General features: G+C 50.2%; 2 protein-coding genes across 2 annotated transcripts; one reads left to right on the top strand and one right to left on the bottom strand.

Moving 5' to 3' along the window:
- Positions 1-10,664: 10,664 nt before the first annotated feature.
- Positions 10,665-62,753, bottom strand: TWIST2 (twist family bHLH transcription factor 2). Its single transcript, XM_043462160.1, has 2 exons — positions 62,047-62,753; positions 10,665-11,406 (listed from the first exon to the last, which is right to left on the bottom strand). Exon 1 carries the CDS (start codon positions 62,562-62,564, stop codon positions 62,082-62,084), a length of 483 nt encoding a protein of 160 aa, XP_043318095.1. The 5' UTR covers positions 62,565-62,753; the 3' UTR covers positions 10,665-11,406; positions 62,047-62,081.
- LOC122429324 (translation initiation factor IF-2-like) lies at positions 62,563-72,778 on the top strand. The gene is made up of 5 exons (XM_043449556.1): positions 62,563-62,633; positions 62,819-63,406; positions 67,841-67,848; positions 69,760-69,847; positions 70,275-72,778. Exons 1-5 carry the CDS (start codon positions 62,563-62,565, stop codon positions 70,312-70,314), a joined length of 795 nt encoding a protein of 264 aa, XP_043305491.1. The 3' UTR covers positions 70,315-72,778.
- The last annotated feature ends 59,441 nt before the right edge of the window (positions 72,779-132,219 follow it).

Genomic DNA, 132,219 nt, shown 5'->3' with positions numbered 1-132,219 from the left:
GATATACTCCTAAGTATTTTATTATTTTTGTTGCAATGGTGAATGGTATTGTTTCCTTAATTTCTCTTTCTGTTTTCTCATTGTTAGTGTATAGGAATGCAAGGGATTTTTGTGTGTTAATTTTATATCCTGCAACTTTACTATATTTGTTGATTAGCTCTAGTAATTTTCTGGTAGAGTCTTTAGGGTTTTCTATGTAGAGGATCATGTCATCTGCAAACAGCAAGAGTTTCACTTCTTTTCCTATCTGGATTCCTTTTACTTCTTTTTCTGCTCTGATTGCTGTGGCCAAAACTTCCAAAAATGTTGAATAGTAGTGGTGAGAGTGGGCACCCTTGTCTTGTTCCTGATTTCAGGGGAAATGCTGTCAATTTTTCACCATTGAGGATAATGTTTGCTGTGGGTTTGTCATATATAGCTTTTATTATGTTGAGGTATGTTCCTTCTATTCCTGCTTTCTGGGGAGTTTTAATCAAAAATGGATGTTGAATTTTGTCAAAGGCTTTTTCTGCATCTATTGAGATAATCATATGGTTTTTATCTTTCAATTTGTTAATGTGGTGTATTACATTGATTGATTTGTGGATATTAAAGAATCCTTGCATTCCTGGGATAAAGCCCACTTGGTCATGATGTATGATCTTTTTAATATGTTGTTGGATTCTGTTTGCTAGAATTTTGTTAATGATAATTCTTTTTAAACAGTAGCATCCTCAGTGAAGCCACCTGGGCCAGAGAGTCCTATTTCTTATTAGGTGAATTGCAGTACTTTTTTGTCTGAGGAATTTGTCCCTTTCATCCAAACTGGCAAATGTATGTAGAGGTGTTTATAGTATTTGCTCAGTCGTGTCCAACTCTTTGTGACCCCATGGACTATAGCCCATCAGGCTCCTTGGTCCAAGAATACTGGAGTGGGTCGCCATTCCCTTCTCCATGGGATCTTCCCCATCCAGGGATCAAACTGGGATCTCCTGCACTGTAGGTGGATTCTTTACCATCTGAGCTACCAGGGAAGCCCAGGATTTGCTTCAGTTCAGTTCTGTTCAGTTCAGTTGCTCAGTCGTGTCTGACTCTTTGTCAGCCCATGAATTGCAGCACGCCAGGCCTCCCTGTCCATCACCAACTCCCAGAGTGTACTCAAACTCATGTCCATCGAGTCGGTGATGCCATCCAGCCATCTCATCCTCTGTCGTCCCCATCTCCTCCTGCCACCAATCCCTCCCAGCATCAGGGTCTTTTCCAATGAGTCAACTCTTCACATCAGGTGGCCAAAGTATTGGAGTTTCAGCTTCAGCATCAGTCCTTCCAATGAACACCCAGGACTTATCTCCTTTAGGATGGACTGGTTGGATCTCCTTGCAGTCCAAGGGACTCTCAAGAGTCTTCTCCAATACTGCAGTTCAAAAGCATCAATTCTTCGGTGCTCAGCTTTCTTCACAGTCCAACTCTCACATTCATACATGACCACTGGAAAAACCATAGCCTTGACTAGACAGACTTTTGTTGGCAAAGTAATGTCTTTGCTTTTTAATATGCTATCTAGGTTGGTTATAACTTTCCTTCCAAGGAGTAAGCGTCTTTTAATTTCATGGCTGCAGTCACCATCTGCAGTGATTTTGGACCCCAAAAAATTAAAGTCTGACACTGCTTCCACTGTTTCCCCATCTATTTCCCATGAAGTGATGGGACCAGATGCCATGATCTTAGTTTTCTGAAAGTTGAGCTTTAAGCCAACTTTTTTACTCTCCACTTTCACTTTCATCAAGAGGCTTTTTAGTTCTTCTTCACTTTCTGCCATAAGGGTGGTGTCATCTGCATATCTGAGATTATTGATATTTCTCCTGGCAATCTTAACTCCAGCTTGTGCTTCTTCCAGCCCAGCGTTTCTCATGATGTACTCTTCATGTAAGTTAAATAAGCAGGGTGACGATATACGGCCTTGATGTACTCCTTTTCCTATTTGGAACCAGTCTGTTGTTCCATGTCCAGTTCTAACTGTTGCTTCCTGACCTGCATATAGATTTCTCAAGAGGTGTGTCAGGTGGTCTGGTATTCCCATCTCTTTCAGAATTTTCTACAGTTTATTGTGATCCACACAGTCAAAGGCTTTGGCATAGTCAATAAAGCAGAAATCAATGTTTTTCTGGAACTCTCTTACTTTTTCGATGATCCAGTGGATGTTGGCAATTTGATCTCTTGTTCCTCTGCCTTTTCTAAAACCAGCTTGAACATCTGGAAGTTCACGGTTCACGTATTGCTGAAGCCTGGCTTGGAGAATTTTGAGCATTACTTTACTAGCATGTGAGATGAGTGCAATTGTACGGTAGTTTGAGCATTCTTTGGGATTGCCTTTCTTTGGGATTGGAATGAAAACTGATTTGCTTACCACCCTCTAAATGTCTAAACTCTCTATAGTAAAACCCTTCGTTTTATTATTAGCAATTTTTGTCTTTTTTTTCTTTGCTAGTATTGCTGGAGGAGTGGAGGAGTGCCAATTTTACCTATTATTTCAGAGTACCATCCATTTGTTTATGAGTTTCTCTACTGCTATGTTTTGAAAGATGCTGATTTCTCTTTATTAATTTCTTACTTCTGTTTGTTCTGAATTCTTTTGTTGCTTTTATGGGTTTTTCAGGCGGGAGTTCAGAGGCTGATGTGAGGTTTTTCTTCTTTTCATACATAAGCCGTTAGGGCTATGAATTTTCCTCTTAACACTGCTTTACCTTAAATCCGCGTTTGCGGACAGTTTCTGTTTGTTCTTGCTGCTCTTCATTTCCCTGTTATCTTTCTCCTACTTCCTGTGGGTTACTTGGACATGTTTTCAGAATTCCATTTTCATTTTGTTCTGGCCACAAAGTGATACAAATTTAAGGTACACACACGTCAGGATTGGCTTGTGTTCACACTTCTCACAGGCGTGTCTTCCTCCCTACTCCGCTCCAAGTCCCAATCCTTAAAGTCCCTCAGTGTGATCTGGGGAAAGCAGGGGTCCATCTGGGTGTCTCAGATCCATGTAGACAGGCTCTTTTATTCAACTACCCATTTTGAGAGGTTCCTGCGTCACGTAAACCAATGCAGCCCATGTTGTCCTGAGTCTCCAAATACCCTCAGGCCGCAAGCCGCTGCCATGCTCTATTCGTCTCTCCGGGCCCCATTTCCCCCGTTTCAGCCTGTCGATTTCTTAGCATCTTGTTTGCTCCTCTTTGCTTTTAAGAAGATTTTAAAATACTGTTTTTCCAGCCCATTGGTTATCAGCAGGAATTTGGTTTGAGTCACCGAGTTTGTCACGTTCCTGGAAGTTGAAGTATCAAACTGCTTTGTAAAGCACCTTCTGGGTGGTGGTTTCTGTGGCCAGTAAGAGAGATTCATTTACATCACCTCTGGAGAAGGGGTGTCCTTGCCTGGCTTCCCCTGCAAAGCAGAGTCTGAGACGACACTTTTTTGCCCAAGTGGCTTGTTCTATGAAGTTTCCAGGGAACGGGAGATGGGGGACCGGGACAAGGAAACCGGGGAGGAGGGGAAACTGAGCCAAGGGTGCCTGGCTGTGCGGGGGGAGCGGTGGATGGGGGCTCCACGCTGCCGAGGGCATGCTGAGCAGAGCCGTCCTCCCGAGCTGCGGAAGGGGAATGCTTCTCCTCCGGCTCCAGTCCTGTGGGTTGAGTATTGCCTGAGGGGTGTGAACTCCCTCCTGTGCATTTGAGAGCACAAACCAGAAGGGACCAGGGGTCCAGGACAAGTGACCGGGAGCCCCAGGGCAGAGGCTGAGAGACATCTGAGCCCTGAGGTCACGCAGTCAGGACAGGGTTCCACACAGCTCATCTCTCAGCAGGACTGGAAAAGACTGCAGGAGACATAAGAGAGGCAGGTTTGATCCTTGGGTCTGGAAGATCCCCCTGGACAAGGGCAACCCCAGCCAGTGTTCTTGCCTGGAAACTCCTATGGACGGAGGAGCCTGGTGGGCTGTGGCTCAAAGGGTCGCCAAGAGTCAGACACAATAGAAGTGACTTAGCATGCATGCAGGAGGAAGTGAGCGAGGCCCTGAGAGACGTCTGGACCACAGAACACGTGGTCTGGAAGGTGAGGACATCAAAGATCAGATGGCCCCCTCTCTACTTGCTCCTGGGGTGGGGTGGTCATCCCCGCTTCTCTCCAGGGCTCCCCTGCCAGCCAGCTCTCTCTCCTCCCTCGTTGGTTCGGTCCCTTTCCCTCTTCAGCTTCTTTGGGAGCCAAAGTTACTGCACCTTCATCCCAGATGTGACTCTGGAGATGTAGGCTTATGGCCTCAGCTCCCGCTGCCACAAAGACCCGTCTGCGTCCCAGTTCCCAGGAGGATGCTGCTAGGCCCATCTTCTTGACCACAGCCACCCAGGCCACATGCCTTGGCATCCAAGCAGCCAGCTGCGCTTGGTCCAGCATCCACCCTGTTCCAGATGGCCTGGGCTGGGGGACAGGGGTGGGGAGTGCGGTGGCTGCACAGAGAGATGACTCTGTACCCAGAGGAGCTGTGGGCAGGAAGGCACTATCAACTCAGAGGACATCAAGGCGAAGGCAGGGAGCTTTCATTTTGTTTTTTATTAATTCTCACAGCTCCCCAAGCGGACAGTGGGAGGAACCAGGTCTGCAGGGTCAGCAGATCCTCCAACGGACAGAATGTGCAACTCTTTCCAGCGTGATTAGTTTTGCTTTTTTTTTTAAATCTGTGAATTGTTGGGTCAATTCCCAACATCATGAAGAGCCAGGTTTTGTTCATCTTGGCGTCCAAATGATGTGTTTTCAAAATCGGAACTAAAATAAAGCAGTAACAAGACTAAAGAAGCAACATCCTGTTTTATGGAAGATCTATTTAAAGAAAAAACTATGTGAGAAAAAACACTGTGTGCAGAGTAAATATTTAACACCCACCCCCCCCCCCCACTGTTGGGAGATGGGGGGCTTTCCTCTGGCCAGGACACAAGAAGATGAGAGTCTCAGGACGGACACATCACCCCGTCCCCCTCCCCGAGGCCTTGGCATGACTCACGGGTCACCTTGCCTGGTACCATGCAGTCCCCGCCCTCCTGAGGGCTGAGACAGACGGAATGTCACCACAGATGGAGAAGAGCTCAATCAAGCACAGGTTTTGGGGACCTTGACTCCGAGAGGATGTGCCTTTTTAGCAGGTCAGTTGGAGGTGAGGGTCGTTCACCTTCCCATTTGCAGACCCAGGTTCATGACCTGGTCCTGAGATCAGGACGCTCGAGGCTGAACTCAGCTCCTGACGCTCTCCTGGAGGTTCTTCCAGTCTCTGGGCATTGAGAAGGTGGGTGTCGACACAGCCCCCCCCGACAATCCGCAGTGAGAGCACACATCTGGGCTGCCCTTCCCAGGAGACAGGGGAGTTCTGCTCAAGAGCAGGGAAACGACAGACTGTGCTGGTCTCACTTTGGGGGGAAGGACGGGGTTTGGGGAGAGGTTGGATCAGTGTTCAGGCACGCTGCTCCTCTGTCATAGCTGGTGGATCTTCGGGTCCCCTCTCTGCACCCCCTACTCTGCCCTGAAGGGCGACTGTCCCCAGCAGGGTGTCCCCAGCAGGAGTCCCAGGCTTCACTGAGCTGCCTTCCTGTCTCTTCCGGGACCCACAGGTGTTTTCCTGAAGCATCCAGGTTCCCAGGTGATGGGGCCCTGCAGGGATCATGCACTGGGGAGCACTCATCTGGGGGGGGCCATTTGCTGAAGGGAGGGCTCCCCTTAGAAGCCCAGGGCTTGGAACCCGATGGGGTAGGGCGGCTCAGAGGAGGGGCCCACCTTCTCTGGGAGCTGCCATGAGCACCTGCTCCGGTCACCTTCTGCTCAGAGCCAGGGGCGATGGGCGGTCACGTGGCTACCTCCCCGGTGTCCGTTCCTGGGCCCTGAGACCAGGCAACGTCCCGCCAACCCTGAGGACCTGACCCTCCCGGGCACAGCGCTATGCCTGGAGCCATTCTTTCTTTGACCTTCGTGAGCTTAGCTGGGGCTCCTCCAGGAAAGAACCCCTCCTCCAAAGCGCCTTCTTCCAGGGCCCTTCTTCTTCTGAGCTCATTCAGACGTCTGACTAAGCCAAGGGTCTCTCGGCCTCTGTCCACCCCCAACACCCACGATTCACTCTGCATGACCTCTTGGGGGGACCAGGCGGGTGGAGGAGGGGTGGGAATGCGGGGGGCGGGCTGTCTCCCCCGGCCCGTCCCCTCCCTGGCTGAAACTTCACTCTCAGCTGGTTTGAGAACCGGGGACCCAGCCCACCGGCTCAGCTGAGCTTCCGCTGACCGCGCACTCAGTGTTTTGAAACAGAAACTAAAGAACCGTGGGGAGCTGGGGTCGTACAGAGAAAACATCCTCCCCGACTGTCTCCGCGGAGAGGGTGGGAACAGGCATGTGTGAAGGGAGACCCAGCCTCCCTCCCGCCTGGTCCCCACCCTAACGCCAATCACCTGGTTAAAAGACAAGCCAGAGAAACACACAAAACTCATGGCCTTGGATCAGCAGAGTGTGGCGGTGCCCCGTGTCTGCTCACTCTGGGATCTTGCTAGCAACCTACCGACGGGGAGCCGAGACTGGAGACGGTTTTACACAGATGGCCTGGCTAGTTGTCACAAAGCCCCACGAGAAAGGCAGCAGTGGGGTTTTATCCCCATTTCACAGCTGGGGAGACTGAGACTGTGAAGCCAGTTTCCTACGGTGACTGTGCCTGCTTGCTCCGGGGACGTGGTGTGATACACGCTGCAAGCAACAGCTGTGGAACAACCAAGAGGAGAGAGAAATCACCAGTGCAAATGGAACCGAAACCACCCGTCTCTTTTGGGCCCCAGCTGTTCACGGCTTAGTGGGCAGACTGTCTTCTCCGAAGCTCGGGGGAGGGGGACCTTATTCTGGGCTGGGAGGGTTGGGGCGACGGCGTCCGCCTCTGCCCTCCAATCTCAAGCCTGGAGCACGAGAGCTGACGGCCAGCCCCTGGTCTCGGCCGTATGCCCCCTGCGGGGAGCACAGATAGCTCCCCGCTTCCTGGGTCAGTATGTCCACCCGCCCGACGGCAGCCACCTCCCCGGGCTGGGCGCTCAGAGCGCCGGTCGCCTCTCACCCAACCTGCCACCTTCCCAGAAGGTGATGTGGGTTGCGTGGTAAGGCCGGGAAAAGCTCACACCCCTGGGTGAGGCATGCAGAGTGATGCGGACGCCAGATGGTAAGAGGTGAGTGCTGAGCACAGCTGGGCACTGAAGCCCACCTAGGAACCCAAGACGGGTCCCTGTCCACTCACGGGGGACACTGTCACCCAGGCCACACCACGGGGTGCTCTGGGAGGAGCCTGTCCCTTGTGTGTGACAGGGGGCATCCAGAAGTTGTGGAGCGGGGAGGGGCTGGGTGCTCAGCCACCTCCGAGGTCAGGAACACCTGTGGACCTTCTCTCTTTACACATTCGTGGGTGCGGCAGCCAGAGCCTTATCAGAGGGGTCCCCAGCCCAGGTCCACTTGGCGCCAATTCTGAGCCTCTCTTCCCACGAATGATGTCTGGAGACCTCGCGGCCTGGAATGTCTCAGTGAGCAGAGCTGGACCACAGCGTGGGAAGCAAGACACATCCAACATCCAGCCCAGAGAGACAGCTGGGAGCGTCGCAGCTCAGCCCTTCCAGCAACACCGAGGAGTCACAGTCCCTAGAAACTAATCACCAGCCCGCTCTGTTCACGAAGGCGCAAGAGCGAAAGTGACCACCAAAGTGCACACGTTTCACAGCAAAATCTAGAACAATGGGGATGTTGGGACTTCAAAGCTCCACCCTCTCCTTGCCCCTCTGATATGGTGTCTCAGGATTTTGGCAAGCTCATCTCTAAATGAACTTGGGTTTTGTCGTCGCCCAAGAAGATGTGCCCAAGCCTCCACCTCCCAGCTGGAAACATCTTCTTGTGTGAAAACACCCGAAGGTGGTTTCAGGTCTGGCGGTAAGGGGCCAGCAGTTGCAGCGGGCCGCCTCCTTTCCACTCCCTGGGCATGCGGGGCTCTGGGGAACATTGAGTTTCTATGGCCCCTGCAATCGCATGGTTTCCTCCCTTGAATCAAGCCCTGATCTTTGAAGCCTTGAGTTTTGTAGATTTAAGCTGACCTGAAGGGACCGAGAAAGGACTCAGTGAGGCCGGGAGTCTCCCCGGCCACTCTGAACACAGCAGGGGAGGGTCGGATTGCTCACCCTTCTAGCCGCCCCTCGGAAGGGACTCCCACACTGCGGGGAACTTTGCAAAGGCTCCTGAGGTCAGAAGGGCTACAGGGTGGGCCCAGGCTGGGGGTGGGGTCACGGCCTCTGCCCCCTCCCCACCGCCCAAGAGGGCATTTTAAAGTAGGGGCTCAGCTTGTGAAGGATTTGTGCCTGTATTTGGGTTTTTTTTTTTTTTTTGCTCTAAGCTGGACATTTTGCTTTGAAGGGAGAGGTGACCACGGAACTGGAGGCTGGAGGGGCTGGACACGTACTGCAGTGGAGTGGACTCTCACCAAGAGCTAGAGGGCCTCTCTTTCAGGCAGTGATTCTGCCATCAGCCAGGCGGCCTGGCTCAACTGTTCACAGTGATGTTTACTTTCAGGCGGGGAGGAGTCAGTCCAGCAGGTTCTCTCCTTGCAGGAGACCTGGAGCGGTGCTGGGAGAACAAGCTGCCTAGATGGCCTCCTCCAGCTGTTGGTAAGTGGAACCCGGAAGTGTAGCAGTTTTATCCAGAGCCTTTTCTGTGATGTGTGTTCAGGGCCCCCTGGAAAGGTCCCTTTGGCTTTTGTCAGTTCCAGAGACCCTGATGGACGCCACTTGTGCTATTGAAAGATGCTTCTCATGGCCTAGGTAAAACTATCTCTTTCCACATTTCCATGGAAAACTCGTGGATGGCAATGTCAATTTAAGAAACTCTACCTGATTAGGCAGAGGGAGGGAGACATAGATAGGTGAACCCTCAAAGACAACACAGTAGGTAGAGAGTGGCTATCAAAGTGCTAACTGGGGTATCACTGTTCTCGTCACGAGGCCTGGACCTGGAGAGGCAGGCTTCCTCTGAGCACGTGTCCAGACAGGGGAGGGATCCAGGGGCAAAGAGCTGGGTTTTGTGTGTCCCCAGATGTGACCTGGGTTCTCTCCCTGGACTTTGGCCTTGTGGTCTCCTGACTGTCCCGTGTGGGTACCTGCGGGCTCACCTGCATGGGCACTCCTTGTTCCTTGCCCCCTCTGTGGTCAGGCCCTCTGTCTTGGGCTTGGGTGTGGGAGGCTCACAGGGCCCGGTCACCGGAAGTAGAGACCGAGGGGCTGGTCAGTCTGCAGGGATGCAAGACACCCCTCCAGCTCTAGGAGGAGGGGCATGGACTTTGCGATTCAGAAATCAAGAACGTTCTCTGTGGCCACCCTGTCCATAAGTTTTGGATGATTTGATCTGACATTCCTCTAAGCAGCCCCCAGAGAATGACCATGACCTTTGCAGTCTTCATGACCTCCAAAGGCCTCGAGTACCCTGTGGGACAGCACAGGGCATGTCTGGACTTCATTGCCAAGACAGCAGCTCTGCCCTCCAAGGTCTCAGCAAGGAGTCCAGGTGCGTGTATGTGTATGTGCACGCACCTGTCTGTCTGTGTTTGCTGTATGCAGCGGCCACTGAGGCTCGTGCTGCAGGGCACTGCACCAAGGTCACCTCGAGGGGCCAGCAAGTTGAGGACAGGCTGGCATTTCTGGAGCTCATGCCTTTCTGGTGGGCTCAGGAACAGAAGTCAAGAGTGGTGTGACAAGGTTCAGGGTCCACCACGTTCTGGCACAGACCCCACTCTCCAGAACCCTGTCTGGAGGTGGCACGGCGTCTGCGTGGCCTCTCACCCATGAACAGCTCCATCCAGCTGACCCAGGTACCAGCTGTCCCCCACAAGCCATGCTTCTGGAGCCTCCGGGTGGTGAGCAGGTGACTTGCAGCTCCCCAGCCGGAAACCCTTTACCTGGGTGTCACCCCAGCTCCTACTGATGCCTGCGGACACAGTAAGGAGGCCAGCAGGAGGGGAGGGGGACTTCCTGCCCCCCGTGGAGCGTGTCTGCATCACCCCCCTGCCCGCCCAGACCAGAGCCCGACCACAGATCGTGGCCTTCATGGGGCCTCTGCCCCAGGGCTCCCTCCTTACCTGTACGCACAGGCGTTGCATCCTCACCCTCGCCCAGCCACACGTACCGGGCTGCAGGGGGCAGGACAGCTGCCATGGAATTCGTCATCAGGGAAACCAAAGGCATGCAGAGCAGACTGTGGCCCACCAGGAGACAAACCTAAGTGGGCATGGAGGTCGTGTCCAGGGGAAGCAAGGAATTCCACCCGGGAAGGCTCTGCAGGGCTGGCCCTGGCTGGCCCTGACCTCAGACCACGGGGGTAGGACACAGGATGGGTGACTGACAGGGTGGGGGTAGCAGACGGGCACATGGAGGGGCTGAGGCCAACCTCGCCAGCTTTCCCAGACCTGGGCCCACTGAACACGCTCAACCACACCAGTACTGGCAGTTCTAGAAAGTCCTACGGTCACGCACAGCCTAACATGCCTCACATCCCTGCTGGTCCCCTTTAAAGTGACGCGATTGTTATTTTTGCAACTGGTTCCAAGTTTCTCAGGCCGTGCTCAGGCTGCGGTGTAGAGAAAAGAGACGGAAGACGGGGGCTGCAGGGACGTCTTTATTGTTCCTGGGAGCGGAGCAGTATACACAGCCACACTGCAGTCACTGAGCTCGTTAAAGACATCTCAATAAATAAAACAAATAAGCAACATATACACTGAAACAGAAAATATTAAAAAAAAAAAATGATTAGCTGAGCGAATCATGGAGGAAGAGAAAAGGAGAGGTGAGAATTCCAGGCTAACTTGAGACACTCATGCAGAGGCTGGGGCAGGGGGTGGGGGGTGTAGCTCAAGGTTCCTTTGCTAAGAGCCTTGGTCCAGTTGAAACAGAATGTACAGGAAGGCATTTCTGGTTTATTTTTTTAAAAAATATACACTAAAAAAAAAGGCACTTAGAGGGAAATACAAAATCAAAATCCTCGTAAATGTGTTCCTGAATTCAGCGATTTTCAGAATCAATCCCCGCCCCCTCAAAAAATAAAAATAAAAAAAATAGAACCCAGGGCTGGGTCTGTGAACACTCTCAAACAGCGGCGAGAATAGCGCCGTGAGCTATCCGGCGAGATGGACCCTGAGCGCCGCTTCCTCGGCGGGGGCGTCTCTGGGGCGTCTGGGGGCGGAGGCCGCGCGGTCCGGGGGGCTGCCGCTGGGCCCTTGTCTGGACGCCGCCATGCGGGAGCGCCGAGATGACGGGGCGGGGGCGCTTCCTGGAGGTCGTTCAGGTTTCAGAAGTTGCAGACTCGGACGTTCCCCAATGCCAGCTGCACTCAGCCCCGCAGGAGACTCTGGAAGACAAGGTACAGGGAGGCTGAGAAGCTGCTGCAGCCCTCGAGTCCGGGGCCGCGTGGCCGTTTCACCCCCCGTGGGCCCCCCGACTGGCCGTGACAGGTGCGAGCTGCTCTGATACCTGCCTGCCCCCACCCTCCCGGCAGGAGCTGGACAGGGGGCCACTGCCTGCTGGCCGCTACCCCCAGGGACCCAGGCCCGCCCGGAGGGCTCCCTCTCTCCCCACCTCCACCCTCTGCAGCCACTCCCAGACCCCCAGGGCCGGATGCCCTGCCTCCCGCGCCCACCAGAGCCCCGTCCCCACGGGGCCGCAGGCCGCTGCCGCCTGCGGAGGAGCCGCCCCCAGGCGGGCTCCCGTGGAGAAAGCAGTCCCCACCCTGGAAGGGGAAGGGGGTCGGGATGAGGTGACTGTTGGGGCTTCAGGGTCAAGGTGAGGGCAAAGCCGGCCGTGGAAGGGGGAGAGTGAGGATGCAGAGCAACGGGGCCACCGTGGGGTCGGGGCTGGCAAGGGCAGACGATTGTTTAAACCCGAGCTTTTTAAAAATGCGCTTATTTACTTACGCTGCTTAGGTCTTAGCTGCAGCACAAGGGCTCAGCAGCTGTGGTGGGTGGGCTTAGTTGCCCTGTGGCGTGGGGGACCTTAGTTCCCCGACCAGGGACTGAACCTGAGTCCCCCGCATTGCAAGACCGATTCTAAACCAGTGGGGACCACCGGGTCAGTCCCTAACCTGTGCTTTTGAAGTAACCATACATTCACAGGCAGTTGCAAAAAAAATGTATAGGGAGGTGCTATATACATCTCACTGGGTTCCCCCACTATTCTCACCTTGCACTAGTCAAGTGAGGCATCCCAACCAGAAAAGGGGCCTGGGTGTGGCTGGAGGGCTGACTCACACTTCACTCGTGCGTGTGTGTGTGTGTGTGTGCGTGCGTGTGTGTGTGTGGCCTGACCCCGCTGGGCAGTGGGCAGCAGCAGCAGGGACGTGCCCCGCCCTCCCGCGCAGCCTCACGCTGAGGCCCTGCAGCTCAGGGGGCTCTAGGACCCTTGAGGGTACCCGGACAAACCCCCGTGAGCGTGAAGACCCTGCCTCCCTGAACCCCAGCGCCTGGAGACACACACGCACTCCTTTTTCCAAGTTCTGAGCACTCCAAATATGTCAGCCGTTTAAAGTGGTCCTGGGCAGAAAGTCAAAGGCTGCTCTCTCGGAGAATGTGGTTGTAATTAGATAATTAATAAGGGGGGCAGCTAGAGAAAGCTAAATGGAAGCCTTCCTCCGCGGGAGGAAGTCATTACAACAGGTTTTGATATATGAGCCTCGCCAGCCCTCCAAGGGGAAACGGCATCATCCGTGGAAGCCAGGACGGCAGGGCCGCCCCGAGCAGTGTGGGTTTTGGGGTTCGCTCCACATGCCCGGGAGGCCCGGGCAGGAGCCGGTGGCAGGTTCATTAGTCTTCCTGACTGAGGGCCTCCGGGCCGGCCCCTTGATGTCACCCTGACCCTGGCGTGTCTGCTGACGTGGGCGGTGCTCTCGGCCACAAATGTGAGACAGCTGGGGCCCTGACTGCCTCCTGCGTGGGACAGCCACCTGAAGCCGTGTGCATGCGTCCAGTGCACTGCTTGGCCGGTCTCAGTCTGCCGGGTCCAGAAGGGGGCAGGGGGAGAGGCCGGGGGCGGCTGTGCTGAGAGCGTGGGCGCCCTTCTCTCTCACCAGGCCAGACCACCGGGCACTGAGAGGCAGTGGAGGGTCTTACTCCAGTCTGTGTCCCGAGGGCCGGCCCCGGGGAGGGGTGTGCCCAAAGGTCTCCAGAAATAGAGGCGGGTAGGCTTAAAGGGGAAGCGCTCATCCTAGGGCCTTCCGTTCATTCACGGATCCCCCCCCCCGCCCCCGCCCCGTCCCTCCATCCACGTTCCCTTCCTTCCTCCCCCCTCCCTCCTTTCCTTTCTTCATTTCTTCCTTCTTTCTATCCACCCGTCAATCCATCATCCATCCACCCACCATCCATCCATCCTTCCATCCACCATCCAGCCACCCATGCAGCCACCCATCCATTCATCAATCATTCATCCATCCATCTATCCATCCAACCACCTATCCATCATCTTTCCATCCACACATCCACCCACCATCCATCCACCCAGTCATCCATCCATCCAGTCATCCATCCATCCAACAAGTCATCCATCCATCCACCATCCATCATCCATCATCCTTCCCTCCTCCCTTTCATCCACTCTCCCTTCCATCTATCCCCCATCCACTCTTCCATCATCCACCCTTCCACCCATCCATCCATCCACCTGTCCATCTATCCATCCACCTTTCCAATAGGCACTGAGCACCTTTCATGTGCCAGGAATGCTGCTAGTTGTTTAAAAAGCCCAGGCATGGATCCGAGAAGTCCATCAGGGGAGGAGAAACGTGCTGATAAACAACTAGAGCTCAGGGTAGACAATGGCAACTTTTTTAGAGGAAGTACAGCTAAGACTCTGCAACCAGAAAGAAAGGGACAAAATACCTTGACTTTCATTGGGGCTGCCAGTGGGACACTGAAGGCTAGAAGTGAGGGTCAGGAGGCCAGAAGCTTCTCCCCGAAGTCAGGGGCTGTGGCTGTGGGCCGCAGCACAGAGCAGATGTCCAGGGCGCTGCCCCAGCTCCCACTGCCCCTTCCATGTGAAAAGTAGAGGCACCTTCACCTCTATAGACCCCCGCATCCACGGAAGGGGCCAAGCTGCTCTTTCTGCCACAACTCTTCCCTCCTCCCACTCGCTGCGCCTAAAACAAAGACCCTCAACCCCTGGGCTCCCACGGACACTGGGGTGGGGGTGGGGGTGGGGAGGGTGCCAGGGGAGACGAGCAGCAATGGGCCCAGTGGTGGAGAAGCTGACAGCTGCCCCCCACCCTGGCGGGTCTCACCCAGTCTGCACAGGTCTGTCCATCTGCCTCTGGGGCATCTGTCTAGCACTGTCCTTCAGCTGGGCCCTCCGGCCCCTCACCAAGCCTGGACCCAGCCTCCTGATCATCTGAACACAGCTCCCAAGAGTGGTTTGGAGGGAGAGAACCAACAAAATACGCCATCAATATGGGTAGAAAACAAATGACAATTCACAACAGGGGACTGAGGGCCACAGAGCGGAAACGGCCTTGCTGAGCACTACTCACACACACATGTGCACACACACACACTCACACACACACGCGCGCGCGCACACACACACATGTGCACCTGCACACACACGGCCCCGTGAACAGGGACCAAACCCTCAAACAAGCGGAAATTATCATCTCAGGAGAAGCCATAGGAGTGCGTGAGGATGAAACAGGGACACTCTGCTTTGAAAGAGAAGGAGCAACAGGAGACGAGGGAAGAGGTCCAGGAAATCACGGAAAGAATAGAAGCAAAATAGCAACACAGACACGGACGAGAAACCGTTCCTAAACTGGAGACTGACCTCTAACGTCGCCCAGCATCTGAGCCAAAAGACAAGGCATGTGCAAAAGAGGGAGCAGACGCAATCACACACGAGATCCAGAGGGGAGGGTCCCGGCGCTCAGGAAAGACCAGGGGCTTCAGATTGGAAGGAACATCCAGCTCTGGAAAGGACACCCAACGAGACAAGCAACCGAGCCACAGCACACAGAAAGTTCTGGATCCTAAGACTGGAGAGAAACTCCCACAGGCCTCCAGCAGAAGCAGGGAGACCTGGCCGGCCTGGGGTGACGGCCCCGTGCTCACACCACTGGCTAACTGACCATTGCAGGACACCCAGAGATTCAACGGAGAAGGGTGGTGTCCCTGGAGCACTGCTCCCCGAGAATCCACAGACCCCCAGGAAGGAAAAGAAACGTGAGGCTCTGAAGTCCTCAGAAAGTGCCCCTCTCCAATGCCACTTCCGGGAAACACTGCTAGAAAACACCTCCCATCCAGATGAAAAGCAGTCTGGGCTCTGTCTCCGCAGGCACGACGACATCTGATCTAAGGGTCTCCCCACCGCACACCAGACAAACACATAAGACGCTGTGCTCAACGCTCTTGTAGTCCTGAGAGGGCCGGGCACAGTCTTTTCTCCAGCCAGGTCCCTAGGGTCTAGTGTGGCAACTGGCATACAGTAGGGGCTCAATAAATACCTGCTGAAAGATGGACTCCAATGAAGAAATCAGACCCACAGCAGAGGAGACGGTCATCCAGGTGCGGTGCTGTTCATTTGCTCAGTCATGTCCGACTCTTTGTGACCCCAAGAACCGCAGCACGCCAGGCCTCCCTGTCCATCACCAACTCCTGGAATCCACCCAAACCCATGTCCATTGAGTCAGTGATGCCATCCAACCATTTCATCCTCTGTCGTCCTCTTCTCCTCCTGCCTTCAATCTTTCTGGTATCAGGGTCTTTTCCAATGAGTCTGTTCTTCGCAGCAGGTGGTCAAAGGATTGGAGTTTCAGCTTCAGCATCAGTCCTTCCGATGAATATTCAGGCTTGATTTCCTTTAGGATGGACTGGTTGGATCTCCTTCCTGTCCAAGAGATTCTCAAGAGTCTTCTCCAACACCACAGTTTGAAAGCCCAGGTGTATCGGTCCCTCGGGTGTGACATTCCGGGTTCCCTGCAGCGCCCCCCCAACATAAAGCACTCGGACTCCTGAGCATCCTAAGTGTCTCTCCTCAAGGCCAGCAGTGGTGGCACCAGCACACGAAGCCTGTGAGAAGTGCAGAGGGCAGGCCTCGCCCCGAACCAAGGACTCGGCACCTGCACTCAGGCAGAATCGCTGTTCTTTGGCGAGCTCCTCGGGCAGGGAGAAGTGGGTGGGGATGCCCAGCCCGTATCACCTCCATCCCTGTTCAGAGATTAGACCGCAATTGGGATGGGCAGAGACATGCAAGGGGCACACGGCTGCGTGGAGAGCAAGAACTTGGGCATCGTGATGCTCCCTGTTGGGCGCGGGACCCACCGTGGGCAGCCAGGCCTCGAGGTCATGCCCACCGCTGAAATCCTGCCAGAGAGTTCCAGACACAGAGACCCCCGGGGCCCAGCCGCGACACCCAGTGGGCACAGCCATGCAGCCAACCCGCGTCCGGCTGTGATTGTACCTCGATGATCACTCCCCTGAACGGGCGGGCAGCAGGGGTGCCAGTGACAGGCCCCCGGGGGGTCTGAGGGTCACCCACTCAGCTGCCCAGGTTCTCTTCCTCCCGCTGGGTAAGGCCTCTAAGAGACCATGGGGCCCTGGGTGCAGCAGGCTCTGGCCCGACGGGGATGCGCGGTGTCAGCAGGAGGCCAGAACAAAGCTCAGCCCCAGGGTGGCATGCCTGCCCCGAGGCCGTCTCTGTGACACGTTTCCAGGGGTGAGAGGAGATGGGGCTCTGCTTCCACTGGAGAGAATGGGAAGCCAGGGATTCAGGCATCACGCTCCGATCAGGCCTGGCTAACGGCAAAGCGGGCAGGTGGTAAACAGCACCACCCCTTTGGGTCATCGGAGAGGCCGGGGGTCCAGCGAGGGTGGCTCAGAGGCGGGGCATCCTGCCCATTCGGGCCCCTCTTCCCTGCGACCTCTGGGCACCTGTCCTGGCTGGAAGGCCAGAGGGGCAGAAGAGTAGAGAAACAGCCATGGGAACGACAGAACGGACCTGATCCCGCGACTGCTTGGGAACCCACGCCTAGCAGGGCAGGAGCGGGCCGGAAGCCACTCTCTGCAGGCCCCACCCTCGATTTTCAGACACATTCCCATGAGGTGACGGTGGGCCAAGGAAGGACAAAAGTAAAGCCCACTTCCTCTTCCAGCAAATGGAGATCAAAAAGCACCTGGCCTATGAGAACGCTGCACTGTGTCCAGCTTCCCCTGGATGCACCTCGGTCCCTCTCCTAGTCCTCCCTACCCTCGAAGGGGCTGCAAGTGGTCCCCGAACCAGGCAGTGGCTTTAAGAGGCAGGACGCCCCGGTCTCTCTCTGCAGGCCCCTGGGCACTCTGTCAGAGGCCGCGGCCATGTGAGTCTCCTTAGCCCAGTGATCAGCCAGGAGGCGGCATATGGGGCCAGAGGTAAGACCCAAAGTTTCTCTGCCGGCAGCCGACCCATCCCCTCTGGACAGGCTTGCTCACCTCAGAATGGCTGGGTTGGCGGGATGCCCTGACCACACCTCAAAGCGCTTAGGACTCCTGGCGGGGGGGCCGGGCTCCTGCTCCTCCACAGAGATGCTCGGGCCCTGAGCACTCTGCTCAGCGCTGCTGGGACTGCAAAAATTCCAGGGGCAGTGTGTCCAGCTCCAGGGTGACCCTCAGGACCGCTGCTCCGACCCCGGCACAGGCTGTGGGCTCCAAAGGGACCGTGCCCATCTCTGCTGGTGGCCTCGGACCCCCCGGGGGTTCTCTGTCCCCTCTGCCTCCCAGACAAGTCCCCAGCTTGCAGACCCCATTTGCCTGGGGCCCCTGCCCTGTTCAGGGTCTGGGGTCATTGGGAGGGTGAAGGTGGGTGAGGACCCCTCTCTCCAAACTCCGGGACTCAGACGACTGAGCCCAGCCCGTCCACCACCCGTGAGAAAGAGGATCCCCCTTTGGAACGGCCGTATTTATGATGCCAGGGCACTTCTATGGCTCCCTGGGGGCTTGCAGGCAAGCTGTTGGCCTTGCTCCTGCAGGAAGCGAGAACTTCACATCCACTTAGAACCAGAGCTTGCGTATGCTCTCTCTCTGTCTCTCCCCCTCATCCTCTCCCTGGACTTGGCCTCAGTGACTCAGGCTGACTGTGTCTGGAGTGGCCTGTCTGCCAAGGGGAGATCGCCCTGAGAACAGGCTGGGGAGGGGGCGAGCTTGCTTCTGGGCGCCCCGGGAGCTCCCTCCCGCTGGCTGCTCCCCAGCGTCCAGGCCTGGAGAGGCCCGCCCTGTAGAGCCCACCCTGGCAGCCTGCGCCTCCGCAGGGCCAGCCCAGCTCCCCCGGGAGCTGCAGCAGGAAGGCCCCGGGTCCCCGCCAACCCACCCTCAGCGCTACCCCGTGCAGCCTGCCTCCGAGGGAGGCCGTCCCATTTCTTCTCCATGAGTCATGAGACGCTGCCGAGGGTCCTCCCACGTTTCAGAGACAGAGAGAGAGTTAAGTCAGCAGACAAGGAGGGCGCAGTCTCTTCCTGGTACACGGCCTCCAGACCTGGAACTACTTTAACCAGTAAACCAGCATTTCTTCAGATGCCACTGCATCTGGCTTCCGGATAAAATTCACAAGTGGAAGAGAGGGGAGCAGACTCCTACCCTGCAGGCGCCCCATTTCAGCCTGGAGGTGCAGCAAGTGCCTTTAGAGACGGCTGTCCAGGGGCATCATTTCAGAGAGGACCAGAGGGAGCCTGGGGGTGACTTACCCCAGGTCACCAGGCGGGTGTGGAATCACCCACAGAACTCGGGTCAGCTAAGCCCTGGGTCAGAAACCCTCCCCCACCCACAGCCAACTTCATTCCCACGACACCCTTCACTCGGGTCCAGACCTGGGGGCACCGACTTAATAAACATCTTTAAGTGTTTGACAAATGAGTGTGTGGAAACACAAGGGTCCTAGTGACGGTGGCACCAGCTCGAGAGAACACCAACTGAAGGTCTTCTGACGTCAGGTGTCCTGCTGACACTGGTGTGTGATGGTCCCTGCTTCCAACCAGCTCACAGTTCGCTTGGGGACAGACAGACATTATTATCACAAACTGCAGTGTGTTCTAATGCAGGTATAATAAAAGTACATAAAGGTCTCCGATTGTTTCAGTGAAAATCACTCAGTCATTTCCGACTCTTTGCAACTCCATAGACTGTAACCCGCCAGACTCCTCTGTCCATGGAGTTCTCCAGGCAAGAAAACTGGAGTGGGTTGCCATGCCTTCCTCCAGGGGATCTTCCTGACCTGGGGATCCCATGGACAGAGGAGCCTGCTGGGCTACAGTCCACGGGGTCGCAAAGAGTTGGACACGACTGAAGTCACTGAACACGCATGCACATAAATGCTATAATAGAAGTAAACCTATACAGACACATAGAAAAAGCACAGAGAAAGCAAAGGTTAAGTTTCCAGGCTTTGGGGAGCTCTTCACAGTCAAGGGCTGGCGCTGGGTCTTCAGGAAGCCTGGTCTTGGGCGGGAAGGGGGAGGGTCTTGTGGGCGAAGGGGAGGGTATACAGGCACAGACAGGTGGGCTGGAGGGAGGGGAAGACTTGGGGTGATGGAAAGGCAGCTCTGGGGGTCAGAGGTGGGCAGGACCCCACGGGGCAGCGGGGAGTGAGTAGACAGGGGAGGAGCGCCCTGCAAGACAAGTTGGGCGTTCCAGATATTACAGTGGGGAGGCCCCAAGGAGGCCTGGTGGGAAGGAGCCTGGCAGGGCCCATGCTGCCGTCCAGGAGGAAAGGGTCAAGGACTCTGGGGAGACCCAGCAGCTGCAGAGAGTCAGCCAGAGGTGAGGCGGCCGGGGCTACAATGCGGGCCCCAGGAGGGGCCGTGATCCCAGGCACTAAACGGGGGTCACGGGAGAAGGCGCCTTTGTGGGAAACAAGACTAGGTCTGGTCTGTGAGCAGCAGCTGGTCTCAGGACTCCCTGAAGCTCAAGTACAGCCAGCAGGATGTGCGGCTCCGGCCCCAGGAGAGGGCTGGGGGCCCAGACTTGGGAGCAAGACCCTCCCCTTGGAAGTGATGAGGGCACCTTGCTTTGCCAGGATTTGAACCCAGGCCTCTGGATCCCAAACCAGGCGCCTTGCTCCATCCCTGGGCACCCTGTCAGGGACAGAACCAGGGGACACAGGCCATTAGGGTCACATGTTCAGGGAACAGGTGGGGCTGAGCTTGAATCTTCTGCAAGAAATCTTCTCAAGAAGACTCTTTGAGTCCCTTGGACTGCAAAGAGATCCAATCAGTCCACCCTAAAGGAAATCAGTCCTGACTATGCATTGGAAGGACTCATGCTGAAGCTGAAGCTCCAATACTTTGGCCACCTGATGCGAAGAACTGACTCATTGGAAAAGACCCTCATACCAGAAAGATTGAAGGCAGGAGGAGAAGGGGACGACAGAGGATGAGATGGTTGGATGGCATCACTGACTCAATGGACATTGAGTCTGAGTAGGCTCCGGGAGCTGGGGATGGACAGGGAAGCCTGGCGTGCTGCAGTCCATGGGGTCGCAGAGTCGGACAGGACTGAGCGACTGAACAAGTGTGCGCAGCTGGCCAGCAGTGCCCCCTCCTGGCGGGAGGACCGCATTGCAGCAGAGAGCTTAGATTTTCACCGGGCCCTTGGGGTCCCCAGGTGAGCCGGGCTGGCTGGGAGCAGCCTTCTGAACGCTGGAAGGAACGGGGCGTGCCAGGAGCTGGCTCTCCATACGCAGTTCTGCCCTCGGTCCCACATCTTCCACGTAAACACACCGTGTGAACAGCTGGGGTCAGAGCAGAGGCGCCAGAGCTGGGAAGGAAACCGAGACCCCTGCTGTTTGAAGAGGCGTACGCCCCGTCCCTTTCGGGGGAGCACAGCCTGGAAAACGCTAAAGAACGTTTCCCATGAATGATGAAAATGGGGGACAGAAAACTGTTTCCAGGAACACGTAGGCTGTGATGACGACCTCTACCTGACTACTGCCAGCCTTCAGTTACCAAATGAATCTCAGAAATGCAGGAAATTTTTAAAATGCAAAATGGTTTACAGAAATAACTGCACCTAAATCTATTTTACTGGGCACTCTTTCTTCCAAGCACCAAGAAAAAACCTGCCACCTTTGAAATATTATGTGCATAGGTGTGCAAACCCAGGAAAAAACAAAACCTTGGTAAGCGGCAAAAGACTCATATGTGACCGGGTCCCCAGTTGGCCCCGTCTCTGGGAGCCCTGAGTCTGGCGATTGGTGTGGACAAACCAACAGGTTACAGGGGTTCCTGGCAGGAGGGTGTCCTTCTGCGCACACGGATACCCCAGGTTGCTGGGGTGCAGCCGGGGGTTTGGCCAACCCACCCCTTCTGCTTCCCAAGCTCTGGACTCAGCTGCTTTGAGCCCATTTCCTATTCTCAAGCTTTAGCACCACCTGAATACAACTGATCTCTGCTGGGAAACATCATACTTAGAAATCGATCAGGGATTTCCCTGGTAATCCTATGGTTAAGATACCTCGCTTCCACTGCAGGGACCAGGGGGCACAGGTTCAACCCCTGGTCGAGGAACTAAGATCCTGCATGCCTCTGGGCACAGCCATAAAAGAGAGAGAGAAAAACAGGACAGAAATGAACCGGCCCTCACTTAAGCGTGAAAGGCCCTCAGGTGTTTGGGTAAGGTCAGCTCAGAGAAGCAGGGCAGGGTGAATAAATGACCCCGGCCCGGCCCGGCTGGGCGGCTGTGAGCGGTGGAGGCCAGGCCTGGGGTCCCGAGGACAGGTGTGCATGATGACAGCCCCTCCTGCAGAGCCCGGTCCCCTGCCCCCGGTGGTCACTGACTCTGACCGAAAGACACCTGATGGGCCTGCAGGACTGGCATTCATTGTCTCAGGGCAAATGCAGAGAGGCAGGGCAGCACAGATGCTGAGAACTGGGGGTTCTGGGCTGGCCGCTCTTCCCAGGCAGCCCCCAGTCCCCCAGCAAGAGGGTGACCCCAGGCCCGTGGCTCCCACCCTGTCTTATCCCTTGGCCTCCACATGCTGCTCATGACCATGGCCTCCTGCTGGCGGGGGAAGCGGACACCCTCGCTTGTACAGACACTCGAGTTCCTGGCAGCAAGGAAGTGGGGTCCTCGGGGCGTTAACAGGGGGCTCTGCTGTCAGCTGAGCAGGACCGGCCGGGGGTCCCAGCCCTCCAGATACGTGTGTATGTGTATGATTGTGTCTGACTCTTTGCGACTATACAGTCCATGGAGTTCTCCAGGCCAGAATACTGGAGTGGGTAACCTATCCCTTCTCCAGGGGATCTTCCCAACCAGTGATTGAACCCAGATCTCCCGCATTGCGGGCGGATTCTTCACCAGCTGAGCCACCAGGGAAGCCCAAGAATACTGGAGTGGGTAGCCTTTCCCTTCTCCAGGGGATCTTCCCAACCCAGGAGTTGAACGGGTGTCTCCTGCATTGTAGGTAGATTCTTTACCAGCTGAGCTATCAGTCACGGTTACTCTGCTGATCGTCAAAGAACCTGGAGCTGGTGCTGCCTCTGGGAAATGTGTTAGATAATTTCTCCAAAACAAAGTCATCCATCACTCTCCTTCCAACCAAGAGCACAATTCCCAACGATTAGGATTTGAGATTCAAACTTCTAATTTCACAATACACAAATTTAAGGGCTCTTTTGTCTGCTGAACAGACAAAAGTCCACTGAACCTAGAAGGACTTGTGCGAGTGGGCGGCAGACTCTTTAAACTGCATGACCTGCAGACAGTGTTGCTTTCCAGTGTAACCTTAACTTGCTTAGCTTGGTTTAAGATTGAGTAGAAAACGGTGCTTCAGTAACCGGCTTTAGGTCCAGTTGCCATTGCCACGTTGCTGCGGGGACCCATTTCCTGTCTCACGGCTGGCTGCCCCATTCCGACTACAGAAAAATCTGAGCAGCTGGCCAGTTTCCCTCTTGTTCTCCCTCCCCCAATTTTGTTTTCATGTAAACGACAAATAAATGACTTGACTTCCCCCCCAAAAAAAATAAATAAATAAAAATTAAACTGCATGACTGCTGATTTACCACGTTGTGTTAATTTCAGTTGGACAGCAAAGTGATTCAGTGATACACAGATATATTCATTCTTTCTCAGATTCTCTTCCATTATAGGGTCTTACAAGATATTGATTATAGTTCCCTGCGCTAGACAGTGGGTCCTTGTTGATTTCGTATTTCACGTGTACATGTTACTATGTGCCTGTGTGTATCTGTTAATCCCAAACTCCCAATTTACCCCTGCCCGACTTTCCCCTTTGGTAACCAGAAGGTTGTTGTCCATGTCTATGAGTCTGCTTCTCTTTTGGAACTAAGTTCATTTGTATCATTTTTTTTTTTCAGATTCCACAGTAAGTGCTATCATGTGGTACTAGTCTTTGTCTGACTTACTTCCCTGAGTGGGAGACTCTTACCAGGCCACTGGTAACTGCCCGCTGCTGACTGTCACTGAGGGGCTGAGCAGCCCGGTCTGGGAAGGGTGGGTTCTGGGGGACCAATGCCGGGCAGGGGGCCTTCTTGGCCTTGGCTGCCACGAGATAGATCTGGGTCACGCCCTTGTCCAGGACAGCTCACGGCCCCTGGGGCCAAGGATGGAGACACAGAAATATGCTCATTATTGCTCAATTTTAAAAAATTCAATTTTCCTGGACTGAAATCCCACATTTATAAATTACAGAAGACTCAAATCCTACGGAATAGACTGTGTTTTTAAAATATTTTGGAATAGGAAAAAAAGAAAACCCCGAATTATTCTGTATTTTCCTACCCAGCGTCTTTCCACAGAAAGTGACAGGAATGAGAAGTGACCACTGGGTACACACGCTTCTGCCATCAGACCTCAGCGGTATGGCCTGTCCTAGGCTGCGGGGTGACCCCAGGGGGCCCCTCTTCTTTAAAGGCTTCGTGGAACGGCTGGCTCTTCGGAACCTCTTCCTAAGCTGAGGGCTGTTGCAGTGAAGCATTTGAAAACAAACAAAACCCCTCCCTGGGTGCCCTGATGTTGGGGGGGCGGCGCTGACCTCTGCCCGGGGGTGTGACCAGGCCTGACCAGGGGACATCCTGCAAGGCCGGGGCGGGGGGGGGTCTGTGAGCCTGCAGCCTGGTCCTGTCTCTCTCATCTATAAAACGGGCTGGTCCTATCTGCCCAGGTGAGTGCACACCTGCTGTATGACAGATGCCCGCTTTGTGTCTGCGGGGAACGTTAATGAATGAGCCGGCTGGCATTCCAGGAACCGAACCCGGTTTTGGGTCACACACACCGGCTCCCCCGGATTCGGAATGACCGTATGGCATGGGCTGAGCAACTCGAGGGGCCTGATTGGATGGTACAAACACAAAAACGTTCCTCTGAAATGCAACCGCTTATAGCAAGGATCTGTCGTGCACAGAGCGTGTGTGGGGCCCTGCTGTAGACCCAGCGGCTGGAGTGGACAGGGGCAGGGAGCAGGGCCTGGGGGCTTCTAGGCCTTCGGTACTTGGATCATGTGCATTTGTGTGTACACACACGCCACCACAGTCCACCTACCTATGTATATATGCACTGGATACACACATACAAACATCACATACAAATACATACACATACCGCCACACTCCTCTCTGAGAGGGCTCACCTCTGTCCCCAGTTTGCTGCTGACTTAATGGTTTGGGGGTTGAGATCATGCACTCACGTTGCTCCTAATGGCCCACCGCACAAATGTTGGCAGGAATTCAGGGCCGGCTTCAATCAGACTCTGCCACTCTCCTGAGCCTGATGGCTCAGGGTGCCTCCACGGCACCTCCACTGAGGCCAGGAGCCCTGGGGTGATCGGGCGTGGACAACAGATGGAGAAGAGACAACTCTGCATCCTGGAGTCTGCCCAAGGAGGACACAGGATGCCCTCTTCTTAAAAGTACCTTTCTGATCACTCATGCTAACACTTCCCATCTCTTCCTTTCTGGTCAAGTCAGCCTGACAGTCACTCGTGGAAATCACAGATGTCCACATGCCACACAGACCTGTGTACTCCCCAAATATTCCTCTGTAGTCTTTCATTGATTGCAACTGTATTCCTGAGTTTGCAAGCTGGAAAAGACCACTTTTATCAGAATGGCAGCAATGCCAAGACCCAGAGATAGGGGATGAGACTGCAGAGTTAGGGTCAAAGCAGAGTAGGTGAATCTCTCAAAGCGTGATCTCATGTTTCTGAACAAAACAAAGGCTACTGCTCCTTAAAGGGAATCACCCTTCCATAGTCAGCCCACTGTTAACGTGTTTATTTACCATTCGGACTCCAGCCTAATATCTTACAGTCATTTCTTTTGCCGAGACAGACCCATGAATAAGGAAAGCTGTGTGTATGTCAGTGTTTATAAAGGAATTCAGCTTCTACTTTGAGTCTTAGACCCAGCAATCCACCTTTCCCTCTAGACGCTCTTTAATCAAGCTTTGTCAATAAATAGATGCAATGCAGATGTTCTGTGCAGTTTTAAAGAATTCAGGTTGAATCCACTTTAAAATAACACTACCCAGCCATCACGTACAGAGGAGGGAAGTTAAGAGACTGAAGAAAGCTTTAACAAAACCTGAAATGGAGGCAGGATTCTGAAAATCAGTGAATACACCTTGAACCAGAAACAAGAATTTGAATAATGCTTAGGGAAAGCACAGAAAGACTGAAACACTTTCAACACCTAACAGGAGTTACTTCAGGAAAGCTGGGGTCTCACCTTCAGTAAACAAACAAAGGAAGTCATGGTTACACTCTGAAAAAGTTTTATGATTTGTGAAGAACTTGAGTGAAAAGTGCCCTTAGAAATGGAGCTGCCCTCCCAAATGAATCTGAAATGAGTTCATTTAGACAGTTTTCCCAAGCACACACCCACTTCACAAAGTGCAGTGAACACGTCTAAGGCTCCAGGACCCGAGAGAGACCGACCCCTACGTTGTCGGACTGTCCTCCCTCGTGTCACAGGCGGGTCCGGTCGGGGCAAGGATGGTGAGGCTGCAGCCACAGATGAGTACCACTTTTCCTGGGGCGGTGCCGGGTCCTCTGTCTGGTCTTCCTGCTCCCCCAGGCTGGCTGGGGCTCGACGCCACACGGCCACTCAGGACTCAAGCTGGTAGAGTCTCCGCTGTCTCGTGGCTGCCCCGTGGGGGCACGCAGCCCCCCAGCCACTCGGGACAGACCCTAAGCGGTCCACACTGCTTCCTGCACACATCCACGCTGCTCCCACTTCCTCCAGGAGCTCCCCAGCTGGTGCCAGTCACCGGGCCCGGCCCAACCGCAGGGTCCGAGGAGTGGAGCGGGGAGGGCGAGCTTTGGGGGTACCACTGAGTCCACCCCAAGGGCCAAGGCAAGGTTTTAAACAAAGGCTTGTCCAAAACACAAACAGTAATTTGCAGACAGTCACTTGGGAGACCATCTGATCATCTGACTGCACTGTGTGTATGTGTGAGTCACTTAGTCATGTCTGACTCTTTGTGACCCCACAGACTGTAGCCCACTAGGGCTCCTCTGTCCACAGGATTCTCCAGGCAAGAATACTAGAGTGGGTTGTCATTTCCTTCTCCAGGGGATCTTCCTGATCCAGGGATCGAACCCGGGTCTCCTGCATTGCAGGCAGATTCTTTACCATCTGAGATACAGGGAAGTCCCTGATTAAACTACTTTCTCTAAATGTGGGCCTCAGAGTCCTGAAGGTTCACAAGTGGCTGAATCATGCCTATGAAGGCAAAGGTACAAAGAACCAGATACTGGATGAATGTGTGAAAGAATGCAACTTTTAGAAAACAGTCATTGAGGTCAGCCAAGCTGGAATCAAGATTGCCGGGGAAAAATATAAACAACCTCCAATATGCAAATGATACCACCCTCATGGCAGAAAGCAAAGAGGAAGTAAAAAGCCTCTTGATGAAGGTGAAAGAGGAGAGTGAAAAAACTGACTTAAAACTCAACGTTCAAAAAACTAAGATTGTTGCATCTGGTCCCATCATTTCATGGCAAATAGATGGGGAAAAAATGGAAACAGTGACAGACTTTATTTTCTTGGGCTCCAAAATCACTGCAGATGGTGACTGCAGCCATGAAATTAAAAGATGCTTGCTTCTTGGAAGAAAAGCTATGATAAACCTAGACAGAGATATTGCTGACAAAGGTCCATATAGTCAAAGCTATGGTTTTTCACCTGGAGAATACCCAGGGACCGAGGAGCCTGGTGGGCTGTAGTCCATGGGGTCGCAAAGAGTTGGACACGACTGAGCGACCAAGCACAGCACAGCGCATGGTTTTTCCAGTGGTCGTGTATGGATGTGAGGGCTGGACCATAAAGAAGGCTGAGGACCAAGGAATTGATGCTTTCAAATTGAGGTACTGGAGAAGACACTTGAGAGTCCCTTGGACAGCAAGGAGAACAAACCAGTCAATCCTAAAGGAAACCAATCCTAAATAATCATTGGAAGGACTGATGCTGAAGCTGAAGCTCCAATACTTTGGCCCCCTGATGGGAAGAGCCGACTCATTGGAAAAGACCCTGATGCTGGGAAAGACTGAAGGCAGGAGGAGAAGGGGACAACAGAGGGTGAGATGGTTGGATGCATCACCGACTCAATGGACAAGTCTGAGCAAACTCATGGAGACAGTGAAGGAGGGAAGCCTGGCATGCTTCAGTCCTTGGAGTTGCAAAGAGTCAGACATGACTGAGCAACTGAGCAACAACCACCACAATGACAAAGATTGGCCATAATGGCAAAACATCAAGGTAAACACAGTGAAGTAGATAAACCCCACCTTAGTGGGGCCTCATGCACTGACTCACACCCTGTTTGGCTGGGAGGGAGGTGAGGAGGGTTAGTGCTGGGCTCCCAGGTGCCCCCCACTTTCCTCTCCCCCCTCCAGGAGATGGGCCACCTGGCTCTCAGGGTGGGGGCAGGTGTGTGCTGTGACAGCTCCGCCGTTACTTGGGAGGCTCGTCATGGCGGAGGGGACAGCCACCCCTCCGTGATGCCCCAGGGTTTTGTGAAGGCTCCTTGCTGAGCTCGGAAGACAGCTCCACGGGACGCTGCTAACTCATTAATTCCAAATCCAGTATCCCAGGGCTCTGGAGTGCCTCCCCGTTTCTTCCTGGTTGTTGCCCTGGTCGATTCACTCCCAGCTCAACCAGGAGGTGTAGCTGGGCGGCTCACTCGGGATGTCCTCCGTGGTGAAGCTTGTCTGTGCTGGAGACAGAGCTCCCACTGACCCGACATTTGACTCTCCCACCTCCCCTGCCGGCTAGCCCCATTCAGCTCAGGGGCACCTCCCGGAGCCCTGCACAACACAGCAGCCTGGGTGCCGCACACACCCAACATCCCCCTGGCTCCAGAAAACAACCCAAAAGTTAGCTCTCTCACATCCTGAGTGAGCTGAAGTCGGGGTTGGATGAGGGATCACCACGTACACTGTGCTCATCCTCAAAGACCCAGGAACCTGGTGGCATACCCTGGGAAGGAACTTGGGTTCTCTCCCATACCTTGTCCTGGGGACTAGAGAAGCATAAATGAAAGCGTTTCAGTGAACCAAAAGGATGTGGAAGGAAACCAGTTCCTTCCCCCAATATAGTTCAGCCTGAGTTTCAAGAATTTTAATCATTGAGTTGAAGACAGAATTAACACTAAGTAAAGCTGTGACCTTGGATATTTACAGGGCTTTAGAGGTTAATGTCATTTCACTAACAGCTGGGGACTCAGATCCCAGAAGAGGGTCTAGGCAGGTGGGAAGCATGGGGGCCGTTCTGTCAGTCTTTAGAATAAAATTCACAACACAGTGGCTGTCTTAGTGGGGATTTACAAAAGCTAATGGTTTTCCCAATAAGATGTCCAATCAAGCTCTGTCTAGTCAAAGCTATGGTTTTTCCAGTAGTCATGTATTGATGTGAGAGTTGGACCATAAAGAAAGCTGAGCACCAAAGAATTGATGCTTTTGAATTGTGGTGTTGGGGAAGACTCTTGAGAGTCCCTCGAACTGCAAGGAGATCCAACCAGTCCATCATAAAGGAAATCAGTACTGAATATTCATTGGAAGGACTGATGATGAAGCCAAAGTTCCAATCCTTTGGCCACCTGATGTGAAGAACTGACTCATTGGAAAAGACCCTGATGCTGGGAAAGATTGAAGCAGGAGGAAAAGGTGACGACAGAGGATGAGATGGTTGGATGGCATCACCGACTTGATGGACATGAGTTTAAGCAAGCTCCGGGAATTGGTGAAGGACAGGGAAGCCTGGTGTGCTGCAGTCCATGGGGTCACAAAGAGTCAGACACGATTGAGCGACGAACTGAACTGAACTGAAGTTCAGACAGTGAAGATCACAAACATACTTAGAAAATGCAAAATCACCTTGATTTCCTCAGGAAGTGATCCTTCAGTGTTCAGTAACATGCCCTCCGCCTCCCCAGGGCCCCAGGGGGCACTGACGACCTGGTCTGCAGGATTCTCGGAGATCTCCATGGTGAAGTCTCCTCACCACCCTCAAGTTCTTCAAACAGAACTTCACCTGCTGACTGGCACCTACTTACAGGGCAGCCAAGAGGCGCCGCCCCCAGACCCTGACGTCCCTGCTGGGCTGGGGGCTGACACGGTGGACCCTGAAGGCGCCACACAGCCACGGGGGGAGAGTCATCAATAAACCTCCCGCCTGAATTCGTCCCTTGGTCAACTGTGCAAAGTAAACTCAGCTTTTCACCTTCTGTCACTTCACCCAGATGAAGCAGACCCGGCCACGCCAGGCGGCAGGCGTCAGGACCTTGGCAGGGCACCCCGCAGGTCACTGAAGCTTGGGGTGATGAGAGGACACCACGCCCAGAGGGGGGTACCTGCAGCCCTGCAGATAGCCGGGGAGCAAGGCGGGGCTCTGGGGACCAGACCTCACGGGCTCCAAGAAGGAGACGGTGCAGGGTCTCCTGCGGAGACGGAGAAGGGTCTCCCAAAAGGGAGGGTCTGGGCACTGGAGGCATGAGAAGCTGCCCCAAAGCACCCCAAGCATCTCAGGGGTGCAGCTTCATGTGTATCCTAGGCTGTCGTGTCTTTTCTCACGGGGGAAAGAAACTCAGTGGATGACGCCACGGCCCCTCTGCCCCTTTATCCGCCCTGCTCGGGGGAGGTGCATGTGGCGAGGGAAGCCGAGTACTCAGCACAGGCCCCTGGGAGCTGGCTGCAGGGAGCACATCCCCACCCCGCCCCCAGCAGCTCCCCCACCGACACCCCAGCCCCGTGGGGAGGCCCCGCTTGGCCCAACTCTGCTGACACAGGGCTGCGTCTGCCTGACCTCCATCTCAGCCGTCATCTGTAAAAAGCAGGGGCAGCCCACTCCAGGAGGAGCTTCAGAGCCTCGGGGCTAGGGCTGCCCTCACCGGTCAGGCAGCTTCGCAAAGGAAGCTTCCATTGGCTAAGCCCTCCCGCCTCCCCTTCGCCACTGGCCATCTGATGACCTTGCTCATGGCTTGTCCCCAGGCTGGACCTCATGTCTCCCAGGTGGAAGCGGGCACCTAGCTTGAGGTCTCCATGGCCCTGGGGGTCTGCTGATTTTTGAGAATCTCAAGGGAGATGTGAGAGCTCCCTTGCCTGTCCCCATGGGGGCGCGGCTTGTTGTCACTGTTCAGTCCCGCAGTCGTGTCCAACTCTTTGTGATCCTGTGGACTGCAGCCCTCCAGGCCCCTCTGTCCATGGAAATCTCCAGGCAAGGAATACTGAAGCGGGTTGCCGTTCCCTTCTCCAGGGGATCTTCCTGACCCAGTGATTGAATCCGCGTCTCCTGCATTGGCAGGTGGATTCTTCACCACGGAGCCAGCAGGGAAGCCCTAGGGAGCACAGGTAGCATTTGATAAACCTATTTGAAGGCCTGGTTAGAGCTGCAGAATCCTCAATTTTCCCGGAAGATGCTCAGCGCTGAGAGCACACACACATACATCGTTCTTGAGGAGGAGGCTGGTTTAACCAGCAGATTCCTGAAGGGAAGCAAGAGGCTAGAAGGAACCCAGATAAACACTGTGGGATGGGGGAGGCCAGGAGCAGTTGACGCTGTGGATCCAGATGGACTGAAGCCAGACGTGCCGCCCACGGCCCTGGCTTCGCAGAGCGGCCCTTATCGGCCATCGCTTCCTGATGCTTCGCAGATGCACAATCAGAGAAAAGCCGGTTCCGTCCATCTCACAGCCGGGAGACCAGCCACATGCAGCCCTCAGCCATCCACTCCCGAGAGCCGGCGCCCACCGCCCCGGCCCCCCTCTGGAGGCCCCGGGAGCTGGGGTGCCACTGCCCCTCTCCCCCCTTGCATCAGAGCTCCTCCCTGGCCAGGCCTCTAGAAAACTCTTCTGCTCCAGTGCTGAACGGTTTCCCCGCTCTGCCTTCAAAACCCCGGCCTTTTCTTTCTGCTGGAGCGGAAGGCGGGTGCGTAGTAAGGAAGGGCCGGCCTCATTCTGCCCTGTCTCCGTCCTTCCCCTTGGCTCCTGGTTTTTCCCTCCCTATTTCTCCTGTTTAACTCAGGAGAGCCAGCCCAGCCCCTTAGAAATGAGCCACTGCCGGAGGGAGCGGGAGGTGGATTTAGACCCGCAGAGAACTAATGAGGGACGTGGTCACCGTCCATGCTCCCTGGCCTGTGCTCACGGCTCCCCCGCTTCTTGGCGAGGATGGACAGGCACAGGGCGACTTCAGGGGTCGAGGAAGCAACCCCCAGCTCCATCCTCACAGTAAAACAGGATTCTCAGCAATGCCACACTCTCCTCCAAGGGACAGCAGGCATCACAGGCAGAAAATGGAGCCCCAGGAACCCTAGGTCTCTCGAATTAGCAGAAAAACAGATGCTGGAAAGAAAGAATCATCAAAGAGACATTCACATCCATCTCGCCCCAGACCCACCGCCCCTGGGCTGAGTCCCTAGGGGCCACGCTGTCCAGCCCTGTCTGAACACCCTTGGGCTCGGGGTCTGAGGACGGGCAGACTCCTGCACTTGGGGGGCAGCTGCAACCGTCTCAGGTTCTGAGACTTGGACCACACTGGACGGTGCCCTTGGCCCATCACGAGAAGCTCTGCTATTAAACCCCAAGGCCCCTGGACACACATCTCCCTGGGCGCACACCTGGACCGGTCTACCTTTCCCCCCGGCTGTCACCTGCTCTGGCTCTCGGCAGTTGGGACTGTCCCCAGTGCCCCAGTTTCTGAAGGGCTTCTCAGGAAGCATATTCTAATTGCTAAGAGAAGCTCTGTCCTTGGAGAACTCTTAAAACTGAGTTATCACTTCTCAGCGATTCAAGCAGACTCGCTTCCCGAAAGCTCCCTCACACAAAACAAAGTGAATGCGTGAGCTACAAACAAATTTGCTCCTCCCAAGGAGTTCTCATCATGAACTTAAGTGCTTTTACAGGTCATTAGCTCCCTGGCCGAGGGGCTGGAGCAGGGAGGGAGCCGAGCTGGGGTCCTGGGGGCTGCCGCCCCGAAGGCCAATCAGAGTCGGCCTAAGAAGCTCTGAAATCATAATAACATGAGTCAACATTCAGCCAAATGAAATTTGCACATGCTTCTCAGCGCTGTCTGTTTTCTGAGGCCGGGCACCCTGGCACAGGGAGGGCCTTGGGGCTTCTGCGTTTCTGTTTGGGCCACGGCACAAAAGTGGAAAAACGTCCTGATGCGTTTTCCAGCCGTTATCTGGTTTCAGGTCCCGGCAGTTCGGAGAAGGTCAGTCAGTGCAGGTGGACGGCGGCGCTGGTGCCAAGGGGCCCCGGGCTCCCAGGAGGGCACGGAGCGGGGGTGTGTCCTGCTCGGCACCCTGGGCTCGTGGGACCCTCCTGCTGCTGGGAGAGGCAGGAGACAGTCCTCGGAGGAAGAGGAGAGGGGGCCTGGTGCGGACGGGGGTCAAGGCCAGAGGGGCCTGAACCTAAATCCTCACTGTGTGATCATGAACAAGACGGTGTGAGTCTGTGTGTGTGCGAGAGAGAGAGTGTGTGTGTGTATGAGAGTGTGTGTGTGTGAGAGAGAGTGTGTGTCTCTGTGTGTATGAAAGAGTGTGTGTGTCTGTGTGTATGTGAGAATGTGTCTGTGTGAGCATGTGTGTGCCTTTTTGTATGTGTATGAAAGAGTGTGTGTGTCTGTGTCTCTGTATGTGTCTGTGTGACTGTGTGCCTGTGTATGTGTGAATGCATGTGTCTGTGTAAGCATGTCTCTGTGTGTGTGTGTGTATGAGAGTGTGCATGTATGTGTGTATGTGAGTGTGTGTGTGTATGAGAGAAAGTGTGTCTGTGTGAGCATGTGTGTGTATGAGAGTATGTGACTGTGTGTGTGAGTGTGTCTGAGCATGTGTGTGTGTGTAAGTGTATGAGAGTATGTGTGTGTCTGTGAGAGCGTGTGTCTGTGTGTGTATGTGTTTGAGAGTGTCTGTGTATGTGTACATGTAAGTGTGTGTGTCTGAGTGTGTGCCTGTGTGTGTATGTGTGAGTGTGTGTGTATGTCAGTGTGTGTGTGTGCATGTGTGTGTTCACGTGTGAGTCAGCATGTGTGTCAGCGTGTGTCAGCATGTGTGTGTGTCAGCGTGTGTGTATCAGTGTGTGTGTGTGTCAGCATGTGTGTATCAGTGTGTGTGTGTGTCAGCATGTGTGTGTGTGTCAGCATGTGTCTCAGCATGTGTGTCAGTGTGTGTGTCTCAGCGTGTGTGTATTCACGTGTGTGTGCGCGCATGTGTGTGTCAGCGTGTGTGTTCACGTGTCAGCATGTGTGTGTTCACGTGTGTGCGTGCACGTTTACCAGCATGCGTGTGTGTCAGTGTGTGTCAGTGTGTGTTCACGTGTGTGTTCACGTGTGTGTGCATGCACGTGTGTCAGCATGTGTGTGTGTACGTCAGCATGTGTGTGTGTGCGTGTGCACGTGTGTGTATGAGACACAGACAGAGGATACCTGATTCACGGGTTGCAGTGGGGCCGGCGGTGCACATGGACGGGAAGCCCAGCTCCGCTCGTGTGGGCACTGTCCCCCGCCAGCCCTGTGATGCCCAGAGTCCCCACCGAGGGTGGAGCAGCCCCCAGAAAGCACCCTGACGCGAGCACGTGCAGACGCAGGATCCCACCGGGTCTGCACAGACGGCAGGCACAGGTGATGCGCAGGAGACACTTGCTGCACGGAGCTGAGTGGAGGGGGACGGGAGCTCGCGGCCAGGGGGGCAAGCCCAGCCCAGCTCTGGGCAGCAGCCCGCGCCAGGGGGGCACGCCTCCCAGCCCAGCCCAGGTAGGATCCCGGGAATCCTCCCTGCGACAGAGGTGGGCTGTGGGCACCGGCGAGTGAGGGCATGGATGGGTGAGGGAGGAGCAGAGAGGCAGGGGTGCTGACTGCCCTCTGGACCCCCGACCCCCACTGGGGGATGGGCATGCTCCGGGCTCACTGGCTGGAGGGCGAGGGCCCGCCGCCCACTCAACAGTGTTAACATGTGGTCACAGTGCCCCATGGCTGCCCCTGCCCTAAGGCACCAGCTGCCCCGACTCTGCCGAGGTCCTTCCCTGCCCACTGGGCACACACTCTGCCTGGGGGCTTTGCTCCCTCCAGGCCTCCAGTCACTCCCCACCTGGTTGCCCCCTCAGCCCACCTTGACCTTCCACTTGGAGACCTGTACTGTCTTGAGCAAACGAGAGCTTTGTGAAAGGAGGCGACGGACCTCTGCTCCCCCTCGTGGGAGTGGAGTGCCCTCTCCCTGGGTGCCTGGTCCAGGGCTGCTGGCCCAAGGGAGCCCTTCCTGACCCCCAGCCCAGCCCTCCCTCCACGTGTTCAGCAGGCTTCCCACCAGGGCAGCCTGACCGGGGACTCGGTCAGTGTGGCTGTGATGAGCACAGCCTGGGGCCTGGGGCGTGACTCAGGATGGGGTCTTGCTAACACCGGGCTTGGCGCCAGGTCCCTTCTGTTACAGGGTGGGGGCAGCACACTAGGATTGGGGGGTGGGCGGGATGGAATTTTGGCACACGGTTCTGGGCAGGTAGGGATGGGGAGGGGGAGCAGGGCGGAGAGAGGACGGAGTGTTGTAGAAAGTGAGCAGCGATTCTAGCAAACATCCCCGGGAGCGGCAAGCACCAGAGAACAGGTCGGCGGTCCCAGAAGGAGGCTGTGCGTGTGTGTCTGTGTGTGTGTGTGTGTGTGCATGTTTGTGCATGTGTGCGTTGGTGTGTATGTGCAAATTTTTGTCTATGCCCATTTGTGTGTGTGTTTGTATGTGTGTGTGCGTGCGTGCACATTTGTGTGTTTGTACATGCATGCGTGTGTGTGCACATGTGTGCACCCACATTTGTGTGTTTGTGTATGTACACACATTTGTGTGTGTATGTGCATGTGTATGCACGCACATGTGTGCATGTACGTTTGTGTGTTTGTATGCATGTGTGTGCACGCACATGTGTGCATGTACATTTGTGTGTGTGTGTGTGTGTGTGAATTTGTGTCTGTGCCCATTTGTGTGTGTGTTTGTATGTGTGTGCGCGCACATTTGTGTGTGTTTGTATGTGTGTGCCTGTACATGCATGTGTGTGCATGCACATGTGTGCATGTACATTTGTGTGTTTGTAGGCATGTGTGTGCACACACATGTGTACACACGTTTGTGTGTGTGCACGTGTGTTTGCACATGTGTGTGCACATTCACTCACTGACAGGATGACCACAGGGCACATTGGCTAAACTGAGACACTCCTGAGAGTGATGGGCACTGTCGCTGACCAGGGCTGAACCAGGCTGACCCCAGGCGATGGGCAGGGGCAGTCACCCCATCGACAGGGCATCCGTTTCTTACCTCCCCCCCACCCCCACAACCTCACCTCAGCCCAGAGGAGCCTGCTGGTCGACGCCATCATGGGCGCACCAGCCCTGCGCCTCCCTAAGACGCTCGACCCCCAGCAAGACGCACAGTCCCAGCGAGCACACATCAGTGCAGGTGCACCCCCAACAGCGACGCCCTCCCGCCTTCCCTGCAGCGCACCCAGCGCCCCCGGTATTACACAGTTAGGAGTCTCTTCACAGTCATGGCCTCAGGCTTATCGTGGCTGTCCCAGTCCTTCCAGACGCTGACATGCCCTCCTGGGTATGTGTCATCGGCAAATGCTCGCTGCGGCCTCCAGCACTAACATTTAATGAGGCGTGCAGAAGAAAAGTGGCTCCTCCAGAGTTGGGCACTGGGGTCTGCAGCTGAAAGCACAGAGCCCCCACACTCTCACTGTGTAACTGCAACTCCGAACACACAAGTGGGCTGGGGCAGGGGTTCCAGGCGAGGCCCGATAAAGGCCGGCCATGGGGCCTGTGTCCTGCAGACGCCCAGGCCTTCACTGCTGAGCCGCCGGCTTGTGGACGAGGTGGGGTGCAGCTGGGGAGCGTGCCCGCCTAGAGCTGGGGCCCGTGCTCATTGGCAGAGAATCTGGCTCTGCACAACCCCGTGGCTGTTCCTACAGAGACCTGGCAAGCCCCGCCTTTCTGGAATCACACTCTGAATAGTGGCCCCTCTGCCTGCGCCGGGGGACCACAGATACTGGGCTGCCTCTGAGCTTTCCCTATGGCTCTGCTTCACGTCGTTTCCTTCTGGTCTTCAACCCCTCCTGTGATTCCAGCCCAGGGCTCACTCGGAGACCCCAGCCCGGGCCACACCAGCCCATCCTCCACACTCTTCCTCGTCAAAAATCTCTTGGCTGTGTCTGCTGTCTTCATCTTCTGTATTTCCCTGACAACAACTTTCTTGAATTAAAGATTATATTAAAAATATTAATTATATTGGGAAAGAAAAGGCACTTTCACGATCATATGTGTTTCCAAACAGCCTCACAGTAAGCAGAGCTTCTCATTCAAAAAAATATTGTGTTGGATTCCCCAGCTAAGAGATGTGCCTTATCAAGACAAGCACAGAGCCACTGATCCATCAGAATGGGTGTGGAGAGAAAAACCCATGCGTGTATGTGAAAACTGGTGGAGTGCTGTCCTCAGTTGCCTCCAACCCTCTGAAACCCCACGGACTGTAGCCCGCCAGGCTCCTCTCTCCACGGGATTCTCCAGGCAAGGATACTGGAGTGAGTTGTCATTTCCTCCTCCAGAGGACCTTCTCAGGCCAGGGACCGTATGTCTCCAGAATCTCCTACATTGCAGGCAGATTCTTTACCGCTGAACCAAGCCGCCAGGGAAGCCCATGTTAAGTACCAAGAGTTAAAAAACCGCAATAAACAGACGCAGCACAGCCGTGCTTCTTACCAGGAAGGCACGCACAAAAATTTCTCAGCTCTTGTTCAAAAAAGTCCTTCACTTTTCTCATGAAGGATATAAGCAGTATTATCTAGTTTTTGTTTCTCTGAATGGAATCTTTTTATTTCATTATATAATCTGATTATTTATCTCTAGTGTGTATGAGGACATTCTTAACATCTTCAGTTAGTAACTGGCCTCCATTCTAAATGTTTGTTTGGTTCTAATGGTTCTGAATTGGTTTCTTTTTTCGTTGCTGGGGGCAGAGGGGCGGGGCAAGGTCCCAGGTAGATAATTGTGTCTTCTCGGAATAACAACACTGTTGCTGTTCTGCTTTCCAATCATCCTGTCTCTATTTCTTTTTCCTGTTTCACAGGTTCGTGTCCATGTGCCAGGCAGTATTGCCATACAGAATGCTCCTGAGGATGCTCTTGACCTTCATGCTAAGGCAGTGATGGCCGTAATAGCCTCTGGAATAGGTACGCTTGGTGAGGGTGAGGACGAATCTTATTGTAGCTTCTGGAGACTTGAAATACCAGAAAAAGAGATTTTAATATCAGAAATGCATAACATTTTCCCAGATGCACCTTCAGCATCTATTGAGATGATTGTATTTGTTTTCTTTTTTGACCGTGGATGGACTGGATGGAGTGACTCGGGGGAGAATCAGGAACAATGTCAGTGCTTCTGACACATATTGACAGTGTGTCCAGAAACCTGGTGTGCGTGCACACTCAGCTGCTTCAGTCATTTCTGACTGTGACCCCATGGACTGTAGCCCGCCAGGCTCTTCTGTCTGGGATTTTCCTGGCAAGAATACTAGAGTGAGTTCCCATTTCTTCCTCTAGGGGACCTTCCTGACCCAGGGATCGAACCCATGTCTCCTGCATTGCAGGTGGATTCTTTTACCACTGAGCCACTGGGGAAGCCCAAAAACCTGGCCAAGAGACCCAAATGTTCAATGGGCCTTCTAGTCCATAAATAAAACCTCCTTCTAGTGGGCCTTAATCTTTGGAAATACTGCTGAATTTATTTTTCCTATACTTCACATGGAATTTGATCTAAAAGGAGATGGGTCTGTTTGTTTTTTAAATCTCCAACAGGTTTTCATTTACAGATATGACAAACACTGAGATGTTTTTTCTTTTTCTTAACTAGTTGCTGGGTGATGGAGGTGCTCCCCAGAGGGGGACTCTTCCTCAGTCCCCAGGGGAGTGGGCACATGGGGGTGCCCCCTTCCTGTCCGAAGGATGCTTCAAAGTAGAAGGAATCACCTGGACAGAGCTCACCTGGAGCCTGACATCTCCAGAGGCTCTTCATGAAACATCTGACAGCCATTCTTTTCCCAGGCTCTGCTCCTCTCAATTTTGAAATTCTTTAGGAGGAAGTTAAGAGCCACTCAGAGCCGCCTGGTCCCCAGTGCAGAGCTGCCTGTATATCCACCTTGACCCTCGACTCCCCTCTAGCGAGGGCTTCGCGGCTGCTGCATCTCCGGAGGGACCCCTGGTCATCTCACAGTCACCCAGGGGGCCGAGGCAGGGCGGGTGGCTGGGGCTAAGTTCTGCCGGCCCCTCGCCACAGCCAATGAGTAATTTTGGACTTGAGCCCTGGCCTGTGGGCTTTGGGAGCACCCCTGCCTCCTGGCATCCTGGCGCCTCCCTCCAGCCTTGCCAGACAGGGGAGCCCCATGAGAGGTGGGTCCCCTTATCTTTTCCTGACTTTTTTCTCTATTGCATCAGAATCTTCTGAAGCAAATGTGCACTTGGGACCAAGCTTTGCAATTCCAGAGGTCTTTGCCAAAGATCTGCGAGGTGACGTTTGTATCTGTTTATTTATTGTTTGGTGCTTGGGGACAGGGTAGAAATGTGCAGACACCCATGACCCCCAGAAAGCAGGCGGAGGGAGTCACCATGGGAGTTGGTCCAGCTGATTTATGGCACTCCCGTGACCCAGGTCAGGAAGCTCAAGTTCACAGCATTTTCTTGGCGCCCCTCTACTCCTAAACGTCCAGCTCACTGCAAGCCAGTCCCCATCTCAAGGTGATGTGCAATTCTTCAATTTCCTAACAAGTAACAAATGCCAGCCATGTGAAAACAGAGCACCCAGGTTGCACCCTGGGTTGGAAGGCTTGGCCGCCATCACACAAACTTTTCATTGCTCTACTTTGATCTTTTGAGTCCATCTGTTCTCCCCCCAGGGATAAGGCTGCTGGGGTTTGTCCCAGGGGGTAGCACCGTTGGAGGAGTCTGGGAAGTGGCCTTCTGAGCCTTGGCTAAGCCCTGCAGCTGGACCTTCCCTCTCATCCGTCATCAGGGCTCCTTGAAGGGCCAAGTGTCTGCTGTGTTCCACCCCAGAAGGAAGACAGAGAGCTGGCTCCACTGTGGCCTCAGGCTGTGACAGTGTCCAGAAGTCCCCTGTCCCCGGCTGGGGTCTGCCCGCTTGAGTCAAGCCGTGGAAGGGACGGGAAAGCCCAGGACAGTTCTGCATTGCTTCCCAAGTCCTCTGGTGGTAAGACAGGGGATCGTGTCAGGTTGAGGACGCCCTGTCGTCCTTCACTGATTTTTGCACTTTCATGCATTCGGCACCAAGTCCCGGACAGAGGTTACATGAGCACAAGCGCTCCGCAGGGAGGGGTCCGGTGTGGCGGAGAGAGGGAGCACGTCCCAGTAACAGAGGAGCACGTGCCCCTGCACTGGGATGGCTCAGATGCACAGGAGCCCAGGGCAGGTACCCCTCTACCTGAACCCCAGCAAGCATCCAAACGATGCCCACCTTGACCTTGTCAGAGAGGCGGCCTCTGCAGATACTCCAGGAGAGGAGCAAAGGGCCAGAATGCATGATTTTTTTTTTAGAAAACTACCTTGAGGCAGTTGGAAATGGACCTCGATGGCAGTTGGTGGAGGCTGGCATCCACCAGGGAGAAAGTCAGTGGGCCGGTGTCCAACCAGGACACAAATCATTGCAAAAGTTCAGCCTTCTGTTTGGAGGCAAGGGACATTGCAATGTCTCGTTGGGCCGTATCCTAACATTTTTTCCATTCTTTTGCAAAAGGCGAACATTAAATAACTAAATTGGACACTTTAAGCCCCAGTAACATGGGACTGAAGAGGAACACTGCGCTTGCAATTAAGATAACCACAAGAGGAAAGGCAGGAGCTTTGAGCAAATGAGGTTTCCATTCTACTGGGCTCAGTAATGCAGGAGGAGTCCACCAAGGGCCTGGAGACAGCCATGGCCCCACATCCTTGCTTCCCTTGAACAACGGAGGCCGCTAACCGCCCCCGCCAGGTCTCGGCCTGCCATGCCGCAGGAAACCCATCTTCTGGGAAGATGGTGCCCACTCCTCACCAGCCTGCTCGGCCCCCTCGTCTCCCAGAAGGGCTCCTAAGTTCTCCAAGAAACAGATCGCGTCTCAGCCTGCTGGAGAACAGCCAGTGATTATCAGCAACATTAGAGCAAGTTACAGCCCAGCTTTGGGGTGACGCAGAGTCCCCCTTTTCAGGGCAGGTTTGGGGACAGGGACCGTAGACCAGAGAAGCCTAGGTTTCCAGGCTCTCCTGAGCGAGATGTGAAAAAAACACATTTCATTATTTTCTTTTTGGCACTGAGACATTCCAGAACATTCCTTACAGGCTCACTTATCAAGTCTTTCAAAGACAAATGGGACTCTGGGTCGAATTTGGCTTCTGCCCTCCCGGGAGTAGGGGGGGACTTGGTAGCACATAGCTGTGGTGGGGGGACATGCAGGTGTGGATTCCAGCTGTCTCTCCCCTCCCCGCCCCAAGCCTGCCCTGCCCCGCCCCCATGTGCATCCCACACCCTGGATGCTCTCACACCCCACGCCTGCTGTCCCCTCCACCCAGGTCCCTCCGGCGACGCCCTGCTCAGCTCCGCTAACCCTCGACCTTGGCGGGACCCCCCTGCCTCATGCAACCCTCTGCTCAAGCCGCCTCTTCAGAGAAGCCACGAGTGATCAGGGTAACACCAGCCTCCTGTCACCCCTTCCCTGCGTCCCCAGCTCTGCCTTCCTGCACAGCCCCTGCGGCAATGACTTGAAGTCTGCTTCCTGGCCTGTGTCCTGCCTGCTGTCCCCTGCCCATCAGGCCAAGCTCCATGGAGGCAAGAACCGTCTTTCCCCGCCCTGAATCCCAGCCTCTAATTGGAGCCCAGCACACAGCTGGAGCTCAACCAATTTCTGCCCGAATGAAGAGCCGGGTCCACAGAGTGCCACGCCTCTGTCTGGCCTTCCCAGGAGACAATCCCACCGCTGCCTGGTTTGCAAGCCACTCTCACACCACGCTGACGTCCATCACCAGTGGGGGCTTACACGTCTGTCTCCCCAACTGGGTGGGGCGTCCTCCACGGGAGAAACCCAGTCACGATCACCTTTAGTCTCCCAACGGCCAGGGCTCGATAAACATGTGCACAACATGGAGACAGGGCTCTGAACGCCAGCGCCTCTGGACTAGCCCAAGAACGTGTGCTCCGGGCCACACGTCCCAGACCTCACGTTTGGAGCTGCAGGACGGGAAGACTGCTCACAAGGTGAACCGGCGCCTGCTGGGCCCAACGCACCTGCTGCCTCTGCGAGGCCACCTGCCCCCAGGCACACCCCACCACCCCAGATCTGTCCCTCTTCCCATTAGCATGGCAGGAACACGTCCTGAAGGTCTTCCTTTAGATTGTAATGAAAATTACATACCATTACACATTACCATATATAAAATAGATAAACAGCAAGGACCTACCGCATAGCATAGAGAATTATACTCAACATTTTACAATAACTTATAAAGGAAGAAAATCTGAAGGCTATATTAGTGTTACTCACTCACTAAGTCATATCCAACTCTTTGTGACCCCATGGACTGCAGCACGCCAGTCTCCCCTGACCTCCACTATCTCCCGGAGCTTGCTCAAACTCATGCCCATCGAGTCGGTGATGCCATCCAACCATTTCATCCTCTGCCTCCCTCTTCTCCTTTTGCCTTCAATCTTTCCCAGCATCTGGGTCTTTTCCAAGAAGTCGGCTCTTCACATCAGGTGGCCAAAGTACTGGAGCTTCCACTCCAAGGATATACAAATGCATACTCCAAGGATATATATGTGTGTGTGTGTCTACAATATCTTGCTAGTTTGGGCATACAACACAGTGATTCAGCTTTATATATGAATACAGACTGTATGTCGTTGTTTAGTCACTAAGCTGTGTCCAACTCTTTTGCTACTCCATGGATTGTAGCCAGTCAGGGTCCTCTGTCCATGTGATTTCCCAGTCAAGAGTACTGAAGTGGGTTGCCATTTCCTTTTCCAATAGATTACACACACACACACACACACACATATGTATGTGTATAACTGAATCTATGCTGTACATCTGAAACTAACACACATACTATAAATAAACTCTACTTCAATGTTTTAAATAAATGTGGGGAAAAAATGCAACATAAAACTCACCATCTTTACCATTTTAGGTATATAGTTCAGTAGCATTTAAATATCACACAGTTGTGCAACCAACCTCTGGAACTTTCTCATCTTGAAAAACTGAACCTTTGGACCCATGAAGCAACATCTCTCCTGTTTCCTCCTCTGCCCAGCGTCTGTCTCTAGGACTCTGACCGTGCCAGAAACCTCATATGAGCGGAATCACACAGCATTTGTCTTTTTGTGTCTGGCTCATTTCTCCTGGCCTGATATCCTCAAAGTCCATCCACAGCAGAGCCTGTGTCAGCAGGCCCTGCCCTCTCAAGGCTGAGCAACATTCCACCCAAGGGATACACTCTGGTTTGCTCATCCATTCAGCCCTCAGCAAATACTCAGGTGGTCTCCACTGCTTCACTGTCAACGCTGCTGCTATGAGCGTGGGGCATGAATCTCTCTTGAAAGACTCTGCTTTCAATCCTTTCAGGTGCTTTACTCAGAAAAGGAGCTGCTAGATCACACGGCCCTCCTGCAAGCTTCCGAAGAACCTCCACACCGTTTCCACAGCCGCTGCTCCATCTTACGTGCCACCAACGGGGCACGCTTCCCCACATCCTCACCAACGCTTGCTGCTTTTCTGCTTCATGGAAGCAGGCACCATAACAGGTGTGAGGCCGTATCTTACCGTGGGTTTAATTTACATTTATCACACGACGAGTAGCATTGAGTATCTTTTCCTGTACTTGTCAGCCATTTGTATTTCATCTTTTTCATTTCTACTTCTTTATGATTTTTGATGCAGACAGTTTTTAAAGTCTTTATTGAGTTTGTTACAACATTACTTCTGTTTTATGATTTTTTTTTGTTTTTTTGACCCTGAGGCATGTGTGATCTTGGCTCCCAGATCAGGGATCAAACCCGCACCCCCTGTGTTGGAAGGTGAAGTCTTAACCACTGGACCACCAGGGGAGTCCCTGTGTATCAACTTTGGAGAAATGTCTATTCAGGTATTTTGCCCATTTTAAAATCAGATCTCTATCGTTGCCGTCAAGGTCAGAAGTCCTTCACATATCCTGGACTTGCACGCATTTTCTCAGACACATGATTGGCACATACCGTCTGCCATCCGCAGCTGCCTGTTCACTCTGTTCGTTGAGTCCTGTCACGCACAGAAATCCTTCCAGTGGATGGAGTCCCATCGGCCTACTTCTGCCTGCCTAGCCTGTCTCCTGAAAGTTTTACTGCCAGAGCCCAGATTGTTCTTTTTGGAAGGAGAAGATTCCGTCGCCACGGGGTAAACAAGTCGCGGCCACAGCAGCCGGTGCCAGCGCTTCTCGCGAACTCCCTTCCTCCAGAGAGCTCCTCGCGCACTTGCCTGGTTTCCGTTCTGTGCCCTCGAGCCCACGATGCCCCCCTCCTCAGTGAGCCGTGCCCGCGGGGCAGCCTCTCCAAGGAGTCCTCCCTGGCCTCTGCAGGGAACAACTCAACCTTCAGACGTCTGCATCCCCCACTCCACGCCATCTGACTGGCCACGGTCAGCACGGTCCACCCCACCTGGCTGACTGCACGGCGCCCCCATCCCTAGCGTCAGAGCGGGCAGAGACCACGGTGCGGGGCGTCCTGCTGTGGCCATGCTAAGCCACTGCCTCTGATCCTTTTTTGTCCCCGCGTCCGCTCCGCCCAGAGGCTGGACTGTCATGGGGACTGGTGGGTGCAGGACGGGCAGGCAGGGGCTCACCGAGCCTGTGTCCTGTCCACGCTGAGCCCGGCCAGCCACATCTGCACGTATGAGCGACCGAGGACGGCGCGGAGGCCCGGGGCCTGGAGACTCAGCCAGCTCAGAACACGACTCGCCTCGCAGACTGAGCCACGCCCTCCCCAGAGGACAGCACCTTCTGTCCTGGGGGGACCAGCCAGGGGCTCCCGTGGGCCAGCCGGCAATCGCAGGACGGAGTGACACGGAGGGGAGGCGACCCCAGGCGCTGTGTGACTTGGCCTCCCCCTCCCCGGGCTGAGACCTGCAGCCTCATCCCTGCCCTGAAGCCCACTGGACCGGGGCTTTGCCCAGCGTGTGCTGGGATGAGGGGTCAGCTCTCGGCTGATGGCAGTTTGGGGGCTTGGAGCCCATCAGCTCTTGGCTCCACGGAGCCCCAATCTAAACAGGATGATGCGCCAGACGATGCCCAGGCCCCCAGGCCCGAGTCCCCCGGGAGCCTCAGGCTGGTGCGGCCAGCGGAGCCTCAGTACTCGGGCTTGGGTCTCAGGGACGCGGTCCGCGCCGCGCTGTGCTGGTGCGTGCCTGTCAGGGAGGTGGTCCAGCGGGGCCAGCTGCTGCCCCGGGCTTCCGCTACCTGCGTTCCTTCCTTCAGCCATCCTCTCACTCCACATAAAGAGCCTCACTCAGGCGGGAAGCGAGCCCCCCTCCTGCCTCAGGCCTGCGGGCCGACACCTCTGGCTCCTCCTCCTTCTGACACACCCCACCTCTGGGTCCCCCTTGGCCCTCCTTCCCGCATCATCCAGGCCCCTGGGGACGCACCCAGAGACCTTGGAGGGGGAGGTGCTCCGCCTCCGGCCACCCAGCCTGCTCGTCAGCTTCTTTCTGGTGAGGATGCTACTGCGTTTCAGCCCTGGGTTCGAGGCACGTCCCAGGTGTGGCAGGATGACTGGAGCCCACACCTGGCGGCCAGCCTGTCCACCCTGCCCTCCGTCTCTGGAGGCTGTTTGCTGGCAGCTTGCCCAGGGCCCACCCCGTGCACCTGGGCACACAGGGTGTCCTGCAGACTCTGCAGTAAACACGACTTCTGCCTTCTCCATGGCTATCCAGACTCACCTCCCTCTTATTGCAGCCGCCCCACTCCAGGAAAGGGGCTGGGTTCTCCTTGGTGTGCCCTGACCCTCAAAGTCACTGCAGAGAGCCTGGTGAGTGTGTGTGTGTGAGAGAGTGTGTGGAGGTCAGAGGAGATATCACACAGTGTAGAGCATTTCAATTCTCGAAAATCACCAGTCACACCCAAAATTCATCAATTACCCACCCCCAGATCTGGATATGTGTCTTCCCCATATCATCAAAAATCACCAGTCACACCCCAACATCACCACTCACGGCCCCCAGATCCGAATGTGTGTCTTTCCCACAACACCCCCCACCCCACTCACCGGCCAGGATGCACTGGGGCAGCTCTCTGTCCCTCCTCCATCCCTCTCCCTCCGCAGAGAGCGGCTCAGGAGCTGTGTCCCCTCCAACGTCACAGCCCCCCCACAAACCATCATTGGCTCCTAGGAAGGATGAGGCCGATGCTTTGTCGTCCACAAGCCCGAGGCCCCCAGCCAGCAGCTGGGGAAATACACATCACCAGCACTTTATCCTGTTGCACGGAAAATGCACTTTTGTGTCACAGACGCAGCGTGATTTCTTTGTGCACTTGGTAGGAAACAGAGGGCCCTCCCGCGACCCCTTGCCTGTATTTTTGCATCATACAAACACGCCCCGTGTGCAAGCCACACGCGCGGCTTCTGGCTGGGCCAGGCGGATGCACACATAAGCAAGCCGTGGTCCCCAAGGCACTCAGGCCATCCTGAGGGTCAGACGTGCCTGGAGAGAGTTCCAGCACCAGGGCCACAGTGCGGGGAGCACTTGGGGGCGGGGGGTCACCACAGACACCACCGCTGGCTGGCCTCAGCCAAAGCCACTCGGCGTTCCCACCAAAGCCACACAGCATCCCCACCAAAGCCACTCAGAGTCCCCATCTGCAGGCTGACAGTAAGAGCGCCCACTCATGGGGCAGCTGCAGGATGAGAATCAACTCTACCCATCAAGTGCCGGGACCCGGAAGGAAGCGCTGCGCTCACGGCCTCAGCAGGTTCCTCGCTGGTCCCCCCGGCTCCCTGTGCTTCTCCTGGGCCGTGTGGTTCTGCCCGACACCAGTCTGGAGCGGGGGCGCCCTCACACCTCCATGCAGCCAGGACTGTGGGTGGGAGGCACCCCCAGAGCCACCCCCAATCCTGGTCTCACCCAGCTGCACCCTGGGGGCCTCTGACCCCCATGGACTCATCCCTTAGAGGACAGGAGCCCAGAGAAGGGACTGCTCAAGGGGCGGTGCCCGGAAGGTAGTTCTGAAGGGTGGGGTGCAGGGCAAGGAGCAGTGTTCCGTCTGCGCCCAAGCGGGCCAGGCCGGAGGCACCCAGGGGTGGGTGGACCCCGGCAGGGCGGGCCCTGGGCCCTGAGTCTCTGCAAGGCAGCCCAGGCTGGCTCCCGCCTCCCCCAGACCTCCCTGGCACATCCCATGCGGTCCTGGCCCCGGCCTGGGTTCTGATGTCCTGGGCCCCTTGTCCCCTCGCCCAGGCCGACCCTCGGGAGCTGGGCGCTGCCTCCTGACCCGGGCTCCCGGCGCCCCATTCAAGCCTTCCTGCTCTGTTTATTTGCACAGCCAGAAGACAAAAAGCCATCGCTCTGAGTCACTCCTGTTCCCCAGTCGGCTCTGATTCATGCAGGAGGCCCACGGCGGGGACTAACCCGGCCGTTAACCTCTTGGTTTCTTTATGTCTCTACAGCAAAGGCATGCGTGGTTTCGGATTGAGAATTCAAGCACAGCCCGTTGCACCCGCGTGCTCGTGGGAGAGCTGCTGAGGACGGGCCGCCCGCAGGAGAGGGCCTGCCCCGGGCTTCCCCTCCTGGACACCTCAGAGCCACCTCACCCGGCAGTGATGGAAACTTACAAACATTTCAATCATCGTCCTGCACAGGATCGGGCCATCTGGCAAGGGTGGTTCCAGGATGTGCCAGAAGTATGCACCAACGCAGCCCCGGGTATAAAAGAAGACAGGCTCAGAGAAAATTCAATGACAGTTCAGAATCGGAAAGGAAATGTGAGGCTCAGAGCCAGGCTCAGCCTGGTGACCCTTGGTTGGGAGGTTTCAGGTACAATTCAGACCCTAGAGAAGGCTGTAAACGACCAGGGTCCAGGGTTCGAGAGAACCTGACTTGCCCAGATGGGAGGGGGTGGAAACCCACCAGCACCACCAACCTCTCCTTGGGTCCTGAATGTGTAAGGTTCATCTCCGAAGGCCAGGAGCGAGGGGTGAGCAATTTCAGTCTCGAGTCCCAGTGACCGGTGAACACAAGCGACCCCAGAAGGGAAAGTGGTCCTCTCTGGATCCCTCTGAATCTGCGTTAGGGGGACCGCCTGTTCACTGTATCTTCTCCACTTGCTTCTATTAATACAAATTTGAAGTGGTTCGTGATTAAGAGCAGATATCCCCCAGTACAGAGAGAAGAACAGAAAAGAAAGACGAATGAGGAGGCTGAACCCAAACCGAGGGCGGGGGTGACCACAGGGGCAGAGGATGAGCTAAGCGCCTGTGCCGATCTGCCTGGGAGATAAAGGGCGGAAAACGGAAAGATGTCCGCCCCCTGCCCCCCACAAGCCGGCCTGGGGTTCCGCTAGGGAGCCCGGCTGGGCCAGGCTGACGGGTTCTGGGAGAAGACATTGGATGATCACGGCATGAAAGGCACTGCGGTGCAAACACAGCGGATGGGGACGGAAGGGTGAGCGGGATCACAGAAGACGCAGAAACTATCTCGGAGTTACTTCCGGAGGAACCGAAGCTGTGACTCGGAGAGGAAGCTCCAGTGAGGGCGGGTCTGTGGAGGGCAGAGGGCTTCACCCGGGGTGAAGGGGTGGGAGGGCGAACAGAGTCCGGAGGAAGGGGTGCTTGGGATGAGCTCTCCTCTCTCTCTCTCAGCAAATCCCAGTGGCTTTTCTCAAACTGCGTGAGTGATGCATGGTATTTGCGGAAAATTTGGAAAATAAAGGAAAGCAATAAAAATAAGGAGGAGAGTTTGAGGCTCTTCCATAGATTCTAGTTCACAGATATCTGTCCTTCACCTTTCTCTAAACAGGGACACCCATGCGAGCACACATATGGAATCTCCAACCTGCGATCTTATTGGGTCTTATACCTGTTTCCCTCCCATTATTACATCTCTGCTGAGACGTGAAGCGAAGTGAAAGTCGCTCAGTCGTGCCCAACCCTTTGGGACCCCATGGACTATACAGTCCATGGAATTCTCCAGGCAGGAATACGAGAGTGGGGCCGTTTCCTTCTCCAGGGGATCTTCCCAACCCAGGGATGGAACCCAGGCGTCCTCCACTGTAGGCGGATTCTTTACCAGCTGAGCCACCAGGGAAACCCTACATCTCCGCTGACGCCACAGAATTTGCTGACTGTATAGTGCTCCAGTGTAGGCACAAACCACTTATTCAACAGCCTCCCAGGACACTTTAAACATTTCCCTTGTGTTAGCAAAGCTGATAAGAGTGTCCTTGTTGCAAGGCAGAGCCGCAGTGATTCACTCAAGATAACTCCTGAAAGTGGATTTGCTCCATCCAAGCCACTTTCCAATTTTTCAGTCTTTTCTTACCTACTGTCAAAACCTCTTTAGAAATATTTTACAACTATCTTCTCCCTGGCAGGGACAGGAGGCCCTGGCTCTTCACAGTTTCCTCAATAATGGGAATTACCATCATAATTATATATGTATTATTATACAATAAATAAATAATAAATTACATAATAAATAAAATAAAATATATAGTATATAGCAAAATATATAAAAAGCAGAAAATCCACTTTAATATAAAGTCATGTCCTCCTATTTCATTTTGAGTTTCTTGGCTACTGTTGAGGTTCAACACTTTTATGTGTACTGGCCAACTGAATTTGCTCTTTTATAAATTCATATATTTTGCCCTTATTTTCTGCTAGGTAATTATGTTTTCTCTTGTGGCTCTTTAAGGGTTCTTTGTCTTGTTAAGAATACTTATTCATTATGAAACAGATTGCAAATACTTCCTAGTTCCTTTCATAACTCTGGATATCCCAGCTCTTTGGTGCTTGAAGTTTAATTTTTCAGACTTTCTCTTTGTGACTTGTGTTTGCTGTTCCTCAGATGAAGCTCTGAGCGCAGGAGCCAGGCTGTGAAGGCTTCATCAGGAGTCAGGCTGTGAAGGCTCCGTCAGCAGCGCCCCTTCAGTTCCCTCCGTGTCCCCTGTCAGACTCTGGGGTGGGTGCACCCCGGGGTGCGGGGGCATGCATGGCAGCGATTCCCGCCAAACAGAACCGCGGACCTTGGTGGGACAAACCACACTCACTGTGTCCGCCCGGATTCACCAGGAGGCCCGATTTCCTGCTAGCTCTGTGGCAGACGTCTTCACGGAGAGTCTGGGTGGCACCTGGCCAGCTCCGGGCACGGGGAGAGAACGAGGTGGGTGGAGGGCGCTCCCCACCTGTGTGCTCCCAAGGGTGCCAGCCTAGCCCCCGTCCCCCTGAGGGTACGGGGCCAGCCAGACATTTCACTCGGGCTTTTCTGTAACGTCTTGTGGAAACACCCAAACGAACGTGCTGGCCAACCTGATATTTCTGAGTCTGTGGGATCACCAACGAGATGGACATGGGTTTGGGTGAACTCCGGGAGTTGGTGATGGACAGGGAGGCCTGGCACGCTGTGGTCCATGGGGTCACAAAGAGTTGGACACGACTGAGCGACTGAACTGAACTGGACTGGACTGGACTGATATTTCTGAAACCCAGCTGGAGGAAGGATAGAGACCCCCAGGGCCCGACCCTGGACAGGGCCCTCCCTGGACTGTTGGCCCGGTGCCCACAGTGAGTGACCCATGGGGGAACGCGGCGAGCCTGCCACTCCGTCGCTCAGAGCAGAGGTAGGGGCCAGCAGAGCAGCGTCCCCGGGCACAGCGGCGCTGGACTGCACGCGTGCACGGTACCCCCGTGAGTCAGCACACGCCCTCTGCATCCAGGCTCCATGCTCGCACCTGCGGGAGGAAACGTGCCGCACGGAGGCATCGGGGTCCCCAGATGTGTCTGGCTTGTGGGGGGCACCCGGGTTCTTGTCAAGAACCAAACCACTTAGCTCGGGGAGCCGGCGGGCAGCCGGGGTCCTGCCTTGTGTCCCCATGTGAGTCCTCGCAGAGCAGCTCGGGGGAATCTGTCTGCCTCCCTCCTTCCCCCAGGGGGCTTTCCTTCTTTTTTGGGGGGAAGAGAGTGTAGGGTACCAGGAAGAGGGGAACAGCAGCAGCATCTCTGCTTGCACCCCTCTTGGAAGAGTCTTCTCCATCAGCTTCCAGCTCTCCAGGGCCCTCTTGTCTGGGTTCTCCAAACACAGCCCGTGAGCCCAGCACCACCTGTGGGGTCTCAGTCAGCGAGTCAACATGCGGCCTGGGCGGCACCATGAAGGCGGTGGTGTCCTTAGGAATGGACCCGAACCCCGGCAGAGGAAGCCCCAGGTGAGCACGCGCCCTCCAGCCCTCTCGGCGGGTCCCCGGGGCGGTGGCCAGGAAGCAGGTGAGGGGTGAACACGTTCACGAGGGCACCACGCCCGTTGGCAGCCTGGCAACACTGTGCCCGGGGACACTGCTCTGCTGTCCAGGCACCTCTGCTTGGAGCACTTGAACCGGGGTCTCGCCACGTCCCCCTGGGCACCGCACCCCATGGACACCAGGCCAACACTCCAGGGAGGACAGCAGACACATCAGCGAGGGAGGGAGAGACGGCCCCCCAGCCGGCCCTGAACGACGTCCTGCCCCCTCCTCCCCTTGTCCCTCTCTCTGCAGGCAGCCCCCATGAGGCTGGTCACACGTCCACTCTGCACTGGGCCAGGGTCCCGGCCCCGAGAAAGGAGACTTTGGAGAAAGAGAGGGATTCCTCCATAAGAGCAGCTCAGGGCCTGAAGCCCCCTTCTCAGGAATTGCCACGTCAGGGAGGCCACAGAATCCGTCCCCTTTGAGGGTCTCTGAGCCTGTGAACTGGACTGAAATGGTCTGATGAGTGGGTGAGCCCCGGGCTTTGGGGAGCCCACTGCTGGGCACGATGGGCTCCAGGGCTCCCGGGCTAGCCACTCGCACGGGTGTGGCTGATGCTTCTGCTCTGGTCCACTGGGTCACCAGCCAGCAGGGCAGAACCCTGCGGCCACTCTCTCCCCTGCCCCCTGCCCACCCCCAGCGCCCGGCCCCCAAGCAGAAGCTTCTGGAGGTACAGTCGACAGGCTGCCAAGTGTGTTGTCAGAATTGTTTGAGGAACTTTCTCGATGAAGACGTAACAGAGATTTCGAAAGGAAAACGCTTTTAGGCTGCACAAGCTGGCGAGATGAGAAGCCTCTGATAAGGCCTGAACCACGTGGACCAGTGGATAAAGTCTCGGGAAAGTGGACGAAAGCAGACGGTCTCGCCCACCTCCACCCTCAAGGCCTATTGGTCACCAGAGAGGCCCAGGGTCTGACTCACAGGGGGTTTTTTTGGTGCTAAAATACACATAATATACAATTTATCATTTCAACCATTTTAAAGTGTACAATCCAATAGAATTTCACTCGGTTGTGCAAACATCATCACTATCAAGTTCCAGACCTTTTCCACCACCCCAAACAGCCATCCCACACCCGTGAAGTGGTCCCATCCCAGTCCGCCCCCGCCCAGCCCTGGTCCCCGGCAACCACGAATCGGCTTTTGCTTATTCCGGATATTTCATACAAATGGGAGTCACACGCTTTCTGGTCTTTTGTGTCTGAGTTCTTTAACTCAGCATTAAAATGTTTTCAAGGTCCGCCCATGTTGCATGAATAGCCTGAGTCAGAGCACCGTTCCCTCGGCCGAGTAATACCCCGCTCGACAGGCAGAGCGCACCATACTGACCCCCTCAGCTGGTGGACGTCCGTATCGCCTTCACCTCCGGCCGCTGTACACAGCACTGCTATGAACATCAGTGAACACTTCGGTCTGAACACCTGCTTTCAGTTCTTTGGTGTATACACCCAGGAGGAAATGACTGGGACCTACTGGCTCTTGGAATTCTGATAACCACAGAGCTGTCTGCAACTTACTCCACCTTTTTACAGACAAGAAGACTGAGTCCCAGCGAGGCTATGACATGCCTCAGCCCAGAACTGCAGGGCTGAGAGCAGGAAAGTGCCCACTGCATGTTCAAATCCAGGGAAGTCCTACTCAGACCCTCCCTCCCCTAGACACAAGACAACGGGCTTCCCCCAACAGATTCACTTGGAGGCCTAACCTGCTCCCACAAGAGCAAAGCCTTTGCTCTCTAATTATAGTCTCCCCAGATAGAAAAAGACCATGTCAGAGAAGTTCTTTCTAAAGGAAAGAATTACAGATGGTTTATTCCGGAAACGGTATTTTCACTGAAGAGCAAAACGCATTGTGGAAAGACACGGTGACCACATACAGTTGCGGACATTTAAAACCCTGAGAATTCATGAATGACTGCTTCACCCTATGAAGTGCCAAGCAGAAGGGAGCTCAGCGTGTGATGGAGACACACCGGCTCTGCTTTCTGTGTCCTCACGTCCCTGTTGCCTCTTTCTGGTTAGAAAAAGTGAAATCATGTAGTTAACGCTGAATGACACTCTCTGTAACTTTCAAAAAATACACAACACAAGCTGATTGTCCAAGAGCGTGCCTCACAGAATCTGCACGTCGACACACTGCTAAGGACAGGCCAGGAGGGTGAGCTCCGTCATCCGTGCAAATAACACTTTATCACCGTCAGGACCTTGGCCGCTGCAGCAAAGGATGCGTCCCAGTGTGGTCGCTCGGCTTCTCTCGGCAAAGCCAGGCTTGTCTGTTTCCCCTGCGACCCTCGGAGGTGGGCAAGTGTCTTTAGATGAGGGGGAGCTTGAAAGTGAAATTTGACGGAGGGGCTGGATCCCCCGGAGAGGGAAATAAACGCTGAGTTCCCGCTGCCTCCTGTTAACCTTGGCAAAGACTGAGCCACACTGGGCTCACGCTCAGGCATCCGTCTGCGTGACCTGAGGGTGGATCAGGAGCAGGTCCAAGACCCGTCCCGTCCAGCTGAGCACTGCGGAGATCCGCACTGCGGAGACCCCCACCTGGGATTCCCCACCCCTCGGTGGAGGGACCACCCTGGCCTCCAAGCTCTCAGGGACCTCCGCTTTCTCGGGCGCCCAGAGACGGGGGCAGGGCCCTGCAGTCGGGGGCCACCTCTGATGCCCTCTCGGGGTGATTCTGAGCCCTGGGGGCACGTGGCAGGTGAAGGCTCCTCAGGTCCTCGTTGAGAGGCCCTGCAACCTCTGGCCCAGGGTGGCATCCCAGCAGGGTTGAGGGAGCCCAAGTGTCACCTTCTGGGAAGACCAGGAGGGTGTGGCTCTGATAAACCACTGTCCTCTGGGTTCCTGAGGGAGCGTTGGGGGTGACGATGGGTCTGCAGGGACCAGCAGGGGGAGGTCCAGCTTCTGTTTCCTTATTAAGGGGCCTCAATCCCCTTGATCACCCTATTTTTGTGTGGAATTCTCCACACACCACTTTTCCTGTTCATACCTTTACTTTCTCTTTTACGTTGCCACTCCTGAAAAAGTTACCCTTGTCATATTATGAAGCTTTAAGTGATTTAAGTGACTGATTCGTGTTTACAGCATCACTGGAGATGCATACAAACACTGAATTACTCAAATACAATTCTTCAACGTAATAAAACAAAAGTGGATGTAGATAATAGCAATCTTTGAAATGAGCGGATAAATATATCATAGTCCCTGCTTTTTGCTTACTATTTAATTAAAAGAAAATCTCTAGCCTCAAAAAACTGTCTCAAAAAGACTTCTGGAACTGGCAATAATTTAACATCCAGCAAAACAGCCTTGACTTAATTCTGCCCTTAGATACCTGACCGTGGACTCTTGACATGAAAGGGATGAACATGAAGATCTTGTGCAGCTCCGAAATGGGCTCCATGAAATTCCAGCCCCGGACGCACCCGCTGGTGGAGTCCTCATGTGGTCCACGCAGCTCTGGCCGGCTGAAGCAGGTCATTTTACACAAGAGAAATCAACAAAACAGGACACACCACGCTTCCTGGGGTACAGATATCCATTAGGGGGACTTCCAGTATCAGTGAAGCAATTTTCCTAGAAAATATTAGCAACAGTCACTAAGGAGAAGGAATCGCCAAGCACATGGGTGTGTGTAGCAGGGGGCACTGGGGATCTGACTGCACATCTGTCGCTGAGCCCACTGAACTTCCAGAACACCCGGGACCGCTCAACTCGGAGAGCCTGAGACGTGCACTGATTCCCTGTGCCTGTGCGTGATGTCGTGGGATGTGATGATGGGCTCTGCCTTCCTCCTGTATCACCTACTATGATATAAAACCTTATGTGGACTCCAGTCAATAACCGTGATGGATTTCAGCTAAAGAATAAGCACAAGAAAGGGTGCGGGGCTGTGAGGGTCGGGGATGGGGAGGAGCTGAAGAAGAAACGCTCACGAGACAAAAGAAAATGCACCAAGGACCACGTCTTTCTCAGGTTCCACCAGCGCACAGAGATACCATGAAGGAGGACAACCACTTGGCTGTGTGCATTCTGAAGATTTTGAATAGTTTAGGCCCCCGCGCATAGTCCGCAGTTTGGAATGATTTATATTCAGGAAAATTAATCTTCAGGGAAGACATTATTTGTCAACTGAACCCAATTATGTGAACAGAATGGTTCCATCCCTGGGTCGGGAAGATCCCCTGGAGGAGGGCATGGCAACCCACTGCAGTATCCCTGCCTGGAGAATCCCATGGACAGAGGAGCCTGGCGGGCTACAGTCCATTGAGCTGCCAAGAGACACGACTGAAGCGGCTTAGCACGCACGGATGCCTGTGAACAGAGATGTGGTGATGCTCAACTTGAGACAGAAAATAACGGTTCTTCCTCCCTCCTTTCCTCTCCAATTTGCAGGAAGGCAGGCATTTCCCAAAGAAACAATAAGCACCTGTGTATTGGTCAAGGTGGTCTCATTAAGAACAGGGCTTTCAATATGCCCGGCCTTCCGGAAGTGACCCAGTAAGGATCGATCCTGCTAACGCTGCAGGCGAGCTCGCCCTGTTCTTCCTCCATGGACTTGAGCGTCTGAGTTCTAAAAGCAGACGAGCAGGGAGCAGGCGCTTCTGCACCCACAGGGCTAGAAAGTCAAACAAAGCAAACGGCTTTTGACTTCTGATCCCACTGCACTCCCTGCAAATGAATCTACTTAAGGGACCGAGATTAATGAAAGGAAATAGCAGCTCAACGTCCATTTCTGGGTCTCCTGATTGAAAGAGCACGCTGCCTGCTCGCGTTCTGACTTCCAGGATGTTAAATCAAAGTGGAACACACAAAGAAACCCACCGCGGTAAACTACGGGCCTGTGTTTTCTTTCAGGGAGTTTGTTTATTTTACAAGCTGTCCCTCAAGAAGCCCTCACTTGTCTCTGGAGCAGGCAAATGTCTCCTGACTCTCTAAGGAGAGGGAGACTCTCAGAGAGAGTAACAGAAAGGCCAGTGTGACATTTTATTTGTACAGCGACAGAAGACTGCAGGGAACAACAAAAGCTGGGGCATCTGTTCTCCACGGGGAGTCGGAAAAAGGCTCCCCACGCCTCCCTTCTCCAAGCACAAGGCTGAACGCCCGCCCTCGGGTTTCCTTCTGAGTTGTTCTGCCTGACTCTGCAAAGAGGCTCTGGCTGTGACCCCGCCACAAACCTCAGTCCCCAGGGTTGGGGTCGGATGTTTGGTCACCATCAAAGGGTTAATACGTATTAAGGTCTTTGCCCAAATCTTTCCTGCCAGTCACACGCCAGATCTGCATGTGCAGAAAACCAAATGCAAACTCTCCATCATAAACAGCAAGAAAAAGGGATTTACTGTCAGACAACTCAGTTGACCATTCCCCCCACCTCAAAGATGCAGGTGGCTATTTTCAAGGCTGAATATAAGCTAAAAAGAAAGGAGTATTTTTCTGAATAACTGAATTTGATAACTTAAAGCTCGCTGGGTTCAACCCCGCCCTTCATTCAATCGACGGGAAATTCTGGTCTAAAGAAAGGAGAGACGTGCTCAGTTTTATTAGAGGCACCGCTGTTAGGATGGGAAAAGTGAAATGACCATTCCACAGGAGCTGTCACGAGAAGCTGGGTCATCTTAGTCTTTCCCTGATCAAATAACAGGAAAACAAAGTGATGGGAAGAAATTGAGCAATAACTAACAGCCTCCACAGACACCATGCCTCAACTCTCCCGGTCAGGTCCCTTCTTACACATAATCACAGGGTCACATTGTTCTGAACGAGAGAGTTGTGGATAAAATAATCCAGATATTCAAAGCACGTAAGACATTGTTTTGATTCAAAATGACTCTCTTTTCAACTAACCATGAAACATTTCTCTTATGTCGGAATAAAGTTACATGTTGACTTTTCCAATTTCTGATTTGAGTCTGCCCTTAGCGTGACAACTGCTAGCAATCACGGAAGAAAAATCCCACCGTGCCTTAGTTGACATCAGCATGAAAATCATAGTGTTAATGTCACTGTGTCTCACTCCAAAACAAACATTAAATTAAGGCTCATTTAATATAACTAAATTGCATTCAAAGACTTACTACTGAACCTAAACACAAAATACGTCCCTATTAACAACAAACAAATCCTAATGTAAAATAAACATGACTGAGTTTAGGATTTGATACCTGTCTGTTTTTCTCTTTCTCTGTCTGTCTGTCTCTCTCTCTGGGTCTCTGTGTTTCTCTCTCTCTCCCCACCCTTCAACTGTGTATGACTCCAAATACTAAGATTTCAATCTCTCCACTTCTTGGATGAATAATTTTGATAAATCATTGGCTTTAGAACAGTTGTCTGTGTGAGAGAGAAATGCAAGTCAATGTAGACAGTATCTTACAAGCAAATGTTGTCAGTTTCAGACTTAGTATCTTTCAAGGAAATGTTGTGTCAGTTTCTATGACTATTTCCTAAAATTCCTCTGAAAAATATATTCTTGATTAGCATAGGAATAAATATATTGATTGATATTTCTCTTCCAGATTTCTAGGATTTTACTCTTTGTTTCTAAATGATAAGGAACCACTTCTAAATAGTTACATGTTGAAAATATGAGCAGTCCCCTTATATTCCGAAAACTGCAGTAATGCAAATGACATCAGAAAAAAGTGTTATTTTTGCTCAAAGCATATTTTTGACTTATTACTCTGAGATGAGCATAACCCTTCTTTATATAATTTGCTCACTTGAATGAAACTTTTAAAATTCTTGTGGAATATCTTTTCTTTTGTTTTAAAGTGCTTTTTTGTGGGGCATTTTTTACAGTCTTAATTGAACTTGTTACAATATTGCTTCTGTTGTTACATTGGTGTTTTGACCATGAAGCACATGGGATCTTAACTCCCAGACCAGGGGTGGAATCTACATCCCCCTGCATTGGAAGGCAAAGTGTTAACCACTGGACTGCCAGGGAAGTCCCCTGGAATATCTTTTCTTTCAAACTTTTTATTTTGAGACAATGTTTGATTCACACAAGGTTGCAGGAAATAGTACACAGAGATTCTTTTACATTCTTCATTTCGTTTCCCCCAGTGGTAACATCTCAAAAAACTATATACAATATCACAATCAGGAGACTCACACTGATACACTCTCCAGATCTTATACAGGTTTCACCAGTTTTACACGTACCCGTGTGTGTGTGTGCGTACACACATGTGTGCATATTTCATTCTGTACAGTTTTATCACACATGCAGACTCAGGTGACCATGTAAAATACGTTTTTAAGCAGTTTCTGCTCTTAGTGTTTCTTCTTGGCTTTACTTTTGAAAGCATCCATGTCCGTATCCCTTAGATTCTATGTCTACTTTAAGGCTCTCTCTGTATCTTGGCTACACGAACTTAGTCATCTCTTCTTCGAATTTTATTGCCTCATCCATGAACTCTTTCTCGCAGAAGGTTTTGTTTTTGGTTTGCTTTTTGCAGCACATTTATCCTTTCCCAGGACAAGACACAAACATAAACAGACATTCCAGCATACATTCACAGGGTTTTTAAAGACACCAGTGAGAATAGATTAATATAAATACTAAGCTTAAAAACTGTCATAAAAGTTCAGCCTTTAAAATTGGCTTATTAAAATATTTGTTTTTTTAAAGCCCAGATTTAAACTGCAGTTATGAGTTATAGTACTCCGCTCAGAAAGAGTTTACTTTATGATCTTTCTGCCAGGCGAAAGGGATCTGGCATCTCTGCCGTCTGTCCAAAATATAGAGAAGCAACGAGCATGAAAACTCAATTCTTTCAGGCTCAAGACTTGTCTGAAAAGAGTATAGCCCTCAGAAAACCTCAATAAAGAACTACATTTCAAGTGACCTCAAACAGTCACTCTCAAAGGCCCAAGCCTCCAGCCCCCACTCTGGCCAGATGGGCAGGGAGACCTGCTTCCTGCAAGATGGAAAGAGTAACTACAGACATTTAAGGGAACAATATCCAGAAAGGGAGGTCAGCCCCTACATCGGATCTTTTCAATGGGTGTTTTATAACAAAACGTTGTTTATATTTCAAGTAGCTGGGTCATTCATTCTACTTCTTCCCAGGACCAATCAAAAGGTCGATTAGGATTTTGCATTTCCATTCTCCATAGGCAATTCCTTTTCTTTCGAGACCAGCTAGGATTCCGAATGTAGCCGTTGACAGGTACCTCCAAGAAGTCAGTTTTCTGGAGAGAGGAAAAGGCTTACACATACTGGAGGGTTAGAGGGTCACCCTCTGTTCTCCAAAGTAACTGAAAGTTCTTAGGGAAACAAAGCTCGTCTGTTGCGAGTAGGGACCTGTGGGAAGCCTGCACACAGTGCTGAAGTCAGAGAGACGTCTTCTCTATCCACGAAGCAGGGAGCAGGAAAAACGCCCCATCAGGTTCCACCTCAGCCAGGTGCCTCTGACCATGCACTGGGACTCAGGCATGTATGAGAAAACAGAAAACTCCTTTAGAGATTTTCTGCTTAGATGAACGCAGAGGACTGTCCAAAGATACCTGATTTATTGTGTATTTGCATTTTTTAAACACCAGGCCAAAGAAGAAGGTCAGGATAAATGTTAGCACCAGCCAGACTCCAACATTTCCTGTGTCTCTTTGTACTAAGGGACAGTTTCGGCATTTAATAGCATTGCTACTCATCTAAACACAGACTTTTTCATGTATCTCAACAGACACTAAAATCTCCTACCACTGATGGGAAGGTCTAGAAATTCTTTACTAATACATATGCCTATGTTTTAACATTAACATAATCTACGAAGCCACATTTGCAGGAAATCAAACCAATTATGCCTGTATTTACACTCATACAGACTAACGGGTTAAAAACGGAAAGAAAGCAAAAGTGTGTTGAACACGCCTGATAGTAAAAACACGGCAAGTCCAGAATCATCCGTGTGTCAGCAATTTTCACATTTCCCTTCTCGTACTGTACACAGAGGGCATCTCTCTACTAAGGAAACTGCTTTATCAGACCTAGACAGTTATACTCAAGTATATAAAAGTAAATAGTGGGTCCCACAAAGATCATTTGCTCTCCAGCTAAATGTGTTTCTCTCTTACGTTTTGCAGATTTTTTCCCCCAAGCAAACTCTTTAACGCTTTTCATTTATTCATTACAAATAATACCTTTCAGTTTATATACTGCTTAATTGTGATCTATGTCTGATAAGTTTCAGGAATACAATTCTTTTTAAGTGAATCTTAAATGATCCTAAGAAATTCTTGCATTAAGGTAATACCTCTTGCTTTTGCTTTCAATAATTTTCTGGAGGGAAGCCTTAATGATAATTGTGTTGACATTTTCCTTAAACAAGGCTATATATGTGTACATTTTAAAAAGATGACCTTCCTCATCTGTTTGTTCTTATTTCAGATGTGCTATAAACTATGCATGGTGGAAAGGGTAAATGGAATTAACTAATGGACGCTCATAATTTAGGCAGCAAAAACCAGAATTAATGTATTATCCCACTGTAGCATTTTAGTACTCGCCAATCCAAACTTTCTTTCCTGGGAAAATATGTGATTAAGACATTTTCCATCTGCTTTCAACAGAGATCGGAGAAGATCCCCGTAAGTGACTCTCTACTAAAAATTCTTTAAAAAAAGAAAAAGCCTATAAAATGATTATTATCTTAGGGGCCTATTTCACAAATGAATGTTCAGTGGCACAGAAATGAAAACTAAAAAAAATAAAATAAAATCCACCTGTGCTAGAGGAGCCTTTCCGCCCCACAGCAAAAACATGTGCAGATATTATAGAGCACATAGGAAAGAAGTGGATATGCTTGGGAGAGTGGGCGGCTGCATGCCCGTGATTAATCTAAATTCCTTCTGTGTTAAGTGGAGACGTGAAGAAAAACACTGCAAGATGAGCGAGAAAGCCCAACAGACCAAGAAGGGCGGATTTTTAACTCGGCCCTCTCCCCACCAAAAATCGCGAGCCCTTCCTTCCATCCCGAGAAAGAGCCACGGTCACAGTGCGTTCTGGAAGGGACAGGACAGCATCTCCGCGGATAGGGACGGTCTGGGGGTCTCCCGAGGTGCCTGGTGAAAGGGGCCGGCGCGGGACGCCCCGAGCGCTCCCCTAGAGAAAGCGGGAACTCGCCGGGCTCAGCGGCTGCACTTCGCGGGCTCCCGCGCAGGCCCCCGCGGCACCGCCTCGCCTCCCTTTCCCCCCAGCAAACCTGTTTCCCAGCCTGGACACTTCGGACCGAATGCTCGGCCCCCACCCAGACTCTCGAGGGTTAGAGCTGGGGCCAGAGCCCGCCAGCTCCGAGGTCCACTCCACCTGCCTGCCGGCAGCCGGGCTTCCCTGCGGCGATGTCTGCCTTCGGCCTCCACGCTCGGGTCTCCGCGCCTCCGCCTCGGCCCTGTCCTCCGCCTTTCCGATGCGGACGCTCCTCGGCTCCCGGGCTGCACTGGCCCCGGCGCCGCCCGCGCGAGGCAGGGTCCTCCCGCCTTCGCCAGGCCAACCGAGGCGCCGTCGGTCCGCAACTCTGCGCCCACCGGGGCAGCCAGGGCGCCGACGGCCGGGTCCCCGAGGCGCGGGCCGGGGTACCTGCACGAGCAGCCAAGGAGAACTGGGTGTCCGCACGACGAAAGCGCGCTGCCTCTCCCCGGGAACCGGGCGAAGCCACCGTCCGGCCCGGCAACTTCACGGGCGGCCTCTGCTCCGAGGGACGCAAAGAACAACTGGTCCTCAGACCTTTGCCGCTGGCCGGCTCCAGGCAGTTCTGACGTCCACTCCCCCGACGGTCAACCACAGACCCTTACCCACCACTCCCACAGCACCAAGGACGGAAAATAACGACTGTCGCCAGTCCGCCCGTTCCCGACCGACACCCTGCCTGGGAGCTCGCCCCAAACCACAGGGGTGCCCCTGAGACCTGGCAGCTTCCCGACCGACCCCCATCTCTGGCTAGGACGAAAGGCGCACCCCATCCTCGCAGCCGCGGCCCGCGGGCCTGCGTCCATCGCGCGCGCAGCACCTACCCTGGCGCGCCGGTCCGGACGTGGGTGGCGCGGCGCTAGTGGGAGGCGGACATGGACCACGCGCCCTCCATGCGCCACACGGAGAAGGCGTAGCTGAGCCGTTCGTGGGCCACGTAGCTGCAGCTGGTCATCTTATTGTCCATCTCGTCGCTCTGCAGGACCTGGTAGAGGAAGTCTATGTACCTGGCGGCCAGCTTGAGCGTCTGGATCTTGCTGAGCTTGTCCGAGGGCAGCGTGGGGATGATCTTGCGCAGCGCGGCGAAGGCCTCGTTGAGCGACTGGGTGCGCTGGCGCTCGCGCACGTTGGCCAGGATGCGCTGGCTCTGCAGCTCCTCGAAGGACTGCGCGCTCGGGCTGCCCTTCTTTCCGCGCTTGCCGGGGGTCGGGCTGCCATCTTCGCTCGACTTCTTGCTGTAGCGCCGTTTCCGGCCGAAGCGCTTGGGCTGCCGCTCGAGCTCCTCCTCGCTGGTGCCCAGGCTGTCCACGGGGGACACGGGCGAGCTGGAGCCCTCCTCCATGGCGCCCGCCCGGCGCGCGAGGGGCTGGGGGCGCCGGGCGCAGAGCGCGCGCCGCTGGCCAAGCCCGCGGTCGCCGAGCACACGCTCCCCGAGTTGCTAGAAAGGCTCTGATTTCAAGGCCGGCTTGTGCAAAACCGAGGTCTCCGGGAGAGGAAGTTATTCTAACTTTTTTGGAAACCCTAGCCGGGCTGGGTTGCTAAATAGTTGTCAGTAGCGAGGGCGGCGCGCTGATTGGTCGCCGCGACCGGGGGCAGGACGAGTTCTGGGGCCTCCGCCGGCCGCCCCCGCCCCCCGGCGCGGCACTTTCAGTTTTGCCTCCCCCTGCGGCCCGGGCCGCGGCGGGCACCGGGGACTGCCGGGTCCTCGCGCGCGCCGCCCGCGCCTCCACCCTGGGCTCTGACCGCTCTCCGGCCAAGCCGCGTGCTCAGCCGATCCCGCTTTGTCTGCTCCTTAACCGGAGATCGGGCCCCGCCGGGCTGCGGGGTCTCTCCCGCGGCGCGAGGGGTGTGGGAGGCAAGTCCTACCCTAGATGCGCTCTCAGGAGGTGAGGACGCGGCGGGGAGCCCCCGGGGACGCCCGGGCCAGTGTGAGCCTTGCCCGTCCCCGGGCGCACAGCGAGTTGGCGAGGTGGCCCGCACGTTCGGCCAGGGGAGGGGGACGTGCGGGACCAGTGGCCCCGTCCGCCGGCGGGCTGACACTCGGATGCGGCTACCTACGGCCGCGCCCCGGGGATCCGTGGAGACGCGCGGCCCGCTTTGCCCAGCTGTTATATGGAGGAGTGTCTCACCCCAACTTGCAGAGGAGCCCTGGTCCCCGACGCCCTTCGCAGGCGGTCCTTCTAAGTACGTTGAAACCTCAGCGCCAGCGCGCGCCTCCGCGGGAGCGCCCCGTGCCCACCGAGCCCACCTGCCTGGCCCAGCCCGGGGTAGACAGCCCGGCGAAGGTGCCGGCTAGGCCGCGGGGCCGGGCCCCCGCCCCGGGGCTCCCCCTCTGCGAATCGGCCGGGGACGGAGGGCGGTCTGGGGAGGCGCCCGGCCTCTCCTACGCTGGGCGCCTGCGGGCAGCCCGAGCGGCCGCGGCGCGGGGCCCGGCCCGGCTTCGGCGGGCGACCCGGGCGGGGGCCGCCGGCCCCGCGCCATCTGGACGCCGAGCGCGGGCGCGTTTGAAGTGGTTCGGGGGCTCTTTGTTCGCCAGGCGGCTCTGGCTCGGGGCCTGGAGGTGGTTTACGGCCTGGATGCCTTTGAACCTATTCCCAGGTGAGCCGGGCTCAATTAGGCCCGGGCCTGAGCGGGCTGTCAGGCGAGCCGCGTGATCAAGGGCGCGCTGGGCCCTTTTATTGCGGTTGAACTCGGGGCCGGGGGAGCTCGGCCTCGGCTGCTCCTAGGCGGGCCGCGACCCCAGCTTTAGGAGACCCGAGGGCGAGGGCTGCGCTTGCGGCCGGGCGGCTCAGGGCGGCCCCCACAGCCGGCGATTGCGGGGCAGAGCAGCGGGGCGAGGCCCTGCACAACGCGGCCGCGTCCCCGCGCTGTGGGCTTGCAGGGGCCGCAGGGTCCTAGGACTGCAGCGTCCTGGGAGTCGCCGCGCTCCGTCCGCCTCGCCTGACCGCCCGCCCCCTTCTCCAGCTCTGCTATGGCCCTCACATTATCCAGAGCAGCGCTTTCCCTGTCTCTTTAAAAAAAAAGTCTAAATGAAAAACTTAAGGAACAAAAGAGAGGTCGAGAAAGGCCCGGGGAGCGATCTGGCCTCGCAGGGCCGCAGCCTCCCCGAGGCTTGGTTCCTCTAAGAGGGGACGTTTGCCTTCGGAGACATTAAGGACTTGCTGCTCCTAACCTCCCTCTTTCACTCAGTATGGGGAGCCAGCGCCAGAGCGCCGCTTCCGCCCAGCTTAGATAAGTCCAGAGACATCCCTCCGCCCTCCCCCTGCCCTTGAACCTGGCGGTCTAAGGAGCAGAGGAGTCGGCCTGGTAGCCTGCTCCACCCGGCTGTCAGTCTCACTGCGCTTGGGCCTGAGAATAGTGTCTGGAAGTTAGGGTCTGTGACCCAGTCATCTACCTAAGCTGTCGCAGTAGGTGGAGTGGGCTTGTGAGGGACTGATAACTGATGTCCAAGTAACACTGTTGCCTACAGGGAAGATTCTCCTGTAGGAAAATCTGGTTTAAAAATTTCCCCTTGAAAAGTCGCTCAGGAGGGCACAGGACAAGCCCGCATTATAACACTTGTACCCTTGCCTTGTACACATGCGTGTTAAGTCGCTTCAGTTGTGTCTGACTCTTTGTGACGCTATGGATTGCAGCCCACCAGGCTCCTCTGTCCATGGGATTCTCCAGGCAAGAATCCTGGAGTGGGGTGCCATGGTGCCAGTCTTAGCACAACAAGGCTTAAGAGCATGCTTCCCTCTGCACGTGGTGGGTGTGGTGAACGGGTGCTCACTCTCCTTTACATCCTTGTTCTGCTCTTCCTTCCTGAATCGCAGGGGATGAAAGGCTGCAAAGGACCTCACGCGACCTTTGGCGGCCCTGGTCTGCAAGATGTCATCTTATGGGGTGTGGGAGGGTAGAGGGCTGCGGCTCTGCTTGCCCCTGTCCAGGGTGGAGGTGTTTGATTGCTCTTGGTAATGCAGTGTCTGGTCACATCTAGAGGGGAGGGAAGGCGTCACTTTTCTGGAGCGGAACCCAGCAGCCCGGGGGGCTGGCAGAGATGGCAGTGGTAGTCGCTCCCCGATTCCAGCCCGGTTCTGGAACCAGTTTTCCTGGTACCGAGAGGCAAGGGCTCCACGTCTGCACTGCAGATTGCAAGTCCGTCCAAAACTCTCTACCTAGAATCTGTCCTCAGTTCCACTGCAATTATGTCATAGTCCCTAATAAGTTGTTTCCCACATAAACCAGCCACAGTGTGGGCCCTGTTCTCTGCCAAAGAACCCCAAGACACCCCCACTCTGGACTGGGGTGTGGAAGACAAACACCAGGGCTCTCCCCAGGGGGCCTAGTTTTCTTGACAACACTCACTCGTAATGTGAGATAACTCAGGCCTTTGCCACACATTTAGGAATGCCTTTAAGATCAAATCAACAACTAACTCACACTATGATTTTTTTTTTTCACATGGAATATATATACCAATTTTCAATTGAAAAACAACACTGAAAAGATCAACAGTGGCCTGAAAATAATGGAAAGAGAGAAGAGAGTGTAGGACTCTGGGACAGAAGCCAGTCTCCTCTGCATAAACCTTGTTCTGTAGATTCTACTTTGGAAGCATATAAATGTTCCACATAATTATTTAAAAATTGAACCAAAATGAGGAAAAAATAGAAATCCCTAAAAAGTCAAATGCAAAATCAGACAGATGTACCTAATTTTGTATCATCTTGGTGGCTTACCCAAGCAGGCAGGAATAATTAAAGATCACTTTAAACGCTGCTATTTTACTGCATGCACTCAGGGGTACACTGCAAAGGAGAGAGGAAAGAAGCGAATCAAGTCTGAATCTGTTTTCGGTATTCATATTCCTAGTGACGGTATCGCTGTTGTCATTCTGAAACTGTGAGCTAAAGCAAGTTATTATGTTTGCATCTTTGGGAGTCAAGATTTCCAGCCTAAAAGAAGAGAGATACAAATATACAATGAAAGAAGTAAGAGCGTGTCTTACTGGACACGCTGGAATTTGCTGGAAATATCAATATGAGCTCACTTTGTACTTCCTCTTACATCATGCATCTGCTGACCCTGACCATTGAAAAGACACAGACGCATTGAGTGACCCAGGGGCAGTGAGCACCACTGGCGTCCAGTTTATGGTCTCTCCTTGAAGAAATAGCTTAACTAAGGGCTGGAGCAAGACTTGGACAAGGTAAACATGGTGCATCATTTTCACCAGAGAGCAAGGAGCTTTCTGTGACTCCTGGTCTTGCTGGAATCTTGTCACTGCACAAGAGCTTACAAACCACGGTGGACTGGGAGAAGCTATAGTCCAATGTGGTTCTAGGAGTTGTTCAGTCGCTAAGTTATGTCCAACTCTTTGCGACCCGATGAACTGCAGCACGCCGTGCTTCCCTCCCTGAGTTTGCTCAGACTCATGTCCACTGAGTTGTTGATGCTACCCAACCGTCTCATCCTCTGTCATCCCCTTCTCTTCTTGCCCTCAATCTTTCCCAGCATCAGGGTCTTTTCTAATGAGCTGGCTCTTCGCATCAGGTGGCCAGAGGATTGGCGCTTCAGCTTCAGCACCAGTCCTTCCAAAGAATGTTCAGGGCTGATTTCCTTTAGGATTGACTGGTTTGATCTCCTTGCAGTCCAAGGGACTCTCAGGAGTCTTCTCCAACACCAGAGTTTGAAAGCACCAAACTTTAATGAGCTTCGCTTTAATTCATGACTCAGGCAGGCTGTTTTCTCTCCCCATCCCCACCCTTTTCAAATAGTTCCTTTGAGTTCTCACTGTCCTGTCCTGTTGGTTTTTAATCTTAAAATCTGTTACTTACATCTTCTGCCCTCTCCTTCCCCCTCACCATTGAACCCTGCTCTTCAGACTTTGCACTTTCCAGTGGAGCCCAGCAGATCCTGTTGACTCTGATGGGTGCAGAGATAATATGACTTGTGGTCACACTCTAATAAAAACATGCACTTTGTTGTACACTGCGGAGAGAAATAGACAGAAGACAGAAGAGTATTGATGCAGGCCTTTTAAACTATCACTGACTCTGTTCTTAGTATCAGAGCTAAGAAGGGGAGTAGGAACCACATAACAGAGACCTCACGATGCAGCACATCGAGGGGTGTGGTGGAGTGGTGAACCCCAGCTGAGATGGGCGAACACGGCAGGTCAGGGAGGCTGGGAAAGACATCAGCAAAGGGTGAGTGAGTTCACCAGGAGACGTGAGGATGTGGAAGACCCACGGGGTGAAGGAGGCATGGGTGTCCCCACTGTGGGTGGGCTCCTGCAGTTGGGAGCTCAGAAGATCGGTGGCCAGCACTCTCCTGGTTGCAGGTAATACACACACAGCCTGTACCTGCTTAACAGAAGAAGAATTTGCTCACTACTTGGGGAGCTCAGGCTCCAGCGGGCTGCAGGTTTAGCCGGATCCAGGGGTTTCAGTGATGTTGTATCTCTCTGTGCCCTCTCCACCCTCAGCTGTGCTTCCCTCTGTGTGTGGGCCTCACTCTGTCTTGGTGCAAGGGGGCCTCCCCCTTCTGCCTCAGGGTGACAGGCATCACACTCCAGGGTTGTATCCCCCTGGGGTGGCATTGCTGGTTTGACACAGTTTTCTCCTCTTGCTTCAGCATAAAAGGTGAGCGTGAAACCCCATCTGGCTGGACTCCACCATGTGCCTGGGGGCCCTGATAGTGGGTAGGTTCCCCCGGAAGAGACGCTGGACCCATGAGCAAGGCGTGTACAATGCAGGGTGCAGCGGCACCATGGGTGAAGGTTGGGGCCAGGCTCTCCAGAGTCTCAGAAGACCAGTTACCAAGGTTGGATTTCCTTCTGAAGGCGATGGAGACCAAAGCAGTGTTCTAAGGAAACATGTGATGACCAACTTTTATTTTGAGAGAAGTTGACAGCCACTTGGGAGGTGATAGCCAACTGGGAAACTGTTGAAATAGCCCAATCAGTTGACCTAGGAACCAAGGAACCAGGGAACCAAGGGACTAGAGAACCAAGGGACCGGGATCCAGGGGACTAGAGAACCAAGGGACCGGGGTCCAAGGGACTAAAGAACCAAGGGACTAGTGAACCAAGGGACCGGGAACCAAGGAACAAGGGAACCAAGGGACTAGAGAACCGAGGGACCGGGAACCTAGAGACTAGAGAACCAAGGGACTAGAGAACCAAAGGACCAGGAACCAAGGGACAAGGGAACCAAGAGACCAGGGAACAAAGGGACTAGTGAATCAAAGGACCGGGATCCAAGGGACTAGAGAACCAAGGGACTAGTGAACCAAGGGACCGGGAACCAAGGAACAAGGGAACCAAGGGACTAGAGAACCAAGGGACAAGGGAACCGAGGGACCAGGAACCGAGGGACCAGGGAATCAGGAAAAGGCAAGCCATGAGGTGGGGAGGATGAGGAGGGATTTAGGAGAGAGGCTTCAGGATTTGATTCTGAGGAAGAGTCAGGATTCGATGTCCTGTCATTGACCAGCATTAGGGCCAAGGTTAGTCCTTGGATTAGGGACTTGGCTTAGGGTCTTCCTCTCCGTGGCACTCAGTTGCCCCTCTGTGAAACAACAGGTTGGGGTGAAAGATTCCTGAGGTTCCCTGAACATGACAGTGTCCAGGCTCTGTTTTCAGAAACTGAAATCCAAGTTTGGGAACTTAAGCTTCTTGTCACACTTGGATGCATTGTGGAGTTTTAGAAAGGCAGGGGGCAGGGTGGATACTTGCAGAACCTAGGGACTCTGATTTTCTTTAATCTAAGTAATGTGCAGGGGAGCCTTGGTGACCACACATGCCCTGACCCCTCATAAAGTCCTTGCCCTCCTGTGGCCTGGTCATAAACTTTCCTGAAAAGGTCATGTGAATTTATCGTCCCCAATACTTTATAATTAGAAATTACGGTCTCCCTTCCACATGACACTTTTGAGTTTTAGCAGATCTTAAATTAAAACTGTATACGTGTTTCAAAATGTTCTTTGGAAAACTTGAAATGCGCAAGTTGAAAATTCGATAAGGTCCTGAACACTTATCTAAATAAACATAACAAATTCGACCTAGAATGTCTTAGAGAACACATGTGGAATTAAATGTGCGCGTTAAAACTCTGATTATATCTTAAATATAAAAACTCATCAAAGAAGTCTTCTAGGGGAAACACTTCAGGGTGTATGGCAAATTTCTCTTTTATAGAGGTCACCAGAGCGGTGAGGAAGTGGGTTGCAGGGCTCTCCCAAGTGACCGGGAGACAGAGTGATTGGCTGCCCTTGTTTAAAGAAGAAAATGTGTGTTTGTGTGTGTGTGTTTACGTAGGGATAAAGGGCAAGATGAACTTCCCCAGGCTACACATTTTTTTAAGCATTTTTAATTATTTTACTTGACTCTCGGTTCCTGCTTCATTTCTTTATCTCGTACTTTAGGGAAGATGGGTAAACAACAACCAAGAATACCTCCCTTTTCCCTCCTTTTGGGTGGAAATCTGGTCAGAAGCCGGTAGGGTCCTGAGTCCACTCCAGGTTTCTCCCTCAATTTGCCTTCCCCCTCCTAGATCTGCTGACTTTTCCTTCCTCCTCTTCAAAGAGGCCCTCACACCTGACTCCGAGGAGATGCTATCTGAACTCTGGATATAGAGGAAAGTGAGTTTTGTTTTATTTTTCTGATGGATGCTCCCCCTTCCCCCACTGAGGAACAACTCATGAACACTGATAACAAAGGAGGGAGGTGTCACCTTTATTTCCCTGGGCCACACAGGAAGTATTTTGCCCATACATGGTACAACTTTTGGGTGTGACTTCTATACTCTGGATCCGTTCTGAAATCTGTGGCTTGCTGGCTCATGGCTGAACAGCTTGGATCATAATCAATTATATTTTTGGCTGTACAGAGGTTTGCAGTTGAAGAGGAAAATGTTTGCACTCCTTTTCCATTTTTACAGTCTTTGTGTAAAAACTCTGGAATATTGTGTTTTTTAAATCCCGCAGGAAAAGTCTTTGGATATACTAATATTCAAATAACGGCAATGTGGGAGAGCCTCAAATAACTAGATGTTTTCTTACTGATCAGATTGATGAAGAGCAAGGTGAAGGAGGAGGAGAGAAGATGATAAAGATGCTGGTTACGTCAATTAAGAAAGAAAACAAAGCAAGAACAGAAGCCAGCCTGCCAGCTCTTGTTACTGGGGTGGGTAGAGAATGGTCCAGCTGCCCTCCCCACGTCCTCCCCTGACTCCTCTGCTGTGTGTTTTGAGACACTGAGACCCCCAGCCGATAAGCAACTATATTCCATATACTCAAGCAGGAAAGTGGTTCTAAGTTATGGAATGAAGAACTGGGTCTCTTTCTCCTTTTGTGAAGGCATGAGTGTGTGTGTTTAGTCGCTCAGTTGTGTCCGACTCTGCAACCTCATGGACTGTAGCCCACCAATCACCTACCCCAATAAACTGCACCCATTTTGAATTTAAAATGTGATGCCTTTTAATGAATGTGGAACCACCTCTTCAGTGCAAACATTTCCATCACTCTGGAAATTCCCTTATGCCCCTTGCAGTCAATCACCTCTTCCTCCCCAGCCACCAGCACCCACAGATCTAATTTATGTGCCTGTTTTGCTTTTTCCAGAAAGTCATAAAAACGAGGTTATACAGGACATAGCCCTTTGTGTCTGGCTTTTTACACTTAGAACACTACCTTTTAGATCCATCCACAATGCATGCATGCTGAGTATTCTGTCATATGGAGAAACTATAGTCTGTTCATCCATCTATCAGCTGATGGATGTGGGGGTTGTATCTGGCTTTTGGTGATATGAATAAAGCTGCATTTAAGTCCTTTTTCTTCTCTCTCAGGTAAATACCTAGGAGTGGGATTCTTGAATCCTATATAAGTAGATACTTAAGAAGAAACCGCTCAACTGTTTTCCAAAGTGGCAGGAACATTTTGCATTCCCACCAACAATGTATGAAATTTCAGCTGGGGATGGCTATAAACAACAACAAAAACCCAGAGAATACCAAGAGTAACAAGGATGTGGAGACATTGGCAGTCTCACACCTTGCTGATCAGGGTGTAAAATGGCTCAGCAACCCCGAATGACAGTTTGGTGATTCCTCAATAGGTTAAATATAGAATGATCACGTGACCCAGCAATGCCACCCTTGGGTACTAAATATCCCAAATAATTGAAAATAGGTGTTCAGCAAAGCCTGTACACAAATGTTTATAACAGTTATTCAAAATTGTCAAAACATGGAAACAGCACAAATGTCCACTGATGGATGGACGGATTTACAAAACGTGGTGTAGCCATACAGTGGAATATTATTCAGTCTTTAAAAAGAATGAAGTACTTGTTGGATATCACTTATATGTAGAATCTAAAAAATATAACATACTAGTGACTATAACAAAAAAGCAGACTCACAGATCTAGAGAACGAGCTAGAAGTTACCCGTGGGGGTGGTGAGGGGAGATTTAGGGGTGGGAGAGTGGGATGTAAAACTGTTGGGTGTAAGATGGGCTCAAGGATATATTGGGAAATACATCCAATACACAGCTTGGGAAATACAGCCAATATTTGGTAATAACTGTAAATGGAAAGTAACCTTTCAACATCATGTAACAAAATCTTTCAAAATAAGGAATGATATACTGATGTATGCCACAAAATGGATGGACCTTAACAACATTATATAAAATGAAATAAGCCAGGGGGGGAAAAATCACGTATTGTATGGTTCCATTTATATGAAATGTCCAGAAGAGGCAAATCCATAGAGACAGAAATTAGATTAGTAGTTGCCAGGGGTTAGGAGGAGGGGGTGTATTAATCATGTTTTCCATTTTCTGTATTTTATAATGCTTTGACTTCTTGGGGCCTCCTGGGCCCAGAGAGGGACTGCCCCTCCCAGAGTCAGCTGATTCCTGGAGATAGCAAACAGCTTGCCTTAGGACATCCCCTTTGATATGTAAACCGACCCAGCTCATCTGTCTGGAACACGGTTCCTTCCCTAAAGTACCCCAGGACCAGTTAACCAACAACTCGGGTCCATCTTCACAGACCCAGCTGCTCAAAGTGTTTCACGCTCCAACCGGAAGTCTGCTCAACTCGCTAGCCCACCATGCCTTGCCAGCCCCACACAGACCATGATACAGGCTCCCACCCACACGTCCCCCTCTCATCTACCTCCTGACCACCCTGGCATTTTCTCCAGCGGCCCTGCTGTCTCTCTCCTTGGATCTGTAAGTATAAAAATTTCCTGCTTCCTGACAGTCACATCTGTTTCTGTGTGCCTTAGCTCACCTAATTAAAACAAACCCCAGTAACATTTAAAACGGGGGGGAATAGGAAGTGACTTTAATGTGTATAGGTTTACCGTTTGGGTCGATAACAATATTCTGGAATTAGGTAGTGGTATTCATGGGGTCGCAAAGATTTGGACACGACTGAGTGACTGAACTGAACTGAATGGCTGCTCAGCGTTCTGACTGACTCTAAGGGTAAATTTTATTCTCTATTTTGCATATCTATGTAGACAATCATGTTGTCTATGAATAAAATGTTTGCATCCATTCTTTCTTATTACCTGCCTTTTATTCTGTTTTCTTGTCTTATTGCACTGGGTAGGACCACCATACAATTCTGAAAAGAAAAAAAAAAAATGTTGTGAGCAGAAACCCTTGCCTTTTTCCCAAATGCAGGAGAGAAATATTCAGATTCTTGCCATCAAGTATAATATTAGATGTAGGTTTTTCGTTGGTTCTCTTTATCAGGTTGAGGAAATTCCCTTCTACTTTTAGTTTTCTTAAAGTTTTTGTAATGAATAGGTGTTGGATTTTGCCAAATTCTCTTTCTACATCTGTTGAGCTATCATATTGTTTTCTCTTTTTCAGTCTATTGGTACAGCAAATTACATTCACTGATTATATATGTTGAATCAATTTTGCATCTCTCAGGTGAAGTCTGCTTAAACATGATTAATTTTTCTTTTTATATATTGCTGGATTTAGCTTGCTAATATTTTGTTAAGAGTTTTTATGTCTAATGTGGCTGTTTTTCTTTGTAACATCTTTCCTTGGTTTGGACATGAAGATAATATTGGCCTCATAAAATAAGTTGGCAGTTGTTCCCTCCACTTGTATTTTCTGGAAGAGATTGTGTAGAATGGATATTATTTCTTTCTTGCTGTACTCAGTCATGTCCAACTCTTTCTCCAGGCTTTTCTGCCCATGGAATTTCCCAGGCAAGAATACTGGAGTGGGGTGCCATTTCGTTCTCCAGGGGATCTTCTCAATCCAGGGATTGAACCCACGTCTCTTGCGTCCCCTGCATTGGCAGACAGATTCTTTACCACTAGTACCACCTGGGAAGCCCCATTTCTTTCTTAAATGTTTGGTAATATAAGTTCATGAAGACATCTAAGTCTGTACTTTTCTTTTTTTTCCGTTTTTTTTTGTTTGTTTGTTTTGTTTTGTTTTTTTAATTGCTGGCCTTGGGAGTGTACTACGGTAATCTCTTATTTTTGCTCTTCAGCACACAGCCTTTGTGTTTCGAAATTGTAAGGCTCTGACAGTAAGAACTGAATTAGTTGTTAATGCTAAACCTGGAAATATTTTAATCGTTCGAGTATATTTGCTGAACTTCAGCAGACGTTCGTTTCAGAGGTTTTGGGAAGTTACTTTCACAGGGAAACACCGGTGAAAGCAGTTGCTACTTAAAGCAGAGTACGAAAGCAGTGAACTGTGAAAAGAAAGTTAAAATAAAGAACTCAGAGTTGTCTCAGTTTTGGTGTGGAGGGAGAACGGTAGTGATCTATGTGACTGGACGCTTGAAACGGGGAGAACCTTACAGAATTGAGGAGTGGTCCTGCGGTCAATTTCAAGTCTGTACTTTTCTTTGTAGAATCCAAAGAAATTCAATTCACTATGAATTTAATTTCTCTAACAGAGGTAGGATTATTCTGTTTCTTCTTGGGAGAATTTTGGCAGCTTGTGCCTTTAAAGAAGTTGCTTCATTTCATCTACCTTGTAAAAGTTGTGAAGTTGTTAATAACTTTCTCTAATTGTCCTTTTAATTTCTGTGCTATCCGCCTTATCCTTAATATTCTCTTTTTTCTTCTTCAGTCTGTATAAGTGGTTATCAATTTAATGCTTCTATTGATGCTTTTCTTTTGTTTCTCTGTTTCTGTGTTATTTCCTTCCGCTTGCTATGGCTTTAATTTGCTCTTCTTTTTATCGTTTTCTAAGTTGGAAGCTTGGGGAGTTGATTTGAGAAGTTTCCTCTTTTCAGTATTTATGTTTTTATTTATTTAGCTGCCCAGGTCTCAGTTGTGGCATGAGGGATCTTCGGTCTTCCTTGCAGCATGTGAAGTCCTTAGTTCCCGCATGCTAAATCTTAGTTGTGACGTATAGGATCTAGTTCCTTAACGGAACTAGAATTGAGCCTAGGCCCCTTGCAAGGGGATTGCGGAGTCTTAGCCACTGGACCACCAGGGTACCCCCCTTCTTTTCTAATATAAGTAGTTAATGATGTAAGTTGCCTGAAGCATGCTGTACCTTCATCCTACAAGTTTTAACATATTTTCCTTTTCGAGTATTGAAATTATTTTCTAATTTATCATGTGTATCTTCTTTGACTCAATTATTTGCTGTTTAATAGTCAAATATTGGGATTTCCAGATGTTGTTCTGTTGTTGGTTTCTGGGTTAGGTACATTACAGTTAAAATATATATATATATATTTCGTACAACTTCAATCTTTTAAATTTTGTTGTGACTGGTTTTATGGCTGTATGTTCTATCTTGGTAAATATTCAGTAGACGCTTGAAAATAACATTGGTTGCAGTGTACTAAAGCATGTCAGTTAGTTCAAATTGATTGATCTTTTCAAATCTTCTACAGCCGTATTAATTTTTTGTATATTTTGTTGGTATCAGCTACTGAGAGAGGAGTGTTGAAATCTCTTGCTATCGTTGTGGGTTTGTCCATTTTTCACTTTAATTCTCTCAGCTTTTGCTGTACGTATTTTGAGGCTCAGTTAGTAGGGAGAGACACAATTAAGATTATGTTTTCTTGATGGACTGGCTAATGTGTCCATTTACAAGATCCCCCTTTTTCTTTGTAATAGTCCTTGTTCTAAATTTTAGTCTTTCTAATCATATAACCACTTCAGCTTTCTTTTGACTGGAGTTTGCATGATATATATATATTTCTATCTCTTTACTTTTAACCTTTCTCTGGCAATATACTTAAAAGGTTGTTCTTTTTTCTTTTAAGTATATAGTTGTCTTGTTTTCTTCCAATTTTACAATCTCTGTCTTTTAAATGGAGAATCTACATTTAATGTAACCATTCACATAGCTGAATTTAAATCTGTATCTTGTGTCTTGTTTTCTATTCTGTTACTTTATTCCTTTTTTCCTGTTTTGAGTCTTCTTTCAGATTAATTAAATATTGGTGTATATTCAGTTCTGCTTTACAACTGGTTTATTTTCCTTTCCCCCCACTCTCTCTGTTGTTTTCCTAGGCTCTACAATATGCACCTTTAACTTACCATAGTCTGTCTCCAAATACTACTTTTCCCTTCACACACTATTGCATGAAACTTAAAATAGTTTATTTCCACTTTTCCCTCCTACTCACTGTGCTTTTGTTATCATACCTTTTACTTCCACATGTGTGAAAAGTCCTACCATATCATTACTGTTTTTTGTTTTAGACAGTTGTTTACCTTTGGAAGAGATTAAAATATAATTTTCTATTTACTCCTTTGTACCAGTTCTGGCACTCCTCATTCATTGGCGTATACTCAGATGTACATCTGGTATCATTGGTATCACGCTTTCTGCCTGAAAAACTTTCTCTAATAATTTTTTTTTGTAGTGAAAAAAGATGAGGAAAGAATTGACTCAGTTGTTATTGGTCTTAAAAAGTGTCTGTTCTGCTTCCTCCTTTGAAAGATATTCAGTGTTTGCACAGTCTATAAACTTCTGGGTGGACGGCAGCTCCTGCCTCTCGTCTCTCAAAGGTGCCACTCCACTGCCATCTGGCTTTTAAAGTCTCTGACCAAGAGTCTTCTGAACTCTTGTCTTTGTTCCTCTGTGTACAGAGGATATTTTTTTTCCTCCAGCTTCTTTCAAGATCTTGTCTTTATCTTTGGTTTTTAAATATTCAGCTATGACTGGAAAAGATCAATCCTCATCTCAGTTCCCAAGAAGGGCAGTGCTAAAGAATGTTCAAACCACTGGACGATTGCACTCATCTCCCATGCTAGTAAGGTTATGCTTAAAATCCTCCAAGCTAGGTTTCAACATTACATGAACCAAGAACTTCCAGATGTTCACCTTGGTTTAGAAAAGGCAGAGGAACAAGATACCAAATTATCAACATTTGCTGGATCATAGGGAAAGCAAGGGAATTCCAGAAAAATATCTACCTCTGTTTCATTGACCACACTAAAGCCTTTGACTGTGTGGATCATAACAAACTGTGGAAAACTCTTAAAGTGATGGGAATACCAGACCATCTTACCTCTCCTGAGAAACGTGTGTGTGGATCAAGAAGCAACAGTTAGAACCCTGTATTGAACAATTGATTGGTTCAGGATTGAGAAAGCAGTACAAGAAGGCTGTTTATTGTCACCTTGTTTATTTAACTTATGTGCAGAGCACATCACGCGAAATCCTGAGTTGGACGACTTACGAGATGGAATCAAGATTTCCAGGAAAATATCAATAACCTCAGATACACAGATGATACCACTCTAATGGCAGAAAGTGAAGAGGAATTAAAGAACCACTTGATGAGGGTGGATGAGGAGAGAGAAAAAGCTGGCTTAAAACTCAATATTAAAAAAACTAAGATCATGGCATCCAGTCCCATCACTTCATGCAAATGGAAAGGGAAAAGGTAGAAGGAGTGACAGATTTCCTCTTCTTGGGCTCTAAAATCACCACGGGTGGCAACTGCAGCCATGAAATTAGAAGCCAATTGCTTCTTGGCAGGATAGCTATGATGAACCTAGACAGTGTGTTAAAAAGCAGAGACATCACTTTTCCAACAAAGGTCCATATAGTCAAGGCTGTTGTTTTTCCAGTGGTCACGTGTGGATGTGAGAGTTGGACTATAAAAGAAGCTGAGCACCGAAGAATTGATGCTTTTGAACTGTGGTGTTGGAAAAGACTCTTGAGAGTCCCTTGGACTGCAAGGAGATCAAACCAGTCTATCCTAAAGGAGATCAACCCTAAATATTCACTGGAAGGACTGGTGCTGAACTTGAGCAAACTATGGGAGATGGTGAGGGACAGGGAAGCCTGGTGTGCTGCAGTCCATGGGGTCAAGAGGAGTTGGACAAAACTTGGCGACTGAACAGCAACAATAAAATGATGTATTTCATGTCATGATTTGTTTTTACTATGCTTGAGGTGCTTTGAGCTTCTTTGATTTTTTTTTTTTTTTTTTGCTGTTGTTTTTCAGTCAGTCGTGTCCACCTCTTTGCAACCCCATGAACTACAGCACACCAGGCTTCCCTGCCCTTCACTGCCTCCCTGAGTTTGCTCACACTCATGTCCGCTGAGCGGGTGATGCCATCCAGCCATCTCATCCTCTGTTGTCCCCTTCTCCTCTTGCCCTCAATCTTTCCCAGCAACAGAGTATTTTCCAATGAGTCAGCTCTTCGCATCAGGTGGCCAAAGAACTGGAGCTTCAGCTTCAACATCAGTCCTTCCAATGAATATTCAAGACTGATTTCCTTTAGGATTGACTGGTTTGATCCCGTTGCTGTATAAGGGACTCTCAAGAGTCTTCTCCAACACCACAATTTGAAAGCATAAATTCTTTGGGGCTCAGCCCTCTTTATGGTCCAACTCTCACATCTGTACATGACTACTGGAAAAACCATAGCTTTGACTAGACGGACCTTTGTTGGCAAAGTAATGTCTCTGCTTTTTAATATGCTGTCTAGGTTGGTCATAGCTTTTCTTCCAAGGAGCAAGCATTTTTTAATTTCATGGCTGCAGTCACCATCTGCAGTGATTTTGGAGCCCAAGAAAATAAAGTCTCTCACTGTTTCCATTTTTTCCCCACCTATTTGCCATGAAGTGATGGGACCGGATGCCATGATCTTAGTTTTTTGAATGTTGAGTTTTAAACCAGCTTTTTCACTCTCCTCTCTCACTTTCATCAAGAGGCTCTTTAGTTCCACTTCGATTTCTGCTATTAGGATGGTATCATCTGCATATCTGAGGTTATTGATATTTCTCCCGGCAATCTTAATTCCAGCTTGTGCTTCATTCAGCCCAGAATTTCAAATGATGCACTCTGCATATAAGTTAAATAAGCAGGGTGACAATATACAGCCTTGACGTACTCCTTTCCCAATTTTGAACCAGTCTTTAATTTTTAGTTTATTGTTTTTCTTTATTGTGGTGCATTATCAAATTCTGACACACAAATCTTTCTCTTGCTGATTTCTTTTGATCCTTCCCTCTCGTATTGGGACTAAAACCATGTATGCTAGATTGCTTTTTATTTCCCCACAGTTCATGGATGCTCTGTTTCATTTTTTTGTTTTGTTTTTTCTTGCTCTCTCTGTGTGTATTGTGTGTCAGCTTGGATAATTTTTATTGACCTAACTTCAAGTCTAATGGAATTTTTTTAATCTGCTAAGTCCAGATTTTTTTAATCTGTTATGTCCAAATTTCCAATAAGCTTGTTGAAGGAATTCTTCATCTCTAATATGGTAGGGTAACATTTTTGTTTCTTGCATTTCCATTTGACTGCTATTTATGGTTTTATTCTGCTGAAATTTCTCATGTGCTCTGACATGCTATTTACCTTATCCTCTACCTTATTTGGGGGAAGGGAATGGCAGCCCACTCCAGTATCCCTTCCTGGAGAATTCCATGGACAGAGGAGCCTGTACAGTCCATGGGATCGCAAAGAGTCGGACATGACTGAGCAACTAATACAAACACCACCTTATTTGTTATATTAAAGTGAAAGTGAAGTCACTCAGTTGTGTCCGACTCTTTGCAACCCCATGGACTGTAGCCCACAAGGCTCCTCCATCCTTGGGATTTTCCAGGCAAGAATACTGGAGTGGGTTGCCATTTCCTTCTCTGGGGGATCTTCCCAACCCAGGGATCGAACCTCGGTCTCCCACAATGTAGGCAGATGCTTTACCGTCTGAGCCACCTAAATAAGTTACTTACTATATTGACTACAGCATAGAGGATTAGCTGGTTGGATGGCATCACCAACTCAACAGTCAAGAGTTTGAGCAAACTCTGGGAGATAGTGAAGGACAGGGAAGCCTGGCACACTGCAGTCCATGGGGTCACCAAGAGTCAGACATGACTTAGCAACTGAACAACAATCTGATAGTTCTAACATCTAGATCATCTCTGGGTCTGGTTTTCTGATTATATATCTTTTGACAATGAGTCATCTCTTTTTACCTTTCTGTGTATGTCAAAAAAGGTGTTTTTTTAATAAATGAAAATTTTTAAGACATGTTTTTAAATTTGGGACATTGTATGAGAAGGAATAGTAGAGACTGACCTTAACCGTATTTACAATAAGGGGGCAACAGAGGATGAGATGGCTGGAGTCTGAGCAAACTCAAGGAGATGGAGAAGGACAGGGAAGCCTAGCATCCTGCAGTTCATGGGGTCTCAAAGAGTTGGACACGATTTAATGACTGAACCACAACTATGCCTGGGAACGGGCATGCATCTTCTGAGAGACTTGCTGGTAGGGGTCAGTAGTTGCGTTAGGCATGGAGTCTTTGTTGCTAAACTCCATTCCCTGAAGGGTGCCTCCTCCCTGTCTTTGCTTTGGGCCTGCAACGTTGTGGAATTTTCTTCCATCTTTGCACTGCGCCCCCAGCTCTGTTTTCCCTGAACTTCTGCTCCACAAAGAGGAACTTTCTTGACCCTCTCCCGGTGGTTGTCTGTGGTTGCAGACCCTGCAGGCAGGATTCAGAGAGGTGCTCTTCTCTTGCTTGGGTCTGTCTTAGGTCTGCACCGAGGTCTCAGGCATGAGGCTTTCTCAGCACTCCTGACTGCCAGATCCTCCCTTGTTAGTGTGAGGGAAGGTCTTGGGTGGGAGTTTCCTGACCCTCTTCCTACCGAGCTGGCCCAGCCCATCCCATGGAGGGGGAGACAGCTTTTGCTTCTTCCCCTGTCTGAGGCAGAGCATCTTCTCCTGAGCCCTGGGGGCCAACCCTCCCCCCAGCTTGTCTTTTGCTTCATCATAGAAAAGGAAGCAGGAAGGGTTTCATGCCTCTGCACCACTGAGAGACCCTCCAAGGTCTCCTTCTCTGCCCCTGATCTTTCTTTTAATTTTATTTTTAAAATTGGGAAGGCTGAAATTGCAATTTACGTGTTATTTATTGACCACATGATATGTGGGATCTTAGTTCCCTGTTCAGTTCAGTTCAATGTCCGACTCTTTGCAACCCCATGAACCACAGCACGCCAGGCCTCCCTGTCCATCACCAACTCCCGGAGTTTACCCAAACCCATGTCCATTGAGTCGGTGATGCCGTTGAACCATCTCATTCTCTGTCATCCCCTTCTCCTCCTGCCCTCAATCTTTCCCAGCATCAGGGTCTTTTCCAATGAGTCAGCTCTTCGCATCAGGTGGCCAAAGTATTGGAGTTTCAGCTTCAGCATCAGTCCTTCCAATCAACACCCAGGACTGATCTCCTTTAGGATGGACTGGTTGGATCTCCTTGCAGTCCAAGGGACTCAAGAGTGTTCTCCAACACCACAGTTCAAAAGCATCAATTCTTCGGTGCTCAGCTTTGTTTATAGTCCAACTCTCACATCCATACCTGACCACTGGAAAAACCACCAGAGATCAAACCCACGGCCCCCGCAGTGGGAGCATGGAGTCTTAACCACTGGACTGCCAGGGAAGTCCCCCCTCCCTCCTTCCCCCGACCCATCTAGAAAGAACTTGGTAAAGGCTCATGGGAAAATGTGGGGAGCAAGTGCTGACTCCCCCTGCATTTGGAATCACCAGGGAGGCTGAGCTGCCTTCTGAGCCATTGTATTAGCTGATTAGCACCGCCTTAATGAATTACCATGCCTGCTGGTTTGAAACAACAGGAATTTGTTCCCTGGCAGTTCTAGAGGACAGAAGTCCTCCTTAGGCCCTAGGGGAGACTGTTTCTTTGCCTCTTGGAGCCTCTAGCAGCTGCTGGCATCCTCCATTATGGCTGCTGCACACCAGCGTCTGTCTTCACACCACCTCTGTGTCATTGCGTCTGTCTTCTCTGTGTGTCTCTTAGAAGGTAACTTGCCATCAGATCGAAGACTCACTTGAATAATCTGGGATGATTTCATCTCAAGATCCTCAACTCACATCTGCAAAAACCTCTTTTCTGAGTAAGAAAACAGGTTCCAGGGATCAGGACATGGACATAGCTTTTGGGGACCACCACTGGGGCTTCCCATGTGGCTCAGCAGGTAAAGGATCTGCCTGCCAATGCAGGAGATGCAAGAGGTGAGGGTTCACTCCCTGTGTTGGAAAGATCTCCTGGAGGAGGAAACAGCAACCCACTCTAGTATTCTTGCCTGGGAAAGAGGAGCCTGGCGGGCTACAGTCCGTGGGGTCACAAAGAGTTGGGCATGACGGGGTGACTGAGTACACACATTCAACCTAATGTACCCATGTTCTAAGCTTAAGAAATCATTAACTTTCATTAACTGTTTCTTTTTGCCTGCTTGTATGATGACCACCTTTTTTTATGCTCTGTCAAACACAGGTAAACCCATGTGGCCCAGCACTCCTCACACTTGGGATTTAGTTTCTCTGTGGCCTTTGGAATTCAGTTCACTAGGGACTAAAGGAACATAATGATCTTGTAGATTATCCAACATCTTCTCACTCTCAGAGTAAGAGTAGTGGTCCCCGGCAACTTTACAACCCAAGTAGAAATAGTTTGTGCAAGCTCAGTGGCTCCATCACTCAATTGTGTCTGACTCTTTGCAACCTACGGACTGTAGCCTGCCAGACTCCTCTCTCCATGGAAACTTCCAGGCAAGAATACTGGAGTGGGTTGCCATTTCCTATTCCAGGGGATCTTCCTGAACCAGGAATCAAACCCACGACTCTTGGGTCTCCTGCGTCTCCAGCACTGGCCAGCAGATTCTTTACCCATGAGCCTCCTGGGAAGCCCCAGATGGAAGCAGATTCCCCTGAAAGCTCTCCCCAGCCATGTCTCCCTGCCGCTGTCCCCCAGCTGGGCACTGTTACAGGCATACACGAGACAGGTCGTGTGGTGGCCTCACCCGTTCATGGCTGTTTGTGATCAACAGAAGCATCTAGCTTGTCTTTTACATCACTTGTTACCAGAGCTTATATTCAACTTGCATCTCATGAGTCTCTTTGTCAGAGTAATTTTGTTAGTCTTCCAAGGCTTAGGGGAAACTAATTTGTAAATTGTTAAAGGTGGGAGCTTTCCAAGCGAGAGCTCTTTCCCGTGTGAAATCTAACATCATGAAGTGCATCCTATCCACCCACCCCTCGTCCTATCCCAAGACACAGGTGGATGAGTCCTGTCTCTCTCTGCCTGCGTGGTGACTGAGATGGGCACACTCAGAGAGGTCCCTAGTCTCTGCCCTCCCCTTCCACCCCCAACGCTCATCCGGGGCTACCAGCTTGCAGGGGGTGTGAACCACAGATCCCAGCGCGACTCTTAGAACACTCCCATTTGCTCTCAGAAGTGTCACTTTCTGGACAATAAATTTAGCAGGCACCCTCCTCCTCGGGGATCAGGTGACCCCTCTCAGCCAGAACGTCTTGGCGCTTGGCGCTTCTTGCCCCCTGAACTGCTCCTGTATTCTCTCAACCCACAACCTCTTGCTTGGTCCCATTCTCACTCTGAGTGATGACCACTCAGGGCTGACCCTCACTCTTCTTGGCCATGACACTTCTCTTGGAGGCAGCCTCAGGGAAGGGTCTTATCTGTCCACCTCTGCCTCAAGGCCCCTGGCCGGGTGCTGACTCAAGTGACCCAGGCTTCTCCTGCACCGGGACAGGGTTAGCTCAGTGCTGCCGTGATGAATCCAGGGCCCAGAGAGGCAGAACTCTCACGTGCAGAGTCTGCCTTGAGTGGGACAGCTGGCCCGCACATTTGTGGATTTATCCAGAAATCCATGCTTGTCGGATGCTGAGGGCGGCTCTGAGCTGGGGATCTGCACAGACCCAGGAGCCATGAAGCATCTTCCCTTCTTTCCAGATGAACAGAGAGAGGCGTGTGATGCCGGTCCCATGGCAATTCACACTCATCCTTTGGCACCTTTCTTCTCTTCGTTCTGACATTCCTTATCTTGTGGGTCATAAAGATATTTCATATGATGTACATTTTCCTTTGAGTCTTTCTCCTTTGTTCAGAGGAGCTGGCTCCCCCCTCCTCTTCCCTGTAGGGAAGGGAGCCTCCGAGTCCTGGACTTTTGGAAGGACATCCTACCATATTAGAGCACGTGCACACACAACCTTTGATCCTTTCTCTGACACATGGCACATTGATCATCCTTCACAGACTTGCATTGTCTGTGGCTTACATCATGAAGCATGGTCCTGTGAAGAGACTGGATCTGAAGAACACATGAAACAGAGAATGCGTATTGTCAAATTGATTTAAACTTAGAGGAATCAGCAGGAAATTGTTGGCATCATGAATCATGGGTGAAAGATCTTTGCATCACAGGCAAAATGCTTCATTCCAGTGTCTGACGGTCTTACCCTGATGGCTGCTTCCAGTAAGGATTTCCCCTTGGAAAGCATCACGAAAAATGAAAGGGTACTTTCCCAATTCTTTTATTTTTCAAGTTTATTTTTAGGGCAGTTTTAGGTTTACAATAAAATCGAGAGGAAGAGAATTTCCATATACATTGTGCCCTCCACCCCAAGCACAGCCTCTCCTACTATCCACATTCCCCACCAGAGTGGTGGTACATGTGTTACAACTGATGGACCTATGCTTTGTGGTGGTTGTTCAGTCACTAGGACGTGTCCAACTCTCTGTGACCCCATGGACTGCAGCACGCCAGGCTTCCCTTGCTTCACCGTCTCCTGTAGTTTGTTCAAGCTCATGTTCATTGTGTCAGTGATGCCATCCAACCGTCTCATCCTGTGTCACCCCCTTCTCATCCCACCCTCAATCTTTCCCAGCATCAGGGTCTTTTCCAGTGAGTCAGCTCTTCACATCAGGTGGCCAAAGTACTGGAGTTTCCGCTTTAGCATCAGTCCTTCCAATGAATATTCAGGACTGATTTCCATTAGGATGGACTGGTTTGATCTTAGCAAGACTCTCAAAAGTCTTCTCTAGCACTACAGTACGAAAGCATCAATTCTTCATCACTCAGCCTTGTTTATGGTTCATCTCTCACATCCATACATGACTATTGGAAAAACCACAGCTTTGACTATACAGCTTCCCTGGTAACTCAGTCGGTAAAAGAATCTGCCTGCAGTACAGGAGAACTGGGTTTGATCCCTGGGTCAGGAAGATGCCCTGGAGGAGGAAATGGCAACCCACTCTAGTATTCTTGCCTGGAAAATCCCAAGGACAGAGGAGCATGGTGGGCTACAGTCCACGTGGAGGAGAGAGTCAGACATGACTTAGTGACTAAACCACCAGTGACTATACAGACCTTTGTCAGCAAAGTGATGTCTCTGCTTTTGAATATGCTGTCTAGGTTTGTCATAGCTTTCTGTCTAAGGAGCAAGCATCTTTTAATTTCATGGCTGCAGATATCATCTTCAGTGGACCTATGCTTGTACATCATAATTACCCAAGGTCCATACTTTATATAAGGCTCACTTTTGGTGTTGCACGTTCTGTGGGTTTGGACAAGTGTGTCCATCATTATATACGTAATATCATACAAAGTATTTTCGCTGCCCTAAAGATCAGCTATGTTCCTCCTGTTCACGCCTCCTCTGCCCCCTGGCAGCCGCTGGGCCTTTAATAGTCTCCAAGTTTTGCTTTTTCCAGAATAACATAAAGTTGGAATCATGCAGCGTATAGTTTTCTCAGATTAACTTCCTCTGTTTAGTAATAAGCATTTAAGTTTCCTCCATGTCACTTCACTTTGACAGTTATGAATAAAGCTGCTATACATATCTGTGTGCTAATTTTTGTCTGAACATGAGTTTTCAACTGCTTTGAGTAAATATCAAGGAGAATGTTGGCTGAATCCTATGGCTAGAGTATGCTTACGTTTGTAAGAAAATAAAACTGTCTTCAAAGTGGCTGTATCACTTTACGTTCTCACCAGCAGTAAATCAGAGTTCTTGCTGTTCCATATTCTCGGCAATATTTTTTGTTGCCAGGGTTCAGATTTTGGCCTTTCTGATAGGTATGTAGTAGTATCTCATTGTTTTAATTTGCATTTACCTGGTGACCTATTATGGGTGTATCCCTACCTATTTGTCATCAGTACATCTTTAGTGAGATGTCTATTAACATCTTGGTCCATTTTTAAATTCGGCTGCCTGTATTTTTAGTGTTGCATTTTAAGTGTTCTTCATACATTTTGGAAAACAATCCTTTATGTTTCTTTTGCAAGTATTTTCCTCTTGTCTACAGTTTGTCTTCTCATTCCTTTAACATTTGTCCTTGAGTTCCCCTGGTGGCTCAGCTGTCAGAGAATCCGCCTGCAATGTAGGAAAGCCAGGTTCAGTCCCTGGGTTGGGAAGATCTCCTGGAGAAGGGAATGGCAACCCACTCCAGTATTCTTGCCTGGAGAACCCCATAGACCAAGGAGCCTGGCGGGTTACAGTCCATGGGTTCACAAAGAGACATGACTGAGTGACTAACACACTTGCAGGGCTGAAGTTTTTAATTTTAATGAAGTCCAGCATATCAATTCTTTTTTTTCATGAATGGTGCTTTTAGTATGTACCAAAAAGTCATCACCACACCTAAGGTCATCTCAGTTTTCTCTTATTTTATCTCCTAGGAGTTTCAAAGTTTTACATTTTATGTTTAGGTCTGTGATCCATTTTGAGTTAATTTTTGTGAAGGGTATAAGGTCTGTGCCTTACACAGACCTTACATTCAGTTTTTTGCATGTGGATGCCCAATTGTTCTAGAACCATTTGTTGAAAAGATAATCTTTGCTCCATGTTACTGCCTTTACCCCTTGATCAAAGATCAATTGACTATATTTGTGGAGCCTATCTGTGTTCTTTATTCTATTCCATTGATCTATTTGTCTTTTCTTTCACCAATTAAGACACTATCTTGATTTGTAGGACTTACGCTTTCATGATTCTGAAAGTCTTCCATTAAATCTTAAAATTTAGTAGTGTTAGCCCTCTGACTTAGTCCTTCTTCTGTATTATACTGACTATTCTGGGTCTTTCGTCTCTATGGATAAACTCTAAAATCTGTTCTTAATGTCCACCAAGTAACTTGCTAAGATTTTCACTAAGATTGCTTTGAACTCATAGATCTACTTGGAAAGAATTGACATCATCACAATATTGAGTCTTCCTCTTTGTGAACATGGACTTTCTCTCCATTTATTTAGTTCTTTGATTTCTGTCATCAAGTTTTCTTCATATAGATCTTGTACATGTTGTGTTAGTTTTATATCTAAGTATTTCATATTTGGGGAGTGCTAATGTAAGTGGTATTATGTTCTCAATTCCACTTGATCATTGGTAGGTTTATAGGAAAGAAATTGACTTCCTTGTATCCTGCAACCTTGTTGTAATTAATACCTTACTAGTTCCAGGAGGGTCTATTTTTTTGTAGGTATGTTTGTATTTTCTACATTGACAGTCATGTCATCTACAAACTAAGATGTATTTCTTTTTCCTATACTATATACCTTTATTTCTTTTTCTTGTCTTATTGCATTAGATAGAACTTATGCTTTCATGATTCTGAAAATCTAAACTCATCATAAAAGGAAAATGAGCATTCATGCCTCAATTTGTATTCAGACTCTACCACTTATGACAGGCACGCAGAGTTGTGATCTTGGGCAAGTAACTTAATGTTTTGTAGCCTCAATTTCTTTTTCAGTAAATTGGGATGATGATGGTATATACTCCAACAAACTTTTGCAATGAGTAAGAAAAGAAATCAGAAGAGTGAAACCTAATGTAGGCATTAGATCTTGTTCTCATTTTCATTCTCACATGTGCTACCTAAGATTTCCAGGCTTTTCCTTTAATGACCTTGTTCCCTCTTCACAGGTGATCCCAGCTGGGCCCCACAACCAACACAGAACATCATTTCCCATGATTTCCCTTCCAGAAGGAGCATCACCATCCTCTGATTTAGATCACCATTCCAATGAAGCAGAATTGTTGTTCAGTCACTTAGTTGTGTCCAATTCTTTACAAACCCATGGACTGCAGCAGGCCAGGCTTCCCTGTCCTTCACCATCTCCCAGAGCTTGCAAAAGCTCATGTCCATTGAGTTGGTGATGCCATCCAGCCATCTCATCCTCTGTCACCCCCTTTTCCTCTTGCCCTCAATCTTTCTCAGCTTCAGAGTATTTTCCAATGAGTCAGCTCTTTGCATCAGGTGGCCAAAGTATTGGAGCTTCAGCTTTAGCATCAATCCTTCCAATGAATATTGAATGAATATTCAGGACTGATTTCGTTTAGGATTGACTGGTTGGATCTTCTTGCTGTCCAAGAGACTCTAAAGAGTCTTCTCCAATACCACAGCTCAAAGTATCAGTTCTTCAGTGGTCAGCCTTCTTTATGGTCCAACTCTCACATCTGTACATGACTACTGGAAAAAACATAGCTTTGGACATTTGTCGGCAAAGTAATATCTCTGCTTTTTAGTACCTTGTCTAGGTTTGTCAAAACTTTTCTTCCAAGGAGCAACCATCTTTTAATTTTATGGCTGCACCATCTGCAGGGATTTTGGAGCCCAAAAAAATAAAGTCTTTCACTGTTTCCCCATCTCTTTGCCATGAAGTGATGGGACCAGTTGCCATGATCTTAGTATTTTAAATGTTGAGTTTTAAGCCAGCTTTTTGATTCTCCTCTTTCACCTTCATCAAGAGGCTCTTTAGTTCCTCTTCACTTTCTTCCACAAGGGTGGTATCATCTGCATATCTGAGGTTAATGATATTTCTCCCAGCAATCTTGATTCCAGCTTGTGTTTCATCCAGCCCAGCGTTTCTCATGATGTTCTCTGCATAGAAGTAAATAAACAGGGTGACAGCATACAGCCTTGTACTTCTTTTCCAGTTTGGAACAAATCTCTTGTTCCATGTCTGGTTCTAACTGTTGCTTCTTGACCTGCATACAGATTTCTCAGGAGGCACTAAGGTGGTCTGGTATTCCCATCTCTTGAAGAATTTTCCACTTTGTTGTGATCCACACAGTCAAAGGCTTTAGCGTAGTCCATGAAGCAGAAGTAGGTGTTTTTCTGGAATTCCCTTGCAGAATAATAGCCCCCTAACATGCCCATGTCTTAATCCCCAGGATCAGTGAACTCTTTACCTCACACAACAAAGGGGACTTTGCAGATGTGATTAAGTTTAGGGTCTTGTGATGGGGAAGTTATACTGGATTATTTGGGTGAGTCCAGTGTAATCACAGGGATCCTTAAAGAGGGAGGCAGGATGGTCTGAGTCAGAGAGATGGCGACAGGACATCAGAAGCAGAAGTTGAATGATGTGATGAGGTCATGAGTCAAAGAATGCTTTAGAAACTGGAAAAGATGAAGAAATGGTCTCTCCCCTTGAACCTCCAGAAGGATCAGTGCCCTGTTGACTCCTTGATTTTAGCCACATGAGACCCACTTCCGACTTCTTACTTCTAGAACTGTAAGATAATAGAAGTGTGCTATTGAAAGCCTGTGAGCTTGTGGCAACTTGTACGGCAGCCACAAGAAACAGGCTCCTTCTGGATTAATCACCTAGGTTAAGCCCAAGTTCATGAGGCCAAGTGGCTTCGTGTCTGCAGCCCCATTAATGCTGTTCGCTTCGCTGGTTGAAGTCTGGCCTGGGGAGCCCCTGTCGTACCAGACAATTGGATTTGCTTAATTGCTATATTTGCTTTCATTTTCCTCCTAAGAGTCACCATCTCCAGGTCCTCCCAGGAGGCCTCTGACCAAATATGATAATGGCTTTCATGGACTGTAGTGAAACCTCATTAAGATCAATAATTATTCTTTCACAATCAAAATCTGCTCCAAAAAGATCTGGCTGGGCTTGTCCTTGATGCCCTGGATTTATACCAGCAGTGATTCTGGGTACGAGGGTTGCGGAGAAATGCCTTATCCTTCCAACACTGTTTACACATTTGCCCCAGAGCCTTCTCTTAAGTATACCAAACTCCAGACATATTAGAGAAATAATTTAGGAAATGTTTACGAAAACAGTGTAGGACCTGGGGTAAAGGAGGCTGTACATTTCTTGCCCCAGAGAAATGTAAAAATTTATTGTCAATTAAAAAATCACTCTGGGGACTTCCCTGGTGGTCAAGTGGTTAAGACTCCTCCTTGCAATGCAGAGGATGGAGGTCAATCCCTGGTCTGGGAACCAAGATCCCACATGCTGTAGGGCAGTTAAGCTCAAGTGCTACAACTTCTGAACCCATATACCACAACTAGAGAATCCACATGCCTCATTGAAAGATCCTGCGTGTGGAAGCTAAGACCCAATGCAGTCAAAATAAAATGTTTTTAAAATTAATGAAAACAATCACTCTGCATTGCTCCAGCTTTGACATTCAGGAGCTGCTGTCAGCCATGTAGAACTGAGGAATACGACTCAATAAACCTTGCCAACTTTAGGAGGAGTTGACAGTTCATTGAGAATAATAACAGAAGCAAACTGGGCATGAAAACCTGTGTCACTCGGGGTCTGGTGCAAGAAAAACAGGTCTTTTCCAAACCTGACATGTTTCAGTGGTTGCTGGACAGGGATTTCTGAGCCGCCTGGGTCTTTAGGAGGCTCGGGTGCATGCGATCTGTGTGGTTTTTGTCACTAGGCAGCACCCTGGGCCCTCCCAGCAGGCGGTCAGCCCTCTTTAAGCTGCAAAGGCAGACGCAGGCCAAGTGCTCCAGAGCCTGGCTTTGGAGCTAAGACGTCCATGATGGTAACACCTGTCTGAAACAATAGTGCTGAGTCAACCTCGGGGCCAGTGTTGGAGCTGCTTCCAGGGCCCAGAGGATATCTGAGGTCTTTTCAGTCACTGTCAAGTCAGGGTCGCCCCTTCTAGGACACGGCACACAAGCAAAGCCTCAAGGATGGCAATTCACATTGTTGATTGAGTCCCACGTGCCAGGCATCCTGTGAGCCTGGGAAAAGGCCTTGGACAGAAACTGGGACACAGTATGTGTCCAATCAGTGTTGGCTGCTGTGATTATTAAGGTCACTGTGATGACCACTGATACACAGCTGTGAGGTAGTCTTATCTCTGAGACAAGGTGGGTGCTCCCTAGAGGGGAAAAAGCCTCTTAACACACGCACCACTCCACACCCCCAGCAAGTGCACCAAACACTTGCCTTCTGTCCATGCTCACCACTGTCCTCGACTGGAAACGATGTCCCAGGCACATTCTTTTTTAAAGTCTACAACGCAGAACCAAGAGCGTTTTGTAGAACTGAATGAGAAAGGTTCTGCCAATGTCCACGGGCTTTGTTACCAAAGAGCTGGTTTATCCTCTCCTGAACCTAAAGTGAAATCACAGCTCTGGCCTTAATGAGGTCATTCTTTCCATTTTGGACAAATAAAAATGTTCAAAAAAAGTTCTCTTCAAAGTCTGCTTTGAAGAGCCAGTGTGAGAGTTTGATAACAGAGCAGGATGCAATCAGAAGTAAATTGTGATTTCCTGCCTCCCTTTTTTAAAGTTCTGATGAGCCTTCTTTCGTGGAAGCCTCAGTTATGAATACAACACCTTGTAGATAGAAACAGGGGGTCCCTGGAAATGAAAGCATCTTTGAGGCCAGAGTGAGCAGGATGCCCGCCTCCCCCTCCCATGCCATCCCTTCCCCAAGACACCACTCGCCATCATAACATGTAAGATCAGATGGGCTGGTTGAGATCCTTTTACTAAAAGGCCTCAAAAGATCCAGTTATTTCCCCAGGCTCACGAAACCAATAGCTGGAATCAGTTTGAATAGAAGGCTCCTAACTCCCAAGCATGGGGCTTCCCAGGTGGCACTAGCGGTAAAGAACCTGCCTGCCAATGCAGGAGACGTGAGAGGTGTGTGTTTGATCCCCGAGTGGGAACGATCCCCTGGAGGAGGAAATGGCAACCTACTCCAGTATTATTGCTGGGAAATCCCATGGACAGAGGAACCTGGCGGACTACAGTCCATGGGGTTGCAAAGAGTCAGACATGACTGAGTGACTAAACGGTAACAAAATGTTGATTGATTGCAAAAGTAAATAAACGTGTGAATGATTAAAAAACTAGTACCAACACATGATTACTGAAATAAACATTTCAACAGAATGTTTGGAAGATAAAAGTCAAGAAATCTTTTCTCCAAGAAAAATAGAACAGTATGACAAAGAAGCAAGCAAACCAGAGCCAGGATTCTTCCAGATTGTCCTGGATCAGTTCCACCGCGTGAGGGCACCTGCTCCAGCAGCCTCAGACTGACTCACCTCTCTCACCATCGTCCTCGGCGATGGATCCCTGCTCAACACCACCACCCATCATTCACACCCCAAACCTGATGAAGTCATCTTTCTTCATAAGCTTGTGGACTTGCTTTCTTGCAGACTTGCTTCGCCAGTGAGTTTTATCTGAAGTCTGAATCTTGTTCCTTAAACCTCAAGAACGATCCACTGTTACACACATAATCTTGTTCAGCCCACCACCCATACTCACATCTCCAACTGTATCTCAACTTCACACCATCAGATTGCCAGCTGACCCTGGTCCAAGGGCACGCGTTCAGCTCTTTGAAAGAGGACAACAGTGGTCCAGATGGTGGCCCAGCAGGACCTGGAGAGGCAGGCCAGGAGGAAGCACTCCGATCCCAGCATGGCATCAGAGGATGAGCATCATCAGAGATGGGGGGTGTGGCCTCTGGGGCCTGGGCTTGTGCGCGATGCCCAGGTGGGCAGCACCCGGTGCAGAACAAGCACTCAGTAACCACTCGCTCTGCCTCCCGAGGATTCAACTACTGCTGAGTGCCCTCAGCCAGAGCGGCTGGTTCTACTGCCCCAGAGGAAGCAAGGAGGCCAACTTGGCCTGCAGCTCACTCCGAACTCTTGCCGAGGATGTGCCATAACCTCCAAGAGGCTGTGAACTCTCAAGAGTGGGAGGGAAGCAGGAAGCAAGGCCAGCCTCTGTGGCTCGTCCTCTCACGAAGCTTCAGCTCAGTGTTCTCCGCGTCCCTCCATCCTCACCGCACCCTCAAGGCAGGGCCGATACTCTCCATGTGCAGGTGAGGAAAGGGAGGCAGCAGTGCAACCAACGTGGTTGCCCAAGGACCAGGCAGAGAGGAAGAGGCAGGGCCAGGCCCTGGACCAGGCAAGTGCCCAGGGAGGTTGGCAATCGCTCAGTGACAGGAGTGGAGAAGACGACTCCCTGCTCTGGTTGGATGTAGGATGTCAGGGGTGGAGGTGCAGACCCCCACAGTAAGGATCCCATTCCAGCATCTCAGGGGACCTCAGAGGACTCAGAGGCTCTGAAAGCACAGTTTCCAATCTCCAGGACAGATAGAAGGAGAGACGAGCATCCCAGAGAGAGTCCCCTTACATCAAGGAGGACACAGATGAAAGGCAGCAAAGCTGTGTTGTGATGCTGAGGGCCTGGGGGTCTAATAGTCAAAGAGCATGCTGAGAAATGGCTACGGGGAGACAGAGAAGGGAGCCCACTCCATGAGCTCACCAAGGCTCAGACTAAGCGCAGAGAAGAGTCGGAGCATCACACAGGAGCTCTGCCGTGGCCCAGTGAGGCAGGACGGATGCCCAGAGCCCACTTCGTCCTGGAGCACTGGGGGAGAGGCCTCCAGAAATGGGTTCTCAGGGAGCGGGGTGGGCAGGATGGGCGCGGGAGGAGAGTATGCGGGAAAGCCCTCCTCCGGGAGCGGGGGCTGGCGTGGGGTTCTCCTTTGGGACCAGATGCCTGAGAAGGGGCAGGAGAGCTGTCCCAGGGATAGTGATTAGTACGATCTCCCTGGGAAGGAAGTTGCCATCGGGAGCTGAAGGGAAGCAGCCAGGATGCAGGAAGGGGTCAGGTTGAGGAGGGACGTGAAGCTGTACCAAGGCTCTGAGCTCGATCGCTTAAAGAGATTGAGAAGGACCTGCTTCTGGTGACAATGGATGGAGGACTTACATTAGGAAATGCTGGGAATAGGGGTGCTGGCCAGGAAGGTATTCAGAGAGCCTGGGGGAGAGGGAGGTTGTGTGAGTCTGATGAAACTGGGATGCAGGGACAGAGGGAAGAAACAGGAGAGTGAGCGGGCCAGGAAAGAGAGGGAGGCTCGTCCAAATCCTGGTTACTGTCAGCTTCCCACACAGACTGCCCAGCTGCTGTGAGCCACAACTTCCTCATCTTTAAATTATGGGTATCCTCCCCCTCCTCCCCATCCTCCTCCTCCCCATACCCCTCCTCCCCATCCTCTTCCTCCCCATGTTCTTCCTCCTGCTCCTCCTCCTGCCATGCAGAAGTGTGTGTGTGCCAAGGACTTTATGAGAAGCTCTAGGTAAAGGGCCCAGGACAATAGCTGGCACATAGCTCTGAACGAAAGGGCAGAGATGACCACTCGTGTCCATATCCAGGAGGCCTCATTGTGACCAGTGACTCACTGGCTGCAGGGTTGAAAGAAGGGGTCACACAGGGTGCATTGAAGCCATGAGTACAGGAACCAAGGATGGGACAGTTCCTGGGCAAGGGGGCGGGGGGTGGTCCCCCCACCTCACCCAGCACTAGGTGATGTCGACTACAAATTGCCAACCACTGAACAACAAAGGCATTTGCCATCTGACTCTGCAGAGATTGAAACCCATGCTCCTATAGCTGTTGATTTTCAGCAGCCCCTGAGGAAGTTCAGGATGAAGTGAGGCACTCTGTGCTCCAGGGAACCTGGTGGGACAGGTCTTTAGATAATTGGATGTTTTTTGGAACAGATTTTACGATCTCCATCCTTGCATCTCCTCATATCTAGAGAAGCACTAAATCCCTTCATGGTGACATCAGATCCCTGGGATTGGCAGAAAACCTTTTGTAAAATGAGTGCTTACTGAACTCCACCTTCACCAAAACCTTCTGTATTGACCTTCCTTGCACTGCCTCTTGGGAGCAGTCTCTCAGAGCTATCTGAGGTGCCACTTCCCGGGCTACAGTCCTCATTTTGCCCCAAATAAAACTTAACTCACAAGTCTCAAGTTGTGCATCTTTTTAGTGGACGCTGAGTAAGGGTGTGTGACTTCCTGCCACTGTCTGAAAGAGGGAGAGTGTCTGCTGGGCACCAGCACAAGCTCCATCCTGCCCACTTGATCTCCCAAAATGTCCAGCTCTCCCCGTCTGTTCTGATGTTTCTCTAATGGAAAGAAGCCGGAGAGCTGGTTCACATGCCTCACGTCCATAGCTGCCCCTCCAGAGAGCTGTTCTGAGTGGGATTTCTTACTCAGGTTTCCAAACATGAACAAGCAAGTTACAAGCAAGAGCCCTCTGGCTGAGGCTGCTTACTCAGAGACCCTGGCCTCGGGGAAGGTGGGTCCTGACCCAGGAATGAGGAGCTGAGAGGCTGCAGGCATGCTCAGGTCTATGGTGCTTCCTAGCTGTACTCAGATGTGGCTGAGGTCAAGGCAAAGAAAAGCATCAGAAAGGGCACTGGCGTCTTAAGATGCCAAATGGCTGAAATGGGAAGTGGAAAAACTACATCTGTTGGCTTCTTTGGCTATATGGAATCACCACTTGCATTGTTTCCATTAAAAAAATCTTACAAAGGTTGTATTCAACAAGACCATTTACATATTTAGGTTTAACCTGGGATTAATATGAATCATTGCACGTCCATCTGTTTCCCTTTCTGTTTGATCCTTAGACATTCTAATGTAATCAACATTTTTTTTTGGAGTTGATGTTGAAGTTGAGGATGGAGGGGAGAAAAAAAGAATACTTTAAAATGAACGTGGGCTGGGTTAGTGCTGATTTGATCCTGACAAAAGGAGGAAGAGGGAACACAAGTCCCGGGTCTGCACTGGAGCCTGCAGAGCTGAAACGGACACTTCTGCTCCTGGGGCTCGGACCGCCTGCCATCAGCATGTCTACGCCTCCTCCATGTCTGTCCGTGTCTGTGCGTCACGCTCTTGATGTCTCATGTTTTCCCTCCACCCCATATTCAGAAATATTTGAGAAGAGTCAACAGATGTGGTTCTATCTCTGTGTCTCTTTGTTATTCAAATTAGGGAGGAAAGCAGAATTTTAGGGAAATGGTTTTAATTAGCAAATGAAATAACAACGTCTTCCACTCTTAGACCAGTAGATCTGAAATTGATTTGCAAATAGGAATTTTGTTAATCCTTTCAATGTTTCCTAAGATACGGTTGTGGAAAATCTTATTTTGCTTTTAAGCGGAGAAGCTAGGGTCTGTGAGAAGCAAGTGGCCATATATTAAAGAGGACCCTTTGAGAGGCAACCGCTTTAAACTCCTTGTAAACATCATTCGAAATGAAAACCAGAACGAGGCTGTGTCTTCATGAATCACTCACACCCAGATGTGGCAGAGTTAAGTGGAGAACTTTTTTGTTCTGATTTCCAGATGACTTAAAAAAAAAAACACTTTTTTTTTTTTTTTTTATCATTGGACTGTATCATATCAGCCTTAGGAGATGGTGAAAACTTCCTGCTACACGGTGGGGTGGTGGGACTGTCAGAATGAAACAGGCCATCTTTCCTGCCTGGGGGCCTTTTCTATTGTTCTTGGAAGGGGCCTGGAACAAACTAAACCAGGAACACGAAATTCCAGAGAAGAAAGGACTGTCTGAGGAGGGCCTTCAGAACTGGCATTCTGGCTCCAGAGGTCAAGTCTTTCCTTCGGTATGATTGAGTCTTGAAGTAAGGTGGATGGTTGCCCCCCAAAAAGTATATCCGTGCCCTAAACTCTGGAACCTGTGAACACAACCTTGTTTGGAAAGGGGGACTATGCAGATTAAGACAAAGATTTCAAGATGAGACCACCCTTGATTATTCAGTTCAGTTCAGTCACTCAGTTGTGTCGACTCTTTGCAACCCCATGGACTGCAGCATGCCAGGCTTCCCTGTCCTTCACTATCTCCTGGAGCTTGCTCAAACTCATATCCATTGAGTCAGTGATGCCATCCAACCATCTCATAGTCTGCTGTCCCCTTCTTTTCCTGCCTTCAATCTTTCCCAGCATCAGGGTCTTTTCCAATGAGTTGGCTCTTCGTATCAGGTGCCAAAGTTTTAGAGCTTCAGCTTCAGCATCAGTCCTTCCAATGAATATTCTGGGCTGATTTCCTTTTGGATGGACTGGTTTGATCTCCTTGCTGCTCAAGGGACTCTCAAGAGTCTTCTCCAACACAGACCCTAAAGTGTCCTTATAAGAAACAGAAGAAGAGAGACACAGAGAGAAGAGAAGTCCATGTGAAGACAGAAGAAGAGATAGGAGCAATGAAGCCATGAACAAGAGGCACTTGGAGCCTCTGGAAGTTGGAAGAGGCAGGAAGAATCCTTCTCTGGAGCCTCAGAGGGGCATGGCCCTCCTGACATCTAGACTCTGGAGTTCTGGTGCCTAGAACTGTGAGTGAATGCATTCCTTTGGGATCGCCTCATTCCTCGTATCTACCTCAAACCCTTCAGGGTATGCTGAAGGTCAGAGACCATGGTGGCTAGTGACTCAGTCCTTGTGGAGGCAGATCACTGTTGTTGTTGCTATTTAGTCACTAAGGCATGTCCACTCTTTGTGACCTCACAGACTGTAGCCTACCAGGCTCCTCTGTCCATGGATTTCCCAGGCAAGAATACTGGAGTGGGTAGCCGTTCCCTTCTCCTGGGGATTTTCCCGACTCTGGAATCAAACTCGCATCTCCTGGGTCTCCTGCATTGCAGACAGATTCTTTACCGCTGAGCCACTAGGCAAGCCCTTGGCAAGTACCAACATTTAGTTGGCATTTGAAACCACCAGGTTTGTGATACTTCCTTATGGTGGCCCCAGGAAACTTATGACAGGCCTAATACAGAGAACACAGACAAGTTAAGAAGCCCCTGGGGTCACCTTCCTGTCTCTTAGACCCACTGGAGGGGAGGAAGGGGGGCTTCAGCAGAGAAGGGATGGAGGTGGCCCAGGCTCTGACACAGCAGAGAGAGGGGATGACTGTTCTGACCACCTTCCTGTTGGCTCAGATGGGGGAGACCAGCAACATTCATTGGTGGGGCCCAGCAGAGGCCTAGATCACCGCCCAGATGAGGTGGGCCAGGGGCTCAGCCTCCCCAGAGAGCAGAACCCACACCTGTCAGGCTTAGTACCCAGAAATTGAGTCATGAAGCATCTGCCGTGTTCACCTTAAGATCCACAGGCTTCAACTAAAGTAGGGAGACAGACAACTGAAGGAAGTTTGTCTTATTTGTTGTCAGGAGGAGGCACCCAATCTCCAAAAGTGGGCTTCCTCAGGACTCCAGGCTCTACTTTTAGGATCCTTAGATTAGAACCAACCCTAGTGATAGTGAGGAAGGCCTCACACCTGATCTGATCACCAGGCAGACCTCAAGCCTTATGGTGGCAGGACCTGTGTCTGAGCAGAAGCCCCCGAAGGTTCAAACATGGAAATCATGGACTGAGTAACCTGTGGATATAGGGGGCCTCCTCACTGCAGGGTGAACCAGTGCATGTGAGTTAACTAATTATGGAGGTCTGGTTTTGCAGCTTTAAAAGTGTACAGGGTTCACTCAAAGGTATTTCTGCCTTAAGTAAGGTTTGAAATATGACTTGGAAGGACATGGTTAGAAATACACCATTTTAAAAGTCATATGTAGTCTATTTAACTCAGTGGTGGCCACAGGACTGGAAAAGGTAAGCTTTCATTCCAATCCCAAAGAAGAGCAATGCCAAAGACTAGTCCAATGACTGTACAATTGCACTCATTTCACATGCTAGCCAGGTCCTTCAAGATAAGCTTCATCACTACATGAACTGAAAACTTCCAGATGTACAAGCAGGGTTCCAAAGAGGCAGAGGAACCAGAGATAAAATTGCCAACATTCGTTGAATCATGGAGAGAGAAAAGGAGTTCCAGAAAAATATCTACTTCTGCTTTATAGACTACACTACAGTCTTTGATTGTGTGGATCACAAGAAACTGTGGGAAATTCTTAAAGACATGGGAGTAACAGACCACTTTACAAAACCTTGCAAAACCTGTATGTGGGTCAGGGAGCAACAGTTAAAATGACATGGAACAACAGACTGGTTCCATATTGGGAAAGGAGTACAAGGCTGTAAGTTGTCACCCAGTTTATTTGACTTATATATAGAGTACATCATGCAAAATGCAGTGCTGGATGAATCTCAAGCTTTAATCAAGATTGCTGTGAGAAATAACAACCTCAGGTACGCAGATGATACCACTCTAATGGCAGAAAGCAAAGAGGAACTAAAGAGCCTCTTGATGAGGGTGAAAGAAGAGAGTGAAAAACCTGGCTTAAAACTCAGTATTCAAAAAACTAACATCATGGCAGCTGGCCCCATCACTTCATGGCAAATAGATAGGGAAAAAGTGGAAGCAGTGACAGATTTTATTTCTTGGGCTCCTGGATCACTCTAGATGGTGACTGCAGCCATGAAATAAAAAGATGCTTACTCCTTGAAAAGAAAACTTTAATAAATCTAGACAACATATTAAAAAGCAGAGACATCACCTTGCCAACAAGAGTCCATATAGTCAAAGTTATGATTTTTCCAGTAGTCATGTTTGGATATGAGAGTTGGACCACAGAGAAGGCTAAGTGCTGAAGAATTGATGCTTTCAGATTGTGGTGCTAGAGAAGACTCTTGATAGTCCCTTGGACTGCAAGGAGATCCAACCAGTCCATCCTAAAGGAAATCAGTCCTGAATATTCATTGGAAGGACTGACGCTGAAGCAGAAGCTCCAATACTTTGGCCACCTGATGGGAAGAGCTGACTCATTGGAAAAGACCCTGATGCTGGGAAAGACTGAAAGCCAAGGGAGAATGGGGCAGCAGATGGCATCACTGACTCAGTGGACAAGAATTTGAGCAAACTCCCGGAGATAGTGGAGATAGAGGAACCTGGCATGCTGCAGTCCATGGGGTGGCAAAGAGTAGGTCTTAGCAACTGAACAACAACAGCAATCTATTTAAAACAAAGACACAATCTATAATAATGGCTGCTTGAGATATATAACTGAAACAGTAAAATTAGAAACTCAGTGTATGGACTCAATAGCACAATGGAGAGTGAAAAAGAAAGAATCAGTGAACTTGAAGAGAGAACAGTAGAAATTACCTCCATCTGAACATTGGAGGAAAAAAATACCAAAAAGGAGAGCCTCAGGACCTATGGGCTTACAACAAAAGATCTAATATTTTTGTCTCTAAGGAGGAGAAAAGAGAGAGGAAAGCCCTGAAAGGGTTCAAAGAAATAATGGCTGAATAATTCCCCAAATTTGGGAAAACATATAAGTTTACAGATTCAAGAAGTTGAGGAAAACCCAAATAAGATAGATTCAAAGAACCCGATGCTAAAACATGTCATAACCAAACTTTGGAAAACTAAGACAAAGCAAAAATCTTGAAATTAGTGAGATAGAAATGATGTTTTACCCAGGGAAAAAGAGTGTGAATGACAGTGGGTATCTGGACAGAATTCATGAAAGCCAGAAGGACATGGTACAACATTTTTTCAAGCGCTGAACTAAAAGAACTCAACTGCAAATTCTGTATCTGACAAAACTACCCTTTAGAAATGAAGAGGGGGGGGAAACACACACTCAGACAAAGGAAACCTAAAAGGATTGACTGCCAGCAACCCTGCTTTGAAAGAAAGGAATTCCTCTAAACAGAAAGAGTGGAAAAACTCTTGGAGCAGCAGGAAGAGAGAGAGAAGAACTGAAAAAGCAAAAATCTGGATCTCGGTATTTTGGAGCCCTGAGCCAGCAAATAAGAATCTGACTACTCTGAAACTGCCATGCAGAGAGCCAAATGAAGACAGAAAGATGAAGTAGGGAGAATTCCAGTACAGCCTCAATGCTTATGTTATTCCTACCTTCTGCGAATGGGTGGAGCCATTATCCTGGACAGCCTGACTTCATCAGCTGATCCCTGGAAAAGATGGTCCAGAGGTCAGAGATGTTCCTGATGACTCTGAAGAAGCTCTTGTGAACTGTTGCCCACAGGAGCTGAGGACTCAGTCCTACCACTGAACTGAATTCCACCAGCAACTTGGAGGGGCTGAGAGGAGGACTCTGCACTCTCGCTGAGAATGCAGCTCAGCTAAGAGAACCCGGCTAAGCTGTGCCTGGATTCCTGACCCACACGAACTATGAGGTAACAAATGAATGCTGGTTTAAACCACAAAAGGAAAAAAAAAAAGGCACATGTAGTCTTCTGACTATAGATGGAGAAACAGTGGAAATAGATGGAGAAACAGAGGAAACAGTGGAAGACTCTATTTTTTTGGACTCCAAAATCACTGCAGATGGTGACTGCAGCCATGAAATAAAAATGAGTGCCAAAAAATTGATGCTTTTGGACTATGGTGTTGGAGAAGACTCTTGAGAGTCCCTTGGACTGCAAGGAGATCCAACCAGTCCATCCTAAAGGAGATCAGTCCTGGGTGTTCATTGGAAGGACTGATGCTGAAGCTGGAACTCCAATACTTTGGCCACCTCATGCGAAGAGTTGACTCATTGGAAAAGACCCTGATGCTGGGAGGGATTGGGGGCAGGAGGAAAAGGGGATGACAGAGGATGAGATAGTTGGATGGCATCACTGACTCAATGGACATGAGTTTGAGTAAACTCCAGGAGTTGGTGATAGACAGGGAGGCCTGGCGTGCTACGATTCATGGGGTCACAAGGAGTCGGACATGACTGAGTGACTGACTGCTCCTTGGAAGAAAAACAATGACCAAACTAGACAGCGTATTAAAAAGCAGAGACATTACTTTGTCAGCAAAGGTCCATCTAGTCAAGGCTACGGTTTTTCCAGTAGTCATGTATGGATGTGAGAATTGGACTATAAAGAAAGCTGAGTGCCAAAGAATTGATGCTTTTGAACTGTAGTGTTGGAGAAGACTCTTGAGAGTCCTTTGGACTGCAAGAAGATCAAACCAGTCCATTTGAAAGGAAGTAAGACCTCAGTGTTCATTGGAAGGACTGATGCTGAAGCTGAAACTCCAATACTTGGGCCACCTGATGTGAAGAGCTGACTCATTGGAAAACACCCTGATGCTGGGAAAGATTGAAGGCAGGAGAAGAAGGGGACAACAGAGGATGAGATGGTTGGATGGCATCACCGACTCAATGGACATGACTTTGAGTAAACTCCGGGAGCTGGTGATGTACAGGGAAGCCTGGTGTGCTACAGTCCATGGGGTCGCAAAGAGTCAGACACGACTGAGCTACTGAACTGAACTGAACTGACTGATAGTCTTTTGAAAATAAAGATATGATATAAGTCAATTGCATTACGTATCTGTCATCATTTTGCCTCAATAAAAAGCACCAGATTTATCTGAATACCAAAAACTTTATAAAGTCAATGCATTCAGTGATATAAACTCAATGGAAATATTTTTCAGCTATTTCACAAAGAACTTGAAAATATGCCAGGCTGGATGAACCACAGGCTGGAATCATGATTGCTGGGAGAAATATTAACAACCTCAGATATGCAGATGACACCACCCTTATGGCAGAAAGTAAAGAGGAACTTCTTGATGAGGGTAAACGAGCTTCTTGATGAGGGTAAAAGAAGAGAGTGAAAAAGCTGGCTTAAAACTCAGCATTCAAAAAACGAAGATCATGGCATCCAGTCCCATCACTTTATGGCAAATAAGTGGGGAAAATAGAAACAGTGACAGATTTTATTTTCTTGGGCTCCAAAATTACTGTGGATGGTGGCTATAGCCATGAAATTTAAAGACGCTGGTTCCTTGGAAGAAAAGCTATGACAAATCTAGACAGTACATTTAAAAGCAGAGATATCACCTTGCCAGCAAAGTGCCAAACAGTCAGAGCTATGATTTTTCCAGTAGTCATCTATGGATATGAATGTTGTACCATAAAGATGGCTGAGAGCCAAAGAACTGTTGCTTTCGAATTGCGGTGCTGGAAAAGAATCTTGAGAGTTGCTTGGACTGCAAGGAGATCCAACCAGTCCATCCATTTCCATAAAGGAAATCAAGCCTGAATATTCATTGGAAGGACTGATGTTGAAGCTGAAGCTGCAATACTTTGGCCACCAGATGCAGAGAACTGGCTCATTGGAAAAGACCCTGATGCTGGGAAAGATTGAAGGCAGGAAGGGAAGAGGGCGACAGAGGATGAGATGATTGGATGGCATCACCGACTCAGTGGACATGTGTTTGAGCAAACTGGGAGATAGTGAAGGACAGGGAGGCCTGGCGTCCTGCAGTCCATGGGTTTGTAATGAGTTGGACATGACTTAGTGACTGAACAACACCATATAAACATTAACGGCGAAGCAGTTTAGTTACATCAGGGGTTTGCTATTGCTCCAGTCTGGTACCCACTCACATATGCACTCATGTTGGTGTTGAGAGCACCACACAGCTTAATGTCTACATGGTGGCGTATTCACACAGGCGTGCGACATACACCATGAGAAAGAATAATCTACCTCTGCACATACAAACCCCACAAATACAGAGTGAGTGAGTGAAGCCAGACACAAAACATACATGCTCCGTGATTTCATTCCTATAAAGTATAAAAACAAATCTGTGGCCAGACTAACCTGTGTTATTAACAGTTTTGATTGTGGAGTGTTTTTTTTTGGGGGGGGGGGCGCAGTTAAGGCCTGGAAGCAGGCTTGTGTGAGGGACTTCTGGGCACTGTTAGTTCTGATGGCTGGCTTCGGAGGTATGTTTACCTTTATTTATACCTGTCCTCTTTTGAATGTATGCTATGTGTCATTAAACTTTTAAATGATGAAGAAAGGTCCTTCAACAATAAAACATAAGTGAAATCTTGATAAGCTGGAGAATCTCATTGCCCTGCCCAGGCTGACGATTCACCTTCTAAGAAGGGTACCGTGGCACCAACTGCATCTTTAAAGTGGATGCCAGAGAGTGCGAACAGGGCTGTGATATCACTGGGACAGGAGAGGTTAGTTACATCATCATGTCACGGGGTGGGCTATGACAGCAGCTGGGTGAACACTTGGAGGTAAATCATCTTCTCCTCGGTTTTAAAGCCACCAGTGAACACACATGTCTGCCACCAAATGAAATGCTCAGTGACTCTCCGGAGTAGGTGGCTGTCTAGCGATGCCCCAATGTGGCACTTTGGTGCGAGGTAGGACCGCCACCCCTGACCCCACTCCTGGAGTTCAGTGTGGAAAAAGAACTGTGGACAAGAGTCAGCTAAGTCACTCCAGGGGAGAAGCCAAGAGGGGTGGGGGTGCCCATCCCTTTCCTTTGCTCTGAGGGGGGACCTGCCTTGCTTCTGCCCTGCCGTGGGCAGCACCCCGCCCGCTGCCTCACCCTGCCTGCTCCCGTCAGGGGCTGTCTTAGGAGGTGGGAGGGAGGAGTCAGAGCAGCCCCCCGGCAACAGCTCCGTCAGCCCCCAGATCGCTGGATGCCCCTGGACTCTGGAGCATGCATTTAAATCTAAAGCTGGGCCGAGGGGCTGGTGGGGGTGCCAAGCTACAGCGCTGGCGCTCTTCCCTGCACTGACTGGGAGCCAGCTTGGCCCTTGGTTCGGGATTTGTGAGGCTGGGTGTCTCCCGTTGTGGACCCTTGCTCCTTCATCCGTGTATGTGCATCAGACTTAGACTTGGGAGGATTTTTACCTGGGTGTGGGATGGTGCTCAGTCACTCAGTCATGTCCTACTCTTCGCAGCCCCAAGGATGGTAGCCCGCCAGGCTCCTCCGTCCATGGGATTTTCCAGGCAAGAATACTGGAGTGGGGTGCCATTCCCTTCTCCGGGGATCTTCCCGAACCAGGGATTGAACTCGCGTCTCTTGAACCTCCTTGTCCCCTGCATTGGCAGGTGGATTCTTTATCACTAGCGCCACCTAGGAAGTGCGTGGGATGGAGGTGTCTTATATGCCACAGGTAGCAAGTGCTCAGAGGTCATTCTTCCTCCCCTAAATGAACAGACAGCCCAGGGGGGATTGCTTTCAGCCAAGGCGACACTTCATTACAAAATACTCACAACCAGTAATTTTCAAGCAGCTGTTTCTTTTAATTCCTTCGTCATTTTAAAGATAAGAGTCTGCTTATAACAATAACCACCATAAAATGATTAACAACTGTTTAGAGACATAGCTAATACAGAAAAATGAGTTAGACATGCCTGTGCATTTTGGAAGGCTAGTGGGCAAGTGTAAAAGATGAAGGGTCCCTCCTCCATCTGTGCTTTCCTTGGCTTCGGGGTGAAATGCACCAACATGAGAGGAGAGTATCCTTTTTCAATCACCTAAACCTGTCTCCCTGCAAACTGCGATTAACTGTTTGCTGGCCTACCATCCTTGTTCAGTCTTTCAGACTTGCACATTTTTCTTGCCTGCTTCAAATCACAAGGCTACTCTATGTCTGAAGCCCATTTAATTTTACTTTTCAATGCAACAAAGCTCACACAAATCAGCTTTTAAGGTCTGTAGGAGACTCGTCATATTTATTTTCTCAAGTTATTGGATCTGATCCCACGCCCCGAGAGATGTAGTGGAGAGGGAGTCTGTTTGTTCCACAAAGTGTGTTTTCATCAGTATTAGAAGTCTTCACTGTAGAGCTGATTAATAGAGTATGTTTGAATTAACTAGTCATTTCATGCTTCTTCTGAATATGTTTTAACTGAAAAAGGCAATACCATTGGTATGAGGGGACTTCTGAAAACTTCTAGGGGAGGTGGATATATGATTGTTTGAGCAGGAAAAATACTCTTCTAAATTCTTAAAATAACAAAATTAAGTTTAAATCTCAAAACATATTAGGTAATCTGTTTCTGTCTCTGGTATTTTAATTTCAGGATTGAAGAGACAGTAGTTATTTTGGGGGCAGGGGGAGGGAAGACCATTCTCTTTTCAATTAGCACAAAATTAATTTTATAGTTACTTCTTTCATCAGCTACTACTCCACTGATTTTTAAGGTGTGAGTTTGTTGGGTTTTTTTTTTAAGTATTTACCTTAATGCTAATAAAATTAAGTCCAATGATAGGTGAAGAAATTTTGTGAGAACAAACTATACATTACCAAATTCCCAGTGGTCCCCCAGAGTGGCGGGGCAGCATCTGTACTGTGCGCGGGTGTGTGCAAAGCTCTAGGAACACTCTTAAAAGGACACACGTTTGTAGGAGAAATTGCGACACAGTTGGGGAGGGGGCTTTCTCCCTATTAACTGTTAATGATCTCTGAGACAGTCACACTCAGGAAAGGAGCTGGTTGATCAAACTGTGGCGGGACAAAGATTCAGGAAAGCTTTGATGCTTCCTCAGAGAGGAATTGGAGACCTAAGGGGGAATTGATGGTGGCCAAGAGCTCTTAATAGGAAAGCACATCATGGCCTTATTTATCCTTTCAAAAGTGCTTCCCACACGTGGTGGAAATGCTGCAGACATCCCCTCTGCAGACCTGTTGCAGGAGGACGCAGTGACGAGAAGGGAGTCTGTGAGGTTGCAGTGGAGTGCGTTCTTTGACCAAATTCAGAACCAGGCTCTCTGGAATCCTTCCGCTTTAAGGCGGTCCCAGCACGGGGCTCCCGCCGCAGCCATGGCCAGCACCAAGCTGATTATCTCTGCTTTTTATCTGCGGGCGGAAATGGGAGCAATACTTGCAAAATTAGCTCCATAAATAAATGCTGAGGTCTGATTGCCCGGTCAGCCCTGGCCCGGGAGGCAGTGGGTCCTCCCGTCTCTTCCATCTCTGGTCATGGCTGCCCAGGGTGTAGGAAACCTCGGGTTTTCTGCCTGCAGAGGCGAGCTCTGGGGGCCTTCATCTATTTTCGTAGCGGAGAAATGTTTGCTTTGTACTAATTGGTCTCCCTCTTGGCAGCCCCCTGTGACGGCCCCAATTCTTGGAGCTGAGGCTGAGTTCTGTGTGGAAAGGAGAGAAGGTGATAGGTGGCCTTGGTCAAGGGCAGAGAACTCATGGATAACTGCACTTACTATTCTAGAACCTTCTCACCAAGTGATGGGTCCCAGAACAGGGACCTGCTGTCCTCAAAATCACACGGGATCTATCTAACTAGAGGAAAGTTTCTGACACCAGCAACACAGGGTCTGAAGGCAACATTCTGAGCCATTCTTCAGGTCAAAGGGATTCTCCTTCTGTCAGGGGCTTTAATTTTCTTCAACATTCACTATTTTGCTGTGCTTATGATAAAGCAGTCCTGTGGTAGAAAACTTGGAAAATGCAGAAAAATGTAAAAAGATAAAAAAATAAGAGTCTTCATCAATTTAAGCTCAGAGATGACCACCCAAACTATTGAGAGGTGTGTGCTCATGGGCCTTTCTATGTGCAGTATCATCACCTGCTTTTTTTCCACTTAACTTTATCCCAGGTACATTTTCTGTTCTTCAAAACTCTTAGGGAATTGTTTATACTGCCTGTGCAACATTTCATCACTTAATTTTCATGATTTATTTGGAGACGTATTTCTGATGACGGACACTGTGGTTATTTTCAGATGTCATTATTATAAATGAGGTGGTAATGAATATCTTCAGGCATAAATCATTGTCTCTGTTTTTGATTATTTCTCTAAAGGAGATGACTCAGCGTGGCAGGTCTGGGTCAAAGACAATGGACACTTGATCAGTGTGAATATGTACCTCCCGATCACTTTCCTAAAGTGTTTTATCAATTTGTAACCCCACTCCTGCCAAAACCTAGGAAAATAACTGCCATTCCCCCCACCCTGCTCTCAGCATTGGACATTAACGTTAAAAAAAAACTTTGATTATGATAACATTGCTTTGATCTGCATTTCTTTGAACATCAGCAAAGTTAAACATATTTTTAACTTACATCACATTTTGTACTGCCCTTATTTTTAAAATGAACTCTTTAACCTTAAAGATGATGACTGTATAAGGCAGATGCCGAAGGGGTTTTTCTAAGAAGCTAATGACTTCTATGAGCACCATTCACTGGGTGACTCAGACTGTGAAGGATCTGCCTGCAATGCAGGGAGCTGGGGTTTGATCCCTGGGTCAGGAAGATTCCCTGGAGGAGGGAGTGGCAACCCACTCCAGGGTTCTGCCTGGAGAATCCCATGGACGGGGAGCCTGACTACAGTCCCTGGGGTCCCAAAGAGGCAGACACCACTGAGCGACTAACTCTTACCCTTACCCAGTCCCTGCTTTGTGATACCTTCTTTGTCAAATATTTGCATCTCTTCTCTCTTTCTGGGTTACCTATTCTATTCCTTCAGTCTGTCTGTCCCAGATCAGTCAACCAACATCATGGTTAAGGGTATTATTTCTCTGTGTTCTGACATCTGGTCAATAATAAGACCTTGACAACTGTCACACTACTATTCCTTCACTGAGTGTCTTTCAATCACTTATATCTTTCATAAACTGTCTTTTTATCCCTGGTAGCTTTTCAGATTTTTTTTTTCCCCTTATCCTTGATATTTGAAGTTTGCCATGTTCTGTCCTCATTTAAATTTGCTTTTATTTATCCTGTCTATGATATTTATCCTTCCTGAGGATATTTTGAAATCACAGCACTCATGTTTTCTTTCAAGTCTGGAAAAATTTCAGGTGTTATCTCTATGTATACCATTTGTGCCCAAGTTTCAACATTCTCTCTTTCTAGAAGTCTTATTGGATATATATTTAAGCATCTTAATTGCCTACAAAGGTCCATGTAGTCAAAGTTACAGTTTTTCCAGTAGTCATGAATGGATGTGAGAGTTGGACCATAAAGAAGGCTGAGTGCTGAAGAATTCATGCTTTTAAATTGTGGTGTTGGAGAAGACTCTTGAGAGTCCCTTGGACTGCAAGGAGATCCAACTAGTCCATCCTAAAGGAAATCAAGCCTGAATATTCACTGGAAGGACTGATGCTGAAGCTCCAATACTTTGGCCACCTGATGCGAAGAGCCGACTCATTGGATAAGACCCTGATGCTGGTAAAGATTGAAGGCAAAAGGAGAAGAGGGCGGCAGAGGATGAGATAGTTGGCTAGCATCACCAGCTCAATGGACATGAACTTGGGCAAACTCCTGGAGATAGTGGAGGACAGAGGAGCCTGGTGTGCTGCAGTCCATGGGGTCGCAAAGAGTTGGACACAACTTAGTGAGGGAACAACAACATTTTATTCTCTAAGTTTCCCAGTTTCTTACTTGTATGTCCACGTCTCTATTTTCCTGTGCTGTGTGCTGAAGAGTTTTCAGACTCTTTTCCAGTTTGTTATTTCTTTCTTCAGCTACATCATGTCTACTATTGGAACTTCAAAAAATTCACTACCCTAAAGTTTCTACTTGATTGTATTTCCATTATTTTTTTCTGTTTCATTATCACCTGTTCTTGTTTCAAATGTTCTTACCTTTTTTGATTCCTTGAATATTTAGAGTATTTTTAGTTTAGAGTTTCATTCATATTATTCTGTTAAGTCTAGTTCTCTGGGTGTGAATTCTCCTATTTTGTGAAGTGGATTCCGTGATCCATCTCAGGTGACTCTGGCTTTATCTGTAGTCAACTGTCACCTGTGACCTCATTTCAGCGTGGCGCTTCATACCCCGGGAGAAGACGTGAATCTGGGTTTCATGCCTAGCGCAGCACAGGCTGAGTTTCTTCTCATCTCACAGCTTGTTAAAGGAAGTTTTCTTCCAGGATATGACATGGGGCCAGAACACAGGGATTTCTCTGCTCTGTGTTCATGTGTGGAGAAGAACTTTCTAATTTCTGTCTCCTAGATTCAGATAAGGAGAGCAGTTCCAGATTCTCGCTGCTTAGGATCACGTGTGGCCTCTGTAGCTGTAAAAACGCCAGCCCACACCCCCTGTGGAGCATGAGGCCAAAACTCCTGCTTTTAGCTGAAATTTTCCTCCTTACTTCTGGGAACTGGAGATTTGCCTTTCTTGCTTTTATCTTGGCTCAGTATTTTAGGTTTAAATCAGCAGTTCTAAGTGTTTGGAACAGGCATGAACAAATCTCATGACTGCTGAGTCTTTTGTAAGGGCTAAAATCTACTTAATGATCATGAGTTGAAAATTGCTGTAAAGTCCTTTCTCTTCCCATTCTTAACTTTCTTCTCCCTTCTTCTCTTTCCTTTTTCCCCGTTTTTACAGAACATTTTTTCAGAGGCATCTATCTTTGTGAAGTTAGAGAAGCTTTGTGAGAATTTTAATTTGAATTAATTTAGGAGGAATTTTATTTATAGGATATTTAGTCTTCTTTATTTAGAAACATGGTGCAATCAACTCTAAGTTCCATGCTCATCATTCTGTTGTTTACTCTAAAACTTTCTTTTTCCTTCAAAATGTTCGTTCAAATATATGCAACATTTTGGGTCATGAGTTGATCAGTTTTCAAAATTGGCCTATTCAGGTATTTTCAAAGGGCCTAGGAAAGTTTTCTTCAATTATAACTTTGATTTTTCTTCTATTTTCCTTTTTTTTTAAACATAGGTTTCATGGATCTTCATTCTCTGTTTTCTTTGTCATTTTCTCTTTCACAATTTTCTTATTTTAATCTGCATTTTGAGATAACATTTCAGAAGCTTATTTTCTTCACTACAGATTCACCTTTCTGCAGGGGAGCTCGGGCTCCGCCGTGTCCGCTATCGCGGGGGCTCAGGCCCCGCCGTGTCCGCTATCGGGCGTGGGGGAGCTCGGCCCCGCCGTGTCCGCTCTCGGCCCGCAGCCTCCGTGTAGCCCCCTCTCCCCTCGCTGAGCAGCTGGCTCTGGTCTTGTCACCCCAGCACCTGCCCCCCGAGGCGCCACATCCACACAGTTGGCGCAGACACAGAGCTAGGAGGAGCCGGACAAGTCATGCGGGTCGATGACTCTCCCCCCTCTTGCACATCACACCTGCTGTCTTCTGGGGAAAGCATGCTTTGATCATCCTTTTTGCTTCTTAGTCTGTGTTCCCTGTCCCCGAAGTTGTTAGAAGCTCCTCCTTTCTCTGACACACCCTGCCCATCCCACCCCCACCACCTCTGCTTTGGACCAGATCTGAGGTTCTGCGTGGGACTCTTTCAGGAGTTCTTTCTCCTTCACCTGCATCTTGTCTCCTTTCACCTGGAAAGGGCTTTGGCCACCAGCAATCTGCTGGCTCAGAGTTGTGACTGCACCCTCCCAGAAGACCAGCCCCCTCTCCCCTCCAGGGGAAGCATTTTGACCAGCCTTGCTGGGTCTTATGCCCATACCCCTGGCCTGGGGTCCCCCTGCATGGATGGTCAGCCCCTCCAGAGCCACTGGTTCATGGAGGGAAGGATGAGTTCCCCAGAAGGAAAGAGGATGGATGCCAGGAAAGGGAGGAGAGCCGAAAAGAGGAGAAGAGTGTGCACCCACAGTCTGGTCTGTATTTAGAATTGAACATTGGTCCTTTCCAAGGTTCCGGAGTAGCCACTGAGTCAGTTAATGAAATGAAAAAATGTTGCCGCTAGTTTGTTGGTGTCCTGGGGCTCAAATATCCGTCAAATCCATTGAATTCTTCATCTTGTAACCCATTGTTTCTCCATTTTTTTTGTTAAGGCATACTTCACTCAATAAAAGTAATCTTTTTTGGTTTTGACAAACGTATATAGCTGTGTGACCACCAGCACAGTCAAGATATAAAACAATTCCATCACCTTCCAAAATCCCTAACCTATTTTTGAATCAAGAAACTATAACCAGAAATTATAACTATAATCTCATCAAAAAATGAGATTTTGCTTTAAAATATTTAATACATAAAGAAACACAGTTCTCCTCCATCATATTTATAATTGAATTTGTCTAAATTTAACAAATTTAGAATGGGGCCAGTAAATGAATGTGTGCGTGTGTTTAACGCCAGCAATCCTAATTCAACAAAATCGCCTTCAAAAGCCACCCAAGTATTCTCTCTCCTGCCAACATGCATTTCACAGCCCCACGTCCTTGAATGCCCACCCAGGTTGAGTTGCACGTCCCTTTGCAGAATTTAGAGCAGAGGATTTCCACTCAGACGGAAGTGGACTAGGCCCCCGGAAGGGAGGCGAGGGGGATGCTGATGAACCACCAGTGCCTTAGCGCCTGAAGAAAGGAGAAAGGTTATAGGATGAAGGGAGAGGAGCAGAAGGGGTCTGGGGAGAAGCCGGCACAGAGCAGGGCTGGGGCGGACCAGAGGCGATCAGGGCGGAGAGAAGGCAGGAGAGGCTGAGCGGGCTGGGGCCTGGGCTGAGAGGCCCAGCGGAGGCTGTGATGTTGGTGGGAGCAGGGGCCAGCTCCCCACCGCCGCCAGGCATGGCCAGCCAGCTAGGAGTGTGAGCAAAGCCTCTCAGCGATGATGACAGGGCCACCAGGAGAGTGCTTTGCCAACGTGCTTTTGTCTCTAACACATGTGTGTGATCACACATGTGACTCTTCTCTGCAAAGGCCATTCCCCCAAAAGCAAGCCTGCCATCACGAAGGCCTCCGGAACCTAGCTGCAGCACAGAGACCTCTCGGGTTAAGGCAGTGTGAACCGAGTCAGAGTCAGATGATACCTTTTTATTCTCACAGAAGGGTAGCATCTAGAGGCAGATGAGACAGGCCTCTGGGTTCAGGGACAGTGCTCAGAATGAAGGCGATCAGGAGGACGCAGCCTCCCAGCTCTCTGGCAGGTGTTTGCTCCAAGACAGACCTGCAGAGGAAGCTCATGTGACGCAGCAAAGCCCGGCCTGGAGCCTCTGCCGCCAGCATGTGGAATCCCAGACAGCCTCGTGTCTTCCCAGGAATGGCCATGCTGGCTGCATACATGCTGATGTTTCCACGTCTGCAAGGTGAAGGTCTCTTACCAAGCGAACAGCACAGTAAATGTCATTATATGCGTTCAAACTAAAAGAAAGAGTTCTTGCAAACTCAGGGAAATTGTGTAGCCTATTTTTCCAATTTTTTTTTTTTTTTATTAAAACACAGTTTGCATTTAGTAAAAGTCATCTTTTTTCTTTTGACAATTATATACACATGACATGGGTTTCCCAGGTGGCGCCAGCTAGTGGTAAAGAGACCTGTCTGTCAACGCAGGAGATATAAGAGATGCGGGTTCGATCTCTGAGTCAGGAAGATCCCCTGGAGGAGGGCATAGCAATCCACTCCAGTATTCTTGCCTGGAGAACTCCAAGGACAGAGAAGCCTGGGGCAGTTGCAGTCCCTAGGTCCCTAGGGTCACACAGAGTCGGACACAACTAAAGCGACTTAACACGCGTGCACATACTTATGACACAGGGTCTCAAAAGAGTCAGACACGACTTAGCAACTAAGCCACCACCACCACTGCCACAATCAAGACATAAATTCTGGTTTGTCACAGAGTGAATTTAAGGTCAGGACAAGCTACTCACTGCAAGGCTGCCTAACGACACGGCTCTGACGGCGTGCGGCTCTCAGCGTCGCGTCCTGGCCACGCCGCTGGAAGCTGAGTGACTCTGGGTGAGTAACTCAACCTTCCTAGGGTTTTCCCAGCTACAGGGGGAGAGGACAGTCACTAAGGGGGGCAGCGTGTGTAAGGACGGGAGGAGCTGATGGGAAGAACGGAGGCATCTCCGGGCGTGTGTTGGCATCAGCCTCCCTCGGTCCCTGAGCTGGGCGTCAGCACACCCAGGAATCCGCCCTCGGCCTAAGATTCTGGGTTGCATTTCAGCTGGAACTGAGACCCACTGCGAGGAATGGGGAACAGCAACAACAAATGACAAGCAACACGGCTGCCTCTCCCATGGCATTTTCTGTGCTCCGAGCAGGATTCTGAGTATTTAATGGAGATTGGCTCTTTTAATCCACACAAGGCCTGCTGAATCTCCGTCCTACCCGTGAGAAAACCGACGTACGCAGGAGGCCATTTGCCCAGGAATTCACAGCTGGTAAGGGGTGGGGTGAGGTGTGTGGCAATGTCTGTGTTTTTAACCACTACATGACCCCCTGTTTCATGGGCGAAGGCACCATGAGGAGGCAGAAAAATAAGCTGGAAACCATGAAAATAGATGTTCATTTATCTACGAGGAAAGATGTTCCCCGTGTATAAGGTGAGAAGAAGCCACTATAAATCTAGGTACACCAAACAACAACAAAAACAAACAATCCAATTTAAAAATGAACAAGAGACTTAAATGGATGTTTTTCCAAAGAAAATATGCAAGTAGCTAACAAGCACATGAAAAGAAGCTCAAAGTCACTGATCATTCAGGAAATGCAAATCTTCATAACTTTTACTTCATGTCTATTAGGATGGCTGTTATAAACAAACACAAAAGTGTTGGCAAAAAAGTGGAGAAATTGGAACCCTTGTGCACTGCTGGTGAGAACGCAGAGCGGTGCAGGCCCCATGGGAAACAATATGGCAGTTCCTCGGAACAGTAAGCGTAGAGTTACCACAGGATCTAGCAGTCCCAATCATGGGTGTGACCCAAAAGTATTTAAAATGGGGATTTAAGCAGATGGGTGTGCACCCACGTTCCCAGCAGCATTATTCACTCTAGCCAAGAGCTGGAAGTGATCCAAAATCCATCTACAGTTGAATGGATCGATAAATAAAATGTGGTCTGTCCACACAACAGAATACCATTCAGCCTTAAAAAGGAAAGATATTTTGATGCAGGCGGCAACATGGATGAGCCTTGAGGATGTTATACTTGGTGAAAGAAGCCATTCACAAAAGGACAAATCTGTCTGATTCCACTGAATGTGAAGTACCTAAAAACAGAGAAAGGAGAATGGTGGCTGCCAGGGGCCAGGGGAGAGGGGAGGGGACGGGGGTCATGTTCAGTGGGGCCCGAGTTTCCATTTGGGAAGATGACAAAGCTCTGGAGATGGTGGTGGGGATGGTTGTACAACAGTGTGAATGCCCTTAAGGCCACAGAACATACACTTACAAATGAGTAAGATGGTGTGTATATCTGTTGTGTACATTTTATCAAAATATTGAGGTTTTATATCATGAACCCATTTGCAAGCCTGGAAGGAAGGAAGGAGAGAGATTATCGAAGGCTGTCTCTGGTGTCTCCTCGGTGAGGAACGACCTTTCTTTCCTCCGTTACACTTTCCATACTTTTTGATGCACTTTTACGACAACTCTAGGCCATTTACTGAACTCTCTCCCCTCTCCCCCAGCCCTCCATCCCCACCCCTCACCTCCATTCACACCTGCCTTTGTGCTTCTCCTTGATGGGTCCTCTATGGAGGGGGTAAAATACAATGAGACCCTTTTTCAGACAATAAACTGAAGACTGACAGGCAGCTTACATCACCTGAGGCCACCAGGAGGGCAGGCAAGCCTGGACTCCAGCTGCCCTGCTAGGGATGCCAGAACCTCCCACCCCACCCCTCACACCCACTCCCAGCCCCTCACTCCCCCAGCGCCCAGCTGCCTTCCTCCAAGAAGCGGATCGCTGGACCCCTGATCCCAGCTCAGCATCTCTATGGGAATGTGTTTGCTTGCCAGGGTGGGGGCCTGTGCCTCTGAGAGTCCTGGTGCAACAGAGGCAGTGGCGGTTAGGGGTGGGATGTGGGTGCTCAGCACCCAGTGGAAAGCTGGGCTGCGCTCACCCCCCAAGTGTGCAGACCAGCTGCACCCTGACCGTGCCATCCAGGGAACTGGCAGCCAGGCCCTCACTTCCCACCCGGTTGACCTTCACCCGTGACCCTGCAGAGGCGAGGGCTGCCCAGACCACGGGGCCCTCTGGAGCCAACACCACTGACTCAGACCACCGGCTACCACTGGACTCTTGCTTTTCAGAATGGTCTTGGTGGGGGCTATACTAAATTTCAATTCCTACTGTGTCTGAGCCCCATTTGTAAATCTGTTATCTTTTCTCCTCCCTCAGATGCAACGACCACAAATCACATTGGTTTACACTCACTTTTATACTCCACTCACTTATGTTTATTATCTGCGATCCTAGGAGATTTCTCTGGTAATCGAAACTGTTTCTACACATCCAGCAGCCAAAGCCGCGAACCAGCCACTGGCTGCACTCGGCCGGGCTCTGCGAGACTCAGAGCCGTGCCCTGGCCAGGCGGCGGGGTCCTCAGCCTGGGTCTCCATCAGTGTCGGGAGGTGCTGCGTGCTCCAGCTGGGGGACAGGGGGGGCAGACGGCCCCCCGCCTGGACCAGTCACTGGCCTCTTTCCCAAGCTCTGCTCCTTCTTGGAGGTTAGGCAGCCACAGTGGCTCCATCTTCGATAGAGGAGACCAGGATCTGTAGTTTTTCTTAGCATCTGTCCTTTCCAGCTCACATCACGCAGGCTCGGGCTGTGTTTATTTGGATCTTTCCGAGGAGCCCTCTAACCGTATCCATTTCTATAGACAGACTTGGCAGAGTGATGGAGCTTTCCTCCTCTTCTTTTTTTAAGTTGCAAATGCTTAAAATTCTGCTGGCCTTTAAGCTCCCAGGGGGACCCCCAGCCCCAACCCCCCTGTGCCGTTACCATGGCGATCTCCCCTTCCCTTTAAAGTCTGGAATGCCACATTCCATAAGACTCACACAGAAAGTCGCTTGATCATAGGCGAAGCTCTGGCTGTCGATCTCGAACATTCTGTATCAATAAACATGCTCGAGACCCTCTTGCTGCCTTGCCGTTAGAAATCAGACTTGCAAACTCATTTAGGAGACTCTGGAGGAGTCCAGGATAAGAGAAGCCTCAGCCTGGGTATAGCTCGAATTATCTCCTGATTCTTTCCCTTGGCAGGCTAGCATTTTAAACTATTATTACAAGAACAACGGCCTGCATTACAGAGCAGTGGTAAAATTATATGTGTAGTCGAACCCGACACCGACCAGGCTCAAAATATTGAATTTTACACAGACACTAAGGCCATTTAAAATGCTAAAGCAAATTTAAATCCTTAAATAAATAACTTTAATTACATAAAGCACTAGATTTCAAGGAAATTATGGTTATTTGCTAGAGGAAAATAACCTCTAAGCTGTCTTTACGACTTAATGGCTAGTAATTTTTGAAGGAATATTCTCTTCTCTAAGCCCATGTGTTCAACCATTTTCTGAAACAGGGACAGGACTAATTGCTCTTGAGTAAAAGATTGTTCCTTATTTTGTGTCAGATCAGAGGGATGAAAATAAACAAAAGATACAATGTTTCTTTGTACAGAGAACTTGCTTTGTCAAAAAGAAGAGTTTCCACAAACAAAATAAAGCATCAGGAAGAGAATTGCTATTTTGTTACAATGAAACCTTACAATTCCTCTGTATTGAATAATGATGGATTTTATGTTTGTTACTAAGCAGAGGGCTTTTTAAAAATTATTATTATTATTTCAGGAGTGTGTCCTTCCTTGTTTGTAGCTATGCTCGCTGTGATGTTAAACAGCGAGGTGTTAGCAACTGATTAAAGGAGCAAAAGAAAGCCCTGCCAATTGCAGGGAGACCTGGGAATCGGTTTCTGTTGCTGGACTAGATGACAGCCGACGCACCTGCAGAGTTTTACAAGCAGGAGCAGTGTGGAGACTGAGTTTGGGCAGTCCATGCTTGTAATGAATCCAGAAAAAAAGGACACAACTTGTTTTCCCTTAAAGATAGAGGCGACATGGCAAGGTTTTCAGATGTGTTTGGTTGGAGACTGAGCGGGGTGGGGGTGGTTCCCCGCAGGTGTGTCCACTGCTATAAATCTGCTGGGAGCGCTTGCATGATAAAATAAGAGAGTGTATCGCCTGCTTCAAGAAGACAGCTCCAGGAAATTGCGAAGACAGAATAATGCACACGAGTCCAAGCAGGGAGGCTGGCTTCCTCGTGCCTGGACAATCAATTCTCCAAACATCCAAGACCACTTAAATGCAGAGCTTAGGCTGGATGGGGTTGAATCTGCGTCTTTACCCTAAACAGAGAACGTCCACTGGAATATTGCATCAAATTAGTTTCAGGAAACTTTTCACTCCTGCTGTATTGTTTTCTCATTGTAAGATACACTTTCTATAACACGGCTCGGTAAAGAACCAATAATCCTAAGCCTGATTTTTTCCCCATAAAACCTTTATTGTGTAACAAGTCGATGAGCCAAAAGCACTCACTTTTAAACACTGTGGGTATATATATTAGAAACATGCTCTACTCCGCAATGACTGTGTTTGTGTATCTGTGTCAATGTGGGCACACATGTTGTAAAAGAGTTATACGTTCCAGAATTACAGAAATGAAATCATTTTCAATTTTAGAAATGTTTGGAGACAGAGAATGTGATTTCTGTTGCTAATTTAATGCAGGTTTTAAAAAATGCCTTATAACTTCAAAAAAATTACAGATGGAAAATATTTTTGTCCTTCTCTTTTATCTAGACAAATTCAGTAAAACCCAGAGATTTGGGATGACGTTTTCATCAAAAAAATATCACCATGCTGTGTTAGAAACACTCCTGTGGAGATAGGAAGGTAGGATTGAAAGCCTTTTTTCATTGAGGAAACCCTTTCAGGGAGATACACTCAAAATTACCCAAACGTAAAGTCTGAAGAGAGCCTTCAGTTAAACCAGAGATTTTGTTTTTTTAAAGAACGTTCTATGATTTGAAGCTCTATATCTTTTCCTGCATGGTTTTAAATTATTTATTTTTAATTAGATGTGACATTGTTTGCTAAGGTATCGGTACCTTCTGAAGGATTATAAAGAAGAAATTCATTTAAGCTTAAATTTAGCAATTTGCAATTTTCCAAGAGCTCAAAGGAGTGCAAATAAAAGGCTCATATTCAAAAGAACTCCACCAACTACAAAAGAGTCCATACTGAGTTTATTAGAAATTAACGAATTGCTATGAGAATACATTTCCAGTTTTAAAAACTAGTTTTCAAAGATTTAAGGAGAATATCATCTAGGTAGCAAAACTGGAAGTCTGCTCATTAAAAAATCTAGTCATCGTTAACAGAGGCTGCAGTTTCAAACAACATCAAAACTTGAAGTCAGGGAAATAGCTCATCCTCCAGATGATTTCTCAGTGACCATTTCATGTAGCACATCCCTAGGTTTTCCACGGAAATCCATCTTTTATGACACTTTCATTTTCTGAAGCAATCTGCTTCAGAAGTTCATAAAGAGAAGAACAGCTTTATGGTTCCCTGTGAGGATTTTACTTAACTGTATGTGACTTTGTCTCATTGCACTTACTTGCTTTTTGAGCAGCTCGTCTGAACGTCAGGCCACCCCCTAGGGCTTTGCCTGTTGGATTCTGGGGAACTGAAACCACTGGTGCCTGCAGCCGGAGGGGCAAGGACCAGGGCTGCCTGGGAGCTGCTGTCCGTGTGTCCTGGGCTGTGCCCGCGCTTGGACACGTGCACTTGGCTGGCGCAGGTCTGCCCTCTCTGGACCAAGGATGTCCAGTAAAACCAGAGGGAGGCTGAGCTTGACCTGTCTGTCCTGAGCGCTCAGGGATGTGGAAGGAACACTGTAAGTCGGTTTTCATAGGAAAGGGTGAGCTGGGTGCAGGATTTTAAAAGGGACGTTTGCTTAGCGCCAGGAAGTGTGGAAGAATTGCAGCAAGGGCAATTCACTTTGGCCTTTGGCCTTTGGCAAGTGTCATTCACTTTGGCTGCGCGCTGTGATCCTGACGCGGGGAGGGGGCCTGGCTGGCGTGAAGGCTGCGGGTCCCTGCTCTGCGCTTACGTTCAGGATGGGCGGGCGGGGAGAGGTGAGCAACGGCACAGGTCCAGGAGGGTTTCAGTCATCAGGACAAAGACGAGGCTTTGCGAGAGTGCCTGGAACGGGGCACACGCCCCATGAGCCGCAGACTGTGCAGGGGGGAGCCATCACCCCACCCCACCCGCTCTGATGACCTCTGTCTCGTGCATTTAGTAACTGACCATTGGAGAAGTACCTTTTTCAGCAAACTGACACTTATTCTGTGCTTTCAGATCACGTGAAAGGTTCTTTTCAGGTTCTGGATTTTTTTTTTTTTTTAATCCAATTCCAAATTTCAAACAGCATCTGATCCCGGGCTGTATAGCCCATGCCAGACGCCGGGATGGGTGAGCTCCCAGGCAAGAAGGAAGGAATCCAGGCCACACCAGCACACCTGTGACTCAGGGGAGGGGCTCCTGGACGCCAGGCTGGGAGTGGACGCGCACCCCCTCCCAGAGGGGGATGTGATTGCCCGGCTTCCTGTCGCTGGCAGTTCATGCGATGGTGGCTCCCCTGCCAGGAACCGTGGAAACAACCCACGTGTCCAGCAGCAGAAGAATGGGAAAGCAAGTGGTGGTCCCTGCACACGATGGAATATTACACAGCCTGAAAGGGAAGGCCACTTGGGTACAGGCTACAACACAGAACCTTGAAGCCTGAGGACCTTATGCTCGCTGAACTAAAACAGTCACGAAAGGACCAACACTGCATGCTTCTGAGGTGGTCCCTGCAATAGTCAAATTCGTGGAGATAGAAAGTCAAATGGGAGTCGTGGAGGAGGACAGGGATTTAGTGTCCAGTGGGGACAGAGTCTCAGGCTGGGATGGTGAGAAGGTTCTAGAGAAGGATGGTGGTGATGGTGGTTCAACCTTGTGAATACACACACTCAATGCCAGTGGACTGCGTGGTTAAAGTTGGTTAAGATGACACATTTTATAAAGGCACTCATATTTTACTACAATTTAATAATAAAATACATTTTTAAAGACAAAGTAAAAAAAAAAAAAAGCACCAGAACTCATGGCCTCATGAGGCCACAGAGTAGCTACCTTCTGATCAGGACAAGTGGTCAGAGGAGCTAAGAGAAGACTTCCCAAGAAGACCAGGGACCCAGGTCCTGGACTTTGCCCAGACATTCGGGTCTCTCCTGTCAGGTCCTGGCACATAGGCTCTGCGTGAGGCTAGGCTGGTGGGGGAGATGCTGTCAGGTCAGGAAGAGGGCTGGACACAGACGCGAGTGTGACCACCTGCCCGTGGGACCGGCCCCAGCACCCATGCCTGGGCCCCGTCCCTGGACCACACCGCCCCCGTGTCTTCTGCTGCGGCAGAGAAGGGACCAAGCTGCCTACCTGTCGGAACCACTCTCCGCTTCACTCCCGAGACCGCCAGCAGGTCACTGTGTGATCTCAGGGAAGATACCCACATCTCTAGACTTTAAATTCTCTAATTTTTTCAAAGGAAGGATTTGAACATGATCATCTCATAAATTCCTTCCAGCTTGGACATCCTGTGGTTTTGGACAGCCAGAGTGACGACCTACCATTCTGTAATTTTTTTAAAAGTAATAATAATGTCATGTTCATGCTATTTCTTTTTGATGGAGGAAGGTAATCCTGACGAAGCATCTCTCCTGCTTACACTTGTGTGTGCATGCACAACGTGGAAAAAAAGGTGCCCAGCAGCGATGCTTTCCCTGATGGAGAAGGTAGTGTTTCCATTCGTGCAAAATCACAACCTCCTTGTAGCTTGCCTTTGAAGTTTTTCTCTGCTGCATGACCACAAGAGGGCGGTGCGGGCAGCGGATTTGGTCAGCACATATTGGAGCCAGATTTGCTGTTTGTTCTTTCCTGGAGACTTTGGGGTCTCTCTCTGGAGCTCAGTGCCTGCCACAGCTTCTTCAAGGGACTGAGGACACATATGGAGGCAGCAATAAGCTGAGACTATTTAAAAACAGAGTATCTTATACTCACCAAATAGAATTCATTTAACAATAAAACTAGCTATAAAATATTTTAGACTCAGATATTGACCTCCATCCAGGGTATGTCCAGGTGGCACAGTGGTAAAGAATCCACCCACCAATGCAGGAGGCAAAGGAGACCTAGATTCGATCCCTGGATCTGGAAGATCCCCTGGAGAAGGAAATGGCTACCCACTCCAGTATTTTTGCCTGGGAAACCCCATGGACAGAGGAGCCTGGCGGGTTACAGTCTATAGGGTTTCAAAGAGTCAGATACAACTGAGTGACTGTACACACACACACACACACACACACACACAGATTTCATTGCAAAGTAGCCTAGGAAGTGCCCAGGGCTTAAAAATCAAATGTCATAGCCCTCAGGCTTGCAGACTCTGGGGTGATGAGTTTCCAAACCTCAGAGGGGGTCAGGTTCTTTCCTGGCTCACCACGTTGCCACGAGCTGGGTTTCATCACAGTGCGCTTTACAGACCATCTGAAACTCTGTGCTGGTGAACCATTCTGGTACCAGACTGGAAACAGGCAAAAAAGTCCATAAGGGGAGATACACTGAGAAGTTCCTCCCCAAAGCAGGCCACCCTCCTGTCCTCAAGACTTCTCCTTTGGTCCAGCCAGAGGGGTCATTTGTGTCCTGTGTCCCAGTCCATCCTCCCCTAACTGAAAGGTACAGCTGCCCGTCAGGTCAGCACGCATACCGTGTCCTCCTGGTTGATCATGACCTCCCCTCCTTTGAGGTCAACACCTGCTCCCCACACGTGCTCCCCACCACCTGCTCCCCCACACGTGCTCCCCACACCAGCTCCTCCACACCTGCTCCCACACCTGCTCTCCACCACCTGCTCCCACACCTGCTTTCCACCACCTGCTCCCTACACCTGTTTCCCACACCTGCTCCTCCACACCTGCTCCCCACACCTGTTTCCCACACCTGCTCCCACACCTACTCCCCCACATCTGCTCCCCACACCCACTCCCCACACCTGCTCCCACACCTGCTTTCCACCACCTGCTCCCACACCTGCTTTCCACCACCTGCTCCCCACACCTGTTTCCCACACCTGCTCCCCCACACCTGCTCCCCGCACCTGCTCCCACACCTGCTCCCACACCTGTACCCCACACCCCCACACCTATACCATGTCCTCCTGGTTGATCATGACCTCCCTTCCTTTGAGGCCAACACCTGCTTCCCACACCTGCTCCCCACACCTGTTCCTCCACACCTGTACCCCACACCTGCACCCCCACATCTGCTCCGCACACCTGCACTCCCACACCAGCTCCTCCACACCTGTTCCCATACCTGCTCCCACACCTGCTCCCCACCACCTGCTCCCCAACACCTGCTCCCACCTGCTTCCCCACATTTGCACCTGGACCCCTGATTTGAAGCCCCTGCTTTCAGCCTTGTCATGGATTCTGCATGAAAGATTCCACCTGAGATGAGTGAGTTTTTTCTAAAAGGCTGGGCTTATAGTAACTGTTTGCTTTTTTTCAATTGGAGTATAGTTGATTTACAATGTTGTATTAGTTTCAGGTACACAGCAAAATGAATCAGTTATACATGCACATGAATCCCCTCTTCTTTTAGATTCTTTTCTCATATTGGCCATCACAGAGCATTGAGTAGAATTCCCTGTGCTATATAGCAGTTATCTATTAGTTATCTATTTTATATACAGCCGTGTGTATATGTCAATCCCAGTCTCCCAAATTCAGGTGATGTTGTAAGCATGACTACCCACCAGGCTCTGCCCTAAGTTTTCCATTTGTGGAGACTGACTTGTATTTTCCAATTGACTTGCATCATAATTTTGTTTGTGACCAGTTTTCAGTGGCAGCTAACATTTCTGCTTTCACTTTCTCTAGCCCGTGCTCTTTCCATCCCCGAACAATCTGAGAACCTTGAAAAGCCTAAGACATCCTGTGATCACGTTACTGCGGCAGTGCACTGCTGCATCCTTCAAGTCACCCTTTTGTCGTGGGTGGATACTGGTATTTTGAAGGCACAGTACCAGGCAGAGAATACAGACACAGTGCTGTGGAGCTTAGATACAAGTTTGTGGTACTCTCAGCTCAACCCAAATTTGTTGACAAACATGTGTCTCCTGTTTGTCTTTCCATTGACCCAATATTTATTAAAGGACTAAAGTACACAAGACAAAGTTGTCAGGCCCTCAGGATGTTCTAAAAATACATTCAACAGGCTCCTTGGCCTCAAGATTTGCATCGAGAAGAAGCAAGACCTACACACACAGAAGTGTGCGTGGCTGTGGCTGTCCTCCCTGGGCTTCTCCTTGTTTGTGACTCCCTGGCTAAGTCTCCACATTCGTGTATGCAGGCACTCAATGTGTTTTCAGTACCCGCTGCGGCGCCTGGCACTGAGGCAGACTCGGGAGTGCGGGAGGTGGGGAAGATGAGTCGTGGGGATCGAGAAGACAGAAACACAGGAAAGCCCTCACCACTTCCTTCCTCCTGAAACAAAAACAAAAACCAGACCAAAGATGGAAAATAGCTGTTTTCAAGACCCTGGAATCAAGCAATGATGGACAGTGATCCCTGGGGAGTGGTGAAGAAATGTGGGGAGCCCCCCCAAAGAGCTTTGGACTTTCAGGCCACCCCACAGGAAGAGGCCTCAGCCAGAGCCCCAGCAGACCCCCTGAGTTGAGAAGAAGGGTTTAGACTTTAGGGAAACCAATGCAACTACATTTTATAGGGTGTTGTACCAGAGCTGAGAACCCTGGAGGTCTGCACAAGCTCACCATGAAGTATTGAGCTTATTTCTGATCAGCAGATGTGTGTGAGAAAACTACCCACAACCCAGAGAAGAAGTGTTAGAGGGACAGTGACCAGGATGCCCACATCTGGGAATAGTGCCTGTTCCAGCCCAACTGGAAAGCCTCAGGAGGCCCGGGGTACCAGCACCTGTCCTAGTCATGAAGAGCAAGTGCCCTGGACTAAAATGAGGCTCTTCAGTTCCATTCAGTTCAGTCGTGTCCAGCTCTTTGCGACCCCATGGACTGCAGCACACCAGGCCTCACTGTCCATCACCAACTCCCGGAGCTTACTCAAACTCATGTCCATTGAGTCAGTGATGCCACCCAACCATCTCATCCTCTGTCATCCCCTTCTCCTCCCTCCCTCAATCTTTCCCAGCATCAGGGTCTTTTTCAAATGAGTCAGTTCTTCACATCAGGTGGCTAAAGTATTGGAGCTTCAGCTTCAGCATCAGTCCCTCCAATGAATATGCAGGACTGATTTCCTTTAGGATGGACCAGTTGGATCTCCTTGCAGTTCAAGGAACTCTCAAGAGTCTTCTCTAACACCACAGTTCAAAAGCATCAATTCTTTGCTGTTCAACTTTCTTTATGGTCCAACTCTCACATCCATACATGACCACTGGAAAAACAATAGCTTTGATTAGACAGACCTTTGTTGGCAAAGTAATGTCTCTGCCTTTTAATATGCTGTCTAGGTTGGTCATAACTTTTCTTCCAAGGAGCAAGTGGCTTTTAATATCACAGCTGCAGTCACATTCTGAAGTGATTTTGGAGCCCAAAAAAGTAAAGTATGTTACTGTTTCCATTGTTTCCCCATCTCTTTGCTATGAAGTGATGGGACCAGATGCCATGATCTTAGTTTTCTGAATGTTAAGCTTTAAGCCAACGTTTTCACTCTCCTCTTTCACATTCATCAAGAGGGTCTTTAGTTCTTCTTTGCTTTCTGCCATAAGGATGGTGTAATCTGAATTTCTGAGGTTATTGATATTTCTCCCAGCAATCTTGATTCCAGCTTGTGCTTCCTCCAGCCCAGCGTTTCTCATAATGTACTCTGCATATAAGTTAACCCACCAATAGCAAGACTCAAGAGGATCAAAGTGTTTTCAAGAAACTCAATTACATCCCAGAACAAAACTTTAGAATATTTACAAGAATACAAAAACACCCAGAACCCAACGGGATGAAATTCACAAAATCTGGCATCCAATCAGGCAAGCAAAAAACAAATAAAACTTACAATGAGAAGAAAAAAAAAAAAAAACAGTAAACTGAAAGAGGCCTAGAACTGAGGCAGATGTTAGAATTATAAAAGTAATTAATATAATTATTGTAGACTGCATTACATATATTCCAAAAGCTAACACTTGGGAGATATAAAAATATTTGAAGAAAAATGGAAATAATAATAAAAAATATCCAAATTTGATGTGAAAATGATAAACTCAAAAACCCAAGAGGCTCAGTGAACCTCAATCATGAGGAATATATGAAGAAAGTTATAGCAAGTCACAAGGCTTCCTAGGTGGCACAGTTGGAAAAGAATCTGCCTGCCAGTGCAGAAGATGCAAGAGATATAGATTTGATCCCTGATGGAGAAGATCCCCTCAAGTAGGAAATGGCAACCCATTCCAATAATACTCTTGCCTAGAAAATTCTATGTACAGAGGAGCCTGGTGTGCTACTGTCCATGGGGTCCCAAAGAATTGGACACCACTGAGTATGTGCACACACACACACACACACAGACACACACACACAGCAAATCTCACCACATTCTTTGCTGCTCAAAGGCAATAAAGGAGAGAAAAACCTAAAATATGGCCAGAGACAGATGACATTTTATGTAGAGGAACAAAAGTAGGACAAGAACAGATTTCTCATCAGAAATAATGTGAGTGGGAAGATGGTAAAACAGAAAGTTTAAATTACAAAAATAAAAAAGTTATTAGCCTGAAATTTTATACCCAACTACAATATCTTTCCAAAATGAAGGTAAAACAAAGTCTTTCATTTAAAAAAAAAAAGGTAAAACAAGTGGAGAAATGGAAGTACAGTCCTATAGGTCTCCTAAACTCTGCCTGGTATGGTACAGTACCACTGGAAAACGGACTGTGAGAACTTAAAGATCCACAGTTTAGACCCTAAGACAGCCACTCAGATGACAAGATGACAACTACAGCTAACAAGCATTGTAAGGGGTTAAAATGGGGTCGTAAAAGCTACTCAGTTAATTCCAAAGAGGGCAGAATGGGAGAATAAAAACAGATGGGACAATTATAAAATGAATATCAAGAAAATAGCCTTAAATTGAACCCTGTCAGTAATTATATTAAATGTAAATTGCCTAAATGCCTCTATTGAAAGGCAGATATTGCCATATTAGATAAAAAGCAAAACTCAAACCCTATGCTGTTTAAAAAAACCCCACTTTAAGTATAGAGACACAAATAGGTTAAAGGTGAAAGGATGGTGAAAAGATACACCACGCTATGCCAGTACTAATTTACATAAAGCCAGAGTGGTAATACTAATATCTGACAAAGGCGACTTTGAAGCAAAGAATATCACCCAGGATAAAGGAAGTTAAATCGTAGTGATAAAGGGGCCAATTCATCAAGAGGACTTAACCACCCTATATATTAAAATTATTAAAAGAATGATGGAATGCTACGAAAACTTGATGCCAATAAATTCATGGCCTTTGATGAAATGAACCTTTCCTTGAAAGACAAATTATCAAAGCTCACTCAACAATCTCCTCCAACAACAAATACAGCTGGTATTAAAGGAGCAAGTCTCCAACATCTGAAGAAATGAGTTCTGTAACCATAGTGAAAGACCCCTGGAGGCTGTGGCTGGAGTTTGAAGTTTTCCATTTGCTATTTCTGAAAATAGTCCATCCCAAAGGAAATCAGACCTGAATATTCGTTGGAAGGACTGATGCTGAAGCTGAAACTCCAATATTGGCCACCTGATGAGAAGAACTGACTCATTGGAAAAGACCCTGATGCTGGGAAAGATTGAAGGCAGGAGGAGAAGGGGATGACAGAGGATGAAATAGTTGGATGGCATCACCGACTTGATGGACATGAGTTTGAGCAATCTCTGGGAGTTGGTGATGGACAGTGAGGCCTGGCATGCTGCAGTCCGTGGGATTGCAAAGAGTTGGACACAATTGAGCGACTGAAGTGATTTCTGAAAAAGGAACCACAGATAATGTGAGCTTGAATCTGGATTAGCCACAGATGAAATCCCTTGCCCAAAGTCAGAGAACAAGGCTGCAGAAATAGGAAGTCTTCACTCAACTCAGAAACTCTGCAAGATGGAGGTCTCCTGGCCCTAGAATTTCCAGAAAGGGCCACAGCACACCCATCAGTCCTGAAACTTCACTTCCCAGGTGATCAACTGATGGAAAACGCCCAGGGCTTTGTAATCAGGGAGGTTCACAAAAGACCTGCCCGCAGAACAGAGGGGAAAAGACTGAGATGCGACGAAAAAAATGTGCTTTTGGAAACGGTTTGCTCTAGGACATGTCAGTTAATTTCAGAAAGCATCCTCTGTAGCCTCAACATAATCCAGGAGAACAGTCTCCATTAACAAGGGATGAATAGGTCTGAAACAGACAAGCACTGTTCCTGCCTGCCTATGGCCCCTTCCCAGCCCCAGGCCAAACCCTAGCCTTCCCCCTCTTCCACCCTACCTTGAACTCTGACCTGGACTTTGTCCTCTCCAGTTGCACCGCTGTTCTGCCAGCTTTGTCCAACCAGACCATGGTGCTGTCTCCTCCCATCTTGACCTGTGGCACCAAAGACGGGTGGCTGGACCGCCCGCCTCTGGGTTCACTGTCGGCAGCACATGGCATACTTCCTCTTCCTGGGTCTTGTTCAGGCCCTTTGCTCTTGCCCAAAGCGGCCTGCAGACAAGTCCCTGGAGTTCAGAGTCACAGGCAAGCTCAGCAAGTCACACAGTGTCCCCTGCTCTCAGCCACTGGTCAGAGCTTCATCTGAAATGCCCAACTGATGCACAAACCCCACAGATGCACCCGGGCACAAGGGCATCTGCTGGCCTGAGCCAGAAGCCGACTTTCACCCCCAGCTCCAGCTGGAGTCTTTGGTGCCCGTGGGAGGGGCAGGACGGAGCCTTAGCCCCCACAGCCCTGAGACCTCCTCACTGTCCTCCTGCCCAGGCGGGGCACTGGGGCAGCTGCTGGGTCATAAGTGAGCAAGGCCCTGGCTCTGAGCCGTCTGGACTCGCGACGTGAAATCACACCGCGGATCTTTCAGCAGCTGTGTTTGAGAAGCACGGCCAAGCCAAGGCCTCAGAATGCCTGGAGCAGCCATACCCCTAAAGGGCCAGCCAGGGGTGCTAGTGCTCCCGTGGGGACGAAGGGGACCCACCCCCTGAGCAGACCCCTGGTGCTGCCCTCAGCTCTGAGCACGGTGGGGGTGTGGCTCCGGCTCGTCTAAGGTACAGGAGAGCAGGCAGGTCCATGTGAGGACCAGGCAGCCTCAGATGAAGCGGGAAGGTGGGGACAGCGATCCGGGTCATGTTGAGACTTCTGTGGGACCCCTCAGGGCCCCCCAACTCCCTTCTCTCCCTGACCCTCCCCAGCCGGTGCTTCCAGTGAGGGCAGGGGCAGAGAGGGCGACCCTCCCCTGCTCCCACTCCATTCAGCAGAGCCCCGGGTTAATTATCAAAGGTGCCCTTCCTCCTCCTGCTCACCGGAGACCCCAGGCCCCAGGGAGGTGGGAACCACTCAGGCTGAACCATCTTGGCAGGAAACCAAATTAGGCGGAGATTCTGGGCATGCTTCTCATTAACCAGGTTGTGCCACGTGGATGCCCAAGGGGGGCTCTGGGGCAGAGCCCCGTCATTGCCCGCGGGGCCGGTGGGCAGAGGACTGACTCCCTCCGGCCTTCTGCAGACAGTTTCCTGAAAGAAGTCATCGACCGGCCCGTGACTGAGAAAAGCAAAACGCTCTCTTCACAGCTCAGAGGCCAGAGAGCGGGTGGCAAGCTGCCTGACCCTGCGGAAGGTCTATACCACCTCCGGCGTGGATTGCCCCTCTCTCTCAGGAGAGCGGGGGCAGGCGTCGTGGTTGAGGCTCTGAGCGTTTGGGGCTGTCTTTGGAAGGTGCTATTGGTGGAGCCACAGGGTGGAGACCTGGGGAAGTCGGCCTTCTCAGCAATTAGCAGAACAGGAGAATGGGGACCATGGCTGCACACGTGGACCCGCGCCTTATCTCTCACGTGCAGCTCCATGCGTCTGACATCTCTGCCACTCTCCGTGTGTCGTCTGAGGGTCTGAACGCCCCTCTCCCCGACAGGGATATAAGACCAGGCTCTGAGGAAAAGCCGACTTCAGGGGCGTTGCTCTCGGTGGGCCCTGGGCTCCCCTCACAGCAGCTGACAGGCCAGCTCAGCAGGCAGATGGAGGGGCTGCGATGCTCAACGGCGCTTCTGGTCATGTCAGCCACTGGCCTGGCACAGCCCTGGCCTGCTTTCCCCTCTGGAGGCCCCTCTCTGAACGCCCCCTGCCCCAAGGTGGTCCCAGAGCCCAGCTCCAGCCTCACCACGCCTTCTTCTGTCAGTTCAGCATCTCCACTCAGCTGGAGCCGAGGCATCTCAGGCCAAGTGCCCACGACTCCATCACTCCCCACGGCCCGCTGGCCGCCCAGCCGCCTGACACAGAACCTCGGGGACCTGTTTCTCCTTCTCCCCCCCTCCCGCGGCCAGTCAGCTCCTCACTCGTGGCGGCTCCTGGGCCCTATGCTATCCCTCTGTGCCCACCACCCCTGAGCTTGTACAATGGCAGTTTCTGACCTCGCTTCCACTGGTTTCAGGCCACAGCTGTGGCGGCCAGGACAGCTTACACACGCAGATGGCATCCACGGCTCAAGCGTCTCAGATGGCCCAGCAACACCCCGCACACCTAAGCGGAGCCTGCAGTCTCCTTGCTGGCAGGAGCGGCCCCCAGGGACACCCCCACCTCCCAGACTCCAGGTCTGTGCCCCTCCGGATGCCCTCTGTGACCCCCCATCTCAGGCGGAGCTCCCCCACCCTCTTTGTTCCCTGTCATAGGCCATTTGTTTCTTGGCAGTAGTGCCTGAAATGGTTTAGAGCTACCAGTTGCTTCTGTAATAACCAAGCTCGGCTTGGTCTCCTCTTTCAAGAGAAGGAGCCCACAGGTTAGCGCTGGTCTATTTCCTCCACCCTGACCATGGCAGCCTGCCCTGCAGGCAGTCAGCACCGCAAAGACCTACTGGCCAAGCGAACCAGCCCCACTTGTTCATCTCTCCCCCTGACGCTCTGCCCGTTGGAGCCCTTAGAGATCTCCTCCCCGGGGAAATCCTCGGGGGTGTGCTCCGGTCCCTGATGGCTCTTTCACGTCACTTCTCCTGCTCGTCTGTCGAGCGCTGGACGTGGGAAGCCTTGTCTTTTTTGAGCCACCCCTGGAGATGCAGCCCCTGAACTTGGTGAGTCCAGTGGGACCTGGGGAGCCTTCATCTCAGAAGCTGGGTCTTTTCTGACATGTGTTGCATGGAAGCGACATCGTGTCCAGATTTCCTGGACCCTGGAGGCTGTGGCTGCCTCGGCATTGGGCCATCAAAGTGTCCCGAGGAAGCAGACGGGACGTCCACTGTCCTGAGGGGTCACAGAGGCAGACCAACGCAATTCACGTCTCGAAAACATGTGCCCAGAGGCCTGGGACTCTTGAGAGTCCCTTGGACAGCAGGAAGAACAAACCAGTCCATAAAGGAAATCAAACCTGAATATTCATAGGAAGGACTGATGCCTGATGCTGAAGCTCCAGTCCTTTGGCCACCTGATGTGAAGAGCCGACTCATTGGAGAAGACCCTGATGCTGGGAAAGATTGAAGGCGGGAGGAGAAGGGGATGACACAGGATGAGATGGTGGGATGGCATCACTGACGCAGTGGACATGAGTTTGAGTAAGCTCTGGGAGTTGGTGATGGACAGGGAGGCCTGGCATGCTGCAGTCCATGGGGTCGCAAAGTCGGACAGGACTGAGCGACTGAAGGACAGCAGAGGCCGGGGTGGGTGTCCGGAGCAGGCAGGACACAGACCAGGAGCTGGGGGGAAGCGGCACGCTGCACCCCACAGGCCGCACCGTCCAGGCCAGAGCTCCGCGCTGCACTCGGCCCTTGGGATCATTCGCGTGTGTGATAGTTTTAACCCACAGGCTCTCCATCTGGCTTCTCGATTGGCTGTGATTTCTTCTGAAAACATTCACGGTCCTTTGAAGTATTTATAATTGAGTGGGGGCTGGGGCGAGGGATCCCTCTTGGCAGTGTTTCGCAGTTTCCGCGACCGAAATTAGAATTTGGCCTGATAGCCAGGTGGGCGGGGTTGAGGGCCAGAGGTCAGATTCCACTGGCTTGGTAATGAAGGCTAATGAAGTGATGGTGGGGGGAGCTCTGTGCTACAGGAGGGAGCGCGGGCTTGGGGGGTGGAGGGGTGCGGGGCTGGGTGGAAAGAGGCTGGGTGAGAAGTGCTCCGTGCCTGCAGGCGACCACCAGCTCCGCCATGCCCACACCTGGAACAGGTGGGGAGCCATTCGCCATCCTGTCTTCAGCTGCTCAGAGGGGGCAGGTGACCTGTGGAACAAACGGGCTGGTTTTAAAGCCCGGGGAAGTCTCCCAATGCCTTTATCCTCTTTAAAGAAGTTAAAGGGTTGGGAAGGGGGGTTTTGAGGCGGCAGCATCACACGACAGGACCTGTTTTCCAGAGGGAGCTGGCACCGAGGCAGGTTTGCTCGGTGGGTCTCTTGGTGTGGGTGGTCTCTCTCTCAGGGGTGGGTCCCCCCACACCTGCCCCCTGGCCTGGGGCCTGCAGCCTTTATCCCAGCCTGCATCATGGGGAGCCAGGGGCAGGGGGTGGGAAGGAAGGAAACCCCTGGGCAGCTTGCTCCTGGGCCAGAAACAGCACCTGCTATGGGCTGAACTGTCCCGCTCAAAATCCCTGGGCTGAATCCCAGTCCACCAGGACCACAGAGCCTGACTGCATCTGGGAGCAGGGTCATTACAGATGTAACTGGTGGGCGTGAGGTCACAGTGGAGGAGGGTGGCCCCATCTAATACGACAGGTGTCCTTATGAAAGGGAACTATCTGGACACAGACATGAGACGTGGTTTCGATCCCTGGGTCAGGATGATCCTCTGGAGGAGGGCCTGGCAACCCACTCCAGTATTCTTGCCTGGAGAATCCCAAGGACAGCAGAGCCTGGCGGGCTACAGTCCACGGGGTTGCAGAGAGTCGGACACGACTGAAGCGACTTAGCAGGCACACGCAGGCCCACAGGGAGAGCACTGTGTGAAG

This window comes from Cervus canadensis, chromosome 2, assembly GCF_019320065.1.
Source record: "Cervus canadensis isolate Bull #8, Minnesota chromosome 2, ASM1932006v1, whole genome shotgun sequence".
NCBI classification, from domain to species: Eukaryota; Metazoa; Chordata; class Mammalia; order Artiodactyla; family Cervidae; genus Cervus; species Cervus canadensis.
This window is presented reverse-complemented; position numbering and strand designations above follow the sequence as displayed.

Excerpts from the sequence above, each read along its gene's own strand:
- TWIST2 (XM_043462160.1), bottom strand. The coding sequence starts at position 62,564 with ATGGAGGAGGGCTCCAGCTCGCCCGTGTCCCCCGTGGACAGCCTGGGC.
- LOC122429324 (XM_043449556.1), top strand. The coding sequence starts at position 62,563 with ATGGCGCCCGCCCGGCGCGCGAGGGGCTGGGGGCGCCGGGCGCAGAGC. Across the intron at positions 62,634-62,818 it reads CGCCGCTGGCCAAGCCCGCG|GACGAGTTCTGGGGCCTCCG; the intron begins GTCGCCGAGCAC and ends GACCGGGGGCAG. Across the intron at positions 69,848-70,274 it reads AACTCTGGATATAGAGGAAA|ATTGATGAAGAGCAAGGTGA; the intron begins GTGAGTTTTGTT and ends CTTACTGATCAG.